Raw genomic sequence first — 144,179 nt, 5'->3', positions numbered from 1 at the left:
TTTTGCAACCTCCGTGATGGACAAAAATCACATGTGTTGAGGGAGGACTGAGACTTCTCTTGAGTTTAGCCTTGTCAGAAAAGCTTTTGGGGCTGGACAAGATACTGATTTTATACTAAGATAAATGGTTTTGTACAATGATAGCAGCGGTTGAGTCTGTTCTCAGGAAACCAAGCACTCTCTGGGGCCTGTGACTCCCAGGTTGCAGCTCTCCTTCAGAGGGAGACTGCAGGATGAAGCACAAGAGGAGAGTTGATCAACCTGACACAGGACAAAAAAGAATCTCTGTCTGCATTAATGATGGTACAGCTTTCAGTCTGGTAATGCAAAAGCCCAGAAGAGGAGCAGGATGCTGAACACCTTATTAACGTGGCCAAAATGAAGCTTCAGCTGGGTTATCTGTAGATATTCCCACACTCTTAATAAAACAGCTGTTTGTAAACAGAATATCCAGTCACACATACCCAAGAAATATGTCCCCTACCCTGAATTTTATTTATGTTTATATCTGCTGTACATATTTTTGCCAGAGTTCCAATAGATTCATACTTCTGGCTGCTCAAAGCACACTGACTTGACTTTGCATTGGCAAAGTGTAGGCAAAAAAAAAAGCCTAGATAAGAGCATCTAATTCTATTCCTTAAGTTTTGTCATGACACCATTTAAAATAACCTTTGTGAGTTTTTGAATCTGTGTATATGTATACACATTTGCTTATTTGCAAATGCATATAGAAAAATATGAGACAGAAGTATCTTTGTCCTTCCATCAACTACAAAGAGAGTTTAGACAGTAAGATCATCTGTCAACATCTATCCCATAAATGTTTAAATATGGACAGATGACAGTGTCATTGATTAGCTGGTTCCTTTATTCTGTAGATTTAAGACTAGATGAATAGTGGGTTACCAGGAGAAGCATGAACCCAGGCAGTAAGCTGTCAGTTGCACCCAGTCAACAGAGAGCTGGAAAACTGTCTTTATGCTTGGTCAGCAAATAGCAGGGAAGTTAGGGGCTGGTTTTGTTGGATACAGTATCCTTCCCTGTCTATCCTGAACTGTGGTACTGCACTGTCACCCTTGTATAGGCTGTGCAAATTCATTGTGTGCTTTGAGTTCTCTGAATTTTTAAAACTGTTGTATAAATGGCAACTAATAAAAAAGGAGCACAAAAAAAAAAGAATGTACTCTAAAGCTCATAGAAGTCAGTCTGCAGATACCAGTGACTTCAGAGGGCTCTGGATCAGGCCCTATGCCTTTAATCCTGTTTGAAGTGAGAACATAGATCTGAAATGTTTTACAAAAGAAATAACTTCCTATGTCAATGTAACGGAACTTCCAACATGTGCCTGCTTGGGAAGTTCAGCTCTTTGTAGGACCAAATTAGCAACTTCTATCACTGAATGAGAAAAAACTGAACAGAAATTCCTTGTGGAAGACATTCCAACTATTTATTAAAAGCATACAGAGCTGATATAATATTATTTTGTTCTAATTCATTGTTTCTCCAGACTACTGCACTTTTTTCTAGTGCCAATGCATTTTCCAGGACTGGCCTTTTCCTTGCTCTTTTCTTATGGTGGCATCTTTCGGAGGTCTACAACACTAGGCGGCTGCCCTCAGGAACATCAGATCTTGCAAATTCCGTTTTAAACTCCATTGGTAAATGACACCAGCCTTCATGGAGTTTAAATTACTTGGACACATCGAGAGCAATGTGCTGGGCAATTCTGTGGAGGAAAATGAGGCTAGATGCCAGGCTTGTATCATGCCCATATAAAGTCAGTATTCACTGGCTTCAGGTGATTTCTGAGTAATAGGACTACAAATGATTTGGCAGTACATCTGTGGTGTCTCAGAGTTTTATGATGGCTTCATCCACATATAAACCTACAGACTAAGATGTGTAAGTAAAAGTATTCAGACTGCATCTATGAAGGCAACAACTTAAACCTTCTTGCTCATTCTCTGATTGTCCATCTGGAATGAAATGTCTGAGGACAAAGAAATTGGAAATTTCATCTGTAGGGAGATTTTAAGTACAGAAGCTCTAACTATAGAACAATCCAGTTTTCCCTTTATTAAAATGGGCTTTCACATATCCTCCACCTTCTTGAACTCCATCTATGTAATAGTTCTTACCACATAAGAAAATAATTTTTAAACACTGATAAAAAAACCCTGGTTTCAACTAATACAGTTGTTCTGGCCACCACAGAAAGAGCAATTTTTCTGTTAGTACTTCCCCTGCATTCCTTCCTCCACCCCTAAAACCCACAGTGGGATCACTGTATGCTTAAATATGGTGTAGCCTATAAAGCACAGACAGAACAAGCAAAAGCAAAGGAAAAAAGGGACCAAGGAACTGTTTGAAGAGAGAGAGATCATAAAATCATTGGCTCTGTGGCTTAAAGATGTAGCAACAGGTTTTGATGTAGCAACCCAAAGCTCCAGGGAGACTTGGACTACCTGAAGGTATGTGTGGACTGATGGTGATTACTAGTAATTTTTTAATTCCTGAAAAGGATACAGCGCAGGAGCTATGCATTACTACAAAGCTGATGTTGTTGAAGAAGGTGTCATGATTTGGTATAGATATGCTAAATAAATATTTATTAAATAAGTGGTTTTATTATATTAATTATATTTATATTATTATTATTAAATAAGTATTTCAGTATTTCGAGTCTTAAGTGCTTACAAAAATCACCGGCTTTTCTAGAAGGAAAAATTATATTAGTAACTTTGAGACTATTTAAAAAAAAAAAGAGAGAGATTTTGGGGATCTTCTTTGCTGTCTTTTCTCAGATGTTAGATTTCATATACCCAACTTTCCTCTCTAATCAAGAATGGTTAAATAACAAAAGCTGCAATTGTGCTTTCAGAACAAGGTTTCTTTCCCAGGAGATGCAGAAAACCATTAAGTACAAGACCATCATGACCAACAACACCGAGTATTTTTTATTTTTTTCAAGTGTTCATTGTAGGGGCTTCATTTTTTACTGTATTTTATTTTAGCCGACAGTGATGTCTATCCTCTACAATGTTCCCCAAATGCATGTCATTGTTTCTGCCTTTCTATATTCTTAACCAGACAACTGATCTCGCTCTTGTTGGGTTTTACCAAGTAGGGTGAAGTGCCTCTGACTACCAGTCCCTCTAGTCTAGAAGACTGTTTGCACTAAGTAACTTCTAAATACAGCAGACAGTTGACTTGCAGAGAGTTATTTGGGAATCGTATAATTGCATACAAGTAACATGAGGGGAAGAAAGCACACAAATCTGCTTCTCTGCAGTCATAATTGTGTTGAAAGTCAACCAAGGGAACAATTCCAAATTGCCATCTATCTTTATCATTGCCTGTGCATCAGAAGTAGATCAAGTACTGCCTGCTGGGGAGAACATACAGCAAAAGGTTTAATCCTACCACTAAATAATTTATGCTACTATAATCCAAATCAAAAGAGGCTAAAACCAGAGCAGCACGTGGCAATCACGTACTTGAAGTTTGGCTTGTTCATGAAGTCACAAGGGCTAAAATCCAGAGGAGAAGGCTGAGCTATCATATGTCAGTGGAGCACCCCAGCCACCAAATCTACTACAGAGCATCTTCGTCTACTGCTGCTTTTAGCCATTAACACATTCCCAGCAGGGTGCAATAGGTGAGATAATTTTACCTGCTCAGAATAAACAATCTTTCAGTGTACATGAGGTTTACACATTTGTTGGCAGAAGTTTGCACTAAATCTTGGGTAATGAACTAAATTATAATTGTTATGTATAAAGGATTTTTTAAAATAAAATTCACATTTAGAAAAGTAAATGTGATAGTAGGTGCTTAAAGTTAAGCATCCTTTAAGAAGGAAATAATCATGGCTTCAGTTTTCCTGCCCATAAAAGGGGGGTAATGTTACATAGCCATTTTCTAAATTACTACAGGATGTTTAGATGGGAGTCTCTACATTAGGGCATGATAGTGCTATTTTCAATCTCTCTCCACACAATATTAAGTGCAATGCTTCCAAAAACATGCCCTGTCTACACTGCTGCATAGTCAAGTCTGATTTAAAAAAAAATAAAGGGGAGTGAGTGATCAAGCACACATTACAACTGTGCCACTGGGTCAGTAAGTGAGAAGTTAAAATAAGAAGTTCATTCAATAAAATATTGATTCTGGAAACAGATTACAGGAAATCATACCGTACCACTAACTTAATTTATGAGTATTTATATTGCAGGAATTATACCAATATATCAAACACAATGCCTTCAACCTTAGTTCAAAAATCATTTTATCTCTAAGCTTTAACAACAGGGCTGAAAATAATTCAGATTATATGGGCAGCATTTTAGCAGCCCATTTTCATCTTCTCTAAAAGCAACACTCTAATGCATGATGGTTAAGGATCAAGTTGGGATTATGTGGAGAATGTTAAACATATACCAAATAATACATCTGTTTTGAATAAAAGATGTTGCATAGAGTTCCAGTTCATTTTTTTCAACTCTTTGCTGTACGTGTTGTAGCTGCTAAGTAAAACCATGCATCAGATAAATACATCACTTCAGCAACAGATTGCTAATCAATTGTCTGACGCGTTCTGAAATATGTGGGTTAAAAATACTTGGGGGCAAAGGCTTTTCTAGTTTGGAAAAAAGCTGTTTCATGTTCTCTTGTGGTTCATTCTTCCATCTCTGAGCTTCTAGGAGTGCTACCATTATCTCTAGGCTGGTGCTAGATCATTTCCTCCATGGTGGGAAAGCAGCAGACCTTATACCGTGTTCTCTGCCCATTTACAAAAGCTAGTCTGACTGCAGTCATATTCGCTGGCCTGTTAGTCTCTGGCCAACAGTTGCTCCCAATAAGAGAACCACTCATATATTCTGTTTGATTGCTGTATGTTATGACTTGAATATTGTTTTGAAGCAACCAATATTTCAGGAAATTAATTTACAAATTCTGATACTTGGATTTTTTTTTTTTTTTAAATCTTCAGTTGGAATAGGAAACTGAAAACTTTCCATAGCATACAGTTTGTCAAAATTACTGTTTGACTCACTAATAATTTCATTTCAATAATGTCAAAACATTAACTATGACATATCAATGTTAAATATCTACATTATCAAATCTGTACGATAACAATGTCAATAACTAGCATGACTAATTCCTAATATTCAAACAAGAATACTTTTAATACTTTCATTGAAACAACCATTTAGCACTTTTCCTAGTCCTTGCAGGGGGCAACCACAGGAGCCCCTGCATAGCATCAGAGGGCTGCTTGCCGTGGGAGACCATGTCCTCCTCTGCTCCCCTTCGCCTCTTGGCTGACCTTTTTGTCCAGACCTGCTACCCACCTCCCTGGGCACATCCACAAGGAAGTGCAGACCTTCAAAGGGTAGCCGGGTTAGCTCAGTTGGTCAGAGCATGGTGCTAATAACGCCAAGTTCACAGGTTCAATCCCTGCTCACTGCAGGGGGGGTTGGGCTCAATGATCTCTCAAGGTCCCTTCCAACCCAAAGCATTCTATGATTCTATGCTTTCTATGATTCTATGCATTCTATGATTCTATGATCTCAGGGGCAAATGTGACAAATACAAACCACAGCCCAGTGCATGCTTCTCTTGGAGGAAGCGAGGCCCTCTCTATAACAACTGAGAAGGCTGCCACTGGGCCCATGGCCAAGACCCTCTTGAGGACAGGCCAAAGGCTACGGCCGCCCCAGCAGTGCAGGCTGCTGAGAGAGCTCTGCCACCGCTTTCATTCCCCTCAGTGAGTCCCTAACAGCGATGGTCTGTGGGCTGGTGGGACTGTGTTTCATGGGACTGAAGTCGATCCCGTGCTGCTTGCCCAGCACACTGCATGAGCAGTGACTGCAGCTCCCACAGCTTACTCTAGAGGATGAGGGATGTTTTGAATCCCACAATCTGCTGTCTCGGGTGACTCCTGTGCAAGAGTAGCCCAGCACAGACACCGAAGAGCTCCTCTGCCACATGAGCCTCCCTGGCCACTTCCCACCCAGCACTATGTAAGGCCCCGTCATGCCTGTCCAGTGTACCTCCACACTGTGCCCCTGTCCTGGTTTCGGCTGGGATAGAGTTAATTTTCTTCCTAGTAGCAGGCACAGTGCTGTGGTTTGGATTTAGTAGGAGAAGAATGTTGATAACACACTGATGTTTTTAGTTGTTGCTGAGTACTGCTCATGCTAGTCAAGGACTTTTCAGCTTCCCATGCTCTGCCAGGTACACAAGAAACTGGGAGGGGGCACAGCCAGAATAGTTGATCCAAACTGACCAAAGGGCTATTCCATACCATACGGCGTCATGCTCAGTATATAAACTGGGGGGGTTGGTCGGGGAGCAGCGATCGCTGCTCGGGAACTGTCTGGGTATTGGTCGGCGGGTGGTGAGCAATTGCATTGTGCATCACTTGCTTTGTATATCATTATTGTTATTATCATTATTATATTGTTATTATTATTATTTTACTTTATTTTATTTTATTTCAATTATTAAACTGTTCTTATCTCAACCCAGGAGTGTTTCTCACTCTTACTCCTCCGATTCTCTCCCCCATCCCATCGGGGTAGGGGGAGTGAGCGAGCGGTTGCGTGATGCTTAGTTGCTGGCTGGGGCTAAACCACGACAGCCCTCAAGACAGCTGTATAAGCTCATATTCCTCTCACTCCCTTTCCCAGCAACTAGACCACGAAGTGGCTGCCCCTCTTACTGTCACAAGAGACTGTCCCTCTTACCATGACATGACTGGTGAGGAGCCCCAGTTGGCCAGCTTGTACTCCAAGCTACAAGCAACTTGGTTCACTAGGGACATAAGCTGGAGACTTCTTCATGGAGCAGTAGACATGGGCACACTCACAGGGTTCCCAGACCCACATCACTTCCCAATACCAGGGAAAATGTGCGCATGTGAACACTGTGTGTGCTAGGCTGCAGCCACTCTTCCAGTTCCTCCAAAACTTTTTATAGAATTTCTGGCAGCATTCCTCCTCTTTTCTCATTCTTGATACCCTCCCTCCTTGTCTGCAGCCTCACCTCCTTGTCTTCACAGGAGCTCTCTGTCAGCCTCCTCATGAGGCAGAAGAGGAGGGCATTTAGTTTTTTATTTCCTAATGAGGAAAAAACAGTAGAAACGGCTGCCCTGAGAAGGCCTAAAGTCTAAGATCAGTGCCCTGATACTTGCCCTGAATACTCATCCAGCCTCCAACAGACTCCACTCAGGAACCAGAGATATTTTCTACAGAGTAATTTAAACACTATTTGATGCCCTCTACTTCTCAGACTGGAGAAAACAGTGAACAATCAATCCCCTTGCAGCTTCTTCTCTCCACTACTATTGCATCATCATTCAGTGACCTCTTTTCCATGCTGAAGTGCTTCGGACAACTGATTTTGGTCAAAGAGCATCCAAGCCATGTTTCTCAGTCTGCCACTGCTGCAACCCATCCAAGCCTTCTCACATTTGTCTCAGGAAGAAAGAGAAACCAAACAAGTCCACGTACACTAAAGGGTCCTGGAGCTGCCAGCTCCCAGGAACTCGACCATTCCTACATCAACAGGTATCGGAGACAGAAAGCTCAGTAAAAACACAATCATCACCTGTCACCCAGACTGATACTGGGCTTATCTTTGAATATTTCCTCACTGGTGTAATTCTCTGTGGTTTTCTGATAACCTAAGGCAGATGCATGTGATGACAGAAGAAATACTTTGAACCTGATACACTGCTGTGTTATGGTTTTGCGCAGTCCTTTTGCTGTGACTGTGAAGCAGGCAGAGAGACTTCTTACTCACTGTAGTATCTGCTAACACCAGGGGCATTTACAGTCCCACTGGGATCTGGCTGAAGGCCCAGCTCCTTTCTCCTACTTGGAGCGATCCTCCTAGGACAGACTCTTTAGCATAAGAAAGCTGCCAGCACAATGGCATAAATGCTTGGTGTTTCTGAGGCAAAGAAAACCTAGTCACATCAGCAGATGTTCCTGCAGCCAGTGGAAACTGGCACACACACACAAGAAATGTAACTTCCAGGGGAAAAAAAAAAAATTGATTTATGGAGTGGGAAGTTTTCAAAGGGTCTCTTGCAGTCCAAAGGGACACCTACTGCTAGCCCTGCCAACTCCTCTTACTGACTTCTCAGCATCCTGTTCTCAGCATCTTTATCTCCTCTTTGTTCTCACGCAAGGTACATCTCAACTGCTGGCCTAAGGAAGCTTCAGACTAGGATCTGTCTACAGTTACAGTCACTGTGAGCGTTACGCCAGTGCAGCCACTGCAGCGGCACTCTGCAGCGTGGGTGCAAGGTCTGACAACTGAAGGAGATTTTGCGCCATTGTAGTTACACTAGGCTCTGAACCCACCAAGTTAATCTGGCAGCAGTTTTCTCCTGGCAGCACAGCTGTGTCCACACCAGGAACTTTGCTGGCTGAGCTCTGCTGGGCTGGTGGGATTTCTATTTTTTTTAAGACCCAGGCTAACAGCTTTGTGTGAGCAAAACTTCCTAATCTAGGCCTGGTCCTAAGAGGAACACATCCAACACTCATCTAAAAAGCTCCGTTACCTCTGCGTGTATCAATAAGCTTGCTTGACCCTCAACTCCAACTATAAAAAAAAAAAAAAGAATGTGTCCTCCAAAAAAAAGGAGGTGGGAAGACTGGTGATGCTGAAGGATCACAGGAAAAGTCAGAACTGCTTCACTAGTTTTTCTGCGGTAGCAGCATTTGATTGCTGCACTAACAAGGCAATCAGTGAAGCTTCTTCTTACTGCTGGTACGTGACGGACACGGGATCATGATGCACATTAGACCAGAATTGGCTTCAGCTTTGGAAAGCAGAGAAGAAACACCCACTTTTTTTAGAACCTGTAAGACCACTGCCATGGAAAGTCTTTTAAAAAAATGCATTTAGTTAACCTTGTTTAATTGATGGGCTTACATATGTCCTACTTTCAATTCTAGTACAAGGATGGGAAGTTACGCAAAATTAATATGCACTTAGAAATGAATCATCACATTGAACATTAATGCCAGATTATCTGTTTACCTGTTGATATTTAGTATCTTTTTGCTACAGGACCACATTCACCTTGCCAGGAAAAGAAAAAAAAAAAAAAAAAACAAAAACCTCTTTGTATGAGGCTCCTTGGAAAGATAACATAAGCTGGAGATCTTACACTGTTTGATAAACAGCTTTGAATAGGAAACAAAGTGATGCAAAAGGGCTTTTATTCATGTGCTTCCTGCAAAAGGGCTTTTATTCATGTGCCTCCTGTTAGAAATGACATTTTGCTCTTCCTTATAGTTACACATGGATTACTTCAGTATTTCATTTTGAAAAGCCACAGTATATCCAGCATACCTCACTCCAGAAGGTCAGATAACAAGATTAGTCAACAAAAAAGACAAAAAGAATAAGCAAGTAATGTGTCATCCCTATATACCTGTCAGGCTCATACCACTTTACCCATCTCTGTTTTGAACTGCTGTCACCAAGTGCATCCTCCACTATCCTTAAGTGCCTTGTAGCCTTTTACAGGTATTTTTTCTGACTCACTTGATTTAAAAACAAAGCAATCTTCACTGAGAGTAATTCTGTAACTCATGTGACAGATACCTTGAACAAGGACCAGTCAGACATCTTAAGTCATGTGTCAAATAACTAAAGAAAAACAGTGCCAATGCAATATCAATACTGGTCATTTTATAAATTAGGAAAATGAAAAAGATCTTGAAATATATAATGAGACTCTTTGTATTCAGGCAGTATATTACATGTCTTTGATTACTAAATATGTGCATTAACCTAATGATTGTTATTTTAAGTGAAAAGTCATTAGATGTACAGGATATATAGAACATAAAGTCACACCCCTGTAAAAAGCTTTTATTTTGCATTTCCTGACTTAAAAAAAGACTTGAAAACTTGATACCTTCATAAAATCTGCAATATGGTACATTAATAATAACTCAGTGTTGTGTAAAGTTAAAATCTGCTGCCAAACATTAAGGCTGCCACGTTAACGCTGACTTGTGGATAACCATTGTCATGGTGGAGAGTTTCTCCTGGATAATAACTTATTCACTGAAAATGCAGTTTTCACAAATCAAAGCAATCCTTAACTTATGTCAAATCTAGAAAATGCATCTGAACATCTTTTTCAGTGATGAAAATCCTTTGGCTGCATTAATTAAGTAGATGAAGAGCATTCAAGAGCATGACCCCACAGGGCAAAGGTTAAAGCATTTGTCTCTGAGTTGGGACAACTATTTTGCAGTTTCTGTTCCAAATTCAATAAAGAGGAGATTTGACCATTTTGTCTTTTAGTTCTACAGGTAAGCACTCACTGGGCTACTACTAAAAGGAGAGGGGAAAGGAGGAATAATGAAAATTACCATCTACTCCTATTTATCCAGATGTATCACTCTCTCTTTTTACTTTCATTAAAAGTGGCCAGAAATACTTTGTATAAAACAGTTACATTAATATGCCATTACTAAAATGCTTGGGTTTGGTTCTACCTGAACCAGTGTTTAAAACCTCAGCATGGCCACTGAAACCAAAACATCATTTATTCACCTGCTTTTTTAGATCAGTACCTTTAGTAATGCATTTTCCAGGTCTCTCTGCCTTCAGAAAAGCCTGTCTTGCAGAACCCTGCCACATCCAGAGAACCAGAAAGTGATCAAACGCAGCCAGGATACAAAAATCTCATTGCTATGCACACACAAGGACGGGAAGCAGAAACAATATTAACAATCAATAACCGAGAGAATTAATACAGAGCCTAGCTTTTACGACAAAGCACAGGTTGCAGGCGCTGTAGCCAACATATTCATCGCATAGAAAAGCAGATTTTTATCAGTTAGAATGCTTCAATTCCATATGTAATACCAAAAAAAAAAATAGTCAGCATCTGAACCGCCTGGACCAGATACACAGTGATCGATCAGACTCTGATCACCCGCCTTTGCTGAGATCAGCCTCCCTGAGCATTCCTTCCTCGGCTGCATTTAGAATTAATCCCAGATGATCCAGATTAGGGGGAGCTGAAACCCAGATTAGATGCCACTCCCATTTAAAATATAAACCCAAGAAAATGATATTAGCATATTTTAGCGGTTTCTAAAACAGTCCAAGTCCATTTAACTGACTGAAGAAGGATAAAGAAATCCCAACAAGTAACAAAGAAGGGACCTAACTGGGAGTCTGTTTTCTGGGGTTTGCGGATGCCTTACTCATTTCACTATTTTCTTTTATTTTACAAATTTCCTAGTTTAGACCTTTTAAGAAAAAGCTGTCTTAAAGATGTAAAGAAAGAAAAAATCTTCTCAAGAATCAGTAATACTCTCTAGGGGTTGTTTTAGGCAATTCTAATTTTACAGTTTCCTCTTCACATTGGATAAAGATCTTGGATAGTGTCAGAGATTTGGTATGTGCACAAGATCTTGGCCCTGGAACATTAAGTTGTCATAGCTACTTTGGATGGTTTCTAAACATGACCAAATACTCCACAGGATCCTTCCCAAGTTTAAAGGGCTCTTCTGCAAAAGCTGGTTCTGAGTGTTTTACAGCAAGTCTCACTGTTTTGCCTAAATACATCTGAATGGCTGATGTAAGAAAAGCAGTTACTAAATCAATGACAAGGCAAGCTTAAAACTAAATAACTAAATAAATGGAGTCCAGGACTGCTTAAGAGCAGTGTTCCTTACACTTAAACAGCACATTTTCATGGTCTGCAGGGGACTTGTCTTTAAAAAACCAAGAGTTTGCAAGACTTCATGTGTAACAGCTTTTCAGGTAGAGAGTTTGTCATTGTTCTTTTAAATATACACTTCTTAAAGAAACTGTAAAATAGGAAAAGCATGGGAGAGAGAGACTACAGACCAGAGAGAGCAACTACAGACCAACAAAGAGAAAGCTCATCTTTGGAAAATAGAAGGAAATGTTCCAAATCTTTGATGCAGACTATAAAATAAATCCTGGTTTGGTCACAGCAGTGTAAAACTGGAATAAATTCATCAACACCGGAGGAGCTGAGCTGGAATTATACCAGAACAGCTGAGAGCAAAGCTAGGCCTTTAGTTTTACATTTTGTTCAGCTGTCCTATAACCTGAATCATAAATCAGCAGCTCATCGTCTCTGGAAGTATATGGAAAACTAAGTCATTTTCTTCTGGGCTTAAAGATGGAAGAATGGTTTGATTACCTTTAGCTTCAAAGCAATAACCTTGACTGGAAGATATGGTTGTACTTTAGAATATGATATTATAAACCCTCTGACACAGAAGAAAGCAACATTTTCCAAACTGCATTTTACCCTGTATCTTCAGGTTAGTCTCCATTCATTTCCATTTTCAATGCAAGAGGCGAGAGCAGAATAAACTGTGAACTTGAACTGTTAAAAGAATGGGGACTGTTGATTCCAAAGGTAACAACAGGGTAGATTCATAGCAGAAAAGATAAAAATGGAGATCTAGTAAATGGAAGTTGGTTTGGAATAAGCTCTTCAGCAAGAACTATTGCCATAAAATACTGATATTGAAATAAATTTAAAAAAACCCAAAAACCAAACCACCCCCCCCACCCCCCCCAAAACCAAAAACCAAACACCAAACCCAGCTTAGTAGGTTAGGTCTGCTTTGAGTAAGAGGTTGGACCAGATGACCTCCGAAGTCCCTTCCAAGTTAAATTATTCCATGATTCTAAACAAACTGGAATTTTTCTTGTAAACATATTTGTTCAAGAGATTAGAAGAGATTTAAAAATTGATATTGATTGGATAGGTAATTACTACTATAGCAAAACTTACAAATAGTCACTTACAAATAGCAAAAATATTACTTCCTCAGTAATACAACAAATAACAACCTTATGGTTTGATCATTCAAGCAAAGTCTGGTCAGAAAAAAATACAATGTATAACTCCTGTAACATTTTCCCTAAGCTTTCCCACTGATGAAACACAACTTTTTGGTCATGTATATCACTGCTTCTCTCTCAGTTGCAGTCCTCTTGTTGTATTCCAAAAGACCCAAGGAAATATTGTTGAGTACAAAATGCTACGAATGTTATACAGTAAAGGCCTGTTGGAAAATGTTTCAGTGTATAACCTCTAGGAAATTTAGTCTTAATGTGGGATATGCATCACTCATGAACAGGGCACTTAATTTTTATTGCCTTGTTGGTTAAGTTAATTATGTTATAACTGCTAGCAATTTTTCATCAAAACAGGAGGCTGTTTTACCATATTTTTTTCCTTTTGCTCCACTGGAGTGCACTGGAAAATATCACAAATGTGGACAGAGGAGCATTGTTAAATGGTGGTATTTGTGCTCATAAATTCGATCTAAAATGAAGTTGCTGTAAACCAACAATAAAATAGAATATAAGGCTGACATTAAGGTAAAGGAATGGAACTTGCCACAGCGAAGTAATTAAAAGAGGAATATTTTAGCAGCTTTAGCTTCAGATGTATATTAAGTGAAAAACAAGTAATACAAAAAGTTTTTTGTATTGATTTTGCTATTGCACTTGTGTTACTTGACAGCACTTCAGGGTTCCAGTTGCAGATATAAACATGGTTAGGTGAGGTACTAAACAACAAGAGTCATGGAGACTCTGCTGATGCCAGGGCATGTGTACAGGCCCAGTCTCACATTGCTTCCCGACCTGAAAATCCCACTGAGATTCCTACTTCCATCCCACTCAATGTAATATCCACAGAGAGAATGACGTTTTCTTTCCAGTAAAAGATTAGAGTCAAAATAGACTATGTCGCACTAATTTGAACAATAAATACAGTATTCCTTCCTAATGCAGTTAGAGTGCACCCGAAGAGCTCTGTTGGTAAAAATCTGGTCATTTTGACGCTTGCATTTATGTGCAGATCTATAATCCTATGAGCTATTTTGGTATTCATCATATCCATCTCTGTGTTTTCACAGAGTTTTGATGGAAGCTCAGTTTTGTATCTTCATGCAAGTCTCTGAATCAGCAGCAGTTCAGGTTCTGAAGGTATGGAAGGCACAACAGTCTGTAATCACTAGCTGTAAATGTTTAAGCTCACTCCTCTCCCAGAAAGACTGATCTGCTTCCAGTGATTAAAGGCAGATATCAGTAAGCACTTTCAGGATGCAATTATAGATCATTTTCTCTCTGTCCTGGTTTCGGCTGGGATAGAGTTAATTTTCTTCCTAGTAGCAGGCACAGTGCTGTGTTTTGGATTTAGTAGGAGAAGAATGTTGATAACACACTGATGTTTTTAGTTGTTGCTGAGTACTGCTCATGCTAGTCAAGGACTTTTCAGCTTCCCATGCTCTGCCAGGTACACAAGAAACTGGGAGGGGGCACAGCCAGAATAGTTGATCCAAACTGACCAAAGGGCTATTCCATACCATATGACGTCATGCTCAGTATATAAACTGGGGGGGGTTGGTTGGGGAGCAGCAATTGCTGCTCGGGGACTATCTGGGTATCGGTCGGCGGGTGGTGAGCAATTGCATTGTGCATCACTTGCTTTGTATATTATTATTGTTATTATCATTATTATATTGTTATTATTATCATTACTATTTTACTTTATTTCAATTATTAAACTGTTCTTATCTCAACCCAGGAGTGTTTCTCACTCTTACTCCTCCGATTCTCTCCCCCATCCCATCGGGGTAGGGGGAGTGAGCGAGCGGCTGCGTGGTGCTTAGTTGCTGGCTGGGGCTAAACCACGACACAGTCCTCTTATGGGAGGGAGCAAGCTGCCATTGACTTAAAGGGGTTTGAGCTTCTGCTGATAGTTATCCTTTAACAGTTGGGACCACTTTCGACCCACAACACATAAACCAGTAATCTATACGGTACCACTATGATCCTAAGAGATATCTGGTTAAGATGTTCTTCAAGATCAGGCCCAAAGCACAAGGAAAGGTTGTTCAACTGCTATTAAATGTACAAACACCATTACAGAAGTATTTTCTGTTTCGTCTGCTTTCATCATGGCTTTGTTGGTAGTATTTCTTTTTTCTCTGAAAAGGCCACAGTTTAAACCCTCTCACAGAAAGATATGTTTCCTTCATACAGTTTTATAGCTCGATATGTTTGGCTTTGGTTTCCCTTGTAGTACACCTTTAAACATTTTTAGGACACACACTTCTTGGAGGAGCAGCAGATACTTCCTGAGGCAAGGAAAGTGCAGAGACAATGAAAGTGTCCTTCCTCACCCAGATGTATACTGCCCCCTCTCACTTGTTGTCTTCCGGATTTTTTTTGGCAGGGGGGAGTGGATTCCACCACTAGCACCCCTTTGCTAATCATCATCTACTTGGAAATGTGGATTTGGAAAGACTGGCCCATTTTTCTTCAGATGAGGTCAGCTTATCACCAATATTTGTAATCCTGGGCCACTACACAAGACGCTGTAAAGATACCAACTATAAAGACAGTTCCTCTCCCGAAGAGCTTACAGTTAAGTGTCTGACAAGAGACCACAGTTGGACACAACACATGCACACACAAAAAGAAAGAAAAGTGAGACCTGTAGCGGTATTTGGCAAGAGATCAGGTAAATTGTCACTTGAACAATACTCCCGTGTTAGAAGATCACTGATAAGAGCCAAGTGACTACATGAATGCTGTTCAGTTGTGCTTACCCAGCCAAACTAACTCCAGGGGAAAACAGACAAACAAACAACTAATTCACAGAAATCCATGTTTCCATCAACATGTCCTTGGGTGCGAAGACAGGGTGCTGGGCAGGACATCACAGCAACTCAGGAGCACAGAGAGATTCAGTCTTGAACCCTGGAGCCCCTGTATATCTGGAGAAGGAAACCTCCCTGACCTTCCCAGAGTACGATATTTTGAGGGCTTTTTCTGCTACTGTTCTCTCACTTAAACCTTTTCAAAGCCACCGCCAAGGAGGGAAGAAGAACCAAAGACGAGAACTTACAGTCCTCTGAGGTTCCACAAGCAGAAGACTTGGGACAGCTGGAGAAGAAGATTGTTTCCTCCTTCCATGTCCCTCCTCCCTCTTCTTACCCCTGCCTTGCTACGTAGTGCCTCCGTACTCTTGGAATATTTTGATTTGAGCTTAAGTGTAACCAAATCCTATGCTACACTCCAGTAAGGCTAAGCTAAAAGGCCTGATGAGGAAATGCTGCTGGGAAACATCTGCGCTTTGTTTTATGCAACTGAAGAGTTAAAATTATTTTCGTAAATACCATAATGTATAAAAGCTGTGAACACCCAACTGTAGTGTCAGACTTCCAAATTGTATAAATCTATTTGTCTCTCATATTAGTAAACGTTATTTGAACAGAAATAGCACATTGTAACAGCCTAACAAGAAGCAGTCTTTCTGATGACGCCTGAGACTTCTTTGCTCCACTGTATGGAAATATTTAAGACTTAAAAGATTTATATTACAACATAGCATTTAAAATGGCTCAGTCTTGTTCCCAGTAAAGTCAAAGAGGATTTTTACCGTCAGCTTCAATGGAAATGGCGTAAGGGCCAAGAGGCATTTTAACATTTTTTTTCCCCTGTTTTGTTCTAAGAGTCAAGAAGTTTCCCCAAAGCCCCTCCACCCCCACCCCCTCAAAAAAAAAAAAAAAAATCCAAGCAAGTTATCAAACGTCAGTCACTGTCATGGCCAGACATTAACATCCATTGAGACCTCTGGGCAGGTAACAGTAAATGGGCTCTGAATATCAGAGTTCCACCATGTGCAGCACATTGGGCACAGAGTAACACAGTGTATTTCTAAGTTTATTATTGGAAAGCTTCTGTTGCCTTTTAGGAACCTTTCTCACACTATCCAACACACTGTCTTATTTGCTCTGAAACAAAAATTCCCACCTTATACACAGACTTCAAAGATAAAACTCAACATGAACTAGTAAGTGATAAAATCTGATCCTTTAAAGGGATTTGAGTTTGAGTAAACTCAGCAGTCTTTGATCCATTTTCTTTTTTAATGATTGACAGATGCCAAATTAAATGAGATAAATGAAGAAACAGTCCCATATATTTTTTAAATCCATGCTTAAATTTAAATAACACAAGGACAAACACCATTTCTGCTCAACTGAGTTTTTCCACCAATGTCCAGTATTAAAATGTTTTTCTTTGTTGGTTTTTATGTTTTATGCTTGGGGTTTTTTAAAATTTTTTTAGATCGTGCATTTTGCATTTATATTGAGCCTTAAGTGATATGTGAATAGCAAAAGCATATTTAGCTTCTTGATAAAAGTTTACAGGAAACATGGAAATGACACGTCCTAATATTTAGTTTATTCTCCCTTCTTCTGTTTTTTGGTTTGGGGTTTTTTTTTCCTCTCCTGTCTTTTAGATACTCCTCTTCTACAGTGCCCTAAATATTAATGTAACAGCAGGTTTTCTCTAAGTTATCCTCCACTGCATTTCTCAGCAGTGTATTTTTCAAAAAGTTTGTTTGACATGCCTTAAAATATCAACTGCATCAGGACACCCGTCCTCATGAAGTGAACAATTACAACCCAGGTGAACTGCATATCTGCCTGTCTTTTTTACTGCATCCACTGGATTTATCTGACCAGAGACATCTATCTCAAACAGCTGGTTTTCAATTGGCACATCTAAAAGCTGAAATGAAGGGGGGGGGGAACACAGGAATGAAAAATAACAACATTTCTCAGTTAGCTGTATAGTTTCATATATTTAAAGAATACTAAAGGAAAACTAAACTTGCAATGATGCCACTGAGATGGGACAAAGGTGATTTTTTTTTTTTAGTTACTGGTTTGATCAAAGATTTTTGTAGAAACTTAAGCATTGCCTAGTATGAAATCTATTTTCCCCCAAATCTCAGATTGGAATAATAATAATAATAGTAATAATAATAGTAATAATAATAATACTTCTTTCTCTTCCTTCTTGTTCTGACCATTTATTTAGAATTATAAGCTTCTGTGGAAACGACCTACTGTGCATATGTCCAGAGCCCACATTGATGGGTTCTTGATCTAATTTGGTATTGCTAAATGTAGCACAAATATACTGGTCTTGAAGAAAACATGCTTATGTGCTTCCTAAAAGTTATATTAAAAAAAAAGTCTGAGCATTTTTTAATGTGGTATTATGCATTGTATTAGAATGGGAGTCGCCTGTTACCAACATTCAGGCCTGCGTCGTCTTTTCTCTTTAATATGTAAGCAGCAAGTAGTTTCTGAAATACTTGCATTGTAGTTTTCACCTGAGCACATTTCAGCGAGTAAGGGGAGGTGTATAGAATAAGCAGCTAAATTGCTTCCTAAATACTCAAGGGAGAATGAATACTCGAGGAGTCAACTGCTCATGAGAATCTGGAGTATGATGTTTGGAAACAGACTGCTATAATAAATAAATAAGGTAATAATAAAGATTTGCCCACTCGCTCTTTGTTACAATTTCTGTTCAGTACTTTTATAGATATATGTATGCACATACATACCATGTATGAGTAAAACAAGTTACACTGAAAAAAGCCTTCCAGGTTGCCTTCCTGATTTTTTTTTTTTTCAGTGAATAATCAACCTACATTGCCGTGAAAACTGTGCCTCAGTGGGTGAGCAATAATATTTACATATGCAGATAAACACAAGAAACGCTCTTGCTGAAGTTTAGGATTTATAATCCCCTGTTACTGGTAAAGTCTTCTACAATTTCCTGAAGTATTTGCTGTTTGGGCTGAGGTTACTTGTTCTTGTACTGCACTTTGAACTGGGGCAAACCCCTCTAGCGTGATGCTTGCACCGGTTTAAGGGCAGGCAGGTACTCAGCACAAGACACAGCGCAATCTTGCGTCAGCCGGCGGCTCTGAAGAGTGAGGATGTCACAACGCAGCGTCCGACACAGTCATTAAGGCACAGAAACGCATCAGGCACAAATATGATGTCCTCGCAACGTGCCCCTGTGGCAGTTGCAATGGGAAACCTAACTTTGAATTTCCTGAGGTCTCAGCGTAAAAAAAACTTTAACCGTGTAGCATTGATACGGAGCGGGTGGCTTCGCACCCTTTAGGCACAAAGCTAAACTCTACAGGTGTTCCAGCGAAATCGTTTTCAGCGTTTTACTCGCTTCTTTTCCTCTGGTGTCGTGCTTCAGCCTTGTTCTGTTTGAACAGCCCTAAGTGACCCTTTAAGCTTAAATACAGCCAGACAAACTTTTATCCCAGACAATTATGAGGGAAAACTCGGTAATGTCACGCAAACGTGATCCGGTGACTTAATTAGAACCAAGTTAGCAGAGACGGAGAGAAGCTGTAAATCTCCTGAGACTCCTCGGGGGGTTGTTGCGGGAGGGTGAAGCCCTTGCAGCGCTAGGAAAGGGCAAGACAACGGCGGCAAAAAAAAAACAAAAACCAAACCCAAAAAACCAACAAAACACAAAACCCACAAACCCAAAACAAAACAAAAATACCAACCCGCATTTTACAGGAAAAAAAATGTTAGAATAAGGCAGTATATTTGTAAAGGAAAAGGTTGAAAAAGGCTTTAGGGAGAGAGCCCAAAGAGTTAATCTCCAGCAGCACTTGAAAGCAGGCAGCAGCCCGCAGCCTGGGCAGGCTCCCGGCGCCCTCTGCTGCGAGGCAGCAGCAGTAGTGGAAATTTCCTTCGGAAACCAGCTTTGTTTCAAAGTTCAGGCAGATTAAAATGACTCTTAAACGTGCCGACGGAACGAGGAGTCATTTCCCCGAGCGACGAGGAGGGAGAAGGGGAGCCTTGTTTGGAGGGCAGCTTAGTTTGGGGGTGATGGGGAAGGAAGGTTGCTTTATTTTTTTATTATTTGGTCTTGATTTTTTCTTTCCCCCCTTATTTCTGCTCCAGAGTCTCAAGTTGAGCCGGCTGCGATATGAAGAAAGAAGCCTTGAAAACCGGGCGGTGAATGAAAACATCGCAGGCTCCTCGGAATAATGGTTGCAGCGTGACAAACATCTTTCCAAAAAAAAAAAAAAAAAAAAAAAAAAAAAAAAGAAAGGGGAAAAAAAATGCACGCCTGTTTCCCTCCGGTCTGGAGTTTCCAAGGGAGGGCTAGCCTCAACGAGCACGGAGGAGAAATGTCTTCTTCCTACATGACTTTAATACTAAACGGGAAGAGCCTCCAAAAAAAAAAAAAAAAAAAAAAAAGGCATTCTTGATTTCAAGCACCTCTGCCTTAAAACTGAAGATACTGTCGACACCCTGGTTTTAATTTCCAGGAGAGCGAGGAGCCCTCTCTACTATCAGGCTGCGAATTCAGATTTTTTTAGATCTTTACAATAAATAACAACAAGTAATTTGTAGCTACTTTTGAGAAAAACGCACACACAAATATCCTACCTACGAACGAGAAGGGGCCGACAGATCAAAAGGGGAGAGCAAACCGCAGGGTTATTCCTTTAGGTACCTGCTGGGGAAATACGCTCTGGTTTTAACCCCTAAAAAAAAAAGCGGGGGGGGGGGGGGGTAGGGGGGGGGGGGGGAGGTGGAGGCAGCTTCCTAGCTCATCTTTACCAGCTGTTTCTCCTTCATTCCCAATACCTCCCCAAACGGCCCATCTTCCAGCAAATGCATCCTGCAACCCCTTCAGGAGACCTGACAAAAAGCAGGCACCGCTTTTTAGAGGTGCCCCGCTGGGGTGGGCGATGGTCCTCGTGGGTACGTGGTGACAGCGGTGCTGCTAAGGGGGTTTTGGTCTCGCCTTTGCCCGCACCTATTCCTCTCGGCAGCCTTTCCACGGGGGCAGCAGGCGCTGGGTTTCTCCCTCAGCTAAGGACAAATTTACCCTTTAAAAAAAAAAAAAAAAGTTGTGGGTTTTTTTTTAATTTAAGGAGGCTTTAAAAAAAAGGGGGGGGGGGTTGGTTTTTTGTTTGTTTGTTTGTTTGTTTAAAAGGAGGCTTTTTAAATTAAGTGAGTTCACCTCCCGCCCTGACAACGCTTGAGAAAGTTTGGGGAAATAAGCGGCAGGTCCCTGACGGCCGCTCTGCTTTTTGCACACCAACCAAAACATATTTCCTTGGGGGGGGGGGAAAAAAATACAAAACTAAACACAATTTATTTAATAAAAGCCAGCAGATTTCTGTTGTCGAGGTGCGGGCGAGGCTCCGCACCTAACCTGGTCTGTAGAAGTACACGCATGCGACTCTTCCATCCCGAGTTCCCCATGGAAGTGCCTTAAAAGGGAAAAGAGAGCGGGTTTTTTCATTTAAATTTTGCAGCCAGCGATAAGTCAAAGCAAACTGTCGCCGAATATTTGTAGGAAGGGTCATGTGCAGGCGGATTTGTCCTATTAATAGGACACAGGAAGAGCCGGGAGAGCAAAAGCCTGCCCTGAAGACAACGTGGGATGTTGTTGGGGGTAATGGATTAAGGACAGGCTCTGGAAATCAGTATTTTGTGGATGCTCCAACGCGGCGTTATTTCGCGTTAAGTAACATTTTAGAAGCAGCTCCTCCGGCTTTTTTGCTGGAAGGACGCGGGATTATTTGGAAGCAGTAGTAAAACGGGGGGCGGGAGGGGAGGGGTGAACGCAGCCGACAGCTCCCTGTTGGGAAGCTAATCAACATTATAGATTATAAACCTCCAACTATCAAGGGCTGCTTTGCCCCAATCAGTTTAAAAACATAAACATATAAATACAGGAACTAATTATGAGACCACATCGGAGTTTATCTGGAAATGACTGGAAAGTAACAGAGCACTCCCGAAAACTGTCAGGACCTTCCAGGGAAGCCTGTTGATGCTGAACGATTGGTAGGCGGCGGCAAAAAAAATGGGGGACGGGGACGGGGACGACACACCAATGTCCCCGTGCTTAGAAGGCAACACACGATACGTTTCTAAAAATCTCGATCACCTAATTGTTGGTTTTGTAGTTAAAATATTGGCTGAAACCGTAGATGTTAAAGACCTTTTAGTAACGCGCTAGTACAGACGCACGGAACATTTTAAAAATTACCTTAACAGTTTAAGAAGTAAGCATTTTGGGTAACAAGATTACGATAGCTATTCATTTTCCCTAATTAGAAATAATTGATTTTCTAAAAAATTCTTTTCACAACAGGGACTTCACAAAACAAGATTTCAGTATTTTTGCTTATAGTTTTTTGTTTTTAATTCGGGCTTTTACTTGTGTTTTTTTTTTTTTTTTAATTGCCCACTTTGTGTCCATGTTTATTGCCATTAGAAAGAATGTCCAGAAGAAGAAAAAAAAAAAACCAAACCCAATTGGAGGCGATGCGGTGGACCTGACTATACTTCTTTAATGAAGTGAAAGACAAAACTTCTATTGACTTACGTGGGAACAGAATGAGGCCCTACGAGAATTACTGCTGGCTGTCCCCTGTGCAGGAGCCAGGTTTATTTTCCTTTCTCCCTTCAGCCCTGCCAGAAGAGATGGACGCCGAACACATACTATCCAATTCTCCCACGCGAGTGCATGAGCGGTGGGGCTCGGAGCCGCCCGTACCTACCCAGGGAAAGGGCTCTTAAATCGGGGAGGAGCGACCGGCTCCGAAAGCTCGCCGGCACCTCTGCCCACCTTCCCCGCCAGCATCCCTGCCTTGCGCGGCCGTGGGCAGAGGAAAGGGGACACGCGTGGCAGCTGCCCGCGGCTGCCGCCTCAGCTGGCAGGGAGCCGGAGCAGGACCTGCGGACAGCAAGACGGACTGACAGACGCGTTAGCGGGCTCCCAGCCGGCGTGCTCGCTAGTTTCTCAGTAAGCGAGTATTCCCCACGCAGCAGAAACAAGCCGGGGGCTTTGCAAATGTTCTTTCCACGGCGGAGCGAAAGGGGCTTAAACTGAATTGTCAAGTCCCCCGAAATATTCTGCTTTCATTCACGTTTCAAATAAGCTGTTTTATTAACGACCCATTAACTGTTTTAATGACCCGTGTTATTTAATCACCAATGCTCCATGAAAGTTATTATTTATTTGAATCTTCATTGCAATTTCCAGTCACTCTCCGCTTACCGTGGGTATAATACGCACTACAGGAAGAAAGCGAGAGGGCTCTCCAACAGAAAAACACAGAGTTAGTCCCACATGTGGCAAGACGAACACTACACTTAGGCTCCCAGTTCCATTTTTCATACAAATAAAAGTATTTTCCCACTTGCTAAGCACTCACTATTCCTGTTGATCTCCCTGGAAGATGTCGGGTACCGAAGCCTTAGGAGAAAACAGGCCACCTCTCAATAAAGGCCTAACTATGGCTTTAAATAGCCTAACTTTAAGCACCTACTTTAACAAACAAGCAGCCCTACGACTTCCTTTCAACCCCCAATTCACTGTACCACGCTCCAAAGATGGTATGAACAGATGTGAGAAACAAGTGTGCGGAAGTTAAAGCCCAAAAATCAAAAAGGCTACCATAAACGAAAAATTATTTTAGGGGATGCTAGCGGAGCGACAGCCGCGCTGCAAAGCACGATCTGCAAACCCGCTCCTTCCCTCTGGAAACGCAGCCAGTCCGTTCCTGCCGCCGCCCCGGTAGGAACACCGGCAGCGTTACACTCGTCTGTAAATCCCCCCCAGCACCGGCACCGACCCGCGGGGAGGGTATTTAGGGAACAAGGGCCACCAAGTCATAACCCCGTAGCAAAATTGCCGGGGGACGAGAACCGAGCGATGCCCCCCGACACCCAGGATTTCTTTTCGCCCGGGTCCGGCCTTGGCGACCGATCGGGTTTTTGCCTCGAGGCGGGGGCACAAAAAAAAAACCCCTCAGTCCCCTAAAACTTAACGGTGCCGTGTCTCAAACCCAGCTCGGCGCCGAGCTCGCAGGCTTCAGATGCAGCGGAAGAGATGAAGCCCAGGCGGGAAGCGGGGAAACCCCGGCACGAAGAGGGTGCGGCGGGCAGCCGCCGGGACCCTCCGCCCGTGGGGCTCGGCGGGGCCGCAGGATCGGGCCCGCACGCGGCGTTCCCCCATCGTCAAATGAGCCACAGAAACAGCCGAAAGAATCACCGCAGACCTAAGCTCAAAATATTGTTGAGATCTCGGTAAAGCAAAGGGGGGGAAAAAAAAAACCAACCCCAAACCAAACCAAAACAACAATCATAAAAAAAATACAACCCAAAATAAAAGCTCGGGACGGGCGGGCAGCACCAGAACACGACGTGTTCCTTAGGACTGAACTGTTGCTGGGATTCTCCTCCACGACGCTCCCACCACGGAGGGAATGAATTTTTTTTTTTCCCTGCCGTCTCTGTTATCTTCCCTGCCCAAGGCAGCAATCCCGTCTCTCCGCGCTAGGCCTTGTACAACGTCCTAAAACAGCGCAGTGTTAAGGAAGGGGAATGCCCAAGATTGAGAGATTCTGATTGACATTTATTTTACTAAAAACCTGCCTCTTTAAATATAGCGGGAACAAATTAGACCCGAGGTCATGCAAAGTCAGTAACAGAAGCAGCTTTTCTAGCCAGGCATTGTCTTTATGTCTGGTTTATACAGTGCTCAGTAAAATGGATTAAACAGAACGATCCCTCGGTGAATCTAAGCAGGCTGATAAACCACAGTGATGAAAGATGACCGTACCATTCTCTACATAACACCTCCGGATTATTTTGTAATGGTACATTCCCCGGTTATTACCTCTGCTCATGAGTAACGACCGCGGGGTCGGCTGCCAGAATTAAAATGCACAGTCTAACCCGGGGAAAGTGTTAAATCCCAGGACTGACCTTCCTCTTCACGAACAGTAAAAAATAGAGAGTTCAGAAGGCGTAGCGATAAACTCTCATAAAAAAAAATGTGACATGGGAGCAATCCACACATTTCAAATAATCGGTGCGATTACTTTTGAGGAATTGGTATGATTACAGCAACCTTGTTTCTAAAATACACTTCGGGGCCGCTGAGTATTACGTGTTCGATTGCTTGGGAGGCAAAGGGCAGACCGGGGCACTCTGGATGTTGGCATTTTGGTAATTTTTTTAGAAATAACGGCAGTACAAAACGAAAGGAGACCAGAAGCAGGAACAGACGGTCACTCCACACAAGCAGCACGCAGACATCCTCGCCATTTTAAACAGTCACCACGGAGGCCCCGGGTCCTGCGCATGAAGAAGGACAGTGAAGGATAGGATTACAACAAATAGTAAATTAACTCGGGGGCTGCTCCGGGGGCGAGGTGATCTCTCCGCGCTGCCCCCCGCCCTGCCCCGGGGAGGCCGGTCCTGCCTGCGGGGTTCCCGCGAAGGCTTGCCGGTGGGAGACGGGGGAGGGAAGCGGGATACGACCGTCCTTCGGATGGCGGCACGGCCGCTGGGCTCCCACACTGACAGAGAGACAGACAGACAGACAGACAGACGGACGGGCAGGCAACCACAGCGCTGCGCCCCGCCGCACGGCGCCCGTTCGGCGAGAGCGCTGCGGTTTCAGAGGACCGAAAAGTTAAATAACAACGACGGGGGAGAATCGCAACCCTCCCGAGTTTTAATCTCCAGGCAGGGCCCTCCACGAAAATAAGCCTGTCACCCCCGCCCGGCGGAGGGGGTAGGACCGAGAATAAAAGATGTCTGCGTGCTGCCGTCGGGTCCTCCCCCCCCGCCCATGGCGGAGGGGGCAGCGGGGCGGCCAGCCTCCGCCTCGCCAGCCCGGGCTGCCGCTGGCCGGCACCTGGCGGGCCCCGTCGCCCTCCCGCGGCACCCCGGGGCCGTGACAGCCCGCACGCTCCCCTCGCCGGCCCGGAGGGGAAGGGCGGGCTCGGGGGAGGCGGGGGCCGGGGACATCTGCCTCCGGGCGGCTGCGCTCGCCGGCACGCACAGCGCGGGGGGGGCGGCGGGAGGGCGGCCAGCCCAGAGCGGCAATGGGCGGGGAGAGAAAATGGAGGAAGGCGAAGGGAAGGCGGGCTCCGGCCCGGCTGCCACCGGGGCCGGGCCGAGCCGAGCCGAGGCGGCTGCGCCAGCGCTCGGCAGCTGCATGGCGGCAGGCGGGGCGGGCAGCCCCAGAGCGGGGAGCCGGCCGAGAGGAGCGGCGCAGCGTTTCTTTTCCGCCTCCGAAGGCGGAGCGGGGGCCGGGCTGGCGCCGGAGCGACCCGAGCTTCGAGCCTCCTCCTCCCTCGCCCTCCTCTCGCGTACCCGTAACCGGGAAACCGCGACTACAGGCAGCCTTGCCGTACCCCGCCGCCCCGAGCCTCCCCGGGCCCGTCTCTGGCACGGCACGGCCCGGCCACTGCAACTCCGCGTCTTGACACGCAGCAGCGGCAGCGCCTCTGGGGGGGTGTGGGCGGGGGGGGGGGGTCGCGGTAGCGGACGGACACGGATGGACGCCCTGCTGGGGGCGGCGTGGCGCGCCCAGGGCTTGCGGGGCGACGCCGGCGCCCGCCCGCCGCGGCTCGGCCCCTGACGGCGGGTACCGGGCGGCGGCGGCGGCGGCAGACGTAAACAGCCCCTTCCAGAACGTTCTCCGCGCGCGGAGCGGGAGGCCGCCACTGCCTGCGGCGAGCGGAGAGCGCCCTCTGCTGCCGCCCGGCGAGCACGCCGCCCCCCCCGCCCTGCCGGGGTCGCCTCCCGGGGTGGCGGGAGCCCTGTGCCGGGGGTCCTGCCCCTGCTCCGGGCCGGGAGCACCCCTCGGGGCACCGGGCAAGGGCGGGAAACGGTGACAGCTAAGCATGGAAAAATGTGATAATTTTGTGGGGAGGAAAAATCATCTTTCTAAGCTGATTTGGCATCCTACAATACATATTTCTCCCCCCCCCCCCCGCTCGTATAATTTTTGTCAGGATTTTGTCAAATTTCTTTTTATTTACAGCCTGTGCGTTTTTAAGGCAAAAGTGCTGAGGTGCCGGGTAAAATTCTGGAGTGGAGTTAAACTCAGCTGGCGAGCACAACATAGATTTTTTTTTTTTTCTTTTTTTTCCCCCCATTCATTCATTTTAAAAGCGCGTGCCCAATTTATCACCACTTTATGGTGGTTTACAGTGCCGTTAAATGGCTCCGAATACCAGATCGCAGATACCAAAAATGTAAATCCAGCTTGTCTAATCCAGAGTTTAAAATATTCTTCTGATGTCACAAAATGATGGCTTATAAAATATTTTCATCGAATTAGGAAGCACTAAGAGGATTTCTGCAAGGGAAAAAAAAAAGCGAGGAAGCTCAGTTTGAATTATTTATGTACTGCGAACTATCATGATTGCCACTGAAGCTTTTCAAGTACAAAAATGCAGGCTTTGCTCGCTTTTCATTTTTAGGCCCTAATTCTTTAATTATTCAGGCATGCAAATTCCTGTGAATGGGGATTAATTATGCAGGTGATCAAGGCTTTATTCCAAGTTAACTTTTAAAAAGCAAAGATTATCTGATACTACGTACCGTGTTGCTGACGCTGTGTTCATGCACTGGAACACTGTTTTAAGGTATGATAATGGTTTGGGATTTCGTGGAAGTAAAAAGGGGGATGGATGAATTCGTGCCTCGCGTAAACCGAGGAAGGCAATTCACCGCGGCACCGCTACGGTCAGCTGGCACAACTCGCCGTCCCGCAGGAGAGAAGGGTGTCCTCCGTCAGGATCAAGGGCTCATCGTCCCCTTCCTTTTTGCAGCGAGAAGTACTGTAGTTGCGCAAAAAGATGTGCCACAGCGTATGCCGTGAAGAAGTGGGGAGGTCGGAGACTGTTCCGGACTGGGAAGAGGGAGCTCGGGAGCGAGAGGCGGGAGGAAGAACCTTAATTCCACCATTTGTAAAGCTGAGCTGGCCTCTGTCAGGGGTCTGTCTCCTCCAGGAAGGGGCTGCGTTCATCGCACTGCGTCGTGGCGCTTTATTTAGCTGCCGTGTTCCCACTCGCTTTGCGGGCGCTGGGACACCAAAATGGCGGTAAGTGTCTCGTTTTGGGTACCAAAGCACGCAAATCTAGCGGTGGCGGGCCGTAACACAGAGAAGCTCAACTTCTGTACATAAACGCTGCGCTGTATCATTTAACAAATGATGCTGTCGGAAGTACCACAGAATAACACCGGCAGCGAGCAGCATTTGCATCTCAAAAAATTTTTGCAGCTGTTGATCACACTTAGATACTTCAATTAGCAATCCCTTACTTAAAGCTGGCGGTTATACTCCTGTAGTTTCCAGATAGGGAAGTGTCGCTGTGTCTTTAGTATGACTTATTCCAGTAGAACTATAATTTGTTACAAAATACCTTCTCCTGACCCTTCAGACTGATATATTTGAACGCAGAGCTGAGCTTAAGTCCCTGAAAATAGTGAGGCTCGGGGCAGGGAGCAGCGGCGCCCCGGCCTGCCGCCGTCGCGCCCTGGGCCACCTGCACAGCCATCTTCTGTGCGGCGGCGGGGAGGTGGCCAGTGCCTGTTTCGGGGGTCGCTTGCAAGCTGTTGATCACTTCAGTGCTTCTGGCTTTAAGGTACGGTGAGTTATGAAGTCAGGATGTCTGGATTGACCTGGTTTGGGTACTGCTTAATCATGAGTCCCTTCGATCAGTTAAAGAAATAAAGCCATACCCTACAAAACGCCTTTTTGGAGTTGGAGAAAGGGAGTCATTGTATGCCTCTGTCAAAAGAGCTGGATCTGAAGAGTTAAGGAGTAACGCTACTTTGTTCATGGTCCAAGGAGAAGAAAATCAGGTTTATTTTAAATGCCAGAGGATTATTTTAACATACTAGGACAAGAGCTAGAGGTCTGTGGAATGGGCAGCCCGAGTCCTTTGGAGGCCCCGTGGCTCTTTCATCTTCCTCCCTGCTGGAATTCCTGCTCCACTCCAATTGTTCGAGCCGCCCTCTGGGCAGCAGGGAGGGGTCCATGCTTTTAAAAAAGCTATTTTATTTCAGACTGACAAAAATGCACTACAGTGTCTGTCTCACGCACACACAGCAATTATCAAAACCTTTTAGCTTCTTCCTACCAAAGTAGCTTCCTCAAGCCTCCCTCAACAGCCACTCCTCAAAGCAGGAAAAGGAAAACCCAAACCCTAACCACCTTTTCCCCACCAACTAATCTGCTGGCAGACATCCAAAAGGAGAAATGGACCTCTTAACTTTCATCAAAGTTTTTATTTTTTTAACTCACTGATGGGCCTGATGGTTACGCAGCATTTACAGCATGGCAGTTCTGACAATGTTAGAAGGAAAAGACAGCATGGGGGATACTGGTACAGCAGGGAAAAGGTCTACACATTTTATAACCAGTCACATTCAGTTAGATGAACATCGTAATGCAATTAATTATATAGAATATTATAAAGAAAATATCTGTAGTAAATATAAATTTACTATTTACAAAGAGTAAACAGTCTTCTCAAAGAATAGAAATAGTAATGCTCATACTAACCAGTATTAGCATTAGTATCGGCAAAGTGTTTTTCAGCCAGCTTGAAGTAAGACATCCTGTTATGAACAGAACATACAAGTTTAAGCTCATTCTTTGTTCTGAAGGTAACTTTTGAAATCTAAGAAAAACTGCTTAGAAAAGGAATATGATTAAAAGAAATCATGACTAGAGAACCTGCGCGCTTGCACCTTCTGGTGACATTTACTTGAGTTAGGAAAGGAGGGGAGAGAGAAAGAGAGAAATTAAGCTCACCAAAAAAATCTGATTCATCCCCCTTATTTTGTCAAAACACGATGAAATGAGAAGAAGGGAAAAAAGCCTATCACAAAAACGCACGCAAAGGAGAAAACCATCAGCACTTAGTAGTGGAATTAGGACTTTCTATTTACTTCACTATAACAGTAAGGTATCATATATTGTCCTGCTTTCAGGGCAGTTCACAGACGGTTTACTGAATGCCCACACTTAGGACTTGCAAGCCATAGGGTTGCATGCTGTGCTGTAGTTACATCAACATAGCCATCACGGTGCAAATCCCTTTGTAGATACTGTAGTATTGGTGTGGCTTCTGAAGAAAGTTCCTGCCTAGGGACAAAAGGAAGTGGGGGGATCAGACACCTCCTCTTCTCCCATATGTCGCATTCAGTTTCTCAAAGCATTGTTTCTCCTGCCCCAGGGGTGGAAGCCACTTCCAGCTTTGGGTGGCTGGAAGAAGAAAGGCCAAGGAGCTGATCTTCAATTGTATGGAGTGAACAGCAACAGATGGAGAAGTAGGAGACAAATGAATTGTTCCTTCCCTTTCTGGATCTCTCTCTGGATTTAATTATCCAGTGATTTTGTAGCTGCCAACTGATGGATGTGCAGTCTACCAGTGCCTGCTGGCTAATCCACTTTGGGGCTGTATTAGATTGGTTGAAAAATGATTGAATTAGAATAATATTCTGCTGTAACATAAAACAATAGTGGGAGAATGAGGAAGTCTATGGAAAAAGTATTATTGCTATTAACAGAAGAAACTGAGTTTCAATTTCTAAGGGGTAAATCTGAATTTCAGTTACATTAGTGCAGCACCACAGAAAGAGTTAGGCTTGTTCTTACGAGATTGAGAATTACATAGAAGAAAAAATGAGAGACAGAAAAAAATTAGCAAAAAAATAATAGAATATATGGTCTTGTGGTTTGGTAGGAATCCAAATAGAGGATATTAAATTTGGTTCGTGTGGTCACTAGTATCTTGTAAACCCAGATGCAGAACATAGAGAGTGGTAAAACAATAACAACTGGAGGAAGAGAAATGGAAAGTTGTAGACCTATCAAAAGAAATACAAGTGAGCTCCTTTAAATGAGTACTTGAGGTTTACATAGCTGGAGATTTGTCTTATGCCATGAGAATTCTCTCTGTGTGTGAAGTTTTTATTCAATGAATCATGCTTAAATAAAAAAAAAAAAAAAGAAAAAAACCAACACCAAACCCCAGAACGGTACATAAACCAGAGTGTGTTTTGACACTGCGTGTCCATTCTCATGCTCTTACCTCTGACTAATGGTTTACTCTTAAAGCAGTGATTTGGAGTTGAGCCGTGAGCAAAATGAGGAATATCCTGTATATCTTAAGGTCCAAGGAAACTTGTTTAGTATATATTTTTTTTTAGTATTTTGTGCTTAGTGCAACAAACACACTGTGTGAAAATTGTTTCTGCATCAATGGCATGCCTTTATCATCCTGAATTGTTTCCTCTTAGATAAATCTACATACCAGCATCACCGTTATCTTGATTTAATTGAATCTGTCTCTTCCATTTTCTCGAAGTAACTGGAAAAAGAAAGTATTTTTTCATACAGACTGTTTGCATACTGAGAAATAGAATAGAAATAGACATAGAATAGAAATAGACATAGAATAGAAATAGACATAGAATAGAATAGCATAGCATAGAATAGAATTAGAACAGAACAGAATAGAATAGAATTAGAACAGAACAGAACAGAACAGAACAGAACAGAATAGAATAGAATAGAATAGAATAGAATAGAATAGAATAGAATAGAATAGAATATTTCAGTTGGAAGAGACTTACAACAATCATCTAGTCCAGCTGCCTGACCACTTCAGAGCTGACCGAAAGTTAAAGCATATTATTAAGGGCATTGTCCAAATGCCTCTTAAACACTGGCAGGCATGGGGCATCGACCACCTCTCTAGCAAGCCTGTTCCAATGCCTCTGGAAACTTCAGTACTCTTAGGAAAGATAGGTAAATCGATATTTTAGTATCCAGTGTTTATGAAGGGAGTAGAAATGGCCACTGAAAGCAGAGGCCTTGTACTTCCACAAAATTCCCTGAACAAGCCAAGAGGGATTCAGGGAATACAGAATCATAGAATCGTTTAGGTTGGAAAAGACCTTTAAGATCATCCAGTCCAACCATTAACCTAACATTACCAAGTCCACCACTAAACCGGTTAAGGGTAGGGTAATAATTAATTTCATGTTTCCTGGCTTGGTGGCTGGATTATTTTTTAATGAAAGTAAAACTAGGAATCATTAAGGTTGGAAAGGACCTCTAAGGTCATCAGTCCAACCATCAACCCAACACCACCATGCCCACTAAACCATGTCCCAAAGTGCCACATCTACCCGTTTTTTGAACACTTCCAGGGATGGTGACTCCACCACCTCTCTGGGAAGCCTGTTCCAATGCTTGACCACTCTTTCTGTGAAGAAATTTTTCCTAATATCCAATCTAAACCTCCCCTGACACAACTTGAGGCCATTTCCTCTCATGCTATTGCTAGTTACTTGGGAGAAGAGACCAACACCCACCTCACTACAGCCTCCTTTCAGGTAGTTGTAGAGAACCATAAGGTCTCCCCTCAGCCTCCTCTTCTCCAGGCTAAACAACCCCAGTTCCCTCAGCCGCTCCTCATAAGACTTGTGCTCCAGACCCTTCACCAGCCTTGTTGCCCTTCTCTGGACATGCTCCAGCACCTCAATGTCTTTCTTGTATTGAGGGGCCCAAAACTGGACACAGTATTCCAGGTGCAGCCTCACCAGCGCCGAGTACGGGAGGACCATCACTTCCCTGCTCCTGCTGGCCACATTATTCCTGCTACAAGCCGGGGTCTTGGCCATCTGGGCACACTGCTGGCTCATGTTCAGCCAGCTGTCGACCAACACCTCCAGGTCTTTTCTGGCCAGGCAGCTTTCCAGCCACTCTTCCCCAAGCCTGTGGCATTGCATGGGGTTGTTGTGACCCAAGTGCAGGACCCAGCACTTGGCCTTGTTAAACCTCATACAGTTGGCCTCAGGCCATCAATCCAGCCTGTCCAGATCCTTCTGCAGGGCCTTCCTACCTTCGAGCAGATTGACACTCCCATCCAGTTTGGTGTCATCTGTATATCAGTTTATCTCACAAGATACATATGGTGTCTTCAACAAGATAAGCCTGATCTCCTTACTTGTTTCTGTCCCTGCAAGGAAATGGTAGTTTTTCCCTGTTTCACCTGTATCAGTAGTCAAACAGATAAAGAAAGGAAGGCCTCTTAAGTGAGAACACCAACAATGATATTCCCTATCAGGAGCAACAACTGATGTGGTCACTAGCATCTACAGATGACTTCTTCAAAAGTACCTTCATTACAAATTGTGCAAGAGTGGCCAATACCCTGCCCTTTATGTAAGAAACTGTTAACAATCTTGCCAGCAGCAACATCAAAACATCCCTGCTGCATTTTGCAAGCCATGAAGACAAAGGTCTGGCTTACGGTTTTGGCATTTCCATCCAGCAAAACTGGCTCAAACATCCAAAGGTGGTGGTATACTTCTATCCTTTGGTTTTGTTATTGCTTCTTTTGTATCAGCTAAACTACTGCAATCTGTTTAGCTTTTGCATCGCTAATAATACCACTGCTGTCTTTCATAGCACTATGAGCAGTCAGCAAAGCTCATAGAGAAGGAACTAGCATGAATGTCCCCATCTCGCTGAGGCAGGAGGAACAGTGATGGAAATGACTCACACAAAGTCATTCAGTAGGCCAGTGATTCAGTGAAGACTAGCACTAGGCATGTCAAATTCAGTACACTCAAATTTCCTTAATGTCATGACAAACTACGGGAACAATGACTAGCTGAAGTAACCTGTGACAAAGAATTAAAAGGCAGAAGGCGCCCACTTGCCAATTGTTAGATTTCTATGGGTAAAGCTTGTGTTATTTCACTACATTATCAGCAGGATGCCTTGACAGACAAACAATGTAATACACTTAAAACAACTGGAACTGGGTTGGTCTGTCAGCGTCTACAAGGAAGACCATCAGAAAAGCCACACCAGTCTGAAGGAGAGGTAACAGATCCTAATTTCAAAAAGGAAGCTATAGCCATGGAAATTATTAGCAGAAACAGGGTCTTGTGGATTCCAGAATTACTAAATGTGCTGTAGGATTACAGTCTTGAATGCAGCTTTCATTTTTATTTTCAAAATATTGTTGTTGAGTTACAAACAAATTCTTAGAAATACCAAAGAAACGCTGTATTTCCTGTATATTTTTAATACAATGGTCCATTTCACCAAAGTGCTTCTCTTTCATTTGGTTCCAAAATCCTTCTTTCCTTCACTCCTATTCCAATTAACACATCTCTTTTCACTGTTTGCTGACTCTCTTCTGCACACCACTTTTCTGTTATATCACTGTTCTTTCCCAATTTCTCTGGAAATTACTACCTTAAACTTTCTGTTCTCTTACAGTCTTTTTCTTGTCAATGTGTAAGTAGGTATTAATAGCCACCCTTAAAGCCCTTTGAATACTTACCGTCCGATGTCAAATTCTTCCAAAGCATATACTTATGCTACATATAGAAAATGGATTGCTCTGTATTATGACACCAAAAAGTGAGATTTGTTAATGGGGCAATCTTTACACGTGCTGACACAATGCGGTTCTAAGGAATGGCAGACAATTAAGATTTGGTTTCCACATTACTCAGGAAAAGTACCCATACAACAACAGAAAAGTTGAAAAGAAACTTCTAGAAAATTGCGTGTCTTCTTTCTTTTTAATTACCAAAAGTAAATGGACAGCTACAGCTGTCAGCCAAAAGAGGGGTTTTCCCCTTACCTTTATGCTCCATTGACTGTGAGAGACATTGTCTGTAGTCAAAGTAGGACATTGCCTTTAGAATCAAACCAAGTTATGACTTTCTAAAAGAAGAAAAAAGGGAGTGAAAAAATTGAATAAGGACATTTAGCCAAGGGACTGTGTTTGGTAAAAGCAATAAGTATGCTCTCAGTTTACGGCTCATGGAGACTCAGTAGACAATAGCGTAACAATCAAATGTTGTATGAAAGATCCCTGTTATATCAGTCGAAGAGCAAAAGGCAGAAAACTGTATTAGCTCTGGCATGCACACAAACAAGCCCGTAATGATGCTGCAAATAAAGCTTTCTATCACTTTAGAGGGAGTAATTTACTCAGCGTAAAACTGTCCTGCATCCAGAGACCCTGCAGACAAAATGTGAAGTGGTGAAGAACATCCCACAGAGCGGTACTAGATTTTGGGGCCCTACTCTGGATCTGGAAGGATGGTGAGGACTAACCATTTAAGTTTGGTAATCAGCAATTCTGTGTTGCAGTGCCAGCGTGGGGAGGAGGAGGAGGATGACTAACAGATTAATGGAGGAAACTTAATTAATGGAGGCAGTCTAGCAGTCAGGATTCCTGGATTCTGAACTGTCTGTTCTCTAGCTAGACCAGACAATAGATAGCCATGACAAATAGGAAGAATTATCATTGGCTTACATGCATTGTCATATACACAGAGACTGTATCAAAACATTTCCTGGTGTGAATTATGTTACATTTATATCGATGCATTTTCTTTGTTTAGGACCATATGAGTGAACATTGCTACTTTACCGCTACTCTTTTTTATATAAAAAATCTCTCTGGGCAGATGATATTGCCCCACCATTTGCTACTAGCACAAGCAGCATTCATTCTTAATGTTTATATAATAGTATCATGTAAAGGTCACAAAGTTAGTCTCCAGTTTACTTGCCTTCGTAGGAACAAATAGAAAAAAAGTCATTGTCTGCACCCAAAGAGGACCAAAAGAATTTCCTTTATACCCTGGTGTGAAACCTGTCCATCCTTATCCTTTCTCCAAAGATGCCCCAGTTCTTCATTTTTCTGGAGGCACAGATACGGGTGCACAGATATAAGCACAGTGGCACCTATACTTATGTCCCCCCTTCTTTTAAAAAAGCAGAAAGATAAATTGATTCTAGAAGCCACAGAGAATCGAAGACTTTGTACTACGGCAGGGTCATGGAGACTTAGTTTGCAAATTAAATAACTGACTTCTGCTCCATGCTTTACATGTTTTGCTATCATGGATGGTATCACAGGAGCCCAGCATCTGCCAGCCAAGTGTCTTACAAGATTTGTCTTGCATGCTTCCTTAGGTAACCTGTCCTCATGCTTTGCAGCTTTCAGGGAGCACACTGGGGGCTGTGGGAGGAGAGCACATTGGGGAGACAGGGGCTATGGCAGCCACATTATGATTTCAGATAACGCAGGAGTGCAGGTGTCACGCCAGGAAGGCATAATGGGGAAGCTACTGCCCTTTTGGGCCTTTGCTCAGGAAGCCTGTGCTTAGTGTGGAAATTTTTTTTTTTAACATCTTTTATAGTGCATATAAGCTATGTTAGGGCTGCATTCAAAAAAATGCTCAGAACCTTCAGCTCCAATGGAGGTGATGAAAGAGTAGCGGCAGTCAACACCACTTAAGATTTAGACCCTGGTCTCTGCAGAAATCTTGTACTGAGATTAATCAGACACTGGATTCAAGCAAAGAGTTAAATCTGAAAACTAAAGTATGCACTTTTAAACATCTCATAAATCGCTTATAACTGCACAAAATACCGCAGGGTGCATGTGAGCACCCCCACATGAAGCTGAATTGCAGCCAGATAAAATATCCTGCAGCTTTTGCTAATAATCCTCATGAAAGAGAGGCTTATTGTAATAGAAAGAAAATGTAGGAAAGATTTGTAGATAAGTGATCATTATAATTCAGTGACCTGGGGGAGGACATGACACAAACAACATTATTTGATGAATCGTTGAAAACTGTAAAAGGAAGAGTGGCAAACTTTTCTAGATTGTTTCCAAGGTCTGGCCATTTCTGTATAACTAAGTTAATATACCCAGTACAATTATACCATAGAACTGCAGTGCGACAACATAGCTAGGTTAGTCAAAACCTGATGCAGAGAGGGAAAGATTAAAATACCTGTGTAAAAGGGACAAACGTTTTGGAAAACAGACACAAGGGTGAATGTAGTAAACTTAGTTGGACACAGCTTTATAAAACTACTCACTAGGCATCATCTTCACCTGAAAACCTCCTTAATGGGATGGGTTTTTTAGATTTAAAACAGTAGCAATAGATCAAATTCTCAAGAAGCTGATGAATGGACACATATCTCAGCACTGTCATTACTGTAGCTTTAAATGAAATGCAGTGCCTCCTAGGTAAGAGGAGTAGATGGTCCTTGATGATGCTGGGTGGAAGAGACAGGAAGCTAAACAAACCCATGTCCTCATGTTTAGGTTGGCAACATTAGTATCATCAATCCTGTGCTTTCAAAACCAATGCCTGGACTCTCTCTGCCCCCACTCGCATTATTAGATTTACTTAAAAAAAGCAGGATAATTTTAAAAATAGCCATTTTAGATGTGTTTTCTTTTCTTAGAAGGGAGGAGAGGGGAAAAAAAAATCACATTTAGGAGTTTTTCTTGGCATCTCGCATGTAGGGGAAAAAAAATCCAGAGGTTCTCATCTCACCTGTTACTTAAAAACATCAAACATTGGAAGGCATGCAATTAGCTTTTGAAATCTGGCAATGATGTACTGTCAAGTGCATATAAATATGGATCATCAGAGTAGTTTTTAAAAACAACATACACAAAATTGAGAGATGCTACTTTTATTCTAAACAGGGGGGCACCCATTAATACAGATTTATCCCAAAACAGTAAGCAGTATACAATAAAACAAATTAATAATTTCAATATGAATAAAGCCTACAAAGTCCTGTATTTTTATGCAGAGATGGTTATCAAGTCCTTTAATGAGTTATTCTTAGGAAAAAATTAATGTTTAAAAGCTCAATTACAAGATATAAAATATAACCCAAACATATGGCTGCTGCTATAAATTTTCTTAGTGGTTGCTGAAATCTGTTTAGTATTTTCTTGATATGAGAGGAAAAAAAGATGCTGTTATATGGTTTTCTGCACTTACTATTTGCCTTTAAGGATGTTTCCCTAACAGGAGACTGCACCAGATAGCTGGAGCTGTTGTAGCAAGAGACGGATGTGCGCTTTGACTCTAGCCCTGAGATTTCTGGGAAATGTAGTTTTAGAGATCTGAAAGAAAAAAACCAAGGTGGGCTTTGATATGGTTATTTGCAATTAGTGAAATTACAAGATTTTTGTATGCTTAAATGCAGTGCTGATTTACTGGTCTGGTGGCAATCTCACAGAGGCATGTGTTTCTTCTGACAGAAATGCATTTAACGGTTTATCTGAGAGATTATCAGTAATACCTTTGAAAGCAATAAGATGAACTGCTAAAGAGGATTCACATGATTAAGCTGTATCGCCAGTGATATATTGATAAATGAAAAAAGAGGCAAGCTCATCCATGTTGTGGTCAAGCCAATGGGAAGTGAGTAATCTCCACTCATAGAAATGAGTAAATTCTCTCTCATTGTCTAGCAATGAGGCAGGGGCATGGATGGATGGAGATGAGGCAGGGTAAGTGGAAACCTCACTAGACCTTAGAGCTCCAAATGTTGATGTCTGACTCGGAGGAGAGAACCATTGTACCATTTTATTTATCTCTAATGTTCCCCCCCCCCCCATATTTCTCCCACTTCTTTTTTTAGTGAGTATTCCTAGTGTATACCTTTGATGACTCTTACCAGGATGCCTCAACTTCTTACAATGAAAAGTACCTTTGCAGAGGGTTACCTGAAGAAGGAATCAAAAGGACCTGCAACTCTAGACTCACAATCTAGCTACACATAATAGGGATGAAACTAACATCAAATGAGGGGACAGCTGCAGTGGTGGAAAGGCTGTAGTAGACCTGGTAGAGTTTTCTGTTTGGTACTTAAAGGGTAAGAATGTTCCTCTCATATTTCTGCAAGGAAGCAATCCCCCCTTAGCATTGGTAGAAGAGTGCCATGCTTCCTATCTACAATCTCATCCCACAATTGGGCACCGCGGCCGCTCTGGCCTTACCTACACTGGGACGCTGCCCAGTGACAAACACCGTGTGTGTCTCCCTCTATCTCAACCAAGGCAAAGATGCTGTTTGCCTTAGCGAGATTTCAAGGTTTGTTCCTGTGATACAAATAATAATAATTTCTAAGTTGTATTTGAAATCTACAATCATGCCATTTCACTGGGACAAAACATCAGGCCAAATACACAGACTAGGTATGGCTTTAGTCTTTGCAGGCTGATTATCAATGCTTATTGGTTTGCAACTCATAGAAGGCAAAAATACTTTTGCATCAGGTGGCATGAGGTTACAATACAAGAAGATCGGTTAGGAAAAAAGACTCTTTCCTATAGAGTCCTTAACAATGTATAGCTTCCCTTTTAATATTATAAACACACTATAGGCAGGAAAAAAACCTGAATATATCATTCCGATATCATCAAATTATTCAGTCACCTAGCTTTTGAAAAGATGATTTTCAGATGTAAGTGTAAGCTAAAACCACCATAGTATCTTTTGTACTCATTGTTTGAAAAATAAGTAGATAACTAAAAAGATGGTTTAGAGGAAAAGAACCTGGATATTTCTGAGCATGTGATTAGAAAACATGACTGGAGTATGTAAATCACAGCAAAATTACTTCTCAGTCCTGATTTTCCTTTGTTGCATCATGGGTAGTTGTTGACTTAGAGACCTGCAATGGCTCCTAGAAAAAGAGAAGGGATTCCTCTTTAAGTAACACAACAACTAAAGTAGAAGATTGTGCTGATTACAGATTAAATTAGAGGACTAAATTTATTTAATTGTGATTCCAGTATAAACCTTGCTGAACTCAATATTTGGTTTGCATTCATTTGGGCTGCCTTAGCAGGGCTACCTTAGGCAAATGGCAGACTTGGGTTCAATGAGGTTGTCTCGCTGTGATACATTACTTGAATTAAGGAATGAAAGTTGTTTGCAGAGTTTCAAAACCTAAAGTTTGAAGCCTTGTCTATGAATTGCTGACCTAATTAGAAATGTGCAGAGACTCCTTTTATTACAATTTTTTTTTTTTTTTTTTTGTGAGGACCAGTAAGAGTGCTTGTTCCTACAGGATTAGGATGCAATGGGTCACTTAATGAAATACTCCCTAGAGACAACTGCTTTGGGTGTTCCTCTAAACTCCTGGATACAAACTACATCTCCTTTGGTCAAGCTAGATGCTTTCTGAAACTTTCACAGTAAGTCCAGAAGGTTTATTTTATATTTCGCATAGAAATAGAATTTTCACAGCACAGTGACTGAAAGCAGAGTCACTGAATCATAGGCATCATGGCTAAAAGGGACCTTGATGCTTGTAGCCTGCGGTAGGATCCTGTACTACTAAATTTCTGTAGATGTTTACCTAATGTGATCTTAAAGCTCGGGAAGATTTTTCCTAATTCTTAAGCTAATTTTTTCTAAATGCTGCTCAAATCCATTTATCCGGTGTGTCTGTGAACAGCAACTTCTTACCTTGCCATCTTTGCAACATGTTTTTGCACATTTGAAGACTATTATCCTCTCTCTGCTCAGTCCATATTTCTGTAAAATAAAGAAACACAGCTGATTCAACTTGTATTAAGTGCAGTGCAACAAAGCCAGTAAATACCCACTTAGTAAAGTAGGAGTTAGTGAGAAAGTCTGTTGATGCCATTTCATGCTGGTACCCCAGAAACGTGTAATGTATCTAATTATACATTTCTGTGGTTCAAACAATGCCTCTCAGCTGGGATGAAACAAAAAGTAAACAAAAATTTTCAAACCAGGATTAACCTGAAAACGTGAAATACATGAAGCAACGGAGCATGGACTCCTATGTTACGTATGAATCTAATTTGGTGTCTGTTAAACTGATGAAATGTTAGCAGGTTTAGGAATTACAGGAAGACAGATACCCTGAGAAGTAGAATATATTCCAGGTAATGAGATGTGAAAGAGAGGAAAGAAGAAGAAGGAGAGAAACAGGGAACAGAAAACAGAGGAGGAAGATAAATGACAGTCAGTGGCAACCAAAGGTGTGGACAAATGCTGTTTTGCATAATACCAATGGAGAGAACAAATAAGAGTAGCAATGGAAAATATAGTTATTATCTAAGACGAGATTCAAACTTTGACTTGGTGCAAACTTTCTATTGCCATCAATGAGTGCTGTGCTGGACATCTTGCCAGATGTATGCCCCAAAAGCATAAACAGCGTGTGATTTGCCCGCTCACATCAGATGAGTTTCATACCCTTCTGCTGAATCAAAGCTCAAAGACAAGATGACTGAGAACAGGGCTCGGCATCAGAAGCTCACTGAAGGGCATCCTGAGTCTTAAGAAAGGCTCTAGAGGCAGAGAGTGGGTTTGGTTGTCCCTCAGAAAGAATGGCCATCTTAGACCTAGGAAGCAGTTGGGTAAATGAGAGCCATTTAAGAAAAGCCTTCATGTGCAAAGGCCTGTTAGCATAAATACAAAATATTAAAGACTAGTAGTAAATATATATATATATACACACACACTTAACATAGACATTTGTAAAGAACACGTGTGAATTGTGTGTAAGATCCTGGTCAGGTATAAGATACCTCTCTTTGTATGCTGCTTATTTTCATTTTTCTTCTTTTAGTTCTTTTCCTGTCTGTCTTTTTCAACCACATATACTCTGTATATTTCCCCTGAGGAATATTTTTGTGCTTTTATTTTCTTGGTGTTAGATGGGGGGGGCCTTCGTCTACAATTGCATGGAGCAACAGTGCCAGACAGTGGCTGGCTGGGATAAATGCAGCTGGATTTTCCCTGTAGTTAAGCCTTTGGGACCTGTAACAAGCATACCAGTTACCTGTGATTGATCTGAGCGGTACAGAAAGGAGAGAAAGGTACGTAAAGCAGCCAGTCGCAGAGGAATTATCCCCATTGTCTGCATTGCCCAGAAATTTCACTGGATTTGTTCTGGTTTTGAACACTATGCTTGGAAATAAGCTCTAGGGAAGATGATGTGAGCTGTGACTGACAGTTTAAAATTCCTTTCCCCTTTGGCACTGCTCATACTTTCCTGTACTCCTCATACTGTGAGGATTGCTCCTCCTGCTGGGACAGAGTCCCCTGTCCTACTACTACAAGCGGTAGCAGCCCAGGTCAGACTAACAGCACTGCGTTCCTTGTGACACAGTATGGGTGATGTGCAGTCTGGAATAAAATGAAACCCGTGCCTCGGCCAGTGAATCTCATTCCTGTCATCTCCTTTTTTTAAGAGACTGACACCCAAGTTACCCTTGAGTAACTGCACACCCTGTAGTTACCTCTTGTTGACTAAGCTGTCAGACAAATTCACAGCCTGACTGGTGCCTTCTGAAAGTCACTTGGATTCTCCTCGCTAGGTGCAGGAAAAGCCTCTCCAGTTGAAAGAGCGGAGATAAATGCATTTGTGATGGATTGTGAAAGCTGAAGTCCAACAGGCCTTTGAAATATTTTATCATAGGAACCATTTTATCAAAAGGTTACAGGGAGGTATGGGCATCAGGCAGCAGTGTGGTATAGATGAGCTTTCCTTCTGCAAGTTTAGAGGAGTGAATGTTAAACTTTGTCAGCAGAAGGTTAACAGGTGGAAAAAACTTATTTTTCAGCTGCCATGCCAATTAGTTTGGCCGAGTGAGAAATAATGGTTGTGCACTAGAAGAGCATTCAGCAAATGGTTTTAGCCCACATCTACCTATGCTTTTGTATTTTTAAATATTACCTTACTTTCTGGGAGTCTTTTAGCATTACTAAGGTGTTATTTGATTATAGTTTTAAAGCTTTACATATTTATTATTTACATATTTAACAAGCTTTACATATTTTGCCTATAAAGTTGAAGTAACTATGTGAATTTCTGAATGCTAATGTAAGAATTACCTATTTTTATATTCTACAGGTTTGGGTTTTTTTAAAATCACAGAGTTGTTAAGCTTCATGAAGGCTTATCCTCAGCCTAAGCGTTCAGCAGTAGTTAAACCAATATTTGAAGGAAAGGAAAAAAAACCCACCCAAATGTATCATTTATCCCCCAGTCCAGCATCTTCAAATCAATTAGCTGAAGACAACAGTGTTGTAAGGGTCAAAAATACGGAAAGATTTTGCCCTGAAAATGATGCTATCTCCAAGCTGGTTTAGACGCAACCTAGTTTAGTTACTTTTGCTGAAACTGCTTGGGTTTGCATGGAAACACGACCAAGGCTTGCTAGCGCAAAGCAGCAAGTAGGACGCGCTAGCCTGATGGTTAGCACACAGTCGCTGAGATGACGAAGGCCATCTGAGGAGACGGAGGCCATCTGAACGGCAGTCTTACTTCCACTGGGTTTGTGAGAAAAAAGCAAACCGACCTGCGCAGGCAATCTTTATAGAGAAGTCATATAGCAAGTAATAGTTGTGTCGCTGAGCCCCTCACTCTTTCTTCACCTCCCCGGCGCAGCAGAGGTCTAATTCCTGCGTGCAAAGCGGCACAGCTTCACGGCGGGAGGAAGCGTGCCCCTCCACGCCGGTTTCCAGACCCACCCCCGGGTTTGGGCGCGGCTGGGGGGGTGCCGAGCGAAGGCCGGCAGCCCGCGGGCAACACCCGGATTTTGCGCCCCTAAAGCCAGCGGCCGCGGCGGGGCCCGGCCTGCGCGGCCCGGGGTGGAGGGCAGAGGCCGGGGCTCGGGAGCTGCGGCTGACCAGCCCCTGGCAGCCCGGCGGGAACGGGGACCCCCTCCGCCCCCACGAGTCCCCGCAGCCGCCCGGGCCCTCCTCCTCGCCCGGGCCCGGCCGCCGCCGCCGCCCGCGGCCCCTGGGTGGCGGTGTTACCCCGCGGGAGGCGGCGGCGCCCGGCGCCGGGGCCGCCCCGGGCCGGCTCTCCGCGGCAGGCCTTGCCGCCGGCCTCGGCGGGGCCCGGGCCAGAGGCTCCCCGCCGCTGCCCGCTGCCGCCGCCCGCGGGCACGGCTCGGCCGCCGCGCCTCCTCCCGCCCGGGCCGGCGGCAAGGCCTCGGCCTCCCCCGCGCCTCCCCCGCGGCTCTCGGGGGGAGCTTCGCCTGCAAAAGGCTTCAGCAACCGGGAAAAAGAGGGGTGAAGGGGCGGGGGGCGGCGGCGGGGCGTGGGGGGGGGGGGGGGGGGTGCTGCGTCTTGAACGCCCGCTGGGTGTTGGTTAAAGAGCTTGGATGGCAGCTGTGGGTAAAGTGGCGAGGCTCCTGGAGAAATGGGTTTGCAAAAGGGAAATAGGGCCTCGTCTCACCTAAAAACCCTTAAAAAAATGAGTAGGGATGCGAAAGCAAAGTGGTATTGGGCCGGGGGGGGGGGGGCGGGGGAAGAAGAGAATAAAGGACATTTGGGGGTGGGCGGGGGAGAATAAAGGACATTTAAATACAAGGGAAAGAGCGTGAAGGGAAAACGCAGCGTTTTAAAAGGACAAATTGTTCGTAGTGAAGTATTGGGAAAAATGTGGCAGAAGCGGTCTGGAGGAGGGCCGGCTGCCTGCAAGAGCTGGAGCGTTGATTATTAAAGAATAAAACGTGAGGAATGCGGGGGGAAAGGCAGAGCAAAGCCGATCAGCAGGGAGAGATAGCGGCGGGCGGCGGTGGGGTGGGCAGGCTGGGCCGCCTCCGCCTGGCCGGGGGCACTCGGCGTGAGCCGCCCCGCAGCCCGGCCCTTCTCTGCCCCCGCTTCGCTTCTGCTTCCCCTGCCCAGCCGCCGGCTTGGGATCTCTGCGCGATGCCCCGAGGAGACCCTGTTTTCGGGAGCTGCGGGGGTGATGGCAAGGTGCGGGCAGCGTTGGCTGTGGGAGTCGTCTCGAAGTGACCTGCGATTTCACACTGCATCTCTTCAACCACGGCAGCCTGGTTGGGCTTTAGAAAAATCCTTTGTTTTCTCCGTCAGGATAGCTACTTTACGATGAAGTCCTGTGTTGAGCCTCTTTCGCTTGCTTGTCACTGCCTGCTTTCCTTTCAGCCTTTACTGGTGTGTGTTTAGCCGATTCTCTCCGAGAGATGCCTAGAGCTATCTATGTTTACTGTTCCTACATGTATATAAATGTACGTGTATAAGTGGGCATAGGTGCACGGGTTTATCCATATCTATAAAACTTACCACAGCCCACAAACTTGAATTTGAGTGCTATTTAAGCGTGCATATGCATGCAGACATATGCCTCCAGACAGGCACACATTGTGTAGTAGACTGGAATAGATAATTCCACAGACTGCAGGAATAAACTGAGCAGCTCAGAAATCAGTGAGAAAGAAAGCGAGAAAAGGCAGAGAGAAAGAGAGAAAAGGCAGAGAGAGAGAAAGAAAAGACAGAAAGAGAAGGAAGCCTCGCTTGGCTGTTAGTCTCTGAACACAAAGTGAGTTTTTGTCTCACCGATTAATCTCCCTAGGAGCAGCAAACTGAATACGCTAAACTCGTGTTGAAAGCCAAGTATATCTGTTTCTTAAAGGAGGAAGAATATTTTCTTAGGGTGGAAAATGAAATTAAATTTAGTGACAGGCGTTTGTAAAGGTGCAGCAGGGTCGGGTGGCCAAAGAGAAATAGTCCAGATACACACCCCCCTCGCTTTTTAGGATACGGAGCTGTAAGCAAACAGGGGTTAACGCCTGCCTCTTTGTGATTAGAAAGAAGAAAGAAAAAAAAAAGAAAAAGAAGTTTTAACAATCTCTTTTAGGAAGAGATTGCAAATCCAGCAGCGTTACCATACTAAAGGAAATGAAAAAATGCTTCGGTTTGAGAGGACGAGTCCTTTACTTCCCTTATTGGATACGTTTCATGTGTTTTCCCCAACGCTCCGGCTGAAGGACGTGCCTTCTGAAACACAAACACACGCATAACTCGCACACGCACATGCACACAGACAGATAAGATATGTATTAGATCCTGACACATACGGGGTGGGGGGGAAGAGCAGGAGGGAGGGAGGGAGAGAGAGAGAGAGATCCTCCTACCTGGAGCCATAGATTGCAAGATACGTAGTGTTACCTGGGGAAGTCAGAACAAGTAAAAACACATTGAACTTCAGGGCTCTATGAGGCAGTTGATCAAGATCAGTGCTTGCTCATTTTCTCCCTCAGACTGTCTGTCTTGGGTTTTTGTTTTACCGTTTTGAGCAGCTCTTTCTTTTTTTCCCTCCCTCTTTAGCTTTAATATCGGAGCCGGTTTCGGTCACCATGGCTCTGGGAAGAGCTGCTTATCTGCACGGTTTTGATTTTTTACAGTTCGGCCGGCTTTGCTCCTGGGTAGCTTCAGCAATGCTCTTGACTGGGATTTAATCGACAAGATCAGTTCGACTTTTTGTGCAATTTTTATGGCTCAGTCCATTCTCTAGATCATGCACAGAAACTTTCGGAAGTGGATTTTCTACGTGTTTCTATGCTTTGGAGTCATCTATGTCAAATTAGGGTAAGTCCTTGTGCACGACAAATCTCCTTGGCTTTTGGGTCACGCTATTACAGAGTTGTGAACAAAATGCTGCAAAGGAAAAAAAAAAAAAAAAAGGAAAAAAAGAGGTGATTTTTTTTCTCTCCTCCCCCCCCCCCCCCCAAGTCCCCCGGGTGTCCAGGCGGTGGCAGCCCCCAGAAGCCCACCCGTGTTTCTCCCCGGTGCCGGGGCAGCGCGGCGGGGCGATGCCCGGCTGCGGGGCCGCTCCAGCAGCGCCGAGCCTGGAGGGAACCGGTCGCGGGTGATGACGGATCCTTTTATTTTGTACTGCTTAAGCGAACTTAAATATTATCTCTGGCGTACAGTACCCTCAGAGGAAGAAAAAAAAAAAAAAAGCGGCCTAACAGAGTTAACTCAGCCGCTGCTGCTGGGACAATAGAGCGGAGCTGAAGTATTAAAAAGGCGAAAGGGGCGGGAGGAGGGGAATCCCTGCTCTGAACCTGCACTCAGGGATTTGTTTTATGCAGGCCTAGACACAATTTGCGTTTCTATCCATCACCCGGACGTGTTGAAATTAACTTGACAACTGGTCCGGCTACCTCCGCGCTGAAGCGCCCGGGAAGCCGAGCGGGCTCCGCCGACGGGGGCGGCCCGGGGGCCCGCAGGCCGGCTGGCAGCGGGGGCTCCCGGGGAGCCCGCTGTTTGCTCCTCGGTATTTGATCCCCGCGATCGAGATCACTCTGTTATTTCAGTTGCCAAGTTTCTCCCTCTCTCCCTCTTCCCCCCCCCCCCCCCCCCCGCCCCGTACCTGTATGCCCTTATTAATATTGCTCGTCGCAGTAGGCTGACTTGAGTTGAATTTCCACATTCCTGAGCCCCAGCCGAGTCCTTACCTGTCGAGCTACAAACTCTTTAAAGATCCTGTCTTTGCATAGCTGCGGGATTTTTTTTTTTTTTAAATGATCAAGAATGCATAAGGTGAGTTGCAACCCAAAAACGCTCGCTTCCCACCTTGAAATCAATACGGGGAAGAGGAGGGGAGCCAAAGGGCAGCCCCCAAAGGCGGGGAGCGGGGGCAATTCCTCGGAGGGGCGGGCGGGCGGGCAGACCGGCGGCGCGGCGCAGCGTCCCGTCCCGTCCCGTCCCGTCCCGTCCCGTCCCGGAGCGGGAGGGCAGCGGCGCGGCGACAAGCGGGGAGCCTCCCGGCCCTGCCCGCCCGGCCGCCGGGACCTGCCGGGGCCGCGCTGCCCGCCCGCCCCGCCGCCGCTGCGCCGGGCTCGATGCGCGGCGGGGGCAGCCCCGTCCCCGCTGTCAGCAGCCCCGGCAGCGGCGGCGAGGAGGGGGCTGGCGGGGGAAGGGAGGCGATCGGCAAGAGGGAGCACGCCAGAGCTGAGGATTAAGGTTACAGCAGGGCGGGGGGAGGGAATTAAATCGGGCTCCTCGGGGATGAGAAGGGAAGCGGCGCTGCCCCGGCGGGGTCGGTGCCCCCCGCCGGGAGCCCCCCCTGCCCGCTCCCGCCCCAGCTGCGGGGCTGCCGTCCGGAGGCTCCCCGGCAGGTTGCTCGGCGGGCGGCAGCCGGCTCGCATCCCTCTGCGTGTGCGTTTGCCGGTTTCTTTCTTTTTGGCACGGCCCTCAGCCCGCCCCCACAGCCGCAGGTGCCGCCGCGGGGGCCGGCGGAGCACGGCGCTGTCCCGCAGGCGACCCGCGGAGGATGCGCGGAGGCGGAGGGGGCGCGGAGGAGCCCTCCGCGCTGCCCCCGGCCCTGCCCCGGTGAGGAGCCCCGGCACGTGCCCGGGGGTAGCCCCAAACCCTGCCCGCGGGAGGCGGGAGGGTGTTTTCACTGCTCGGAGCTCTGCGGGGCTACGTTACCTGCGCCGCCCTTTGTCGTAGCTGTGGTCGGCAGCGGTGGGCTCTGTCGTCGTCCAGGCTCAGACTGGCAGGGCTTGAGCTGCGACGTGAATTTGGTCAGGCTGTGTAGCTATAAACGAAGCGGTGACGGGAGCGCCCCGTCTGCTTCGATAGCTGGAGGACTTCGTGCAACACATCCCTCGCAGAGAGGCAGGGGAGCTCCAAGAAAATGCTTTGCAAAAGAAGGGTAATGGTATTGCTACTCGCTTTCACTGCGGTTTTATTTTTAAAGGGAACAGAAGATTGGGCACATGTTACAGTCTGGAAGGCAGATCTCTTTTCGAAATTGATTGTGGCTGTTTTAGAAGGGGATTCAGAGCAAAAATCACAGGAATGCTGTTGGACTGAGGCTGGAAGTAAAAGCGAGTGGACAGCAGGAACAGTAAAAGCCCTTACAGAAACCCCGTCAGATCCATCACCATGCCTGTAAGGCGATGAGGATACTTCACTTTCTCTGAACAATAGGAGAGAAATTTGCTCTGAGATCCAGGGCTACTTCTAGGCTAGGCATGTGGGGTGCAATTATTGCCTCTTTCATCAGCCACTGGAACTACCATTTTGTTGAAACCATATCCTTTCAGTGTAATGATACCTTTTCTAGTGAGCTCTTTGCACAGAAAAGGGGGGGGGGGGGGGGAGATGAAGTGAGATAAAACGTAGTTTGTCTTCCAGTGCATTAGGTTTATTTTGCAGCGTGAAGGAGAGAGCCATTTTGTCAGCGATAGCAAAGAGGTTAGACTTGGCAGGCTTTTTTTTTTTTTTTTTTTTTTTCCGCCCTTTGCTGCGGAGCACGTGTTCATGTCTTAATAAAACGTGCTAAAAGCTCCACTTCCCGTGGCAAACATGAGACCGAGGGGAGAGAAAATAACTCGATACACAAGCATTCACCCAGCTGTAGGACGGGGTGAGGGGTGTCCCATGGGGTGTCATGGCAGGGTAAAGAAGCCGCTATGTGCAGTTGGGAGGAGAGAGCAAGATCCCGCTCAGGTGGTCCTCCCTCTCAGGGAATTCCCGTTGTTGCCATTTCTATTTCCTATCCCCGAGTTTCCTGGAGAGCGAGGCGTGAGGTGAAGCATCCCTTGATATTTCTGTCGATGACGTTTCCGTCCAGGCACCGAAGCGTAAAGCGTCTGCAACCCCTGCTGACTCCACGTGTCCCCTCGCGAAAATAGATCACATCAAATATTGACCCCGGCTAGCAGCAGGACTGAAACAGAAATATTTCCTGCGAAGATCGCAGAGCACTCGGCTCCAGTTTAATTAACAAATACGTCGGAAGTTAAAAATCACAGCTGCACCGCAGATGCAAATGGCAGCGGGTGCTCCGGGGACGAGTGGTGTGACCTTCGGGAAGACGGAGTCGCGGGCAGTGCCCGGGTCAGGGCTCGGGGGGCAAACCCCACCCTTTTCCTCTTTAATTTTTTCTGGAGGGAAAGAAGGGGGGCAGCCGGGCAGCGCCAGGGGGAGCGGAGAGTTCACCCCCCCTCCCGCGGGGAGGAGGTCAAGGTGCGGTCCGAGGGGTGCAGGCGGTGGGAGCCGGCGCTGCCCAAGGGAGCAACGAAAGGCACCTGCACCCCTTCGGGGGGCGGCGGGGACGCTTCCTCCCTGCCCCTGCGGCAAAGCCGGGGGGAGGCGGGGGCGCACAGGGCTGCGGGCGCCGGGCACCCAGGCCCATCCCGGGGAGGCCGGATCACGCCGCTCCCTCGGGGGGGGACCCCCGGGGACTCTGCGGCGGGGAACGGGCCAGCCGACCCCGCTCCCCGCCCCTGCGGCGGAGCTCGCCTCGGCATGGCGGCCATTGCAGCAAACGCCAACGAAATCCCGCTCCCCTCGCCCATCGCCGGGGCTGTGCGGCGGCGGGGAGCCCCGGCGCCCGGCCCGGCACCCCCGGCCCCGCGGCGGGCAGCGGCTGGGGCGCAGCCTCGACGGCGGCAGCACGTGGCAGCGCCGACAGCCCCGGCGAGGCCGCGGGGTCCCCGGGAGGAGACCCGCGGGATTTACGCTCGCAGCCCCGGACCGCTGCGGCTGCGGCACCGGGGCTGCCCGGCACCGGTCCCCCCGGCGGGACGGGAGGCTGGCCGGCCCCTCCCCGGGCACCCTCCGCTGTGCCGCCGCCGCTCCTCTCCCTCCCCGCCATCCAGACATCCGCTAATTGCAAGCGATTGATCATTCCCCGCCGCTTCCTTCCCCTGGCACCAGACTTGCAGCTCGGTGAGCTACAAAAAAATACCCGGTTCCGAGGAGAAAGGAGCGCAGCCTGGTGCCTGCCGGGCGGACCTTCAGAGCTCTTACCGGCTTCCGACGTGCCCTTGTGCCGGACACTCCGCAGGTTTGGGGTAAGAAAGGAACCGCAGCTGGGAACAGACAGATAAAAGGGAAAAAAGAAAAAAAAAAAAAAAAAAAAAAGGAAATACTTTATTCGTGCCTGTTCTGCCTCATCTGCCCGACTATGGTGTCGGCAACCATTTCAGTGCCGTTCTGCCCCTATTGTGTCCAAAATACACGTGTTTGTGGAAGAAGGAACGACAGATGCTGAAATGCCCATATTAGGTGTTACCGACAATAACCTTGCCTCCAGCGCCACATCATTTTCTTGAAGGGAATATATTCTGCTTCAATCAACAAAACAAGTGTACTTCTCGCTACCCCCGGCTGACATACGTATAGAAACCATTTGAATGGAATTTAGCAGGTTATTGTTATCATCATCATTATTAATTTTCCGACGTAATAACCGGCCCGTGGTTTTAAAATAAAATGTATCTTCCCGAAAAGAAACGGCACGTTTTGGTTGCTTTTATACAAGTTTCCTCCCCCTACACAGCTAAGCTGTGGATAAAACCAGCTTCGATCGGAAAAATGTGGAGATTGGTAAACCGTCTTCGTTTCAGCTGGACTGGGGCAAACTCTGCCAGCACCGGTTCAAAGTTTTCCAGCGCCAGCCTTTACTTTTCATTTTTACAATTCACTTTTTTTTTTTTTCCTTCTTTCCCCCAGGCACATCTTTAAAAGCAGATGCGCAGTTAAAAATTTATCCGAAGCCAAACAAATGCTAGAAATAAAACATCAAAAGTGGCTACCCGTTCTCCTAGTTCACGTTCAGCACAGCTGCCCCAACCACAGCCTGCATGTCTGAGAGGGAGAACGGGGATGACAGGAGATACACATCTATATGTCTATCTATATATAGATACATGCGCACACACACACTTACAGAAGTATAAGTACGACGATTTTAGAATCTTAAAGAATTATAAATAAGACGATTCTGGGATGTAAATAATCGTTGAAAGGCTTAAGCTTCTGTCTCTTTTTAATCGAGATTAGCGTTTCTCAAAAAGGCGTTGACTGTCCCAGCGTCTGCACTGAACGCGCAGATGAAAGTGGTCAAATGAAACCAAACCCCGAGAAGATTTTTATCGCATATTGGGCGGCAGACAGCGTTTTTACACCAATTCTGCAATTCCCATTCCATCCGAAGGAATATTTCGTTGTGTCACGGAGACAGCTGCACCCAAGTGCCGGGACTGGTTAGCTGGAGGAGGTGTTCCCAGGGTGTTTGGAAGAGCTCTTGGCCAAGAAAACTCCTCCAGTCATTAGGCAATTCACCTGAGACGAACATTTACAAACCCTACCGACCGAGGAGACTTCGGAGCCTAGTTCTTGCTCATTTCGGCTGCATTTGTGTTAAATTCTCTGTGCTAAATCTGTGCAGATTTCTCTTTCGGGGTTCCTTTTCAAACCCAAACCACGGCATCCGCGGCGCACGCCTTTCCACTACCGCTCGCACCACTAAACCGTCTTTTTTTTCTCGGAGGAAAAAAAAAAAAAAAAAAAAAAAAAAAAAAAAAAAGACCAACGCCCAACAAGGCAAAGAGGAAGAGCGACTGTGCCCCGCACGGCTGGGGCTACGCGGGGCGAAGGGCTCCCGCCCGCCGGAGCGGGGAAGGGTCGCGCATCCCCTCGCCCCGGGGCGCGGCGGTGCCGAGGGGCAGGAGCCGCCCGGCTCGGGGGAAAGGCGGCGGAGAGGCAACTAACCTGCCGGGAAACGTCTCTTCGGACTGGCATCTTCTGAGGAAGGAGAGAGGGAGAGGGAAGAGAGGAGACGCCCGCTCTTCCTGCGGGAGCGGCCAGAGGTGCGGGGAGCCGGGAGCCGCCGCCGCCCGGGCGAGGGGCTGCGCCCCCGCTCGCCCCCCTGCACCGGCTGTTTCACACCAGTCCCTTCCCTCCCCTTCTCTCACGCGAAATCCAATCTCGCCAGGAAGCTACCAGTGTGCCTGTCTTTATTTCTCACTCAGGCGGACTACGACAACATATACTTTTTTTTTTTTTTTTTTTTTGGGAACGATCGCCCTGAAACCGGAGCTTGATTTTCAACACCGGCGACAAGAAGAGCCAAACCCCTGCCGAGGCTGGAGGGACGGCGGAGCCCTTCGGGGGAACTGGGGCAGCCGCCCATAATAAAGCAATTAACCGAGAGCGGAGCTGGGAGCTGCCAGCTCCTTCAGGATCTCTCCCAGGGCGAGCTGAAAGGGTGCCACGGCAGACGCAGGGAGCCAGCCCAGCGCCGAGGGAGAGCTTTAAAAATGCCCCGTGAAGCGGGTGAGGAGCGCTTGCCGAGCCAGGCGTGCGGAGAGGGCTCAGCCAGGGAGCGTGGATTCATTGCAGCCCGGGCTAGATCAGTGTCTCTCCATTGTCATCCTCCCCTTTAAAAAAAAAAAAAAAAAAAAAAAAAAAAGAGGGAGAGAAAAAAGTAGGCGGATTGCAGTGACTGACTGCCCAATGGCAGCCCCGAGTCTCAGGAGAGTTACAGAGAGAGGGAGAGGGGGGGGGGGGGGGAGAGAGAGAGAGGCACTTTCTGCCATCCAAATCCCTTAAACCATCCTCATTCCAACACGAGAACCCACTGTAACAACTTCCAACCACTGAGACATGACAGGCAGGAGCCCAGAGGCAGCAGCAGCAGCGAGAGCAGCAGCAGCAGCACATACTCTGCACAGGGAGCAGCATTAGCACCAGGGGAATACTAGACACAACAATACAAACAAACAAACAAACAAACAGACAAAGCCCCCCCAAGCCCAAGGGACTGGATTCCAACTCAGATTCAAGCCACAGCTGACACCAAAAAGGGTGGGGAATTACGACCAGGGGGGGCCAGAAAGGAATAACCAAGGAAGCGAACTCCAAGAGTGTAAACGGGATTCAGCCATGATCCTTTTTTCATCTCGCAGTGTGTTACTCTCAGTGTATTACCCTCAGATTTTCCTCATCCTTACCAGTGGGAGTTACCTGTAAGTGATCCAGATTTTTTTTTTTTTTTTTTTTTTTTTTTTTGGGTTGCAAAATACTGTTTGAAATGACCCCGCTAGCAGCTACCTAGGGGCAATGCGCAAAGCGAGCAGAGGGAAGCCGGGAGAAGCCAGCACGGCCGGCCGCTCCGTGCGGGGCGCGGTGGTGAGGATGATGATGATGATGATGGTGGCGGCGGAGGTGCGGTGCTGGTGCTGGCGCTGCCGGTCGGGCCCCGCCGGGGGAAGGTGCACACACCGCCAGGTAACTCCCGGGGCTGCCCCGCCGGCGGGGCCGGGGCCCGGCGTGCCCGCAGCGGGGGCGGCGCACCTTGGAGGGCGGCGGGGCAACGGGGCACGGAGCGGCCGGCGTCTCCCCCGGGGACTCCGACCCCGACTCCTCCTCCTGCCAAACCGGAGATGGGCATCGCTTCGCGCTCGCCGGGGGAAGCGTGCTGCTGCGCGGAGGTCCCGAGGAGCGCGGGGCTGCTGGAGCCGGCGGCGAGCGCCCAGCCCCGCAGCCCGGGGAGAGCCCCCCGGCCGCGGAGGCGCTGGCTAGCCCGGCTGCGTTTGCTCCGGAGGGATCTCCCGTCCCGCAGTTAGAGCTGGCTCCAGGACCTTTTCCTTGTGAGGAAGGGGGTGGAGGTAGGGGTGGGGGAAATGAGAGTCGGTGGGTGGGACTGCAAGGAGTTTCGGTCTCTCTTTTTTTTTTTTTTTTTTTAATATCTATATCTGTATCTAACGTTGCGGTGGATAAGTAGCGGCTGGGCTTAGTCCGTGCGGGCTGCGGAGAGAGTGTCCGCCGTCGTGCTCCTGCAGGTCCCCCGGCAGGTCTCTGTCCCCGCCGGGCGCCGCGTTAGGGGGTCGGGGTGGCGGGCCGGGGTCCCCGCTCCGGCCAGCCGCGGGGCCGGGGGGAGCCGGGGCTGCGCGCCGGAGCCCGGCGGGGCTGCGGGGAGCTGTCAAGGGCTTCTGCTCTCCCGCACTCCGGGCGAGACCCGACCGCGCTTCGGGGCAGCCGTGGGGCGAGGAGGGCGCGGGGGGCGCCGGCAGGTCCCCCGGCCGGTGGAGCCGGGTCGAAATTGGGACCCTTCTCCCCGCCCCGAGCACCCCGCCAGCCCCGGGGCGCGGCGTGCCCCTCCGTGCCGGCGCTCGGGGATCGGGCCCGGGGGAGCTCTGGGCAGCGCAGCGGGCGGTTCGGGTCCGGCCCAGGGGTGCCGGGGGCCGCGGCAAGAGGGGCTCGGCTCGGCTCGGCTCGGTGATGGCCAAAACCCGCCTCGGCATCCCCGGCCTCGCGTTCACCCCAGCTGCGGGGTCCGGGCGGGTTTCCCTCCTCTCCCAGCCCCGTGCCGAGCTCGGACCTTTGTGCACCCCGGCGGGTGCAAAATTTGAGCTCCGACCCCTGAACTGCATGTGGATTTTTATATATATATCTCTCTATATATATTTTTTTTTTTTTTTCCCCTCTGTATGCATGCACGGCAGCGCATGCACGTAAACAAGCACGTGTGCCTGTGTTCCTCTGCGTGTGTGTGTATTTTCTGTGGGCTATAGAAAAATACAACCTACCGCTATGGAAGAAAAGTAGGAATAAACACACCCATCAAAAAGAAACTAAACGCCTATTTCTACGTTCTTAATGCTTAATGAAATGCACATGCCCTGGCTACCGAGTTTTAAAGGCGCTTGATTTATGGAAGCACGGTAGTTTTAATTCGGTTGGATGCTATTGATTAAACCAAATAGCCAGAGCTGCCTGTTTCTATTCACAGGCGGAATATGTCTGCTGGTAGGTGACCAATAGCTTGTAAAAAAATTGCAGTGCTATCTTTTTTTTTTAAAAAACAGGAGGAAGGAGTCGTAATAAATAAATAAATACACCCTTTTAATATAAGCGTAGCCATATTTTTCTCAAACCCGTAGGAAATTACTATCCTACAAAGTTTTCCTTCTATAAATAGTTCAAATCTTGAAACAAAAGTTTTAAACCGCACACCAGATGCTGGGATGCTGGTGGTTTCCCTTGCTGTGTGACATAATTATAAGGTCCGAAAGCAAAAGCTATAGAAGTATAATAATAATACTAAGGCGACTGCTGAGGGGAAATACAAGGGAAGCAATGCCGGCTTTATTTAGAGCGAACTGCTCGGGGATCTTTTGAGCGCTGCCCCGCGACAATGAGAATTTGCTGCGGATAAATCACGCTCCCTCGCCTTTCCCTGTGCCAGCCCCCCCTCACCCCCTCCGCGGCAGGTCACTGGCAGCTGGACCCGCGGAGCCGGAGCCGCCGTGGCTATTGCAGTCCAGCAGAGCAGAAGGGAAAGGGATCAGGAGGTGAAACCCAACAAAGCGGAGCCCCAAACCGATGCGCAGCTCCCTCCATCCATCACCCCAGAGGGACGGAGCCGGCTGCATCCCCGGGGAGACAGCAGTGCGCCCGGGGCCCCCCACCCCGCTCCCCACTCCCCCTCCCTGCCACCCCCGGCCCCAGCCCCTGGCTGGCCTTGGCTGCTCAGCCTCAGCTGTGTCCCCCCCTTCGCCCCCAGCAAGCGGGGAGCAGCGGTGGGGAGCGCCGGGCACGCCGCGATGCTTCGCCTCGCTCCCGTTTGAAAGTTAAAAGAAAGAGGAGTTATTTCAGTGCTTAATGGATAGTAGCCTAGCGAACTTGTGGTGTTTATCTTGTGGGTAAATATACTTCTCTGGCTTACTAATGGTAGCTTTTGAAGATTAAAGCATAGTAGAGCCTGTTCGAGCATTATCTTCTGGTGTCTGTTTCTGCTACCCTCGCTCTCTGGAGGGGAGGATGCTTCCCAAGCTGCTATTTAGTGAGCTCTCATGCGCTGTCAATGGTTACGCTGATTTTGCCCGAGATCTCTATCATCTTTTGGCTGTGGGAACAACTCCTCGGCCTTGGAGCTGCTGGTCCTTCGGGGATAAAGGCGAAGCTACCACGGGCAGTATGTAGTGGACGAGCAAACCGAGCGCAGGGTGTCTGTGCCCTGTCTCTCTCGGTGCGTGTGAGGCGGGGCAGGGGGGACACTCACGATGCAGCTCGTTTATTCTGCTGGAAAAGCTGTAGAGCAAAAATCTCATCATGATGAAATGGGATTTTCAGAATGATAAAGGTGATGATGAAATTAAATTTCATTTTCAGAATTGAAAAGGCACCAGGGCCTCAGTGTTTTGTGTGCACTAGCTGGGAAGAAAGTTAAGTTATAGTAGCCTACATCCAAAATTAAAGAACCAACTCCCTTATAAATTTGATTTCTATATTGTAAGTATGCTATCTGATAAAGTAATCTTCTTTGCCTACTTGCAAAGTAGCTTGCCTACTAACCTTTGGCCCTCTGAGACACTGTAAATTTTTTTATAACCAGGAACAATCAGCGTCTGACTTTTTGAAAAAGAAAACTGCAGCTAGAATAGTTGGTAGTAGGATGATTGATGAATTTTAATGCTCTGGACATATTTCGGTAATCCAATTACATATTTACAGTATAAAACTGACATTTAATAATATCGATGTAATCAATATAAAAGTCTAAAAACCAGGACTATATATAATACTGTCTGGCAGCGTTTCTTGCAGTGCATGTTTGAGTGCGCGTTGTGTCTGTACACATATGCTTATTTAGCTACTAAAGAAGATGGTGCTAGTCTAACTTTCCATTTTTGTACTCCTTTCACTGTCCATCTTCTTTAGGGTTGGATGCATTCACCACCAACATGAGAGTCGGTTCTTAAGAAGCTTACTTCAGGGATTATCTGCTGGTACATAGACAGAGTTAATTCAGTTGTTTGCCATAAAGCGATTGGGAATAACTCGTAAGAGAAAGTGTGTGTATGTACTAATAGCAGCATAAAGCTTCAAAGCGGCTCTGTATTCTAACACCATAATACAGCAAATAATTTATATTAGTGAGTAGATATTACTGCCTGGTTAGGAAATGCAGAGGGAGAAAAATCCTCTGCACATTTTGCATCTGTTCTGCTGATGCTCCCATGTCCTTACAATTCCACATCCTTTACAACAGGGCTTCCCCACACTCGTGGGAAGCGGGTTAGAAGGAACGCGTATTTTTTCATATGCTTACAGAGAAGTACTCATGCCTAACCCCTAAAGATTAGGACTACTGGAGACAGTCCTTGAAGCTTGTCTCTTAGCCTGTGCAGTGTGGGAGGGAGCTACGCAAGCAGAGAATGGCCAGCCTGCTCTGTGGCCCCCCTTCAAGGGGATGGTGGGCACGGCTTCCCCATTAGTATCAACCAGCGTGACTGATGCTCCCACACCAGCTGATACAGTTCTACTCTTCCGTTCTGCTCTTCCCATCCCAGTTAGGTCAGGGCTGTATTGACCTCTGTGATAAAACTGGCTGTTATGGGAACAGGATTGTCCCTGGCTCAGCCACTGGACTGCGGTGTAAATCCATCATTTCCCTGCTTTTGCACCTTATTCATCTTATAGCTGAGACTGTGCACTTTTTAAGGCAAGCTCGCTCTCTCGACCTCTATTTGTGCAGTGTCCTGTGCCTGAGGTGAGCTCTGTTGAGATCCTTAGATACTCCTTTTACATGGTACTGTAATAATAGTCATCTAGAAGAGGACTTGGAATAGGACTGCAATTTTACCGTCCCCCAGAGATGCGTTGGTTTAGAGACCGAACAGGTGAACCTCTAAGTGTATCGACTGTTTTCAGGATCACCTAAAGCTAATGCTTTTGCTCAGCAGAAACAAGAAAGATAAAGAATATTTGCATGCTGGGCTGCCATAATCACCGTGAGCTTGGCTTACCTGCCTGATACAGGCTATTTCCATGTAACGAAGCTGCCACACAAAGGTGGGAGAGTGATTGTGATATGACTTCTTGGTAGCTCTAGAAGACGAAGTCCACCATTTCTCTGAGACACCCAGACTAAAATTCCCTGTCTAAAACCACAAAGCTTTGGTAAATCTGTAACTGGCCACCCCTTTCCCTGCCATGGTCTAGGCTAAGAACTCAAGTTCCGAATATCCTTGAATCCAAATGCATTTGGATGTAGGCACCTCTCTCAATCCTTTGTGGCAAGCACGTTCTGAGAATTAGATGTCTAGCATGCCCTAAAATTGAAAAAAGGTAATGACTTAAGTAATCATAAGGAAAGATGGCAGCATCCAGAATTTGTTGGATGACAGCGTGGAATTATTACATGTGCTGCATTACTAACATAATATAACAAGTGGGTATAAAGCAACATGAAATATTCAGATGAGTGGGTAAGATTAAATGCAGATATGCTTGTGTATTAAACAAAGAACAAGGCTAATCCCTCAGAAGACAATCTTTCAAAGGAGGTGTTAAAGAGCTAAACAAAGAGAGCTGCAATTACACAGTTAGACTGACAAACACATTTTATGCAATGGAAAAAATACACTATGTGTACCTGGCAATATGGCATGCTAAAGGTAGAACGGTGCCAAGTGTTTTCTCAGTGCATGGGACTGCATAATTTGGACTGAAATATTGTCAGAGAGATTCCTGACCCCCAAAATACAGTTCAGCCTTCTAGTCCTTCCAAGTTACCACAAGCAATGGAAAGCTGGGACCCGCTGTAGATCAAAGGAGTTCTGCAGACGTGCTGACACCACACATTACAGAACTGGTTAATGTTGCAAGCCTGATTTCTTCAGCCCATAACCTTTGCATGTCATTTTACCCTCAGTGGACTCTCACCGGTGTCTTTCATGCATGCTGGCAAAACACCTCTACCTGACAGATGGCTTTTTATAACTCCAGTTTCACCTGCCTGCTTGATTCTTCTCATTATTTTTGCTCTTCCCTCCTTGATGCTTCACTGCCCTCCTGTACAGCATTACCCCAACCTGCCCCAGGTATATAACTTATATAGTATTACAGTAGCGCTCTACATGGAAGAGCTGTATGAGAACCAGTCAGGCCTCTAGTCATGAGAACCATGACCAAAATATCTACGCACAAAAGCAAAATCTCCATGACTTCTGGGATTGTGCCATGCACATGTGAATACCCTGGCAATGAGCTGAACAAACTTGTCACCGAAAGCGTCAGGTTTACCAGCCCAAAATTACTGGGGGGGCTAAGAAAGACCACTCAGGCACAGGAGTGCTCTGGAAGAAAAGCTAAGGAAGGCAGGTTCCTGGAGAACATCTTTCAGTCCTTTAAGGGTTATTAGCACCCTCTCCTTCCCTTTTACTCTCCCCTCAATCCTCCCCCAAAGGTAAAAGGATATATTTTCTCTCCATGGTGGAGAGCTGCATAGGACTTGCTGGTTACTTCTTGTCAAGACAACTCCTATGTATTTGCTCTTGCTACGACACGTGCATGAGGAGCATTGCAAATACTTCACCTAGAGGAAAAGTGAAGATATTCTAGATATGCAGACTTAAAGTATTTTTTCAGTAGGTTTTATTTGTCCATACGCAATATAGTTCCATGGCTTCTCTCTTCTGTTACTACCTAAATGTTGTTAGGACAAAACTTTGGATAAAGCACTGAGTTGGTTTTCCATGCTTTCCTCTTGGGCTTTCTTTCTAAGAGGCAGTTTTCTTGATAGTGCGGTGGAGCTGGAAGTTAGCTGCCTCGTTCAGTTCTAATGAAGTATAGGCAGCTTTTCAAAAGTTAAGATAGTTAAGGCCAAATAGTTGCTCTCATCATAAAAAAATCTTTTTTCCACTAGGATCTGACAGCAAGATGATTATCACCTATTAATTATTTTACAGCAAATCATACCTTCTTTAGAAAATCTGAAGACGGACTAAATTAGAGAGTTATAGTATCTTTTTTCTGGAAATAATTTTAATACTGCATACCCAGTTGTTGTACCCACGTCGTAGTTAGAGTTTTGAACATTTATTTTCTTTTCAGCCTATGCTTGTGGATCAGATTTCCCTCGTGGCAGGAACCCACAAAGGATAAAATTCACGTTTATGCAAAAATCCCACTTAATCATCATGGTGACATAGTCTTTGTTCCGGCTCTTTGTCCAAGGTCAAATTTCACCCTGAGTTCCTAAGTAATAAGAAAAAAACGGACATCCAGTGGTATAGCAACTGTGCAAATGAGGGGAAATGCTAGCCTCAGATGTTTAACATGTGGCAGAAGAATTTTCCCCTGTGAAGTGGCACCAAGTCCACTGGTCACTGTACTGCGTGTCCCAAATTTTTTATTTGAAGTAGAGCCACCCTGTTGCTAATCAGTGGCACCACTTTCAAAACTGCTTGAACTCCAGGGACTTGACTGGCAGATTTGTGGTGCAAAGATAATGCTGATGAGTTGTATTTTCTACCAGCATGTACCTGGAATGCACAACAAAAGCATTCAAAAATATTTTCTTCTGGATGGCCGTCGCTATAGATCCGTGCAGCATTTGGGGAAGACCTTATATTTTGTCTTTTCAGCCCTGAGAGCCCAAGGCTTCTCTCCCCTGGGGTTACATCCACAGCTCAGCAAGTTAATAAAGCAGGAGCAACTCTACCACAGTCAATGGAGTGACTCTGGTGCAAGTGAGAGGAGAACCAAAGAGAAAGTCAGCGCAAGCCTTGTTCTTCCAGTATCCATGCGAGTACAGCCTTGGCACGGGCTGCCATATTACGCAATTTGAAGGGAATGTGGCCATATTTCCCAAGAACATACAGCAAAAGCAATATTAATAGGAGGCCATGTCAGACAAACCCCAAAATCAGTTCTATGGGTTATTGAAAGAATCATTATGGCCTCTGGTGCCAGTAAGAGCTGACATAAAAACAAAACGTTATTTATTTTGAGGGGAGAAATACTTCAAAAGCACTGCGGCATTTGCTTGTTATGTGTGAGGCATTGTGGGGCAGCCCAGCTTTCAAAGCTGGAAATAAGCATAAGCTGTAAATAGATAAACCACTGTCTGCCTGCAAATAGGGCCTGGAAAACAATTTAAGGTGTATTTAATTTAAAATTGTTTAAGTGCTCCAGTACTGGGACTGGATATCATATCCACCCTCCTAATCTGGCTGAAGTGAGACATAATTATGAAATGTGACTACTATTTAATAATAGTTTCTTTCATTCAAGGATCGTAAGTGAATTAATCCTCCCAGTATTCAAGTGAACTGGGCAAGGATCATTTCACTCGTTGCTGGGGTGGAATGCAGCAGCTGCTACGTAGCGCCCAGCAGAGCTGTATAGACATGCAGGACCAGCACCGGTCCCAACATCCCTGGCAGCAATGCAAGAAAGCATCTGAAAAAGTCCAAGTGCATCTCTAATTGATCTGGACCCTGGCCAGCGCAGCAGGATAGCCCCTCTAAAGGTTATGCTTTTCCATGGTGGGTTTTGCTCCGCTGTGAAGACAGGCAAGGTCTGAGACTGGACCGATACCTGAGATGCTGAATAGCAGTATCCTGACTTCTGCCTGCTTCATTTTCCCACAGCTTTAATAGGGCAATAACAACGCTGGCATGGCTTGGAGGTAGGGGAGGGGCAGGAGAGTGAAAGCTGCCACAGCACTTTGAAAACAGAAAAGGTGGTGTAAGTGCCACGTCATTACTTTCAGCGATTCTTTTCCGACCACAAGCAGCAGAGACGGCATGATTGCGTCTCATCTGAAACATGGCATCGCTATCGCCTACTTCACCACCATGTCCAGTGTGGCCTCAAGGAGAGGTCAGGGGGAAAGCGTCACTTACCAAAGTCATGAGCATCATTTCTGACAGTGCCTCCCCTTTCCATGGGAGCCAGCCAGCCACACATGGGCACAGCCAGGCAAGGCTTGGCCGAGGATTGCTGCTGGCCTCGGGGTGCGAGGTGGCTGGGTAGCAGGCAGGACATGGTTAAGGGAGTGCTGAGGGGAATGGCAGCATCTCTCATGACTCCTTTGGCTGCTCGCCAGGGAGCCATGTGACTCCTCGGTTAAAAGAGTCCTCTCAACCATGAGACACTTTTTTTCCCCCCTCTGGTTGTACCTTTTCTTTTCTGAACTTAAAAGAAAACAAATCGTACCCACAAAACTTTCCACATTAAAGTTATATTGTAGTCCGATGACTCAGGGTGAGAAATTCAAGGGGAATGAAGAGGAAGGGGAACATTTCTGAATCAGACCTGTTGTGCTGAGTCTTAAAGGAGAGGAGGATTTTGCTGGATGGAGAACAGCACTGCTGAACAGCACTGCTGTACAGCACAGTGAGCAAGGAGTAAAGGACAGGCTTAAATCTACTCCCTACTGCTGTGGGCTACAGTTAGTCGGTCAGGGTAGCTTCGAATCCAGTAGACTTTGACACTATCAAAAGGGCCAAGGGTGGGAGTGCAAATAAATATGGCTTCATCTGATTAATTGTAGATTCCTTTTTCTCCACTCCCATGGCCTAAAGGGTACATCACCTAGCTTTACAGTTTTTGGTTGTTTTCTTTTATTGGCACCTCTCATCACAGTATCTCAGCACCGCCCATAATAATTAGATTGGCACATCCCTAGTAGACTTCCTGGAGTCTGTTGTTCTTCTCCCTTCTCTGTCTCTGGGGAGCTCTGCCGAGGGTAGGTGCTTCTGAAAGGAGGGATGGGGTCAGGTTATTGTTGTTAATGTCACTCTGGTTATGTTGTAAAAGATGTATCAAAGAGGGAGTTCTTGCACTATGACCTAAAGGTCATCAGACCCTGGATTAGTCTAATCTCTGAAAGTTTTTTCCCCAGACAGATCCTTTTGACTGAGAGTAACTTACCTCTGGGCTCAGAGCTTTGTCTTGTGTTTTATGATCTTCGTTGCTCCAGAGGAGCTCTACAGCCCTGGCAGAGGCAGAGGTTTGGTCTGTCTTCTCTTGCTGGGCCACGATCCACTAATTGCTGTGTGGATGTTAGGCTTCACGCCTTGAACTGGGGACAAAAGAGCATAGGAGAGATGAGAAGGACTTGCATGCAGAGGCAATGTGCACGGCGTAACCTCACCTGGACATGTGCTTTGAAGTCAGCACGCTGTTTTCATGGTCAGGCTTTGGAAGCTTTAAAGCCCGTGTCTCACTTGGGCTCTGTCCTCTTTTGGGATAAAAAGGGCAAAACATTTTGAAAATTGCCAGCCAAGCAATTTTCCAGGCTCATCTATCTATTTGGGACTCTTGTAGGCTGCACTGAGCGGTTGGAAAAGCTGTGGCTGGAGAGTGGCAAGTTCAGGGATGTCCATTAACCAGTAACACACAATGCAAGCTGTGCTGAGGATGTCGGGGTGCAGGACAGGATTTAGAAACAACTGCTTGCTCCTTTGTAACCCCCAAATGCAACCGTGCTTCTGAGCAGAGGCAAGGCATCGTCTCAGAGTAAATACTCAATTTTAAGGAATGCACTTGGATCAAGCACGTGTGTCTGCCCCTCTGTGCTCCTCTCCTCTCCCCACCCCAACTACGCAGCGTGCCAAAGCCAGCTTCTCAGCAACAAGACTTGGCAGGTGGCACCTGATGAGATAATCATGCCCCTGGGACATTAGGAGGCATGAGGTGCAGCCAGGTGCTCCTAATCTCTCCATGGGTGTGATTTTCTGTGGTAACCACACCCTCAAGTGTTGTCTTACTGCAATTAGGAAATTTGTTCAGTTTAGGTCAAGTACTTCTATTAGGGTGCTCTTCACATCTAACATGTGTTGGCATGGCAGGAGCATGTGGACGTCCAGGGTCAGGCAATGCACTGTGCTGAGTAGTGTTCCTGCAACTAGCAGAGAAGAGATCCTACTTTTCACCATACTGTTCCCTGCTTATTTCCAAACCTGGACCTTCTCTTTCCTCTCATGCAGACTCACTGATCTGAGCATTAATTCAGATGCAAATGAAAACAAATGGAAACGGCTCCCTGAGACAAGACACTCCATTTCAGATGCGTCACACACAGGGAACCGTTTAAGAGTTTGCAGCTTTTGCTTCCTGGCATTTCCATTTTGCAAGAAGCGCTTTAAAAACGAAAACGTATGAGGGCTGTACTGGAGCAAAAATCAAATGACAGTTTGTTCTTGTAGGTAGAAAATGTCTTGCTTTCTTAGGCTGGCTTGCATTTCAGTCTTACTATAGGAAGGCATGGAAACTAGGTGTAAATCATCCCGGTAGTGAAAAATACCAGTCAGATACTCACACAGATTCCTACCTCCTTGTTAAAGACTTGGTGTAATAAGGTCCAACAGACAATGAGGTGCTCTGGCTATCACAGAGGTGAATAGGAAAGAGGGGCCTTCAGCTGCCTGCAGAATCTGTTCCCCATGTCTTGGGCAGAGCTGTCATTTCTTGCCATGTCTGCTGCAATACTGTAAGAGGTATAAAATGAAACAGCACAGAAGTGGCTTCAAGTACTGCCAAGGTCTTGGTGTGACTTTGGGGAAGCCTTTGCTGCCTGTGTGCTGCAGTTCTGCTTCCAGCGTTGCCTGCTTGGGCTGCAAGCAGCGGAAGACCTCTCTGTGCCTTCACGCAGGAAAGCACGTGCAAAACTTGTGCTATTTGCCCTTCATTCAGCCAGCCTAGGTGCTGCCTAGTTTAAAGTTTAAGTTTAAATTTTGGCTCCATCCAAACATTGCCTGAATAATTGCAGGATTTAGCTCACAGTGTTTTGTTAGGACAGTGCTGTTTATTGGAAAGAAATGGTAAAATCCATCAACTCACCGAGTAAGATCTCCTATGTTGGGTAAAGATAAATCAGAGGGACTGGTGTATTTTACCTCTCTGAAAATGAAAAAAAGTTTCAGTGCTCACAAAAGTTCTGCCTTTCTTCATTCTGCACAGATATGTTTTTTGAGGTCTATCAGATCTTTACTTACATGATAGTTGCCATTGTATACCTAATTAGAAATCAGCTTTAGCTTTCTGACAATAGCTGGCACGGATTATGTTCACTCTAAGACATCTTGTGAGATAATTAAAGCGATGACTGACAACATAGCACAGCAAAAGGAATGTTTCTCAAAGTAGAGCCGCTTTACAGGTTGCTTGTACGCACTTTGTTAAATGTAGCCCTGGTATAACTACCCTGACTTTGATGAATTCCTCAAAAATTAATCTGGAACCTTATTTTTTGAGAGAAAATCCCCAAATTCTCTCTGTTTCTGACTCCTTTTTAAATTCATGTTTAAACACATGTACATGAATATACTGCTTATGAAGGGTGGCTGAATCACAGCCCTGGAAAATGAATTCCTCTCCTTACCCACAAAACCAGTACAGCACAAGCAGAGGGTGTGTGAGCTTCCCCACTCCACCCCATCCTTGTGTCTCATCCATGACCTAGAGGGGCAACCTCTAGCTAGGCATAAGCGGGTGGCTGTCTCCGTACTTATTTAATCCTTGGCCAACCTGCTAAGGCTGCCAATAAGGGTGCCAATTGTGGTGGTGGTTTCTGTGATGTGGATAGTCGTCCACTGGGAACTGGATTAAGACCATCAACTCATTTCAAATACTCTAGGCCACAAAGCATCTGCCAAACAGTAACCATTTTTTTGGTCACTACTGACTTGGGTCATGTTTGGATCAGCGATGAAAGGCTCCATATCCCAACACCAATCCCCTGAGCCATACAGTTTCCCGGAATAATTTTTTTAAAGAAGGAAAACATTATTTATTGTCCTAGATTCTACTTTGATCTGCTGATTTTTAGTGTACTTATTGGCCCTTTAAGGTGCGTAATTTTCATTACTTCGTTGTAGAGGGTTCAGATGCTGGGAAAGATTTTGGAAGATGGCAGGTGGCAGATCCATGCGATGTGATCCAAAATCAGCTCTCAGAGATAGTGGTTACACACTCTGGCACCTCATTTGGCATTATATTTAGACCTAAATCTGACCTTACACCTTCAAACTTATCATACAGTCCCTCAGCAGGGAAACTGCCATTAAATTGAAGATCACATTGCTTCCTTTGCTCTTGTTCTTTCAGAGATACCTAGATATTGGTGTCAGATCTGTGGCATCAAACAGCTTTGCTGGTAGCTCTTCCAGCAGCTAATTATATTGTAAGCGGTCCCTGCTGAACACACCACAAACTTTCGTGTATGCCCACTAGCACCCCATGCTGCTGGGAGATGACTTATTTCACAGATGCTGCAGAACTGCAGGAGGCAGAGACTAAATCATTTGGCTCAAATCACACAGCCCAGCAGGGCAGGGAACTGCAGTGGAGCTTTCTTGATCTCAGCCTAGCCCCCAAACTGTTAGCAGTCCTTCTCTTCAGCACACCTGAGAGTGGAGCTAAGGCCAGCTGAAATTCTTAGTTTACTTGGCAATGAATAATATTGCTTCCTGTGGCCGTGCCTCTTGTGCAGAAGAGACCCAGTCTTAGAGAATGCCTAGGATGAGAAGCACATTGTCAGCATACTGAAGGAATGTCTTTCTGGAATGTCTTGGATGATACAAAGTTGTGCAATATTGCCACCAGCTCTCCTTTGAGCTGAAGCAAATCCTAAGATGTGACTGGGTTTCTTTCCTGGGTCTAACTTACATTTACGCTACCATGAAGGCACTACTTTGCTTGCATTAGTTCCTCAGAACAGTGAGTCACCTACCTCCTCCTTCTCTATTACATGTGGAAGTGAAGCACGGTGTGATATTGAAGGACTGTTAAGATGATAGAAAATTCTGAGGAGACCCACTACAGCTGTGGATGTTCAGAAGCAACAGATAGAGGGAAATAGTGATGGTATTGAGTTGATGGTACTGTGAGGCTGTGGTAGAATCTGCTTTCTATCACACAAGAAAAGTGTCAGGAGCATCTTACAGTAGATATCTCAGCGTGGTTTATTGGTATTATATGGTAAAACATATATTTTGGATTTAGTTTTATTTTGTTGAAAATAATAAACAAAGAATTGTTTTATTCAATATATCCTTCCACTGTGAAAAATTGTTTCTATTAAGAGAAATAGAAGATGGAAGAAGTAGGGAAAAAATTGTGTTTGAAAGATTAGATGCAGTCATTTAGTTATGTCTAGAAATCATAATTCTTTAATTCTTGAAAAAAATAAATGCATCACTACAAAGCTCTCTTTTTTTTAAAGTTTCTCTGCTTATTTGGAGCCCTTTTACATATAGTTTCTCTTTCCAGGATAGAAGCTTCCCTTTCAATAGCAGCCAAGACTTAAGTTCAAGAAAACACATGGAGAAATGTAAGCATACTGGCTTAAGAGAGCTTGTAGTTACATGCATATATTTAAGCAGACCACATCCCAACTGTCCCAAACACAGGATATATACAGTGCCTAGCACCCTTGTATGTTCCCCGAGTACAAAGGGATTCCAACACATGCTTAACTCTTTCCTGAACCAAGTTCTAAATTCGGGTGATAGCCCCTGATTTTACTTTTTCACTAGCAAACCCACGAGAAATGAGCTGAAAACGTACAGTGTCAGAATGTCAGTGAAATCTCAGCTTGGGACATATGAGTTTATATAAGTCAGTCAGATTTTTCCTTTCAGCCTGTTGGCTGTGTGTGAACACCAAACTTACCATCTCAGGAGTTTTGAGATGAAAGGTGATGGGGAGCGATGGGTAGCAAGGGAGGGACAGCAAGGGCAGGGTCTACATGTTCCCCATGGAGAAGGGAATGGAGAGAAGTGTGGGATGGAAAACCCAATGGGAAGGAGAGTGAGCAAACCAGGAAGAGAAAAGGGGAAGGAGCCCAGCAGGTGGAAGGAAGGAAGTGAGAAGTCAGGGAAGCATGGAAAACAGAAAAGATGGAGCTGGAGAATGTAACAGGCTTTAGGATGATTGCCGGAGAGGGAGGCAGTTCTTGGGAGGTTCAGTGTTTAGCCAAATCATCATTCAACCTGTCTTGGTCCAAGTTGTGGCCCCATCAGTTGGTCAGAAATCTAATCACCTGAGAGCAGCTTTTTTGCGACTCAGCATGAGGACCACAGTCTGGAGAGGAGCGTAGCCTGCAACCAGGAGGCAAGCGCGGAATTAGGAAGTATGATGAGAAAGCGCGAGCAGAGCAGCTCAGGAAACTGACCTCAGCCCAGAGACACCCGCTGTGCTGCTGAAGCTTATTTGGCCCCAGAAAGGATGTGACTGACCATCACTGGTCAGGAAGAGAGACAACAAAGGACAGAGCACAACTCATAGCTGGCTAATTTGAGCTAGCAGAGGATGATCCCCCTTTTGAGGAGGGGGCAGGGGGAGAGGCGCAGGAGAGGGAATGTGAAAGAGGTAAGAGACAAAGCGCAGTTTACATCAATAAGAGAATTTGGCTTTGGAAGAAGATTTTCTGCATGGCTGCTTCACATAAATTGTGCTTAGCTCTACAGTTGAAGGATTTTGGGGTCTCTGATGAGGGTCTTGAACTCCTAAGGACCATTTTACTATTTAGCATCCCAATATGCTGCCATCCACGAAACCTAGAGGCCTTATGTGGGTGCACTTTTAAGTTTAGAGATTCAGAAATGCTGTAATACTAATGGTTAAAACGGACATGGATTAAAGGCTCACTTTGCAGGATTTCATTTGTGAGTATTGGGGTAAATGTACTCTTTGGCCTGAGTGTCCACAACTGGAGTGTGTAATGGCAATACATAATATTACAATTCAGGCACAGCAAATGCTGTGTAATATCAGTGTGCAAGGCTGAACTGGGACAGTCACTACTGAGGGGATGCTCAGCTTTTCCTTCCTCTAGAGCATGAATTAATTACAAAAGCCAAGCTTTCAGGGGGTATAGCATTGTTTGTGTGCAGCCAAACCATGAAGGATTTTCTTCTCAAATTAAATTCAGCTCTTTTCTTCCCATCTCCAGAGCTAGCTCTTTTCAATATTTCAGCTGACTGGCATCCAGTTTTTAAAATGTGTATAGGAGCTATTGCTTGGCACAGAATAGAGACCTTGGCTTTTACAGCATCCATGCACTACCAGGGTCTAGTTTATTACTTTGTAAAGTATTTTGGGGATATATCTTTGTTTATATAAAGCTAAGTCCGGTACCATGCATATTTCACCTCTCCTTCTTCTTTTCTGTTTTTTTCTTTGTGGACACAAATATATGTAAAGGGTTTATAAGATATAGAAACACTCTGGAGAAGGTCCTTTATGACTGACTATGAGTGGGTTTGGGATCTTCTGTTTAGCTTTTTTTAGAGTTCTCTTTCCAAAGTTGTACACAGTTTTAGTTGAAATTGGTGCCTCATACACACATATATGATTTCAATCTATGTCTCACAATTCTGATTCTCAAAGTTTCACTCAGCAGTTTTCACTAAGGACATATATGCATAGACCTAAGACTAGGCAAATGTTAGTGTAAGCTGGCTATTGTATCTCATCCTTCTGAGGAGCTCAAATTAAACTCCTTGAGATGAACAGAGCAGGATTGTCATCTGAAGTAAACTATCTTGTCAAAACTAATTTCAGTGTAGCTATGCCAGTTTCAGTCTTGACAGATAATGAGAGCGCTGTATTTTTCTTTTTCTCCCTCTCCTCTATTCCTTCCATTATTGTTTCTAAAATAAAATTATTAAAGAAGGAGATAACTGATAGAGAAACACATGAAACTGAAAGGAGGCTCAGAAACCACCTATGATCCCCATTGGTGGATTCTCCTCTTTGGAATAAACATCAAGTCACCCACTTTCCCTGAGATGTGAACCCAAGAATATGCTTCCCAGCTACCAGGAAGCACCTGGCAAATACCTGGAGAGAGACTTGCTCACATGTTCAGCAACACATGCTGGCACACATGCGCAGTCACCCAGGCAGAAGAGTAAATGCTAGCTCCAGTGCTTCCAAGTTGAGAACACATATCTGGGCAAACATAGGTTATTATAACTCTGGACAGCAAACCACAAAGGCATTCAAAGAATCACCACCACAACATTTTACAGAATATTATTACAACTGTCACCAGCAGTTCTGTCAGAAATCTGAAAATTGCAAAGGACAAAATTTAACTACTGAAGAACAGGGAATTCTCAAAAATTGTCTGGCAGTATACTGGCATGTTTCAGACCAGATAGAAAAATGCTGGACTTTGCTGCTAACCATCCTGCAGAGCACATGGGGAAAACTAATATCAGAATGATACTCATCTACACCTCTTCCTTTAAGATCCTAAATGCATTCTCATTACTATTTTTATGTTTGCTTGCCCTCCTCCTCTGTATTGCAACACCTCTGGAGCTGGACTAGCTCCAAGGACTAACTTGAACACTGTTCTTCATCAAAATCTCCAGTCTCACTAGAGCTGTGACTTTTGAAACAAGTTTGAATTTTATGAGAGAGAAAATAAATGGAGCTGTGCTCATCTGGCCTATACCTGCACCAGCAAATGTGTCACAGTAACATTGCAGTTAAATTACACCTCTGAAGTCACGTAAGACATCTAGTTGGGCATGACCTCTTGTGCTGTTAAAAGACTTATTTTGTGTGTTTATATATTCTGATACAAAATACATGGCATTTTGTGTTGCTCCAGATTTTAATCATGCCATATTAATCCTTTCCCCATGCCTCCTTAATGCAAGAGATTGTCAGAGGAGAAGTAGAGATTTGGACACAAAGATCGGGCAGTTGGCACTTCTGAAGCTTGGGAAGCTTCCACAGGAAGGGTTCTTGGTGGCTTGAATGCTTGGGATATCTTTTAGACAGGAGGTGGAGCAAGGCTGTTATGCAAAGGTGCAGAGCTTGAAATCCTTCCTGAAGTCCCACAGCCAACAATGGCTCTGAGGAACCTTCTCCATGCTGCATCCCTTTCAGCTGCTACTTCAATGAAAAGTGATCCACGAGCACATTGCCTAAAAGCTTTTTGTTACATTATTAGGACTGAAATGGTTAAGCACACTAATTGCTATTTTAGCCAGGTTTCAGGAAAAGCAGATTGGTAGCATGAACTGTGCAGCTCACGTTTCTTTCAGAGCTGTTGTTTCAGACTCCTTGCAGACCGAGGGCAAGGTTACAGTAGTTTGTATGGTGGAGGGCTAATGAACTAGTTAAGAAACTACTCAGATCAGAATGATGCTGTAGCTTCCAAATAGTGAGTGAGGACATGTTAATGTAGTTGGCCCCAATTACTGCCTGTGTGTCAGCCTGCCAGTATATGTGCAAAGTGTTGCTCTGTGTGTGTAAACGTCTGCCAGCAAAGCCTTGTTGCCTCTGTCATCATCTATTCCAGGGATGGCTTTCCTGGAGCCCCACACATAGCACAAGCAGATCCTGTGGGCGCTCCTGTATGCTGCGATGTGATTGCAGCCAGACAGTGCCTAGCGTAATGCCTGGCAGCACCTGCCTTCTATGTTAGTATGTCATGCCCTGTACAGAAAAAAGATTTATCCCAGAAATACCTGGGAGTTATAAAACATATTATTTTTACTACTTGTCATGCCTGTCTCCCTCTAAAGCCAGGTGTTTTTAATACTAAGAGTTCAGGGACTTGTCTGTAATACAGCACCAGCATTGTGGAGTTGTGCAAGTGTCCAGTTGTGCAAAATCCCTTCAGCTGACACTGCCCTAATGACTTGGCCGTTGCTGTAGATCTGCAAACCAAAGTTCAGCATCACGTCGTCTCACTTGGGTCCCAATGCTCGGTGGGATATTTTATTATCTAGTGTAGTTATTTGCACCAGGAGAAAATGCAATTGTATGTTTGTGAGTGTAAAAAGCCTCCTACTTTAGAGGCCACAGGGTGAATGAGAACATGTCATAACAGGAGTGTTTTTTAGGCAACCTGAGGCCACAATCTACGTAAAAGTGTGGATTGCCCCAGAGTCAGTAAGTATGATTGTATAAGGCCTAGAAATGGCCAGAAGACAACTCTTAGCTCTTCAGTGGTACAGCATGCTCCTTTCCAGTGGTAATGATTTATAAGATATTACACATGAAGCCTGTCAATCATCCAAGACTGACTGTTGCATCTCTGACGTAGGAAATACCGATTCTGGGGGGAAATATGCACTAGTGGTTTTATAACTGCTGCTTAGGTTTGGAGCTTCAGAAGTGGCTCCAGCAAGCCTGGGTTCATGGACACAGAGTACAAGAGGTGCAGGATAAGTAATGTAGGAGGCATTTCTGCCGCTGACCCACTGATATCACCACAATGTAAGTGATATCAATGGGCTGAACAAAGCAATCTGTTGTATTGGGTTCCTGCCTAGGTCAGTTCAGCAAGAGGCTGATGTCTTGTGGCCTAATTTCATCAAAGTACTTAAGCCTGGGAGTATCCCACTGGCTCTGGTTCGAACCCAGTGGGAACATATGTGTATTTAAAACTTTCCACACACTTTTAAGAGCATGTCTAAAGTCCATGCCTGGTGTGCTCCATGGGACGAACACTGAAAGGCTGAGTGTCATCAGCAGCCACTGGTGACGTGTATGCTTCGGTCACAGCACGCTCCCTCGGGTGGGCGGTTGCTTCACCAGACTGTTTTCAGTTACATTTTTTTCCTGACCAGGGTTGTTTAGTTTGCTCCTTTGTGCTCAGACCTTTGCTTGGACAGTTTGTGTCGCTTTTTAAGAGCTGCCTTTAACGCAGGAGCTCAGACCTCTTTGGGAAATCTTCCTGCAATCATCAAAATCAAAAGGGACAAATCTGCATATGGAACATGCAGAATGTGTAACATCACGTAGATGCCTAAAGGAGATATGAGCCCTTTAGGAAATCAGACTGCTCCTGTGCTGGAAACCTGGCTTTCAACTCTTTGGAAAATCTGGATGCTGGACAGATTTCCTTTTAACTATCTGTCTTCACTGTCATCCATAGCACTGTTAAAAGATTACTGAAGGTAATCACCTTCCCTGAAAGCCTGGAGAACATTCATTCACTCACATGTGTGTCGTGTTGTCTGTACATCCAGCTTAAGATGCATGCATTCCCCAGCGATGCATATAGCACTGGCTCCCTTCCTGGTGCCTCTTCTCACAGAGCTGCACCCTCAGCTGCCTCACCACCCCATACACAGAGATGTGGCATGACCCTTTATTTTTGGTCATCTTCAGCTCTGCCCTAGGGATGGTCACTCCTTCCACAGCATTGTCCTTTCTCATTCATTGCCCTTCTAACATTTGCTATTTATTTATTTATTAAGCTGGACCTTTGCTCTACAGCTGCCCATATCAAGTAGATTCTAGCAGGGCCAATCACCAGCACAGTGGAGTTCATCATCTACCACCCATCCCCTGGTCTAACAAGGAAGGAAAGGGAAAAACTTGTGCACAGGCAAGGTCCTGCGCAGGGCAGGAGCACTAAGGCAACAATAACGAGTGCTGATACTGACCCTGGTTTCCTGTATACATATTGCTAGTGGTGACAGTAATTTCTTTAGAGTCCCCAGAGACTCTTATAAACTTAAACGGACTTTGGCTCAGGCCACTTTTGTTTGATACAATCATTTGCTTTAATGGGGTGAGTCAAGTTACTCCTGTTCCCGCCCAGTTTGAGACACAGCTGATTGAAGGGGAGGGTGTGGAGGTTGCAGTGGTAGGGAGAAAGAGGGAATACTCTGCTCTGAAAGCAAATAAATGCTACCACTTCCGCTAATTGCATAAAAGTCAAAAGCTAAACCATAAATGGTAGTGCAAGTCTGGGATTACTCGACAGCCCTGTTACTCAAATGCAGAATGCTGTATGAAGCAGATATAGAAGAGCTTAGTGTTAGAAAAGGCTCTTATCTTCACTTGTTAAACCACTCATGTGTTATGACAAGTCATCCCCAGCCTAACAAGTGAAGATTAGTGCACCACCAGCAGCGTTAAGAAGTAGAGGTACTAGAAACTGTAACAGTGGACCCAAATGGCCCCTGATCTTTGGAGAATGGACACATCAATCCAGCTGTAGCTCAGATCCCTTTCTCATGAAACATCCAAAACCCACCTGTCTGTCACGTACCGATGAACATGCAAAGTACTCTTTCGGATATTCTGTGATTTGAATTCTATGATTCTATGATTCTATGATACGAGAACTGGCTTCCCAGTCCAATTAGTCTAGTGAAAAGACTCCTGCTGTTTTCAGTAGGCCTTGGATCAAGCCCAGGAATGGCTGATAATGCACACCAAGCATTAACATGTGGCCCAGAAGAATGGCAGATATCAGAGCTTCTGCTCATATTTGGTAGGCCCTCTTAAAGCCAAGGCATACCAGAGTGGCTCCTCACAGATGACTTGCTGTAGAGTGGCAGAAAATTGGCCTCGGTGTTAATATCCAGAGTTGTTTTCAAAGTCAACTGGAATACATATTTGTGTGTAGGATTTTTCCTTTGAAAAATTCAATATGCGGAAACCACAATTGCTCCATGATAAGAGGTAAACAAAGAGAAGAACAAAAGGAGCTGTGAAAGGCAGTGGCATGTTGCAATCCATTTGAATGTTTATCTGCAGCAACATGCAGAGGTGGATTCATACAACCAAATTTAGGCAATGAGGAGAGGCTCTCAACTTAGGAGTCTGGTCTCCCTGTGTGTCTCCTATAGTTAATGGAGAAACAGGCAGGTCCATGGAGTAATTCAATCCACCTCCGTTCTGAATCATCCTGGGAGGTGGCGGGCTCTTTCCTTGATGGCAGAGGGAACCTGGGGCGCCTGGTTGCCTAACTCAGGCACCTCTGGCAGCACTGTGAACGGCACAGAAAATGGGGCCCAGTGAAGGCTACCAAATACCTTCGTTTAATTTCCATTAAATGAATTAGACCTAGCCTAGCTGCCTGAATGCTGAGATGCAAGAGAGTTTGAAGGGAGCAAATGGGATAGATGCTAAAAAGGCAGAGGACGAAACTCTGCTCTGTGCTCATGATACGCGTGGGTCACAAGTAGTGTAAGAAAAAATGCAGCACTGGCAGTCTTTGTGCTGCACGGATTTTCGGATTGATGAATGGGAGCTGTAAAAGCCCCTCATAAATTAAACTAGTCCAGAGGTGCTGCAGCAGTGGCATAGTTCTTTAGGCTGTTGGACCAACTAGGGTGATGGCACTCACAGATAGCAACATTTCTTTGAAGGTGGGATAGTGAAGACCCATTTACTCCCACACACCGCTGAAGGAAAACAACTTCTCAGCCTTTCTTATAGGTTATCAGAGCCATGGTCAATGTACAGTTGAGGAGGAGGCAGAGCAAACCAGTTTTCTAATTCAGGTAAGGGGTTCAGCAGCAGTTCAGGGAGAGGTAACACAATCTCTAGAGCTGCTGAAGTGTGCTTGGGACTTTTAGGCAGCGAGAGTGAGTCACAGGGAGGGACAGAGAGAGAGAAAGAGAAGCGAGCTCAAATCTGGGAAGGCAGAGAGTGTGGGTGGAAGGCAAATACCATGAAAGAGCAGAGGGCTGCTGTGAGAGTCAATTGAATCCTATAGATACTAATATTCATCACAAATACTGAAGAGGTTCGAGCAACCACAAACTCTCAGCAAACAGTAAAAGAAAACTGTTTCCTGTGGTTAGAAGGACCAGAGAAGATGTGAATGGAGGAAAAAGAGATAACAGAACTGTGAACGCGAAGGAAAGGGTATTGCGGAGTATGACATAATGGAATACGGATTAGCAGCAATTATGTGGCATGGACAACAAGATCAGATGATTAGCTTTTCCAGAAAGATGCTGTGTTGTTTTTCCCAGTAATCTCTTATTAAAAGGGTGCTAGAATGCATGAACAATGCAAGAAAACCCCTTCTTATTCTAGTGGCTTTTCTTTTTATAACTCCATGAGTTTTGCACAAAAAGCATTGCAAGATTTTTTTTTTTTAAGTGCTGCTTCATTTCAGTTCTATGCGTCTTGCTTGCTTAGGTTTTCAGATGGCACTGAAATGCGAGGCTTACGATCTATGCAGAAATATTTTTAACTCTGGAAGTTGCTTTTGGGGAGCTCTGTCAATGTAGAGATCAGTGTTTACTACTTTTACTTCACAATGTTATCTCTCACAAGGGCCTGCCCTGTAGGGTGAAAGGGCCTGTCTATGATTCATTTTTCTTCTTTCTTCAGAAAATGCACTGGAGGGTGAAGGAAATGATAAGCATTATAACTATATTCTTACATATCTTTTTGATTTTAATAACCAAAAAGACATTGTGAAAAAAAATGATAGAAATGCATCTTTGAAGATAAGGCAGCAGTACAATGCCTAGGAAAATACAGTTTTCTTAGACTCTTTTAGAATATTATAAACTTATTATAAACTTTAGGCATTCCCAACATGCAGAAGTGATTTTTTTCCCCCCCCCCTTCTTTTCTGGAGGACAGATTGTAGTGAATTTCAAATGTAATTGTCAATGCTGGACTCCAAACCTTCTCAGGTGGTTCCATCTACAGGTTAAGTAGAGCACTATTCAGAATGGATATAAGGGTAAGAAACTGGGCTACAGCTGATATAAGTTAGGACTACACATACAAGCCAATGCAAGGAGGAAGAATTTTTATCTGAAATTGTAGGAGGGATTGTTATGCATTTAATTTGGTATTGAGACTTTTCCTGTCCTGTGGCTGCCTCAGTAATTTCAGACAAGATAGTTCAGAAGACTCTTAGAAAGAGGCTACAGAAAAAGAATACTTCCCTGACCTTCATGACTGTTTCTCTCATAATCTCTAGAATGCTCTTGAACAGGAATTTGCAATTGGTATCAGAGTTGTGTCCAAATTTGACATTTGAAAGCTCCAAGTTTGGGCTAAAATTGCAGTTATTTCTTTTTTCCTGAGAACTGCCAATGGATCCTGAGCGTGGCTTCCACCTAAGCATGCATTAGGATGTGGTCTTTAATTCGCGGTCACATTTTTCTCCAGGATCTCTACCTCAGGAGCGCATGTTCTGGGGCATTTACTTAGAATGACTTTGGGTCGGTAGGCTTTCCTCCAGGGGCTGTGATTGAGCACAAGCTGTCCGAGGGGGAGTGGGAGTGTCCTGTGGGTCAAGCATTTGAGTGTTGCTATCGGGAACTATGTCCTGTTCTTTCCCCTGGCCCGACTGCCTGTCTATTGCTAGCTGAGTAATTTAAACTTTTTTTTTTTTTTTAATAAAAAGTTAGTAATAGCTGTTCCCTGTATTTGATTGCTTGATTCAGGTTCCCAGGATGTTACTTGCTGAAGTGGGGAGCAATCCCAGCTGCAGCAGAAGTCAGAAGGTTCAGTGTTTCAGACAAAAAATTTATTTTGAAGGCTGGTGTCCTAAGAGTTGTCAAACTGAACTCCTTGGATCGATGAATACTTCATAGCTAAATCTTGCTAAATTTCTAAGGTGGGAGGAATCATGTCTCCTCTCCTTAAAGAGGTATTATGACATGATTTTTCTGTGATTCTCTCACGCATTGTATTGATCAACACTATACAAAAGCCAAGGTCAAGCTCAGAATTTATTAATAAAATGGAGTTCAAAGCACTAATAAAGACTGAGGTGTGCACAGTGAACAAGGAGAAAGCAAGACAGAGCAATTCCTCAGCAAGGGAGTGTATCCATCCTGTGCACTAAGTGGAGGAGAGGGTTGTGTGGAAAAAAAGGTTGTGATGTTGTTGAACTGCAGGCTGTATCACTGTGCACACACAGAAGACCAAAGAATTCAAGTTTCACTGTCAGTCCTTGTTTTGGCATCTCCTAACTTATAAGTGCTTGACCTCATGACCTTAAAATGTTAGTGTAGAGTTGCTTTCTACCAGTTAATATTATGTACGCTTACAGTGGTTTAAATGGAAAGACTGATAGTATGAACTGGGATGTGAAACCCTGATGTAAATTGTCTTTTTTTTTTTTCCCCCATACTTGATTTTCTGAGGCTTCCTCTATGACATATCATAATATATTGGCTCACTCACTTTCAAATTAACAAGTTAATTGAAGCCTGTTAAATCCTAAAATTTAACAGTTTGGGATTTTAGAGGCATTGCCAAAATGCGTCCCTCATATTATTCTAATGACTTTGGTATTTGGCTTATTGCACCCCTTTCATTTTGGAAGGTTAATCGTGCTAGCCTTCCTCACAATGAAGAGATACATCGACTTGGCCTATTACACTGGAATCCTTTGTGTCAACAACTCAGTAAACGAAGAGACATATTTGGATGCCTTTGCAGGGCAAAAAAAAGAACTACTTTGTGTCTTGCCAAAGAAACAGAAGCATTCACAGGGCAAATTAAAACTTTGCCACACTGCTGATGGAAAACCGCTAAGTGATAATTTCACACAGCAGTTTCCTGAAGACTGCACCCTGCTTATAAGCTCTTGGTAAAATCCATGCTAATTCTTAAACTGTAGGTCTTATTAAAACAAGGTGTATTTTTAGATAAAGACATTAGAACACACTGTAATTTCTATGGCTGATTACACTTTGCAAGAGAAGGAAAGCAAGGTGAATGGCTGGGCGTGTGTGAGCATAGGTATGTGTGTATGTGTGCGTGTGTGTGCAGTTATCTGTAACAAAGGTGGAGTTAGCTATTATTTGACAGAAAAAAATGAACCCTGGAAATTTCTGGTTTTGCTTTGGTTTTTTTTTTTTAAGAAGAAAAACTTGTAAAAGGTGGAGCCTGCAAACCAGCTTGGCTGTTAGCTTGGCTGTGTTAGGCCAGGGTAAATGAAGAAGGTTGGTAGTAGAAGCAGGATATCATGGAATACATCTGAAGAGAAGAGTGGTGGCCTGAGGTTGACCAAAGCTCATGGAACAGAGATGTCCCAGCTTCACAGTGATCAGCCCAGATTCTGTCTAGAGCAGCATTAGTTGGAAGACATCATCACACCACGGCTGCCAGGTGGTTGAAGAGAAAATGGATGTTGTGGCTTGACAGCAGTTCCCCCATGGGTCTCACCAAGCCACTTCTGTAACGAGCAGTAATTAACACCCCTATTTCCAGCATTAGCTCCAAGGCCAAGAGGAAGAGCTGGAAAGGTGAGAGTTCTCCCTCTGAGAGGCCCCTAGGTTGTGGCTAAATTTGTAGAGTGAGCACTGTAGTACCCTCCAGCCTTTGAACACCCAAAGATGGTGGGCAGCTGGGAACAACCTAAGCCACAGGAGGTAATGGGTTAAATTTACTATCTCACCATTTAACTACCCTGAGGAAAAACAGTGCGATTGGTTAGTGAAGAAAGAGAAAACAACTATATCTTAGGATGCTACTGTCTGCATCATAGGGCAGAACTAAATTTTGTACTGCAGACGTTTCAGTTTTCTTTTTGGCTGTTGTTTGCCTTTCTGTGACAAATGTTTATGTCTGAATCAATGACTGGAAGCTGAAAACAGAATAATTCCGATTTTTATGACAGCAAATGTTAGAGCAGGAGTCACTAGAGCAAACCGCTAAGGGGAGTGATGGTCTGTTTACCCTGGGAAGTGCTCACATAAAGTCTGGATCGTTTCTGGCATGTGCTTTAGTTCTGGGTTTCTCAGATGAGTAATTTTAGGGGTCAAAAGAGGATTTGGGTGACCTTACAAATTTTTAGACAGCAGCATGCAGCCACTTGGTTCCTCCAAAGTGGAGGAGTGAGAGGCATTGCAGGTATGGGTGTCCCATGGTTGCCCTAGCCAAGGCACAGCACGGTAGCTTCAGTTTGGTGGTAGGAGCTCAGCTCCTCCAGACCAAGGGTGATGTGCAGCAGGCAAGGAAGGAAAGGAGAGTGAAGCAGAGAAGAGGTGTGTTATTGCCAAGTGTGGAGTCAACATAGTCAGCGTTTATAAATTCACAGAACTTCTTCTGTGTTCATACTTGGGCTGCATCTATGGTAAGATTTTGACGTATAATATATTCAGTATGTCCTTCTTGTCTTTGGCAGGAGATAATTGATACACAAACTACCATTAGCATCTTAGGCATGTAACTAACATGTTACTTAATGTGAGCCTGTTTAACATAGCTGAATTTGAAAATGGTCCTTAAGATGGTCCTGCTGAGCCACCTGAAGGAGACATTTAAGATTTGCTATACCTACACTCATGTGCCTTCTCTGGAGCTGGAAAACACTGACATATGTTTGACAAAAGTGAATAGAACGGTTTGGTTTAGAATTAGTACTTTGGCAACATCAGCTCAGCTAGGAAAAAAACCTATGGGCAGCTAGAAAGACAAAACAAAATCCCAACCCAACATCTTTCTTCCATGCAAATGAAGAACAGCAACTACAGCAAAAACAATCAGGATCATCTAAAAGAGTTTGAAAAGGATAATTTGGATGGCAGAGATAAGCACTAAAAATGATGGTACTCTCTAATTTTTTAGTGCTTCCCTTCTTTGCTGTCGGCTTGTTTGTTACTGGTGGTACCTATGTGGGAGTCAGTTGGTATGTGCCTTCTAATTAATTTTTCAACTAAATTAATGCCTAGCACTGAGTCCGAATCATGGAAGAGATTACAAGAACGGGCAAGTCACTGTCCCAGCCCACATACCGTCTAGGAAGGTAAAACAGATGAATGCAAGGAAGCAGGAAAGAAGCACAAGGCAATGAAGTGGCCTGCCCAAAGATACACAGCGAATCAGAGCCAAGACTAGGACCAGATCTTGTTATTTTGATCCAGTATCTGAGCCACTGGAGAAGTGGCTCTCCACATCTTGTCTGTGGATCTCCTGGAAGAACAGGTAAGCAAGGAGAGCAAGTGTAGGCTGCTTCTCAGGACCAGGAGACTCTTGATATCCTGCACCTATCTGATGCATCCCTCACACAACCTGACTCAGGTTGTGAGCATACCCGAGATGTGAACAGAGCAGCGTGAGACCTGAAACAGTTTGCCTGATTTTCTACGAATCTGTGACTCCAGAGGACAATCTCTCAGATTTCCATTTCAAATCCTAAACATATGGGATGATCTGGCCTATCATCTCCCTGATTTGACAATATAGTGCTTAAGGTCTCTGATTCAGAAAGACAATAGGAAGGTAAATGTGGTAAAATACTGCTCTAAGTATATACCAGGGAGGCTTCCCATGCCATTTAGAAACTGTAAGACTCTAAAACATGGAGGATATTGAGGCTAAGAATTTTCTACAGACTCCTGTGTGGAGTTTTGATACCTTCCTTTTGCATTGTGCTATAATGGTTGGAATCACTCAACCCCCAAAGGGAATGGGTAATTCTGCAAGTTTCAATGAGCACTGAGAAGTTGAGTAAGAGTTTGCTTGGCAACAAGACTGCATCTAAAAAATTTCACTAATTTAAGATGGTAGGGAGCCATTTAAGATTCTTCTCTAGCTTTTTCATTAAAGTTCATTAAAAGCTTTGTGAAGCAGAAGATGTTTTGGATTAATTGCCACACTTGAATTCAAACCAGTTTTTTTGCGTAGTTCTGTGCCTTAGTATTCCAATTTCTAACAGTACCACTTCTCATCTATTGCTATTGCTAGGAATTTTTAATCCCCGATTTTTTAAGACCCTAGGCTTTTCTTTATTTCACACAGGACAGGTTTGAAAATGATTTGTTTTGCCTGTACAGTGTCTCAGCATGCTCAGAGGAAGGTTCAGAACATGTTGGATTCCACCAACAGCTCATGCCAATTAAGAAAAAATAATGGAAACTAACACATTGTAGCAAGGATAAGTGTGGATTTGCTGCAGCAACACGTAATTCTTTGATAAAGTTGCTGTACAGAAATCGCAGAAGTCCAGCTTTGATTCCTGGCTGCAGTAACTCACAAGATCTTCACAGGGACCTACTTCTTTATGTTTCCTTTTTAGTCATCTATACCAGTGTCAGGTTACAACTTGGCTGTTTCCTACACAACTTTCCTTATGACTGAAATACAGGCCAGGACAGCTGTAAGCTTGCAAGTCAACAACTTAAAATCAAACCCAAGGATCTCTGCCACCAGGAATACAGTCTGTCAATAAGACAAAAATAAGTCACCCAACAGTTTACCATGCTTCAGAGTAAGGGATATTTAATTCCATCCCTTCTAGCTTGAAGTAACAACAGTTGGGAAATACTAGCTTACTTCTGTGTGAGTTCACAGAATTAAGTGAAATGCAGGTGATATTGGTGGAATCTGCAGTATTTGGTGCAGAATTTTAAACGTGTGACGACATAAGGGCATTGCAAAGAACGAGTGACCAAGGAGCCAAGTTGCTGTAGGCAAATATAATACAGCTCTTTATTTTCAGACTGTTGATTCTGATCATGATGAAACTAGTAGTTTTGAATGACATGAGTTTGACCAGCCTTGGGGTAATTTCCAGCAGCCCAGAACACCACCGCTGCCATTATCTGCCATTGCCTGGTTGACAGTTTCTACACAGAATTCAAGGACTGAATGGTTGTAGAAAAGGAACTACCTTTTCACCCTCAGGGAAGATTTTTCCAGTTCAGCACTGAATATTGCAGTCATTGGGTGTGGAGAGGGAAATAAGAGAGGGAGAACATCACTTTCCAGAAACTTACCAAATGTGCCAAAGTTTTTTTTTTGTCCTCTCATTCTCAAATTAAAAAATACACAAACTATGTCTTGGAAAAGCTGGAGGAGAATTTCTTATATAACTGGAAAAAAGACATCAGGCAAACACCCACTAATGAATTATCTTTTTTTTTTTTTTTTATCTTGGCTATGTAGAGTTTTATTTTCCTTCACAATCCCTGTATTTGTCATGCTGAGTCATCTAAGGTCGAGCCGCTCAATCATCTCTGCCATAGTGCACAGCTTTTCTGGGATCACTACTGCCATGTTTGCATATTGCAGCTGTTGGTGTCACCAGACCCTGCTTAGCTTGGGTACCACTAGTAGCACAATGTGCTGCTTGGTGTGGACTAGCAACCCTACCAAGCACAGCTTCTTCAGACCAGACTGTGTTCCCTTCTGCCTTCTTTACATTGCTTGGTCTCTTGCATAGATCTTCCCATGCTGCTGTCACCGCTGTAACACACAGGTGACACTCTAACAATGGAGGGCAGCAGGTTTGGTCTAGGAGGTCTCTTTCTCCCAAGATTTCCAATTTTCTCTGATCTTTTCTATCTCATTCCTGGAAGTTATCAGCATTTCAGCCAGGTCTTGCTGTGGACTTCAGTCAGTAAAAGTGACTTTAGTGGGCTGCAATGTGTTAGGACCTTATACCACAAACTATTTTATTTCTCTTTTGGGTTTACATATTCCTTCTGACTGACTGATTTTTTTTTGTCAAGGGAAACATTTCTTGTTCTTGATGAACTTCTTTGTGTTACAGTTTTGTGCAGTGATACTGTGTGGAGATGAAGGATACACTGTGCTGAACATTTGGTGGAACTGAGAATAATCCCTTCACTGGGAAACTGATTGTCAATGTTTTTGTCTTTCACTGAAATAGCACAAGGGTAGTCTTGAGCTAAATAGCCAAACGGGCTGGAGGACTGGTCATGATATTTATGGTTCAAAAAGTGTCTATGGTATAGAAATGATTACAATGTCAAGCTTCCTGTTTGAAGTCTCCAGTCCTGTGAATCACATTTCCTCTACCAGCAAAACAAGAAGGGTGATCACCCTCTTCTGTGCAGTGTGGATTCATTCACTGCTATTTCTAGAAAACCCTGGGATCCTCAAAGTACACGATTTAAGTTCAAAAGTAGTAAGCCTATTTTATAAGTCTGGACATACTGTAAGCCAGCTCTTTTGCCACCCACAATTCCTCTGTGGTAGGTTATGGCCAACATCCATCCTGACATCACTTCACTTCTCCAGTCAGAGAGCATCCTAACAAACACACAAAATCGTACACCTTTTCTTTCTGGGTTAGAGAGACATCCACCTACACTTTGTATGCGTTGTATATAACTGAGTCATGAATACGCGATATTTCTGTCCCTTTTGAAGGAGTCCCAAAACAGTTGCAGGCCTCTGAGATGTGTGCTAAATTCTACATTCACAGGATTGTCCCACTGGGCCATAGAGTTAAATACCAAACCACATCTAACTTCCTAGGTAGAATCTTTCAGTTCAGAACTGGAAAATATCACCCATTCAGCAGGAAATGGTATCATGTTTACTCAAGTAATCAGCAGGTTTCTTGCTCCCAGCTTTACCAGAAAAAGACTAGGATGGTTGTTGTGCAGACCAAATGTAGAAAAACCATTTAAACAGAAAGAGGAGAATACAATATATAGTTAATACATAGAGGAATTTTACACATGCAAGTATAATTATCTGATTTTCCATCAGTTCTCTGACTCCAAAAAATGCCAGTGGTTTTTTAACACCACAAGAGATCAAGCCCTCTGTTACATCTCTGGGAGGGTACATCAAACTGTAGGACATCCGTCATCATCTATCACCATCTATTTTCACTGTGAATTAGGCATTTGGTATCTCCAGAGGAACTGGATTTTGGGTTAGCATGAGATTGCATTGTTTTGTTCTACAACAAAGACGCTGATTCTTGTTAGCTTTTGGGAGTTGGTTTGTGATGTTTGGATTGTATTATCAGGATCATGCACCATATGGGTTAATTATCAGATTCTTCACGAAGCTATAGTTTTCCAAACACTAAACAAAAAACCCCCGAGGGGCGATTTTCTTACTCTTGTACCTCTGTAAGATAGAAAGAATGCTGTGGATTTTTTTTTTTTTTCTTTCTGGGTGACAGGAAGTTTTGAAGCATAACAAACAAGATGCTTAAGAGAGGTCTAAAGTATACCTTAAGATATGGCACTAAGATACTATTTTATAATACCATTTTTGTGAAAGCATTCAAAACATTCTCTTTATTAAAGTTGCTGAACAAATACTTACGGTGTTCACTCACTGCAACTAGTTTTTCCTTTAAAATAAAGATTATTACAGAATTCTGTAAGTATTTTTTAGAACACACCAGAAGTCTGAATAAAAGCACTCAACTTGGAAGCCACTAACCACCACAGCAAGAGCCTTGGGAGGATGGATTTTGAACAGCATGAACTGTGATTTTTTTTTTTTTTTTTTTTTTTTTTTCTCCCTGGGCATCTGTGAGGTGGGCTTCCCCACACAGAAAGGCAGTTTGTGTCTCATGGTCAAATTTTCAAAATAAGCGAGATTTCTGTTGACCCTCCAAATGGGTGGCCAGCTCATCACAAAGAATTGTCTGTCAACTGAGTAGATTTGTGACAGGGGTGAGTGGTCCTACTTACGGACTGAACCCATGACCTCCTAATCCTATCTCATGTGTAGTGCCTGCTAGACTGTTCAATAGTCATTAGACCTGGGTGAACAGTTTGGACAAAAATATCAAGCCTTTCTGGGGACTAAAGATCCAAAGAAACCAAAACCCATCTCAAAGTTATTTTGGGCTTTCAGCACAATTTTGTATTAGTGATGTCTTTCCTGTGCTACATGTTTGTTTTGCTATGACAGTAAACTTTCATCCTGGATCCTATAGGCTAAGCTAGGAAAGCTTGAGGCTCTGGTACAAGTCCTTTATGTGTGAGCTAGAGAAACTGGAGCTTAAGGGCTCACTTTGATGGAATAACGCAATGGTAATCCAATAAAATAAGACACTTCAATTTTTACTAGGATGAAATGCTCAGCATTTGAATAAAAAAATGTAAACGCTGGCTTATTTCTAGAGCTGTTTATTTAAAGTGGTATTGGATAGAAAGTTTTATACCACATTCTATAGAAATCTATGAATTATAGCAAATTCAGAAGCACCTAATGATTTGGACTCTTAATCTTGACTCCTATGGCCCCTTGAGCATACAGACTGGCCTAGAAATTAAACAAAGAGAGACTGCATTTCAGCCTGCAACTGAAAGACACCTTTTCACCAACACATGTCATTCCTTACAACAAAAACTTTCTTGACTTTGTTTTGAGACAAGAAAGAATGACCCAGTAAGGCTGGAAGTGATGCCACCTCATTTCTTTTAACCAGTTCACAGATCTCTGATTAGAGAAAGTCTTCCGCACAGTTGTACAGATTCGCAGAAGTGCAATTAAACCAAAACGCGTCAAGCCTACTTTGACTATCACTTACTGGGAAACTAGTTTCCTCTGCTGTAATTCTACTCAATATTGCACCAAAATTTGGTTTAGATTTATTCAGACTGTATTGGTGGGAACCAACATATGCAATATTTCTAAGACTCTTAAAATAGATGTTTTTAAAACATGACCTTTTTTGTATTTTAAGTATTTATTGAGGATACTTTTACTTGCAGAGTTTAACCTGTCTTGGACACTAAAAGCTTTAATGTAAATATCAACCGTAATTAATGCAAATTGTGTTTCTACACTTTTTACCGTACTTCCCCTCCACCTGCCCCATGTTTTCAAAGTCAGATACTGCAACTCCCCTTATTTGCAAGTCAAAGGAGTGTTGGTAACTGGACACTAATTGCACAACTGCTGCTGTTCCACTAATGAGGGGGTGAGACACAAGTTCTATGAGTCAAAATATTTTTGCAGGGCCCATCTGACACAGCTGCAAGACAGCGTTGACACTGGGTCCATGCAGGAACTAAAAAAGTGAGAAACAATGGAAACTCACTGTAAAATAAGGACTAATAGTCACTTTATCACTAAATAGTCACTTTACGTCATGTCTCAACTCTGTTTCTCTCCTCCCTCCACATGTACCCATTTTCAGATTTAGCAGTGTTTGCTTCATTTTCCTCCTATACTGCTATGAAGGATACAAAGGAAGACCTCAGTGTTGAGCCAGTATTGGTTTTAATACACTCGAGATATTAAGTTTCACTCTCAATATGATACCAATGATTTCTCAAATCAGACCATTCCCCCTCACCTACAGCTATCCCAGAGTGTGGTGGTTAATCTAACATGGGCAGTCAGGGAACCTCAGTATTGCAGATGGCCTGAGGTCTCTGGTCCTTAATTAAGTCAGTGGAATCAGTCATATAGGGCAGCTCTCTGTTGGACCAAACCCGAGAGGAGCAGCACTCCTACCTTTTCTGCTATGTACCTTTTCAGACTGTGATATGAAGGAAGGGGGGACACTTTGGGGTTTGGTTTAGGACATAATGACGGTAAGCAAGGAAGGGGAAGAGCATGATACAGAAGATACTCACTGATCACCACTGCATTGGCGCGTTGCCGGAATTAGAGCTAAGCCCTGGATCAGTAGGTGGCAGGCAGGATCCAGAATGGCACTAAGCGTGTGGGGTAGCAAAACCAGTTATGTTATTATTGTATCCCTGTAAGGAGGAGTGGAGAGTATATTTTCTTCAGTGCCAGTCATATTCAGTTTAGCAGCTTCTTGTGCAGAAAAACATGGACCAGTGGGAGGAAACATTGAAAAGAGTAATAGAGATGACCAGAGGTCTCATGCCTGAGAGGAAAAGTTGATTGAGGACTGTTTTGCTCTGCAGAATATTAAAAATGTAAATGATTGTGCAAGACTTCTGGGGACAAAATATCCTCTGTTTCCATGGGGCATCAGAGAAGCAGGACTGACCTTTAATTATTGAAATTTAGGGAGAATTAAGTTAGAATGTTTTTATAAATAGTACTAAGTATCTGTCAGGGGTGAGAAGTGTGTAGCTGATTGTGCCTCAGGGAAGGTGGATGGACTACTGTCTCCTTGAGGTCACTTTCTGTCCTATTCACTCCTTTCTGTTGTTAATACTGTGCCTTCCCATCACCATTCAGACAGAAGTGATTACCACATTGCTTTCTCACAAGACTCCCTCTGGGGAATGCAGCTCATTCAGTCTCCAGTGTTTGTGGTCTTGTAATATCCTAACGGGAGCCTTTCAATGTAAGCACACAGTGGCCAGCTCTGCACACTGCTGTGCGTACATATGCCAATCCAACAGAGTGCTTTGGCGTTGTGCTTATAGATCCTTTGATGCACGTGTTCTGCTGGTATGCTTGAAGATAAGTGTGGGCTTTGTTTTGCCAGAGCTGGCTTAACGCTGTATACAAAGGCATGTCACGTCATCTGGGTACCCACTGGGAGAAACTAAGAACGCAGGTTGCAGATTTCACATCTTAGAGCATGTCCATGACTATCCTTGGCTATAATCACAACCCTTTCTAACCAACCTCACCTTCTGAGTAGTGGGCAAGTGCCATAGGGCTTAATGATATTTAATTTGTAGGGTTTTAGGAAAGTTCAATAGTTTCAAGACTTAATTATAGTCTGTGATGTTATTCCTAGTTTAAGTTTTTCTTCTCTAGAATGGTTAAATGTAATTCAGACAGAAAGGTTACATTTCTCTATCAATTTCCATTGCACATAAGGGTAAAAAGGTTAAAAAAATCAGTGGCAAAAGAGTAACAGAATTGGAAAAAACAGAGTAAGTATTTGTTAGTAGTGAAGGAAGATTTATCTAAGAGTGTGAGGCTGGCAGAAGATGAAGACTAGAATGACTCAGATGTAGCTGTTAAGCCATGCTTAACCTGCTCTGGGTGCTCACTGACTGCCACTGCATGTGCCATACCATCTGCCTATACACCCTATGATTTCATACGCTTCATTTTTTAGAACCTGTTTTAGAACCACCTCTGCTGGCTCAGCTGTGAATCCCAAACATTTATTGTCACTTACCTCTTCAAATATGTTCACTCTTTGGATTACATGGCCATAAAGGGACTTCTTTGAATTATTAGATTTAGAAAGAGAACTGGAGGAAGAAGGCATGCAAGATGCCCATAGCCAACAGCATCTTCAGTTTGAAGGCAGGAAGAAGCTTAACTGGGGTCAATATACACCAGAACAAAAATGCAGGTAAATGCTTGCATATGTATGATTGTCAGTGTGTGTGTGTGATCTTCTGAGAGAAGATTTTAGAAGTATTTAATCCAGCTGCTTTCACAAGCTTGTAGCGATTTGCAAAAAGCCAGGGACACACCCGATATGGGCCACTGGGATAATAACACAGATGCATGATTTTTATGGCTGCCTACCAAATTTAGAAACTCCCTCTGGAAACACAACTCAAAATGGCTTTTGCTAATCCTTCTGAACACCTGGAATAAGCTCAACAAGCCCGGGAACTAGAAAAGTTACTGTGTGGTTTACCATGGCTCTTACATCACTCAAAATTAAAATTTTGAAATAAGCAGCTGAAAGAAACCTTAGAAATTCATGGATAGCCCTGTTGGGTGTTACATTGTTTTGCACCAGCGTTGACAGTTCAGATTATAAAACACAGTGTTTCTGTTTGCAGAAAGCCCACATGCTGAGCACAATAACATTTTGAATGTTTGGAAACCTGCATCGGAAATAAATTTTTTATTTTCTACAGTTTCTGGGGGGTTTCCTGGGTTTTTTTTAGCCTCAAGGCTTTCTCAGACTGCAGCCATTTTATAGTAATGTCCGACTTCTGGGAACAGATCTGAAGATCTGATGAGTCTTGTAGTGTACTCACAATCAAACCCGTCTTTCGTTCTCTTACTAACATGAATAACCTCACGTACACAAACTGTCTTGCAACTTCAATAGGATAATTCACATAAGGAAGTTAAGCATAAATTATCTGTCCAATGGATCAGAATTTCTCTTTGCATGATTACCAAGAGCCAGTGGGAGTTTTGCTGGGTGCAAGGAATGCAGGCCTGCTCCATAAAAATGGCAAGCAGTTTCACTTACAGTTAGTTATGATGGTGCAGAAAGGCTGGAAATAATTTTGTCACTGGGAAAAAAAGGTCACCAAACAGACTCTGAAGAGAAAAGGCAAGATTAGATAATGCACTAATAGGCTATTAAAATACGTGTTTTTACAAGGGCATTTCAGTTTGGTATTTGTTCAAAAATACGCTGCAATGTTTTTCTTTTGTTTTTAGACAAATATTTATTAAAAGTATTAAAAAACTACCTTTTTTTTTCCCCCCAGTGTTTCTACACTCTGTATTTCTTAGGTATCTCCCTTAGTGCAAAGCTTCTACCTCTTCATTTTGGGATTTGGTGTTTACTATGAAGTCTTTATGCAGGGATGTATTCTGATACATTTACTTAGGCTGACTTGCAGCTTAATAGCAAATTTCCCATTGAAGCAAACAGGACTACATGACCAGGAAAGCATAAAGGGTGTCAACTCTGCATCTAGCATATTGAAATCTGTGATAGATCTCTTAGTATTTAATATGCTGGTCCTAACAGCATTTTCTTTCTTTAAATCAAGACTTTGCAAGATCTTATCTGAACTGTGCAGGCTGAAGGGGACTTTCAGGGCACCTCTGTTTGAGGAGCCTGCTCACGTCACAGCCAGCCTAGTGAGCTCATTTAAAGCTACCTGTCTAGTCATAGCACAACCTCCTGGTTGCCAAACCTGTCCTGTGAGCAGGACAAGTACCCAGGCAATCAGCCCTTGCGGATCTCAGGTCTATGGTGGTTACACTGCAACTTCTGACAGGTCACCTAAAGCTAGTCTGGAAATGTCTGCAGGAGGCTGAGCTCACAGCAGGGTGATGGTGCGGAAGTACCTTGGTCTGAGAGGTGGGTTGGCTGTGCAACTACTCTGCACCTCTAACACCAAGGACAGGAGGGAGGCTGTATCTGCCACGTCACCTAAAGTTGAACAGATGCTGCTCTGCTGCTTCCATTAGCTTGTCTCTGTGTAATTTTCTGTTGATGGTCTTTCTGGTTGTGCTGACCCGCTGCTGAGTAATGTGTCATGGCATTTTGCTTACTGCTAGCAACATGGCAGTACTAACCACAGAATGGGTGTGGAGCCCCTAAATCAATAGGAAAATAGTAGAAGAGACAAAATATCTTGATTCCAAAAGCATATCACCTGGGAGAAACTGTGATGTAATTAGTTGCTCTGAAAAAGGGCAAAGAGTACCTGCCTTCATGCCAAACCTGGAGAGGTCAATAGTTTCTGCCTCTGGGACTTTGTGTTTCTTTCCCAGATTTCCCCACATCTTGGAAACAATGCAAGTATGTTCATTATAAATGAGTGTACACCAGCTAGTGTAATTTGAGGGAGAGGTAAAAGTGGGCAATTGAGGAGGAAAAAGTCTAGGATTCAAGGCTCTGCAGCAAATTGGGAGTATGTGAAGGGGCCAGCAATCTACCTGGTACGCTTGGGCACTGTTGAGGATGCGCCCAGTCCTCACACTCGCTTCCTTACCTCCTGCACACCTACGCAGGAGAGGCTGCCCTTCCCCTGATGGTGTGTCATCCCAAATTTTCATCAATTGTAGAGAAAAGTCAACAGAAGACCTTATGCTCTTCATCCACTATGTTGACAGACAATGGTCTTACCTTAAGTGGGACAATTAGAGCAGATGGGAACAATAAACGCTGCCACTGGTTTGAGCAATGCACCCATTCTAGATGTAGGAACAGGCTAGTAAATAAACCTGACAGCATCAAGCCTATAGGTTTTTGGTTTTAATTTTGCTTGCAGATGTTATTTAATTTCATATCCTGATATCTCATGGCCTTAGCAAAGATTTATCGCCATGAAAATAGTGTTGAGGAAAGGAAAAGTAGAAATAAATCATGACTCAGAGTATATTGGTGCATTCAATGTATAAAAATTCAATGTCACTGACAAAGTGAATTTAATTTTTTCTCTTCTGCTGCTAATTCACCACCAGTAAGACAGCTTGATTTGTGGTCATATATCTGTGCACAAATAGCAACCTCCAGTGGTCATTTAGTCCAAATTGCACATTGTGTGTGGTGTCAGTATGGCCTCTCCACCTTCCTCACTTAAAAGCACCTCTGAGACTATTTTGTATGGCTTTTCAGGTGTAGCTTAAAGCCACATACATGCTTTCATGCTCATGATAAACAGCCACTACAGTGTAGTCTTAGAATTAACACAAAAGACTACATTTTCAAACATAATGGCTCATTAATAGATTTTCAGAATTTATTCTCATTGACTACTCAGATCTTGGCTAACAAAAATGAGTTCCTACCTGAACCACCATAGCAGTAAAGTCAGATGATTTCCTTTTGGGAAGCAGGTATCTTCCTTTCCTGTAGACCCACTATCACATGCTTTCCTCTTTCAATTTTTGCTTCATATCCATGGAAGCCCTGTGCATGCAAAGCCAAAAAATTAAGATCTATCATATACTTAAATGTTAAATGGAAAATATAACAAAGCATATATTTAAAAATAGATTCTACCAACAGTCCATCTTTAAGATTTTAAACCCACAATGCATACCTGCTATTAACTGAATGACATTTTAGAGCAAGCTAACCAAGGAATATATGCTTCTGTGCATGAGAACCGTTTTACCACGGGTTCAGAACCACACCAGGACTGTGACGCACTTTCATGAGATCTCACAAACTAAGCAGGGTATCGTCTTGCCAAGTTTGGACTTTGCCTGAAGGACTTCATCTTTCTCTTCCTCTTTTAACCTTTTCACAGGAGAGAGCAGACTGCTAAACTTTGGACAAAGCCAAAACTCCAGTTATGCTAAATTAAGGCTTGGAATCAATAAAGTTTGGGAAATGCCCTTATCTATGCATGTGTTGTGTGCGATGGAGGGAGTTTATTCATTCTTATTTGCTATATGAAAAACATAACAAAAGCATGAATTTTACACCTTGAAGTGTGAAATTTTTATTTCTTCATAATATTGAATTGTTCTTGTGTAGACACAGAAAAATCTGCGGCTTATCTCTTCCAGCCATTTTGGTATTTCAAAGCTGTATTCCCCCACAGGGGAACTGCAATATTCCACCACAGTTATTCTGCAGGGTAATTTTCCTTTCCACTGTGGTGGATCACTGTTCAGCAAACAACTCCGTAACTTTATGTTAGATATCAGCAAGAATCTTTCTACCAAAGGAAAACAGAAATGGGGTGGAAGGCAAATAGTAGTGCTAGACATCAATACCAACTGCAAGTGCTCAGCAGGCATCTTGGCATTCAGGAATAGACATTTTTGTTACTGATGGTGGAAGTTACTTGGTACTTTGCAGGGCATAACACAGGTGTGTGGATGCTTGCAGTATTGAAATGGTAGGTCCTTTGACCTGTCTTTATATAGCCATAAGAAAAAAAAATGTATGAAACAGAAGTGTTTCAGTTGGATTTCTAAACCTGGTAAGGTCCTGGGTCTTTAAAACGAATCAAATCATTTTATATTAACACCATTTTTCATTAAACTTACTCAGATATGTTCAATTATGCCATGTGTGTCACCACCCTCATCACTGGCAAGACCAAAGAAGGAATATTCCAGCCTTTCACGAATTGCCCTGTGCATGCAAGGAGAGTCGTTGCCTTCCTGCAGCTTCCAACACAGGCCTATCAGTTTACTCTGGTTTAGCAAACCAAACACTTCTTGAAACCCAAATTGCTTTGGAATCAATGTTTCCCACACTTCAGATATTTTAACATCCTACTTTACTTTTATTGATTTTTATATATACAAGATGTGAATGTTTTCCACCGTATAAAAAGATGCCCCTAGAATGATGTGATTGGAGACAAGAAAGAAAAAGCTTGTTATACAGCAGTTTGCCATGCAAATTCAGAATGCCTGCTGTAAGACAGTAAATGTCCAATGTAAATGCTAATGTCCAGTTTGCCAGTGTGATCTATACAATAGGACATATGAGGCTTGTGAGGCATTTCTGTTTTCCATGAGTCTTCCCTTGGTGTAAAAAAAGAGAATACAGGTAAACTAGAGACGTAACAGGTCTTCAAGACATCCTGTTACGTATCAAATGTTGCCTCACTGACTGATGAATAAAAATTATTGGACCAGACATGCACCAAATAAGCTATGGGTCAACTTACAATCAGATTGGATTGTCATTTTGACAATCTCATTTTGACATTTCTCAGGAGACATCATGCCAGAAATACTCCTGAATCTTAGATGCTTTTGCTGTCTCTTGCTCTAGCATGACCAGTAAGAATTAGCGAAAGGCCAGTACCAAGCACTGATGGGATCTGTGACGGCTGGTGAGTTGGAGAGTCAAATTTTGTTCCTAACCACTGCCAGCCCTCCTACCCTGCTACTATGCTATTTAGATGAGGCTCCTGGGCCTTCAGTTGGAGCTTCTTGCACTAGGAAGCCAAAGTGAGTGCCACTCCCCAGCTACCCTCCATTTCAGGCCCAGGACCCCTGGTAAACCTATGGTTTTGCACAACAACTAAAGACACAGTGCCAGCTACAAACCCTTCTTGTAGAGGAAGGTGCTCTGTTGAGTAATGGGGCTTTTACCATCTCCATTTTGTCTCATTCACACTTGCGCTGCTGTTTCTGGTACTCAGTGTAAGCTTTTCTTTGGTATACACTAGAAAACTAGTGGGGTAAACGCCACATCAGGAGGGATTGCATAGAAGTGTCATCTGCAAGGAGTCGAAACACCCGTTGTCAGAGCCGGTGCTTGCTGCCGCGGTGCAGCCTGTGAGCATGGGTCCCTAGGGGCAGCACGCAGGCCACTGCCACACCGGCGCTGCGACCTGGGGACATCTCTCTGCTGGGCAATGTCTCCCCTCCTTCCTCCTGAAGCGTAATCGTTCGCTGCCGGCTTCATAGCAGCCATCCTGTGCCTCTCGGCTGGCAGGTAGAGGAGGGTGTGAATCCAAGGCTTTGCTGATGTTCCCCCCATCACTATTGCACACAGAGATGGGTCCTTGTTCACACTCCTCTCTAAAGCAGGCGTTTAGCCTGAGGCATGCTCTGCCCTTGTGCGAGTTATCCCTCAAGCTTACCTATCCCACCACTTTCATTCTTGACCATGACAGCAATCACGCTATATCATCTAGCAGACTCTTTTTTGGGGGGGGACGTCCTCAGAGAAATCTCTGCCTTTTGTTAATGGGAGTGAACATGTTGATGTCCGTGGCCCCCAGGTCCAGAGGCTTGGCTTCCAGCTCCTGCAGAGATGAGTGCACCGCAGGAGGGTACCACGCAGCCCTATTTGATTTCCATTTCAATAACACATGCACTGAACAATGATTTCCTAAAGCCAGTGGTGGAAAATGAAATTGAAAGTCTAAACATATGCAGATGGCATTCAGAGCCTGGGATGCTCCTGCCAATTTCTGCAACTGATGCACACTCAAAATATTTACTTAGGAATTCTTAATTAAGTAAACCATTCAGTAGTGGCGTAGTGTTTCAGATGAGTCGCGGTGTCACCACAAAATATCTCGGTGGTTCCTTCGAACAAAGAGTCCATTATGGGGATTTTTATCAGAGGTGCTGGGATAAGTTTTCAGTATAGTGCGCCGAGGTTTAAGCTGCGCAGCTCCTCTGCTGTTAATGGGATTCATGCGTCTAAGTCCCTTCATTCCTTGCTGAAAATGAACCCCCTGCCCAACAGCAGCTTCAGGTGAATATCAAGTAGCAAGGTTAGGGGTCAGATCATGGTGACCCTATGGGTGCCTATTCAAAGCACATGCAGTAAGGCTGGCTCAGCGGCTTGAGGGGAAATGTGCACTGTGCTGCTGTGCAGCCAGGAATACAAATGAGCGAGGGTGTCAGAGGAGAAGGTGTAGTTCCTGAAGCCACCCCTGGCCTGCAATAAAATGTTATTTGTCCAGGGAGCAAGGATTGCTACAGAAGAATTTTTAGGGCAATTATTTTTTTTTTAATTAAAAGGTTAAAATCAACTTGTTTAAGTGTTTTGTCTGTATGACGTGTGTTGCTGGTTTAATCTCTCTATTTTGCATCTTATTTTGTTATACATTTCTCGGAACTGAATTTTAAGCTCCTTGGAGAAATCTCAGTACACATCTGTCTGTGCCTGTACAGGAGCTTGGGGACAACTCTGAAAACTGGTTAGTTACTGCTGTTTATCTATACATAGACAGTTCTCTTTCATAATTTTGTCAAAATTCAGATTATGCTAACAACAATAGAAATTAGTATTTTCCTCATGTAGTGCATGTGGTTGTACAACTGTCCATTATAAGGATTTACTTCATATTTATATATTGTCCACTTGTGCAAAGACTCTTAAGACCCTCTATAAACTACAGTTCAAGTGATGACCTTCCTATATGTGAAATTTATCTGAAGTTGCAAGAACATGATGACATTTGAAATTCATTAAATGGCTAATGTGCTCAAGTTAAGCAAATGCCTACATTTGTAAATATAAAATAGAGACTCAAGAAAGAAAATTATGAATGAGTAGTACATTTCTCTTCTGACAAGCAATACTGCATTAAATTTTATGTTTTTAAAACTCACACGATCTTAGGCCTTACCTTAGTGTTTAATTTCTGAAGTGTTTTCAAAGACCTTTACTTTTATGAATTGCTTGGAATATATAATAATTTTCATGGTTGTGATCTTTCCATTTTTCCACATAACTTTGTGAAAAGGAAACCTGTAGTTTTTTAGGTCCAGGAGAGAAGGCACAACCATAATAGGAAATACATTCTGAGGGAGAATTTTCATTTTTTGTGACAGTAGTCATCAGTCTTTGTATGATTAAACAAGCATTATTTCAGAAAATAAGCTGAAACTTTTCTCCCACTGCCATGAACTTCTGCTTGCTATGACTGCAGTCATAGTTATTTTTTCAAAGTACAAAAACCTTGATGTTTCAGGATTCTGATGCAGAAATTAGGCCTTCCAAAACATTGCTCCTCAGGTTTAGTTTGTTGGAAGTTTGAACAGCAAGGTCCTATCCAAGCCCAGATCAGTGTTTTTTTTAATTTGGATGTAACTCTGTTTATAAATATTGCTCAATTTCAGTGCTGATGTTTCCCTTGGATTAATGACTAAATGATGAAGAAAGGTGAAGAATATGCCAGCCACTACTGTTAATTTCTTAGGAAATGTGACATTATTCCACTAATGCTGTTTAGTTGGATAACCCATGTGGATGACCCAACATAAAACTGAACCATGTGCGGGCTGTTGTGGTGCAGGATGGTTACAATTACTGTAAACTGCACCAGAAATCTTAACAAAACGCTGCACTCAGGATTTCCTTGTGATAAGAATCAAGGAAGTTTGCACCACAGAGAAAGATTAGATGGGAGAAGATGCCAAAATGTGGCACAGGGATCTGCTTTTTGACAGTTATAAAGTGAAACATTCTCCATTTAGTAAAAAAATATATGTAGCCTTCAACCTGCCAAGGGGCACGAGCACAGCACAACCCTCCTCAATGTGTGACGGACGCACAAACTGAGGGACGCCACAAGAAATAGTGGGGAGGAAGCTTGAAATGCTGTTGGGTGCATTTCTTTAATATAAATGAAGTTTTCCAAAACCTCAGTGTCATGATTCAGCATTTCTTTTGGCACTGAATTATAGTAACAATTTAAAAGTAGGCTAAACAAGTCTGAGGGAATATGCTGGTAAGTTCAGGCCAGAGAGGGGGAAGTCCCTGGTAGTAATAATGAAAAAACTAAGACCCCCTCCACCCCTAATAATTGCAGTTTAATACTTTTAATGAGGAATGTCTTAAAGCACTTTACAAACACATAATAATTACGGTATCTTCACAATACCTTCTGAGGCAGATATGATCATGCTTATTTTCTGGATGAATGAACTGACCCACTGTATTAAAATACTTTGACCAAGGCCTGCTCCAAAAACAATGGGAGACCAAAGAATACACTCTTCAACCTAGTTATGAGACACTGTCAATGTGTATGGAGGAAGCAGCTAAATTGAAAATTATACATGGGGTAGGTACTGTAGCCAACTCTTTCTTACTTCCCTTTGTTTTAAAAGTCATAAATTTTTGCTGCTCTTGAGATACTAACTTGAGATAATAGTGGAAACTGTGGGGGCTCAGAACTTTTAAAAAAGTGATGTCAGATAGTTATCTCATAGCTTTTATCAGTATTTTCATTTTTTTTTTTTAATATTTATATCACAGAATCACAGAATCGCAGAATGGTTGGGGTTGGAAGGGACCTCTGGAGATGATCTAGTCCAACCACCCTGCTGAAGCAGGTTCACCTAGAGCAGGTTGCACAGAATCACGTCAAGGCAGATTTTGAATATCTCCAGAGAAGGAGACTCTACAACCTCTCTAGGCAGCCTGTTCCAGTGCTCTGTCACCCTCAAAGAATTTTTTCATCATATTCAGATGGAACTTCCTGTGTTTCAGGTTGTGCCCATTGCCCCTTATCCTGTCGCTGGGCACCACTGAAAAGAGTCTGGCCTCATCCTCCTGACACCCAACCTTAGGATATTTGTATGAGTTGATAAGGTCCCCTCTTAGTCTCCTCCAGGCTAAACAGACCCAGCTCTCTCAGCCTTTCCTCATCAGAGAGGTGCTCCACTCCCCTAATCATCTTTGTAGCTCTCAGTTGGACTCTGTCTAGTAGTTCCTTGTCTTTCTTGAACTGAGGAGCCCAGAACTGGGCACAGTACTCCAGATGTGGCCTCACCAGGGTAGAGTAGAGGGGGAGAAAAACCTCCCTCAACCTGCTGGCCACACTTTTCCTAATGAACCCCAGGATACCATTGGCCCTCTTGGCTGCAAGGGCACATTGCTGGCTCATGGTTAACTTGTCCACCAGGACTCCCAGGTCCTTCTCCGCAGAGCTGCTTTCCAGCAGGCCAACCCCTAACCCATACTGGTGCATGGGGTTATTTCTCCCTAGGTGCAGGACCCTACACTTGCCTTTGTTGAACTTCGTTAGGTTCCTCTCTGCCCAACTCTCTAGCCTGTCAAAGTCTCACTGAACGGCAGCACAGCCTTCTGGTGTATCAGCCACTCATCTCAGTTTTGTATGATCAGTATACCATATACAAATAAATTTTATATATAATTTTTATCACTAAGTTGGTTGCGTGGCCTCAGTAAGTCAATGACTGTTGGGCACCCAGGAGACCAGAACTGGCTGTCTTGTGTACGTGTGTTGAGCACCAACTTAAATTTTGAATGCTTGTGCAAGTCTGTTTCTTAGGTCCCAACCCTGGATTCCTTCAGGATTAGGTTTTCCTAGAAGGGTCCATGTCTGAAGCAACTCCTGCTGCAAGGGAAGTGGGTTACTGGATGTGGAGGTCTTGCAGGATGCTTGGGCACCTGCTCTGTCTCAGAGAACTGGGCAAAGCCAGGTGGGGGGGATAGGGTAAAGATGAGGCACAGCCTGAGAGGCACCCAGAGAACCGCTGCATATGCCAAGCCAGGGAAGTGTTGCTGCCAGGGAGCCCTGGCTGTCGCTCTGCTCTGAAGAACGGCTGTAGAAATTCACCCTTTCCTCAGCTGATGTCTGTGCATCCTGGCAGAAAGCCAGTGGCTGACCTGGGTTCTCTTCAGCCTTCCTCGGGCAGAAGAACCATGGACTTAAGGTGTAATGGCAGAGTCCCCTGTCCCCCCTGCATCTTCGGGTTACTTACTCTGTACAAGATATCTTTCCCTTGTCATAACTTTAAAACCATGGAAAGGCCAGTCCTGGATCCTAACATGATTTGGAAAAGGGTCCTGGCATTTTAGAGTCATCAAAGAGTATATGTTTATATGAATACAACACAACAGCTATAAAGGAAAAATATTTTTCTTTGCATTTTACTGCAACGTTTTCAGAATATACATCCTACTTAATGTGGAAAGTTACTAAAGTCAGAGAGATAAAAGCTCCATGAGCTATGAAAGAAAACACTTTACTTTTCAGTATTGAGAAGTGCCTGATTTTTAAAAAATTAAATATTGATACTTTCCTCTGTGATTTTCATTAACTTTTGAAGCCATAAGTTAATATGTTAAGTGCCATTGTAAATGTCAGAGAATCTTATTATCTCTACATCAAACTCATAATGTTTTTTTGAAGATTGCCATATCTCTTGGAAAGTCCTGATTTAAAGACATCATAATTTAAATGTTTTATTCAGTTGTTTAAGTAGAGGTGGGCCAGAAACAAAACCTTAGCTCAAAACCTACATGAATCTTGGGAACTCGCTGCTTCCAATTGATGCTCCAGCTTTGTTGCTCAGTACCCAGAGGAACATGAATTAAAGCTACAGGTCAGAGGGCTCCTGCTCCAAACACTGTGAGTGGTCAGAGCTGCAACTACATTTTGTTCTTATTTTTGTTTAATAGGTAGTACCACATGGCATGCATGCTCTGTCTTTGCAATAGCTTGTCTCTATATCTATAACCCCCCCCCCCAAGCCATAAATAAAACACAATTGGTGAATTTCTCATGGATTATTAACTTTTGGAAAAGATGCACAAATACCTATTAAAAGGCAGAGTGAATCATCATGGAATTTCCATTCCACAGTAAAAGTGGTATTTCATTTTGGACAGGGAAGAGTTCTCCATTTCACCTTTTCTGCTCTGACTCTACTGTAGTTTATTGAAATGGCAAAATGAAACACTCTGATTTCGTTGAAATGCAACATTCATGTAATTTTGCAGTTACCTTTGAGATGAAGTTGATAAATTCCTATAAAATTCTTCAATTTTGTTTAGTCAGCATTTTCCAAAAGGAGCATTTCCAGTGGGAAATTTTTAACACTGAGAAGAAGGGCTTAAGTCAGTGTTCAAGATGGACAGGAAAGTAATGGAGAAGTTAGTCTGTATCCTGTTACTAACCTATTTATATATGGTGACTTCTGTTACTGTGAAACTCCACTTAAACCCAAGGTGCTGCAGCATGATTGGGCAAGCACCCTTACCTTACAGAGGCAGTCAACAACAGCATTTGATGGGAAAATGAAATTACCCATATGATCCAATAGCAGGCTGGGACAAGCTAAAGAGGGGAGAGGGTTTGGGGAGATACTTCCTTGCAGGTGCCAAGAAGCAGCGATGCTCTCTGGGCTGCCAGCCGAGGAGGAGGACAGCCAGCTGGGCAGTGGGGCAGGGGTTTTTCCAGGCTTTGGTTGCATAGCTGTCTCAGGGTGTATCACACCATGCTGAGCAAGGTTTGTTTCACTAACGCAGCTATACTGCTCTCTTTGCTCCTGCTGACCTGTCCAGAGCCAGCTGAAGCATGCCGGCATGGACCTGGCTGGTACTTGGTAGATGTGACCTGAGGCATCACTGAACATGTACCCACGTTGTCTTATTTTTCAAAATATTACCACTTAAAATGTAGCCTGTAAAGATGTTGAAAAATGAGCCTGTAAAGATGTTGAAAAGTGAGCAGAAAAATGAAAAATAAATGCACTAAAGTGAAAACATATGGCAGGTGCAAGTTATATGCAAACTTTATAATGAGTTCTGAAAATACACTTGAAGAATGAGAACTACAAATGTTTCTAGTCTGGATGGCACATATTAAGGATCACTCGTATGTGCTCCGTGATATTTGCCAGGTTGAAAAGTATGGTTATGCTGGTGAACTTTCATTAATCACTCAATACCCTGAGTGTAATAATGGGCAAGAGGGTTGGTAGTGTGAAGTCATTCTCTAAATTGTGCTCAACAGTTTCAAATGAAGGATGGATGAACTGGCTCCAGTAACTAAAATGCTAAGCCTGAATCTGTGTAAGCCATTCAAAGCAGACATGATCTCCAAAGATTCATGGACAGTCAGTTATCACTATTTTTTGCTTTTAAATATGTCTTGCTTTCCACATCTCATCAGCTGATGGCTGTGTGTAGGACTGGAAACAAAAGTGCCAAAATTCTTTTTGTTTGTTGTTTCTGGCACAAATCAGATCACGAATTACTGCAAGATTTCCAACCTCATTTACCAGACCAGAAAGGCTGGGATAAGTCTGCATAAGGAATCCAACTTCCAGCCCTTTCCCTTTTGCCCAGCACCTTGCCTACCACATGGCAGCACATGGCAAAAGCAATTGATGGACTCAATTTGGTTATAACATATCTTTCTGCTTTTTTTTTTCTTCAGAGCTTTGTCATCTGTGGTGGCTTTAGGAGCTAATATCATCTGCAACAAAATCCCAGGCCTGGCCCCTCGGCAGCGAGCGATCTGCCAGAGCCGCCCTGATGCCATCATTGTGATCGGGGAAGGGGCACAAATGGGAATCAATGAGTGCCAGTACCAGTTTCGGTATGGGAGGTGGAACTGCTCCGCACTGGGAGAGAAAACAGTTTTTGGACAAGAGCTTCGAGTAGGTAAGGGTGTCTCTAATACAGTGCTGAAGTGATATGTTGGGGCTGTTTTTCTTTTAGCTTCCTCACTGCGGTCCTGCAAAGGTTTATATCCCTCTGGTATTTGCCTACTGGAGTTCAACAGTGATGCTCCCAGAACTGTGGTCTGTATGTTTGCAGTCATTGAAAAGTAACTGGGAAGAGACAGGAGATCTCTAGTGATCTCTAGATGAAGTCATTCATATCTGTGCAACTTCATACCCAGCAATGACTGAGGTGCCTGCACAGGCATCCAAGGACACAGTCATTACCCGCCGTGAAAAAATATTTCCAATTGACGTGCTGTTAGAAGTTACCATGATAACCATGGTGGATATTATGACCAATCAAAAGGGAACTAAAATCAGCTCCAGAAAAACCTTTGCAGACTTCCCAAAAAATTAAGTAATGCGGGAGTCCCAGTTAACTGATGGAAGTACAGTGCATATGACATTGGCCTTCCAATATACAGCAGTGATACATATCCATTTTAGTGTTGCTATCATATTGTAAAGAAAATACTGCAAGTGATTGGAAGCAGGAAACCTATTCAAAGAAAATAATACAGGACCTTGGCCTGACAAACTGTTAGCTGGCAGAACTTAAATTGATCACTTTCCATGTACCCTATGTCTGATATTATTTCATAGGGGAGACTACACAATTTTTTTCTGGCACAGAGATCATTATTTTCCTTATCACCCAGATGAGTATCCTTAGCCTATTCCTCTCTCTTCCAAGGGCTGCCCACTTACCATCCTCCATGTTGTCTGCTGCTCAGTGTTGGGATAATGTTTTGTGGTGTATGGCTCTCACAAGGGCCATTCAGCTTCTCAGTGGGCTTGTAGCCTGTTCTTCTTGTGTCTAATTCTTCTTTGGGTGACATCTTTTTCTTGAATTCAATGGTTCAGGTGAGTCTTGTGCCTCCAACACAACTGAGTGTGGTCAGACATAAGATCTCTTCAAAACTGTGTGAAAAAAAGGCATAACATTTCATCCCATCTGTGCAAAGAGGAAACAATGTACATGGTGCTTTTGTTGTTGCTGGACGTCAAGGCTTTTGGTTTTTTTTCCAACACCTTTGTGAAATGGATGCCCAAAGCTGAGGTATGCTTAAGTCAATGATGGAACTGAATAGTTTTTCAAAGAACATGCAAGTCTGAGAGTCTGGCTGAGGCACAGTGACCCAGCTGTAAAGTGTTGTAATTGAATAAATCCATTGGCATCAGGGGAACTGACTTACACCCACAGAGAATCTGTCATATTCTATGAGCATTACCCAACACCAAATCAAAGAAGTGGAGATGGCTAAAACTAATAATAAAAAGACCCAATAAACCAAATTAATGGCAAAAGAAAAGTCTGAACTTTTTGAACTTCAGAAAAAAGTTTGGTAGAATTTGGTTTTGATGCTGAAAAGCTGGTAGTGAGGAATTTTCTCATCAGTGTCTCTTCCCACATTTGTTCTAAGATATTTCTAATTCTGTTTAGATAATACTTCTTGCCTAACTTTCGTTTCTTAAGAAGAGTGTAAGTGGAAGGCAATGAACATCCTCAAGACACCATATACAGGAAATACGCTAACATTTGTCTTTTACCTTCAACTTTAAATGAATCAGAAAAACATCTAGTTACTTGTCTTGACTATTAGAAGCACAGGCCTGGTCCTCCTTGGTTGGTCTTAAGCTTGTTTGTCTTAAGTTGATGTCCAAAATGATGTTGATGCTGGAAAATATACAGCTGCCAAGCATGCTACTGTTGTACTTCTTCATGCTATGTTGTTTTGGTCTGCCAAAGTTTGCAGGCACACTCTGACCCTTAGACAAGTAAGTCCTCTCAACTTTTGTGAGATCACTTATGTCCTCGAAGAGGCACACTCTAGAGGGTTGTACCAGAGTTGGTGTCATCACTAAGCTTTCTGGTGAAAAGGCTTCCACCACCTCTGCTTTCCTCTTCAAGCTAGGAATCTTGTGACACCTCATCAGTTCTGTCCTTGTACTCATGGGTATTAATCCTCTTCACCACTGAGAGACTCCTTTCATCCTCAGAAACCTTGCAAGTGAGTGCAGTCTGAATGCCTAAAGAGGACTACAAGTCATGCCTGTGCTTTCATTCTGAACATTTCTATACAAAATAAGAGCTGCAGGGAAAAAAAATTGTTTGGCATCAGGATGGACCAGCTATCAGGTTGGTCAGACCATACAAAGTTTGAAAAAAACAGGGTTTTCCTGAGCGACTGTTGAGGCCATATTTGCCAAAATGTTCACCAGATTTTTGACCTCTTCACCGAACCTGGGTGGTTTCTTGCAACTCTGAAATGACTGATGTGGAATTTGGCGGGTTCTTTTATGGCTCAACCCAAACACAGACAAAACTTGGCAGTTGCAGCTGAGTTCTGCTTTGACATTTGTTGGGTGTGAAACCACACAAACTGTAACGGATGGAGAAGGTTTACATGACCCCTGCCAGCTGAGCTAGATGATTTCCATGCAGGTCTATAAAGGATTCCATAATCCACATGTCTTTATTTGTTTTATTACTGGAGTAGCACCCAGAGACGATGTGGTCAGTATCTAGGAAAAGGACAGGGTTTAGGAAGTGGTGTTACTACACTAGTGAGGGGAAAAAAAGTATAAAAAAGACAAAGCTAAAAAAACCCCCAACTTCAAAGGTAGAAATTACTTGTAAGCATAAATATTCACATGTGCAACAAAACCCATCCATGTCTGACACACAGAGAAACACTAAACCAGACATTTGATTCTGCCTGAACAGACTGCAGAAAGGATTAAGACTAAAAAAGTCTTAAGTACTTAAGTACTTCACCCCAAAGAAAAGCTCACCTAGCTTTTTCCCAGAATCACTTCAGGAGATGAACAATCAAGGCAAATTATTCAGGTCATAGGGAGGAGAGGGTGAGCAAGCTACGATAGCATGATATTAATTGCTCTATCTGTATGGGAAAGAGGACACCTACTCTTTAGCCACTGGGCCAAGGCTCTACCATGAGCACTGACAAGTGCAGATTTAGGGTTATTCTAATTCATATCCCGATGCAATACTCCTCCCCCCCAAATTCAAAGCAAACCCCCAGACTCACCCAACATGAGCTTTCTCCAGCAGCTGTGCCTCTGTTGCCAACAACAGCTCTTTGGTGCCATTGTGCTCTGGCTATGCACGTCTTCCTGCCACAACCAAGCAGCAGCCAGAAGGCATGACACAGGAGCAAATGTCCATCCTCGTGACTTCTGGGGATCCTACTGTGCCAGGGAAATCCCCAGTAAGTTAGCTAAGCTGGATCAGTGCTGAGCTATTTTTTCAAAGAGGTGCTTCAGTGAATGAGGGCTGTACCACCTATATAATACATGGGAGTGTGTACTAAAAACAATTGAAATAGTTCAGAGGATAGATTAACAACTGTAGAAATTATATTAGGCATGGGGCATTCGTGTTGGTGTGAAAGATTTATAGCAGCCAGAGATAAAAAGTGACAGACAGATCCAAATTAGTAGCATGGACAAAGGATGTGGCATGGGATGAATTAGTCAAGCATTGTGTATAGATTTTTTTGTATATTTATAGCTGAGAACTTTTCCATAGTCATGCCATCCCCAGAGAAAAATCATTACTACACTCGCTTTATTCATCCTGTTCCTGTACATGTATTTGTCACCTTCCTACACTCATCTCTAGTTTTCATGCCAGCTTCTCACATAAAGTCATCATTTGCACTCTCCACTCATTCCTCTTGCTGTAAGCCTCTAACAAATTACCTCTTTAAAGATTACCTCTTTAACAAATGGATTAAAAAATGAATTGGTTAATGATATATCAATTCTTATTATTAATAACCGTTGTTGAAAGGTAATTGTCCTAACTTTTTGAAGGGGAGGACCCTGATCTGGAAGAGTAAAGCTTCTGGTCCTATTAGGCTATTGATGCAAAAGAGCTCCAGTGCTAGGCGCTGGTCTCTATTCCCCCAAATGATGGCTGGAACAATCTACCATGTAGGTACCTCTAAAAGTTACAGATCATTAATAACAGTTGGAAACAAATAACTCCACATAAAAGCCTCCGAAGTACGGAGTCAGAATCAATAATGGAAGTGAAATCTACTGTTATTCTTTGACAGTGGATTATTCTGGCTAATTATTTGTGCATTGACCATTTCTGCTGGAATTCTCCAAATTTAAGTGCTTATAAACAGAGTGTGCTTACCAGTGCTAAATCCAGGGCAAAAATGAGGTGTTTTGAAAAATATAGCTGTCAAGATATCAAAAGTAATCTGTAGATGTCTCCTTTGTGAGACTTATGATGTGGAAAATGATCATGATTTAGTAGTATTCACTCGGCCGTGTCATTGATTCAATGTTTTGGCAAATCATTGAACTGGACACCTGACAGGGAAGAATCAACAAATAGACAAAAACCAAGGGTGTTCTGAAGTTTTAAAAAAAAAATCTCTGACCTTTTGTATTGATCTGTAGTTTTCTGGTATGTTGAAAGGATGCATCTGAAGTGAGGTTAAAGCCCTGTTTACTGTGGGAGGTTTAGAAGAACAGCATCTTAAGAAGCTTCTTGTTGCCATGAATTTTCTCAACTTCTGATCCACTCTCCAGGCAGAAAGGGGGAGGGATGGGAGAGAAAACTACAGTTTTAAAGACTAACAAAATCTGTACATGGATTTTATTAACTCACAGGTGAAGAAGACTTTACAAGTTATTTTGAGAAACACAATCAGAAAATAAAGTTGAATGTCATGGTTATATATAAACATGCACTCGTACACATGCACACATAAACCACTAAGACGACAGCATAATTTCAAACAGAAGACTAAGAAAGGGAGAGGAACATGTTCTGAAGGAAAGATACTCATAAAAAAAAGTGATTATTTCTATATTTGTACTGGAAACAGGTAACTAAGTCCACATTGGATCCCAGTGTTTTAGCTGCAGGCCTAAAAGAACACGGGAATTGGGCATGAAAGATATGTAAGTGATGGCGTCAGGGAGAAATGGTTGGCATCTTATCATACGTGCTGAGGGGGTGTCAGTCAGTAAATTATTCTTGGTTCAGGCCATATATAGGCTTAATTAAATTTGGGTTCAGACTCACATATGAATCCAGTCATTTTTATTCTGGGCTACGATGGTGGTTTAACCGAGATGCCATATGATAATAAAAACTTCCTACCAAAAATGGGAGGAGTGGAGAGGCTCATTATTCTCCAAAAATGGAAATTCATGTCCAAGCAGATACATTAATCTAGCGCAGTACTGTCTAGTATGGTATGAGTTGGCCAACTTGGAAAGCTTGACTTTCAGTATGAGCAGAAAACTTCCAATACATGAAGACAGGCGGCATTCTTAGGAATGCTTTACAACCATACTTGTCCTTTAATGCTATCAGCAAATCAATAAAGGCAACCATAAATGAATCCAGATAGTTTGCCTAAAGTAAGTACATTTCTATCTCACTTTTTGCCTTTCTTTCCTCCTGCCATTTCTTTCTCTGTTACTTTATGTTCTCATTTTCCATTTTTTAAATTGATTTATGTTGTTAGTTATATATTTATTAATGCTTAGTAATATTCATATGTCAGGTTGACTGTATATTTATTATTCTAACATCTGTGTATTTATTATGGGAAAATCTATCTTTACGGGCTTGCGTTATATCCAATAAAAACAACATGGGGGAAAGAAAGGAGTCGTACAGCTGGAAACAATTTGGAGGGGGAAAATGAGTTGGAATTAGATTATTTTAAATATGATACAGAGCAGGGTACACACTTCACCAACGGAAAGGCAGTAATTATCTTTGTCATAGCAGTAGGTGCTATGATTGGTTTAGGCATTTGTCAGTTATTGTGAACCTCAAATGCACAGTGGCTTTTGGACCTAATGTGGAAAAATTTCTGGGTTTTTGTTGTTGTCATATAGCATGGTCCCAGACATCAATGTCCTTTGAGCATTCAAGCAACTGATCAGAAAGCAACTTGTTTTCAGTAGTTTGAACTGAATGTCTGTGTTGGTGCTAGGATATGGTAAAAAACATTCCAGTGTGAGAGGCGACTCCTCAGGGGATGGCATCAGCTTTCAAGTCCTAGTGCAGCAGGCTGCCTGGGATGCCAGGAGAGAGGTACATAGGATGCATTCAATCAGCTGAAATCTGTACTAGGACTCTGTGTGACTTCCAGAAGAACATGTAGGACCAATACAAACTGGGTCTTTACTACTCACATGGCTACCTTGGAGTGATGGCCGATGTCCATTTCACAAAATGTCATGTGGACCCATGCATTTGCAAGTGTGATTTAGTAAAACTAGTAGATGCTATAAATACCATGGCAAATTTAATGAGCTGTGGTTTATGCAAGGATAGTTTTTAATAGAAGCACAGTGGTGTGTAACAAGATGTATAATTCTTGGTTATTTAGAGAGAGAATTTTCTCATTATTAGGCTGAAATAAAAAAAAAAAAAAAACACAACAAGACATGCATAGTGAATCACCACCCATACCAGCTGGGTAACTGACAGGCAGGCAGGCAGAGGTGGCTGGTAAAGAGAAAGTAAAAAAAAAACCCCAAAACAGATATGAGGATGTCCTTAATGTGCTCATTTTGCAGGAAAGATTTAGCAAACTGCAAACACTTGTTGCAAAGCCTTCTCCTAAAATGTCTCAAACAGTGCATTTCTTTTCACAACTGACATGTTGTTGCTGGAAGGAGAAACAAAAATATCCTTAACCTTAAGGCTATCCAGTATATTTGTTCTAGCTTATTAGAGATATATTATTGCAGAATGATTTCAGTTATGTCAGTGACTATCCCACAAGTTGCCTTACAAAGGTAGAAAGGCCACAATGGAACAAAGCTGGGCTATTCCACCTAAAGACCTGCACACTTCTATTAGTTACCCTACAGGCAGTAAAGTGCTATAAGGTATGCAAGCTGCCTTACAAGGACAGTTTTTCCCGTGCAATTAATTTTGATGGAAAACTAAACAGTGGGGAAAAAAGCTGTGATAATCTAGTTGTTACAAGGTAAAATAAGTGAGAGGGCTATTTTAGTTTGCATTATCATCTTTGGAGGAAATTAAAGAATTGATTCAAACAGTTCATACTTTCTGGCTGTAGGAGGGTGGATAAGTTTTTTACTGTCACAAGTAGCAAAGACAGACAGTAACCCAAACCAGAATAAGAAAATAAACCTCACAGCTGGCAGCAGCTGAGTTTGGGAAGGATTGGTAAAAAAGTTATGAGACAACTACTGTGATAAGAATTTATATTATTTCAACTGAGGAGACAACCTATTGTGAGAGTTGTAGGTTCTGACTCTTCTTCATTTAGTAGGTTTCTATCACTTGGAGATTTTTAGAAAAATAAAAATATCTTTCTATTCTAAGGAAGTACTGTTGTATTAAAGAAACATCCTATTTTTAGAGGATGGAGGATTCCCAGCTTAGTGAATCAATTTGAAAATTTGTGTGTGATAATGTCTCTGTGCTTTAAAAATGTCTTTAGATGCCAGAGCCTCATAATGATCTGGTGAGGCTTAATTAGTGTTTTCAAAACACACTGCAAATCATAGATGAGAAGATAAATGTGAATGGACAGTACCATTTATAAATTACAAATTGACAGTAATAAATTTTGTTTGACTTTACTAGAAAAAACATTGCTTTGCTACATTAATTTTATCATCTCTATCTCTTTTTCTTTGTCTCCCTGTAAAAGAAATGTCTAGCATATATAATCTGTAGCATATAATAATTTCCAACCATGAATAGACAAATTTTTGTATTTCCCAATTTATATTCTCTACTCCCTAGTCTTTTTGTAAGGTACCACTGTCCAGTTCAAGTGTAGCTGATGTGTTTTCTTTTCCCTTAAGGGTCATGAGTTTGAAGAAAAGTGTAAGTTCTCTTAAATTAAAATGTTACTGTTGCCATTTAAATATTTACCTCTTTGGCAGCAGGTTTGCTTTAAAAGGCAGACATCCTTATTCTAAACATAGCACTAACATGTTAATACAATTACTTCATGAACTCTGCGTGGCTTGCAGCTGGATGAGAAATGGTAGATGTTGACCTGAATGAAATCTGGAATGTCCATCCTGAGGGAAGTGCTAACTTTTTAAACTTCTGTTTCATTCCATTTTTACATATAAAAATGAAGATTTTCTTGGAATGGATGTTCTTCTGTAGACATTTTCAAACTAAAATGCATTGATACACCTGACTCTGAACAACTTCATTTTGGTTTGTTAGTGCACCTAATTTTAAATTAGTGAAGTGCATTGATGTAAATTGATGTAGGGAACTGTAACTGGGGAGACTCAAACTTCTGTGTCTCATGACCTCTGCTCTCGCACGCTTTCGTATGTACTCCAAGCTATATGGTTCCATAACACACCGCACAGCTTGATAAGAGCCATCACATAGTATGACACACTGCCTTCCTGTGACCTTAAACCTCAGGTTAAAAAAAGGCCATTATGCTCTCAAAAACCCAACGGACTGAGGTGGGGAGGCAGTTTAATACTTTGTTTCAATGCTTCAAAACTAAATAGACCTGTTTTTTATTAAATGGAGTAGCTCCATTTAAGCATCAACATGGAGAAGAAATATTCTTTTGGAGAGGGGTGGGTCCTTATGGGTTTTGGCATTGTGCAGTCATCTTAATAAATATGTAATTAGCTGTAGTGGAAAAGGGTACTGTTATGTATAATGTAGCCTTACAAGCAGAGTCTGTAATGACCTGTAACTCTGATCATCTCCCGTTCAGCATTGGCCAGAACAAAAATCCTAATTTTCTGTTGCTTCTAACTTTGTCTTTAGCTACTCAGGATAAAATTTTCCGTGTTACTCTACTGGTCTGCCTTGGGATGAGTGAGTCAGGGGTCCTGTGGAAAAGATAGCATGCAAATTCTAGGCTATTATTTAATTGAATACTGTACCAAAATTTGGACACAACAAGGCTGACTTTGCATAGCAACATTAAGTTCAGCATTTCCTTACTTCCAAGTGCCTCACTTGGAATGTTAATGTTCCTTTAATGTCATTTTTTTTCATGTCACTTTGTAATAAAATTGCTGGCTACAAATGATCCATAGCATGCTAACTCAATTATTTACTTCCAGTGTCCCAGTCCTATTGGTTAACGACTTACAATGTAACACATGCTTAAAAGAGGAAGGCAAATAACATTTAAAGCTAAATAAAGTCATGCTGGGCTTAATCCAAAATGACAGGGGCCAAATTCTGGTCCTATTGCAGTCAACAGAAATTTTGCCACTGCTTTCACTAGAGCTGGGATTTTACAGCCACTAAAAAGGCTCTTGGCTTTTGGGTACGAGCAGAAGTTCAAAGTGGAGCTGAATTTCATAGCAGGGACTCAGCTAAAACCTGATTATTTAAATAGAAATCAACTATAAACCATTTGATTTTTTTAAGTACAGAGCAACTTTGCAAACAGGCAGGTGCTGCCAAATCTTGCCACTGCAAAGAAAGTTCTTTATGTAAGATGACAGGTAGCATGGGATAGCAGCTAACCTGCTGGTATGCGATCGTGTAATAACGTGGGGTTCTAATGACTTTGGAGATTCCTTGAGCTTTACTCCTGTGGTTAACTATGTTGTCAAAATCTCTTCCCTAGAATTACAGATGATAGGTTTGGTCATCTAGTTCAACCTCTACATCAAGCAGGACAGGCTAAACATAACATTAGACTTCAGAGTTACATGTGTAGCAGCATCCCTCCCTTTCCTCCTCTGTTCTTTGGGATACGTTCTGTTTGGCAAACCATCTGTTTCTAAATTGAAAAGCTTGAAATGCACAGAGAGGCATTTACAAACGTTAAAAAAAACCATAGTATTTGTTGATCTGTACATTTTGGTTTGCAAACAAATGTTTTAGCATCCAGGCTTAGATCACTGATCCATGCAGTTTGCTGATTTGCCTCTAGTCATGAGCAATTTCTTTTTCTAATGAAGTGGCTGGCATATTCCAAAATATTACGTCTGACAAATATCTTATTTTCTAATTGGCAAAATTTCCTTCCTGAGTATTGTGCATGACTTTTTAACAGTGGATTAAATTACCCGTGACTGTAGTTTATTTCTTACTGACATATTGTATGTCCATAACTGTGAAGTATAATATTATTGTTACTGATACAAGAGTCAAATTAAAATGAAAGCAAGCAAGCGAGAGGACTATATCATCTATTATTTGGAGGCTTGAAAAAACGAATCTAGCATGGTAGTGCTAAGGTAGCTGTTTCTCAGGATTCAAACTGGCCAACAACTTTAGTTGTACTCTGTTTACCCAATACGTGCTTAAATTTAAACCCTCCATTTTAAGTCATATTAAAGTAAAAGAGTGTCTGAAAGTGTTTCACTTTAAATGTGTGCCCAAGTAGTTTGCAAAATACGGAAGTCATAGTGAAAGCCAGCATGCAAAATTGAGCTGACGATGAGTCCTTTTTCTAGTAAAAAGTGTCACAATTCCTATCCCATTTTGATCAGACTTGGCCTTAGGATTGAAGTGGATCTAGGAGACAACTTTTAGCTACAAGTGTCATCTGTTGCAATCTATGATGCTCTCTCCACTGCAGAGGTTCAACCTCCAATTTCTGGGAGTGTGAAGGAAAGACGATTCCTAAGATTTAACCCGTGCTGGTGTAAAAACTGGGCTTGGATGGCTGAGGAGTCTTTAAGTAGACTGCTTCCCAGAAACCTCATTGGTGCACTGGGAGAAGGCACTTCTGTCTCTAGATAGAAGCTCAACAGACATGGACTGACTTGCTGTAGACTGGAAAGCTCTATTCAAGTTGCTAAAGTGAATGAAGTTTACTCATGGATCATGATTTATTTATACCTGTTCACACATTTCTTCATGACAACATGGAAAGAAATGGCACAAGAGGTAGCAGTGGTTTCTTTCTCTGTTGCTGAACTAAAGGACTTCAGACAACAGCGGCAGAAAAATGGGGAGCCCCTTCCTCCCTTCTTTCCTTTGGCCCAGTTTCATGCCACATAGCTCCAAGCATTTGGATGAGATGTCTAAGATAGGAACCTCGTCAGCCTGTATTCCTTGTATGGTCAAAGAAGAGAGAGAAGCAGTTCCAGAGGGCGATTTGGATCTTAATTTGACTGCGTGACTGTCTGGAGGTCCCAGTTGACTATCCTGGGAGCTTAAACTCCCTAATTAGGTATCAAGCCAGTTAATATCTAATTGTGGTTTGTCGGTGAAAGTTTTCCTCCACTCCATGTATGTTCCTCAGGGGAGCATGTGGTCCTCTAATATACCTACTTGCCCCACATAGCAGACATGGAAACATGACCTTCGTTTAAAGTCCTAGATATTCTTGGTACTCATTCACCAGTAGTACCTGCAAAGGTTGTCTTAGCTGATGACTTTCAGACAGATACTGGAAAAAAAAAAAAAAAAAAAAATGCTGCAACCACAGGCATAACTCCACCACTGCTATTTGGAAATTTAAGAACAAGTGGGAGTCCAAAATTGCCACCAGATGGTGCACCTATTTAGCAAGTGACAGAGACATGTTCCACAAGAAAGGGTAGCCACAACCTCCAGCAACCCATCAAGTTGCTTCCCCTGCTGTTTATTCTCAGCTGTGACATAAATTGAATGTGTTTGAAACATGGACCTGCCGGTCATACTATTCTGTTACATTTAATATGGAGTATGTTTTCAATCTCCACGATGGAAGCCTTTCAACTGCCTGGCTAGGGACATGAGGAAGTGGGAAAGAGCATAGCAGATCTATGAATGCATGTAAAGGGAGAAGGAAAGAAAAAGAAATGGGCCAGGAGCAGAAAAAATGGGTAATGGCGAATGGCAAAGAGCAGGCTCCAAAATCAGAAGTGGTCAGTACAGAGCATCTGTGCGTTGTTGTTTCATTAAGTTGGGCTAGTTCTGGCTATTAATGGTAAGTAGCTGGAAGAAGGTTGAGGTCAGGGCATTTCTGAAGGATAGTCTTGATGTGTAAGTCAGTATTTTGGAAAACTGCCAATGCCAGTATCCCAGGCGAAAACACAGGGGATATTTTATTAACTGCATAGCAAAGGTGGTGAACTTTCCTAAACAGTGAAGTGGTTTTTATTCTCTAGCTGCTTCTCATTCCTAAGCGCTTGTGGTACTCCACACTCAGAGAAAGATTAGCACAAGTTGATAAGCATGTATTTTCTGCCATATTTCTCAAAATGTCACAAGAACATGTGATTCTTTCAATAAGATTTGCTGTAAATCAATACATTATCATATATAGGACATGAGTAGGTCTCTTTTTTCCATTCTACTTCTTGCTTTAAAAAAAATTCTAAAGTAATATGTAGGTTCCTGGCAAGCCTCTTTCATGGACATTACAAAATTGATGCAGAAGAAAATATTGTGAGTCTCTCATTCCTTTGCATAGATGTGTCTTTTACTGGTTTCTATTGCTTTGGTGTATTTTAAAGGGTGCCGTCAATAGAATTTAATATATTGCTAGAGAATGATTAATTAGAAAGTTTGTTCTTTTAATTACAACTTGACCAGTAAAGAAACGTCTGACCTGAAAATTTCCTCTGAGCAAAGAGTGAAAACGTTTGCGTATTCTTTAACCAAAGAAGTACTCATTATGAACGGGTAAAACCATTTTTCGTTCTCTTTGTCCAAGCTGAGAGGAAAGCATCACCTCAAGAAGCTCAATACAATTCCCTTCATATCATTTTTCACATACCCTGTGGCTCCTAGTTCAATGTGAGAACTATCATTTTATGGTTAAAGCATGGACCAGGAGATAATGGACTTGGACTCTGTTCCCAGCTGTGCCACATACTTTTCTTGTGACCTTGGGCAAGTCACTTCATACTTTGCTGTCTGGAGACTAAAGATGACTAATTTCAGTGGGGAATTGAAAGAATTAATGTGGAGTAACCTCCACTTAAACATTTGTGAAGTACTCTGGGATCCTCAAACAAAAATGGTTGCTGTTAAAGTCTTCTTATCCAAACAGGAAGCAAGGACAGAAATGTTGTGGAGGGATTTGGTCTTCCAGAAAATGAGTCCAGGCCTGAAAAAAGACCATACTGAAAAATCTCAGTAGAATAGGCCAGGCAAGATTATTAGCTAAGTTTGCATAAGAAGGAAGTTTGGAAACTTTAGGTAGTTGTCTACAAACAGCCTAAACTCAAATTTCGCAAGGAGAAAATACTTCATGAAAATGGAAAATCACAGAAATTCACAGAAAATGTTCAGTACTTACGTGTAACATAAAAGAGAGAGAATAAAGCCCACAGGAAGAGTAACTGCTGGTTATTTACTGTATACTCGCTGTATGTGTGCTGTGATTCTTTGAGTAAATCTTCCTGTCCAAGGCCCCTTTTTTCTAGCTACTGGTGCACAGTGATATCCTGACACCAGCGATGGGGTTTGAACACTCTTTCCCTCCTTCCCTTTCTTTTTCTCCTTGCTGTATCCCATTTTCTTTTACTTTGGCAGATCAGTAATGCAGAAAACAAGTTCCCTTCCTTTTGTCTGTTTTTTCCTTGTCCTTTGATCAACCATGTTGCTTTATTACAGACACTGTAGTATTAACTACGGTATAAACAGAAGCTCTTAGCAGGAGAGTTAGGTGGGATTTCCCTGCCCTCTTACACAACTGAAGTTTCTAAAGTGCCACTTTCTTGTTTGTTTTCAGAGATTAGTGTCAATATTCCACATACTTCTGACATAATGAGGCATAAGCTTTGCCCAAAGAAGGCAAGGCACTGATTTTTAAAAGACCCTGGACTACTGTGCTACTAGGGAAGGGCATGGAAAGTTTGAAAGGCAGCAGACTTCCCTCAAATCTGAGTGGCAGTAAGATTGCTGATGGGTTTTTGCACAGCATGAAGTATTTCCGTGCATACTGTGTCCTGCTCAAAGTTTAATTCAAAGTGTCTGCATGGAATATCTCATATAGCAGCATGTGCATGCTGTCAGTTTGTGTTAGCCAGAGGAACATGACATCATGTGATAGGCAAAAACACTACTTGGTACCATATAGCCTAATCCAAGCCTTTTCACGTGAAACATTTGTTTTGGTTTGGTTTTAAGACATTTGCCTTTCTAACTGGTCTGTTTTAATTAGAGCTCAACCTGAACCACAAACGATAGATTTGAACTTTCCCAGAGTTCAGTGGTGTTCAGATCTGGCTTTTGGTTTGGCCCATCACAAAGACAGGGGTCAGCTTCAAAGTTCAGATCTGGAAATGGGCTGCTGCAAAGCGGGAGGATGAAAAGATTATTTAATGAGACCCATATCTTGTTTTAATAGTGGATTTGCAGTAGAGACACTTGCTAGCATTTTCTAAAATTACCTTTACCTGAGTAGCATCTCAAAGACTGGTGTTAACAGCAATCTATCTATTTAAATACTCGTGTATTTATACTGCAGAAAGGGACTTGTCCCTCCTTTCCTGGTCACAAAGCCTGGATCCTGGTCTGAAGCTGGAGTACCTTAAAAACCTACAGGTTTTGCTTCTGATCTTTGTTTAAAACTCATCCTTCAGTTCTAGGGTGTCACACTTAAAAACAATGGAAGCTCTTTATGGGCTACAAATTTGATCTTTTTATCCTCATAACATTTAGTTTTTCAGCTGAAAGAGCAGCTAACTCACAGGGCTGCATCTGCCCGTTTGTCAAACTCTTGCTGCTGTGGATCAGCATCTTAGGGTGAGCTTGCTCAGTACGTGGCAAGACACAAGCTTAGCACAACACAGATAATAAATAACAACCACTAGTCTACTGGATAAGATAACCCAACTGGTAGGGTTAGCTGGACAGGTTCAGATTAAACACTGATTCAGTATCTTTCAGGAGTCCTGAGAAGATTCATATAATTCTTCCTTGTTTATGTGAATCTTGTCACTTCCAACTCCTGTCAGGACCAGAAATTCCAGAGCTGAAAAAAAAAAGACTTTGCTCTTGTGATGCTTCCACACTCATTTTGTAAACCAGAGAGGTTTGGACCAGAATCTAAACTTTGTGTATTTATCCAAAACCCTCTGAGCTCTTTACTCTTTTAAATCTCTTTCATATGTGTGATTTGTGCCGTGTCTTGTTCACTGGGGTTACAAACTTGAATACGAGGCAAAGACCCTTTAAACACCAAGAAGTGTAGACATCATTACTTGAACTAGCTCTCCTCCCAGAAAGATTGTCAGGCAAGTCAAATGTATCAGAAATGTGAATGCAGCCACACAAGCAGTGTAAGAGCATTTGGAAAATATTTAAGCAAATTCAAAAGTGACTTTCAACCCAGCCCTTTCACCAGAACTTTCTCATTTGCTTTCCACAAAATCTGAGCTCTGACAGGGGACGCCAGTGACTTATGGCATTACTGCTCAGCTGTTTGTCTATGCCTGGAAGATATGATCTCTGCAGTGGAATTAGCAGAGCAGAACACAGGCTCATACTGATGATCTGCAAACCCAGCCTCTCCACTGCAGCTGCCAAGGGCGGGCTGGTTTGGGCTGGACTGTAAGCTAAAGCCTTCTTTGGTCCTTCTGCTACCATGGGAGATATCAAGAGAGTGGTAACACCCTAAACAGCCACATCAAGACTCACTGCGTCTCACCTGTCAAACCTTACCTTGCCAAGAATGCACCATTAAAGCCCACACACCTAAAGGATGAGTAGTGAGTCACCAGCGATAGTGCTTACGTTATAGATTTGCTTGTGAAATTTGACATACTGAATTGGTCCTCTAAAGGTGTCCTGCCAGGCATCAGAAACCGTGCCAGCAATTTATGTGAGCAACAGATCTGTAGGACAACCTTAATGAACAATATGCAGAATTATCCTCCAGGAGACAATCCAACAGCAATTCCCAGCCGATGCAATGAGAACATCTCTGCTATGTCCCTGTGCAGGATTTTACAGAAAAAGGTGACATTCTGGTACACTATTTCACACAAATTATTTTTCCTTTTTTGTCAAGCATAGGAAATAGTCTTTTGTCTATGTCTACACAGTTTTGAGGAATATGTTGAGGACACCTTGAAGAACAGAGTCATTGGACAAGATGAAAGCATAACAATTTCTGTGCCTGGAAAGTGCTATCCCAGGCACACAGGAGCTGTTCCTCCATGACCAGTAGTCTGAAATGCTTTTCAGTGTCCCCAGCCTGGCTGTTACCATTTCTGAGGCTGGGCAGTACTTCCTCCATATTCATTGCTATTACCACAAAAGGGTGTGTAGATCAAGGTATTTCTAGATGTCATTATTTCATAGTTATTTGACATAATACTCCTCTTGTATTCCTGTTGCAGTGAAAGCTACAACGTGATCGATGGTTATGCCATTTTATATTTCTCTGGATTTAGATTGGAAATCTGATGAACACTTTAAATAAATACTTATTTATTATATCCTGTCTAGACCAAGTAAGATGCCTAGTGTATGTGATTCAGTTCAAGAAAAGATACTGATGCTCTTCATAAACCTTATTTTACAGATGTCACGACTAGGTAGAATTAGTGCTTTGCTTTACTTTATATAAAATAATCCTAATTCTCAACCTGATAAAATCAAGTTAAATGATATTCTGAAAAAAAAAAAAAAAAGAAAAATACACTAGAAGAAATTACATTTTGTTTGGTAGAATATCTTTGTCCTAATCAGTGAGACCAATAAAGTTATCTTCTGACTTTTAATGTAATGAAATCTTTTTTCCCCAGTCAGAATATAAAACAGGGTAATGGACTGATAGTGGAATATTTTAAGGGTGGGATCTCCTTTTCTAAAACCACCATATACCCTCAGCAATTACACTTAAATGACTGCTGCCAGCATAGTTGGAAAGGCTCAGCATGCAGGGAAATCTGGCTTAACTCCCTGGTGGGATAAGTTTAGACTCTCTCACTTTCTTTGCATTTTCTACTCCCAGTTTTGGGGCTTCCCTATGCAGCTTCATAGCGTCTGAAAATCTTGCTTTTTTGGTGGCTAACTCTTTCAGTGCTTGGTAAGGCTGGATTCCTGTTCCGGCCACATGGAAAATACTAGGTGGCAGAACATCGAAAAGACAGGCTTTAGAGCCAGCACCCCTTTGCAGACTTAGATCTAGGTGTCTATCTCTTGCCCTATAGATGTAATTAATTTTGTATACTGTAAACATTGGCATCTAATCTGAAAACAGTACCTCATACTTGCAAAACATCTTGGGCCAGGCTTGCTTGCTACTGCTCTTGCTTCGTATGTGTTTCCAAAAGGGGGTTTCTAGATTAATACCTATACATATCAAACAACTGTGTTGGCTGACAAGGGACTATTAGAAGTGAGTATGAGCAAAAAGTCTATGCTGACACATAGAAGAAGCCAGACATTAAGATCCTGCTTAAAGTTTCACATCTTACTAGTAGTCAAGAAATGTCATGAACTCCAAATGGGGACATGAAAACATTTAGCATCTCTCTGAAACAAAAGCAAATGCAACCTCAGCAAAACCTCTGCTAAGACACTTAAATTAGTTATTTTTTCAGATTAAAAGTAAAGGAAGGATGTGGATCTACTGCTACACAGGTATGGCATGTAAGGAGGTGTGAGCACAGAATGTTAGGAGCAGGCTCTAAGTGCCGTGTACTTCTCTTGCATTGCTGACAGGCATGGTGATGCTGAGTATCGCTGTGTCCAAACTCCTTTATGACTCTGGCATTAGAGAACTAATTCAATACTATGCTAGAATGGTATGTGGAAGAGCAGAGCAGAGAAGTCCCGGTCCCAGGAGCTGCTGCTTCATTCTTGGAGCAATTCTGTCCCACCATGCAACTGCATGGACATCCTCCATGAAAACAGGGTTGAATTTGTGTTTCAGTTGTCTGCTGAGAAGTCTACAGCTGAATTCATCTGTGGCCACCCCACAAAGAGAATCCAAAAAGAGGACAGCTTGTTCTGTTGTGGGTCCTGCCATATGGATAAATGCCTTAAATTCTTTGTGCCCCTGTGAAAGAGATGTCATAGTATCTCTCTTCTGTTGCCCTCTCCAGCTGAAAGATGTGGATTCTTAAGGCAAGGACTACCTCTTGCATAAACAGATTTGTGTCTAACACCAATTTCAGCTGGGTATCACTGAGTATATCTGTAATTCAATAATTATGGCAAAGTGGTACTGGCCCACTAGTAGGCTCTGCACAATATATTGAGGTAACATTCATGATTTATCTAAACTGCCTCAAGAAATTCTGAAGCAAGAGCTGAAATTTCATCTACACTGTACACAGACATTCGCACCCACAGACACCCACCCTCAGACACTCTGGCATGCCCAGGTATAGGAGCTTAGTGCTTACAACTACTCATAATTCAGTGAACCCTTTAAAAGGTGTTATTATTTAACATGTTTCTACAGCAAAGCACAGGTGTGCACAGTGATTTACAAAAGAATACAGACATGGCCACTGCCCTCAGGGATTTGTTATCTAGGTTAGAAGTGACATAAGATAATATAGGAAAAGATTACTTCATGCAAATGGCAGTGCAGATTTATTTTTAAAGAAATGTTCTTCAACACAGTATATTTATGTCAAGCCACTGAAATGATTGAAACAAGTTAATTAAAATACTGACCCAGCAGAGAGCCCACTGAGAAGGTCTGATTCTGCAAGGCGACGACTTCTTAATATTCATGGGCATGGCAATAGGGATGACAGAGTATTTGTGAAATTGGGACCATAACAAAGTCAAATATAATCACAGAATCACAGAATAATTTAGGCTGGAAGGATCCTCTACTGACAGCCAAGGAGAATATCCATTCTGACCTGATTCACTCACTACACGCTCAAGTCTGTAATATTCACATACATTAAAATCTCAGTGACTAAAATTATTTTGTAGCAACTCACCCTGCTGTTACATCCTACTAAATTGGAACATGAAGTTGGCTTGAAAACAAGTTTACTTTAAAAATGTGGTAGTACTGTCCTCCATCTCCCTGACAGGTTCAGAGGGGAGGTTTATTTTTTGCTGGTTTCTTTTTTTTTTTCCTTAAACGATGTGGCAAGTGTATTTTCTATTTCTTAAATCAAAAGGGACAATATTTCCCTTGCTGAGCACCACACAGAGCTCTCAGAAACCTTTAACAGGCCATATTGTAGTGTAACAGCACTATCAAGAGCAAACCTAAAAAAAAAGAAAAATATGTGCCCCTTTACTGTAGCTTTACATCCCTTTTTCTTAATTATTGTTTTTACTTCTTCCTGTGAAATGCCCTTAAAAAAGGGACTGTTAGGCATAGGTAAATCTGACACATAAGAACTGTTATCATGAATAGATTGAAGTGATTGAATTGTTATAACAACACCTGGTTTCTCACAGCCCCATTTAATATTAGGATGTTAACATACTTTAGGACCCAGTTTCTCTGAGATGCCTTCAGGAGTCCATGTTTTCCAGCAAGGGGTGCAAAGAACTTTTTAAAACCCCAGTACGCTGCAAGACGTCTCCAGCTGAGCTTTCACATATTGCCGTGTATCAAACCGCTAGTCATCACTGAAAAGAAAAAGCACCAAACATTCAGCAGGGAATCATTAAGTCCCACAATGGGATGTCAGTAGGTCCCGAGGAGAACACAGGCAGGAGACGATCTCTCTGCTCCAGCTATTGCTTCCCACATACTACTTTGACAGTATCAGCAGTAGCATTGTGAAAACACAGCCGGCTGTGACACTGCACAGGCTTTTCTCAATGGTACAGTGTATCTGGGAACTACCCCTCATGCTTTGTGCACTGTGTATTTCTCAAGCCATGCTCTTGTGCATTCTTTAAATGAGTGCTTAGCAACATGTTCTAATTAAACCTTGACAAAAACAAGCAGTGGTTCTTTTGGATCAAAACTTAATTTCCCCATTTTCTGTAAGAATGAGATACAGATTGTTTGTTAGGCCTGAGTTAGTAAGAAATATTTGTTACAACAAATATAGTTTTACAGGGAAGAGCCCCAAAATTTTGTATTTGTCTGGGCACTTCTAAACATCCTTTCAAGGATCATAGTTAACTTACTAACCTCACAGGAGCTGTCCCAGAAAACTCCACCAAGGGACATGCTGCCAAAAGGCAGTCAAAAACACAACAAGATTATGCTCAGTTTGGAACAGAAATATTGACTATTGTTTATGGTTGCCAGGAGTTAAGTGAATATGTTTAGGGGGTAAATTAAGTAAAAAAACTCCTGTAAATTGTTGGAAGCCTCATTGCAGGCTTTCCACCACTGTGGAAAGTACCACCAAGTCTTTAGAAAATAGCCATGAAATAGGAGAAATGCTTGAGAAAATGTGAAAAGCAGAGGCATAGTAAATAGTTCTTTTTAATAGACATGTGTCCAAAAGTATATAAATAGTGACAGCAAGGAGCTGCAAAAAGGCAAGTGTGAAATAAATCTGGCTCATGTGCAGCCCATTCTAACAGAAAATTTGACAAACCTACATAAGCAACAGAAAACAATCCAGTTGACAGAGTGATTCTACACTGATGGCCAAAATTCTGGCACCTCCAACCATAAAAACTTAGTGGGAGTCTGGAGATGAAAAATGCTGAATAAGAGAAGAATATGTAAATAAGCCATTCTGTCATAGCAGGACACATTCTCAGCTTTGAAATCTGCAATGTTCTCTGTCCCAACGATGTGTAATCGGAAATAGACATAATGAGCAGTCTAGGAAGAAGCTGCTGAAATCATGTGCAACTCCTGCTCTAGCTCTATCTGGATGAAGCAAAATTAAACAAGACTATTTTAATTAGACTGCAGTAGGGAAAAAAAGATTTTAGGGAGGAAGTGGGAAATGAATAAATATTGTAAAATCATAGAATCATAGAATCATTTAGGTTGGAAAAGACCTTTAAGATCATCCAGTCCAACCATTAACTTACACTACAAGTCCACACTAAACCAATCAAGGGTAGACTAGACTAAACCATGTCCCGAAGTGCCACATCTACCCGTTTTTTGAACACTTCCAGGGATGGTGACTCCACCACCTCTCTGGGCAGCCTGTTCCAATGCTTGACTACCCTCTCTGTAAAGAAATTTTTCCTAATATCCAACCTAAACCTCCCCTGGCGCAGCTTGAGCCCATTTCCTCTTGTCCTATCGCTAACTACGTGGGAGAAGAGACCAGCACCCACCTCACTACAGCCTCCTTTCAGGTAGCTGTAGAGAGCCATAAGGTCTCCCCTCAGCCTCCTCTTCTCCACACTAAGCAATCCCAGTTCCCTCAGCCGCTCCTCAGAAGGCCTGTGCTCCAGACCCTTCACCAGCTTTGTTGCCCTTCTCTGAACACGCTCCAGCACCTCAATGTCTTTCTTGTATTGAGGGGCCCAAAACTGGACACAGTATTCCAGGTGCGGCCTCACCAGTGCTGAGTACAGGGGGACAATCACTTCCCTGCTCCTGCTGGCCACACTATTCCTGATACAAGCCAGGATGCAGTTGGCCTTCTTGGCCACCTGGGCACACTGCTGGCTCATGTTCAGCCGGCTGTCTACCAACACCCCCCAGGTCCTTTTCCTCCAGGCAGCTTTCCAGCCACTCTTCTCCAAGCCTGTAGCGTTGCATGGGGTTGTTGTGACCAAAGTGCAGGACCCAACACTTGGCCTTGTTAAACCTCATACAGTTGGCCTCAGCCCATCGGTCCAGCCTGTCCAGGTCCCTCTGCAGGGCCATCCTACCCTCCAGCAGATCGACACTCCCACCAACTTGGTGTCATCTGCAACCTTACCCAACGTGACCATCAGAAGACTCCGTCAGATTTGATCAGAAAGTCCTGCCAGAGTAACAGATACTTGATCTGCAGCAGGTTCATCATTCAGGAGCGCTTCTGAGCACAGGTGCTACAAGAGGAACCTCATGACCACAGATGACTATATCTGTTTTTTTGACAACAGGCTACACAGTAATCATTCAGTTGGTACTTTGTCAGTGAGTGGAAGATGAAGAAAAAAAAGCTGGTCCTCTACTCAGTGGAGTGGATCCCCAAGGAGAGTGTAAACCAAGGATAACGTCAAGAAGGCCAAGCAGTTCTTGCATGAGCCTTCACTAAAAAGGTCAATGGTGAGCAGATGGTTATAGAACTAATGTCATTGACAGAGGAATACTATCTCAGCATTAGATAGAGGGAAGTATTTGTCCAGGTTGAATGCTTTCCGGTTAGCTGTCCCTCATCTCATCTCATTTAATGAAGCCATTTTAGAGCCATTAGTCCTGACAGCCATTAGCGCTGAAAAGTTGTGGAGAACTCTAATTAAGAAGAATTGAAAAGACAAATGTATTGCCTTTCTCTAAAAGAAAAAAAGAAAGGAATTATAGGCCCAATCAGCTTAACTTTGGTAAATGAAAAAATGTGGGAACAAAAACCCATTTGTAAGCTCATAACTGACAACAAGGAGATGAATAACAGTCAACAAGGATCTGTCAAGAACAAATCATGTTAAACCAATCTAATTTCCTTCTTTTACCACCCAGGGCCTCCAAGGCAGAGAAGAAGCAGTTTATACCATAAATCTTGGACTTAAATGAAGCTTTTGACACTGCTTTATATGACATTCTCATAAGAAAACTAAGGAAAAGCTAACCAAATAAGTACATACTATGTGGAAGTTGTACTTGGAGGGTGGTTATGAAAATGGATGGATGTACTGACTGGGTTTCCTTTGTGATCTGTGCTGGATCTGGTACCAGTCAGTATTATACTCTTGACTTGACCAAGGGAATAAACTGTGCACATTGAATTTACAAATGATGTCATGCTGGGAGGGACTGCAAGGAAGTTGGAAGAAGTTAGGGTCAAAATTGAAAATGATCATGGAGAAATGGTCTGGAAAAGAAGAAAAAAGAACAAAGGAAAAAAAAAAGAGGAGGCAAATCAGAAAGACAAATACATGGGGATCTATACGTGGGAATAATCAGCTGCACAAATCCAAGATGGGAAACATCTGGTGTGCTAGCAGCTGCACAGAAGGTGACTGCAAATTGAGTAAGAGTCAAAAATGTCCTGCTGCTGTGAAAACACCACGCTGGCATGAGTAAACAGGAGTGTAGCATGCAAGACATATGAAGTGCTCCTTCTGCTTTCGCCCTGAGCAGACAAGGCCTCAGCTGGAGCTCCCTGTAGCATCTCCAGTACTGCACTGCAAGGCACAGGCCAGCCTGTTAGGAGAGCCCAGGGAGAACAGGGGGAATGATCAGAGCTCCTGAAACTGCTCTGCAAGGACTGATGATGGAACACATCTAGAAAGGGGTGGAAGTCTTTAAATATTTAAAGGTTGCTGCTAGAAGAAGGGAGCAATGGGTTCTTAGCATCTGTAGAGAAAGCAGCAGTGGGTTTGCATTCAGAAAGACAGTTTCAGGTTCATATTAGTAAAACGTGCACCAATAGGGGTCCTGAGGCACTGGAATAGACTGTGGAATCCCCACCACTGAAAATCTTTAAGAACAGGATAAATAAAAAGCTGTTGTGAAGGACACTTGTCTTGTTAGCCTACATTAGGGCTGAGGGATGGTCTAGACACCCTCCTGATGTTCCTGCCAGCCCTGCTTTTCTACTGTGTTTTTTCTGCTTGTACAAAGAGGTTGCAGTAGTCTATAGCGATCTATGCAGCACCGGGTATAATAAATTCGAGGGACAGAGAAATTAAACTAATCCCTGCTTTTACATTATAAACCAAGAAGCCCCAAATTAATTACACTGAAAATGCAAATAGAGAAAGACTCTGCTCCAGTGAGAAAACTCTCACTGATTTGTATTGCCCTTGGATTGAACCCAAAGAGAAGAGCCTGTGCTATTTTCCTTGAGAATTGCTAATGGGTGTGTTGAATAAAATACAAAATTACAAAGGAACTAAACTTGTCTGTAAAAGTCTTCATCCAACCCTACTTAGGGTGCTGTTGTCTGAGTTTTAGTTTACTCATCTAGATCTATCTATTGTCTTTTGCCCATAAAAAATGACTCAATGTGTCCTCAGCTTTCACTGGCAAAAGACGACTTGTTGAAAAGGATAGGTTTGGCAAAACAAATTCAAACTTCTGCCATGGTTCATTTCTTCTTACCACTGACCTGTATTGTATCATGTCATATAATCAATCTGGTGTCTTGTGTAAGTACATGAGGAATTTGTTTTGTTTAACAGCAGCATGTAGGGTTTTTTTCTATCATTGTTGATCCAAAGTTTAGCAAATTACTGGCTGAACAGTGTATATTCTACAGTTTAATATTTCAAGTTGAATTACAGTTGTAATAGCTGACATTCAGCGGCAGTCTTATTCATCTAGCTGCTGACATAAGACATTTCAGAATGATGTGTGGAATAGCAATATTCTCATCTAGTTACTCAGAAAAATAGATGCCTTGCTAATAACTATGAAACAGTTACATCTTTAACCCTGCACTCACAGCTGAATGATCAAAATACGTATTTAGTATATATGATTCTCAGCTGATTGTGGTTACATGCTGAAAATAAGCTGCCGAATATATGCATGTTAGAGTGTAGTAAACCATAGCAATTATGGAACTTGTAATAATTTCCACATCAGACCATACTAAGTTTAGTGCTCAGTTAGCAGTCTAAAACTTAGTCAGAGATGACACCTAAATTAGGGGTAAAGTATAGGCTGCTGCACGACTCCAACAACAGATAAATAGGTTCTTCTTACCCTATCTGCCAGAAATCACTCATCTTAGGAAGCAATGATCCAATATCTGTCTGTCTGAGCAGCAAAGGTCTGCATTACTGGGTATTAGACCATTTTTAAAATACAGCTCTCAGTTGGAATGCAAATGAACTCAAGCAAATGGCAGCAACTCAGACTGGCAGACCACAGGCAAGACTTCTCTCATGGCCTGGCAGATTGGAAGAAGTGACCTTCAGCACCTTCATCAAAGACAAAAGGCTTCATTTCAATTAGTACTGGTGGTGATCACCTGTTATTAGATCAGACAGTTATCAGATCAGATAGAGTAACATTCACGTTACTCCTGAAAACATTTATTTTATGTTTTGGGAATTAAAGCAGAACTGTCGCTTTTGACACCAAAGCAGGCATTTCTAAGAAGGAAATGGATGAATCCAGGGGTTGCACAAAAAAGTGTCTTTTCCACCCAAATAAAATCTCACCAGAATTATTCTGGTCTCCAGAAAACATTAAAAAGTCAACCAAGAATTTTTCTTCTGAGACACAGATAGTGAGCATATATAGTACCAAATAACTAGGTGACCAGGATATTCACTGGAAAAAGAAAAAAATAACTTCAAATTTGGGTCAAATCCCAAATCTTCTGCTATTTGTAATCTTTCTCTACTTCATGAACATTTCTGGAAAGACTTGTCTCTGTTTCATAGCAGAACAAGAATATTTTTGAAATCTCAGAAAATTCCATAAAATGAGATTATTGTTCTCCATTCAGGTATCACAGCAATCGTTACTTAAATATTTTTAGCTGCCTAACAAAGACTTGCTTAGAACTGATTCCAAGTGATGACATGCTAATGGAAAGCTTTGTGTACAGCAGACACATTATTTGAGCACAGAGGTTCCCCTCCCTCCTTCATCAGCATTTTCTGATAGACTCTACTGATCCCAGGACTTTAGAGAACTGCTGAGGTAATGCTTACACTGAAGTTCAGGAGAAGTTTTGGAACATCCTCTAGTTAAAAAAACCTAAACCAAAAAAAACCTTAATTCTTAGCAGGACAACTTAACTTGCAAAAAGAATCTGATTTTCAAGCCAGATCTTATTTCTGAGCCCTTCTTACATTAGAGCTGCATTGAAACAGAAGAGTAATCTCATCAGAGAGTCAGTATGGTTTCCATTTGGTATTATCCCATGACTTGAGGTAATTCCATCACTGCTATAGCTCTCAAGTGGGTGAAGGAAAGATATTTTCCTCTGTTCCCAAAGGTAATCAGGGGCATAATGGGGAGGAGGGGGAGTGAAAGGCAGATAGACAGGATATTCTTTAATTTTTAAAACTGATCAAGGGAAGCACCGTGTGAAAACTCATGGACAGGTCACAGACACAGTGGCCATGATAAAATGGCTTACCTTCTACTCTGGATACATGTGGAATACATTGAGCTTAAACATAAAATGTAAGCAACCTCTCTCTGGTTAATCTCTGAGTAAATCTACTGAACTGTAGCTTGCAGCTGCTATGTTCCCTGATGGGAATATGTTTCTGCTTGTTTATAAGCATTTCTACATGTGTTTCAAAGGTGTTTGAATTAAAAAACTTTCCTGGGTCTGATTTTGCACTCTCATTTACTCTCATCCTGAAGAGAAAGGAAAATGTATCTATATATGTAGTTTCTAGTATATCTCATATCTCTGATCTTCCAATTTATGGATTATGAATAGATTGTAGTTTCTATTATATCTCACATTCCCAGTCTTTCAATTTATCGATTAAGAATAGATTGTTTTGAAAGGAGATGAAGAAAGAAATCATGCAAGTCAACAGGATACCTTTTAAAACATGGGTCTCAGCTGTGACTGCAGGCAGTGGGTGAAGAAGAGTGAATAGCGATATGCTTTTGAGAGAACACACTAGGAACCAGAATGGAGGTTCCCAAACTTTTTTGGATTGCTATCAACCCTCAGAATTTCTTGCAGACCACCAGGCATCATTATCATCAAACTTTTAATTGAAAACACTATTAAAAACAGTGTTTAATATGGCTCTGCGGATTAGCTGCGAACCCTTTACCGTGGCCTCCTGGACCACCAGTGTTCTGCAGACCATGGTTTGGGAACCACTGAACCAGACTACACACATCGTACACCCCAACAAAACACTTCTGTGTCTGAAAGCAAAGTCAGTCCTTCTATTGCATGATGTACTCAAATAATATACAAGTCAGTTTAACCTTCTTGGTACTTGAAGAAAGCACCCTTTTATTTTTCTCTTACCTTAAGTTTCTTTTTTATTGCTTTGGAGAAACAAGTAAATGGTGCCAAAAACCAGTTTATGATTGTTTCTTGTAGGATCTGTCTTGTATCTGGCAGTGGTGTAACCTTTCAGGAAGCTATCTACGAAAATAAGAAATATAAAACATAAAATCCCCCACACCGTGCACTGGTCATTCCAGAATAGTTATGATATCTGTGAATCCTAAAATAAAAAATTAAAAATAGCTTCTAAGCTTTTTGGTTTTTTTTCTCCTGTGGAGAATTTGTTCTTTTTTTTTCCCTTCCCAAAGCTATTAATGATGTTAAAGCTCTGTGTGTGGTCATTAAAGCATTTCAGCAACTTTCTGCAAATTCTTTACAGTTATTCTTTGGCTGTGGTATTACAAGATTGTCTGTTTATCACCAGATAAACACACAGAGGAAAATGATGATAGCGCTGAGAAGGGCACTTGTAGGGAAACATTATAAATATGAACAGTAAAACACCAAGGGCCATGATCCAGCCCTTACATTAAGTCAGTGACAGAGTGCAGTCTCACGTGAGAGCAGGAGTGGGCTGTAGCAACCCTTTTGATTATTCTGCCTCTGTATCTTCTTGCTTATGTGCATGCCACAGGCAAGTCAGCCAACCAGTGTCTAATAAAGCAAGGGAGTTTACTTGCCTCTCTTCATGTACTTAATAACAACTGTAACATGGAATTGGGAATGAGGAACCTTGGCAACTGGTGGCATCATAGGAAAAAACAAGCCCCATTTCTTTTCTAAAAAGACTTTTTTCTAAACAAGACTGTGCTTCCATGACAGTAGCTCACTTGTTTTGGAGAGGAAATAATGTTGCCACAGCACTTCCATACCCCCTATATGCTCAATAGCCAAGGTAGAGCAGAGGTTTGAGTCAGAGTGGGAGTGGAAAAGGGTCGTTACAGCAAAACTAATATTCAAGAGAAGTCAGCAAGGGAAAGGGGTAGCCTCTACTTTACCTTGAAAGAAAACAAAACCTACCCAGCTCGTCTCTATAGGTGTCTCCTGCAATACTTTACACTCAGCATCACTAATGGGCCCTACTGGAGTATTTATAAAAGTGATTTAATAATCTTTCCTATTTGTGTTCTGGCCCTCTTGCATATCTGAAAGGGTCTGGTATTCCTTACGTTGTCTGAACACCTTTCTTTTTCCATGCAGTGCCTACAGTTAGAGGTAACTATTGTGTTCCAGTGAGCATTGCCACCAGTGACTCAATTATTCATCTGATATAGATAAATTTTAGCTTGCAAACCTGACTAGACAGTGTTAAAACAAATCATGTTGCCTCTCCTCCCCACTGTCCAGACTCATTGCCAAAATCCCCTCTGGTGAAGGAGGTTAGGTGGGACTGTCATATGGCTGGTGCTTACCTGGGGTAATATGCCCCAGTTGAGCCAAGTATTTTAAATATGTATGTAATTCTGTAAGAATGAGAATTACCCACCAGAAGTAATGCCCTCCTCACATTCCTGCCCGACACCGTTGCTGTAGATAATGTGTGTACTTTCTTTAGTAAGTGCTGCCTTTCTGCCAACCCATCAGCTTTTGGCTTCTCTCCACAGGAAGCAGGGAAGCTGCGTTCACCTATGCCATTACTGCTGCCGGGGTTGCACACGCTGTCACGGCCGCCTGCAGCCAGGGCAACCTCAGCAATTGTGGCTGTGACCGAGAGAAACAGGGCTACTACAACCAGGAGGAGGGCTGGAAGTGGGGAGGCTGCTCTGCGGATATCAGATACGGCATTGAGTTCTCCCGGAGGTTTGTTGATGCCCGAGAAATCAAAAAGAATGCACGGAGGCTGATGAACTTGCACAACAATGAGGCTGGAAGAAAGGTATTCCAGAAAGGATGAGGGATGGGGAAACATGTGCGCTGGAGGATGGGGGGAGGCTGGCTTGGTGGCAGGAGGCATTCCCTGAGAACTTACCCCTCTTTCACCTGTTATCCCACGCCTACATCAAGTTACCTGATGGCATCTAATGTTTACATTTTGTTGCTGTTTCTTTTTATTCAGAGCTGGCCATGTATTATAGATGTTCCTCTAAATGTTTCTGCTTCCTGAGCCTTCTTTCCAGTCCTACTGCTAAGAGAGAGGACTTTGCTGGAGCTGTTTGGCATAATGATAAATCTTTGCTTTTTGCCTCCTTTGCAAAAATCTAGTGAGATTTTGGGGCTTGTGATGGGACAGGACTGGGTTTCTGCACTGCTGAACTCCCTCAGCACTTGCAGCTATTTATTCCATCCAAAACCAAAACAATTCTTTGACCACAGCTCTAATGAAATACACACTTCATAACAAACGCTATGCACAACTGTCCGTTTCTCACTGACGGGCTACAGACAGCTGCATTAAGTGTCACTTTGGAAGAAGAAACAGTTTCATGCCTACAGCCATGACTGAGTTGTTTGCAATGGAAACAGTAAACATCATGAGCTATGCTGATTTATGTCCGTTGAATAACAATCCTCATAGCTCTCAAAGCTTGCCATTTTAAAAGTATAAAAAATCTTTCTGCATAATATATACCTGCCTCAGAAGACGTTTTACTATACCCTTCACAGTGTTTTCCCCCAGGTAAAAAGTTGTTGCTTCTACCCTCCAGTGTCGTAGGAGACTCTAATATACCACTCCTCCACACCTAGCCCCCAAAGTTAGACTGAAATTTTCTCCTCTAAAACAGTGTGTACTTTCAGTCCGACACCAAGCACTAGCTGCTGAGGTGGGCAGAGATGGCTGAATTGGTGGAAACAGAAGCAGTACAACTATCTCGTTGCCTGTATTTTGGAGAATGCATATTGACGCCCAGTCCATGCAACAAAACCTCCTGGGGACTGCAGTTGGTTCTGCACTGAAACCGAAGGGGTGGTGTATGGGCAGTTATCTATTGGGATGAAAGTATTAGATAAATTCAGCATGGTGGAAGAGACCAGTTATGGGGCATAATCTCAAGTGTAGAGACAGGACCGATACTCGATTGATGCTCGATACTGAGGTCTCCAGATGTGAAGGAGGCAGCTGACTGAACAGCCAGACAGAAAAGCATCCTTAAGAGGGCCACAATCTTTTTTCCCAAAACTTGCTCTGTTTAGGGGGTAAGAACACCTCATACTGCTGTATTGCATCTTGGAAGACAAGCTCAAGGTCTGATAACTTCTTTTAGCCTAGACAATCCACCTCGGCATCATGCATTGTGTTTGGATGCAAAGTAAGATCGAAGTCACACGTTAAACTTGCAACGGAGCATTTATTACTGCTGGATGCATTATGATCCCTGCTTAAACTGGCAACCCACTGTGTTGGGCACTGTGCCATCCCCATGGAGGTGCTGATGCATGTTCTGTTCCTGTTTTGAACATGTTACAGTCTAGATGTGAAAGAGGGACAAAAGAGCAAAAGCAGATGCATAGATGGAGAACAGTGAAGTCCCTTGTCCATGGAAAGGCGGCGGCTCAGTATCTGAGCCGGGCACTGATCCCAGGTCCCACAGTTCTAAATATAGACCACATTGCTGATTCTTATTAAGCAAATTATATTTTTAGTCTTCATCAGAATTTCATAAGCAGGGGGACATAAGAAAACCAAAGAAATGTGTATTTTTACAGATATTTCTGTTAGTAGCATTCATGCAAATGCATTTCTTTTAACATTTCTAAAAACTTAATTTTTTGCAAATGTTCTTGCAAAAACAAATTGTAACACTCACTTGCATGTTTTTGAGACAGGAATAAAAAGGCTTGTAAATACGGACAACACAGGGTTTTTTTTCCCCAAGCACATTTCTTTATAAATAGTATTTTGGAATTTACCCACTTTTTTGTTGCTGGCAGTTTTCAGTAGTTATTTGTACCCATATATTTTCACTGTAATCATTAACGCATCATACTGCTTTCAAAAGCTAAGGATGACTGAAAGGATTTGGTGCAGCTTTTTGTTTTTGTTTTTAAGTACAATCCATCAAATCCCAAGGAATGCGCTCGTATAAAAGATGGTTTGGGGGTCATGTTTAAAAATAATGTTGGTGTTATGACATACATTCCCATGAAATGAATATGCAAAGTTGTACATTATATAATACTTAGTGATTTTGGTTCATCTGAGATCATCCGCTATTTGTATAAATTAGACATTCTGAATTTGAGATTGACTGAAACTTAAAGTTAGAACAAAACTCTGGAAACAAGAATACATTTTCTTTGTTTTCTGGGTTGGACCTTTAAGAAAGCAGCCACAGAGTTTTGTGCAATTTCAATGTGAAATCACAAGTCCCTTCTGAGAATCCAGGCAAACTTGAAATCTGACCTACATCCACCTGAAACTGGGCAGTTTTGGGGATCCTGCGTAAACTGGGATTGTGAGCCTGAAACCAGGAAATTTTGCTTATGTGTGAATGTCATTCTGACATACTCCACATGGTCTTTATTCACACTCACGTCAGAAATACTGCATTTATATCTGGACACTTGCTGAATCACAGCACTGAACCTCCATCTTCCTTCTTTCCCCTTTCAAAATCTCACAACACAACTGGGAAAAGCTCGTACCTCTCTGAGTAAGACTCTGTCAGTACCATCCTGCTGATCTGCATGAGACTTGTCTTAAAATTTGCAAACAGTTTGGAACCAAGCTTCTGGTTCATAACTGCTATTATTAAGGACCAAAGTAAGGATATTTTTCCCTTGTTACTAATAGGAATAAAAGGTAAGAAGACGACCACAGGCAATTCAGATTATTTTTTCATTCTTTGTTGCTTCAGAAGTTCTCAAATAATCTTTTCAACCTTAGGGTGGAAATGCCAAGACAGTAAAGGAAATATATGGTTTTGTAGCTTCCTACAGAGATTCTGCCAACCATTAAAATATTTCTTAGTTACAGTTCAATCTTATCAAAACTGGTACAGGAAAAAAAAATCCAACAACTTGATTATATGAACGTTGGTCCACTTGCCAAGGTCTTATATTTCACAGCACTTTCACTATTAAAACCCCCCCCACATTAACATCTTTAATGATAAGGCTCACAGTTCTTATTCAGTCCTGGCTCATTTCATACTGAATTGGCTTTTTAAACTAGATAAGGACAACAACATTTAGCCAATAAATCTGCTTTCTTAATTCTAGTCTTCTCTTTAAATCCCAGAGCCTCCTAATACAGAAACATGAGGAAAAAAGGATGCAAAGAGCTCCCAACCCCACCTACAGTTATTTCCAACTTGCTCTGAAGTCAGTGGGAGGCCCCTGATGACCTCACTAGACCTCTACCAGGTGCCCAGAAGATCATTGCTAGGATCATTATCCAGGACTCTGACAAGCAGTTTTGCCCCCCCCCCCAGCAATTATTTGGATGTTCTCTTATACCATCGTATGGAATTTTTCATGCCCTGGGACAGGAATTTTGCCCATCCTCAATCTCTCCCAGCACTTGTCCCAGACATGCCTGGGAGTCAGAGGCATTTGCAACTGTAACAGTGACTAGAGTGTTTTGCTCTCATAGGGATGTTCTCAAAAGCTGGCCTGCTGGTATTTCACTGTTGTTAAAAATAGAGTCCTGAGGAATTTCTCTTTGAGGAAAAAACAGCACGCTGTATAAATAATTGCACAAATTTTGCAAACAGCTGGGGGGAAATAGTTCTGGGGGCTCTTTAACTTGAGTCTGAGTCTGAGATGCTCAGTACAACACTCTGATGAAATACCTCCTTGAAAACAGATGATATTTAGGCTTTTCAGGGAATTTCTGATTACTCTGGGAAGAATAAAGACCCTAATTGCCCCGCATTGCATCTCCTAATTGCTCTGCATTGCATTTCTAAGAATTATTTCAGCTAATGGCAAATTTGTGAAGTTTCTAGTAAATTTGTAATGAATAGCACCAATGACAAAATAATAAACTTGCCATCAGTGCCATTTGGAAGAAATAAACGCTTTGCAATTCCTGGTGATGTGAGATGCTACTGATGGAAGATTTATGCTTTGCGGCAAAACAGCGCCATGCTGTGTAAAAGAGCGAAGTAGCTAACTTCACCATCAGTTTTTAAATGGCCGCTATGATTCAGGATGGAAAATACAAGTGTGGTAAATGAAAACAAGCCCCCAAAGGAAGACTAGTGTAAGTCTAATGAAAATGTTACTGAAAGAATGGCTTGTTGCAAATCTGAATGATTACAGAGAGATCTGTGGGCAAAACTTTGATAGAGTAATGAAAAATTAAATACCAACAAAACCAAGCAAGCTTTGATGCTGTTTTATGAGACAGCTTTCTACCATGTATTTTTAGAAACAAGTATCTTTATTCTGGGATAAATGAACTTAGAAAGAGTAACATCTGGGAATGTACACCATTAATCTTAACTTTTTGTTGAAAGCTTGAAAACAATGGCCGGCTCTCATGGGGAATCTCAATTATAAAAACGGGGTTTTCTGTTTGTTTGTTTTTAAGGGGGGAGCTAAAAGAACAAGCTGACAAATTGGTAGCAGATCACAGCTTTTACTAAAAAGAAGAAAAGAAATGTTTCTAACAGTTTATCAATCAATTAGGCTCTTATGATAGACAATGACTGTGGTTATGTGGAGAAAAAGCTGGCCTATTTCTTTCCCTTCCAGAAACACACCCATCACACTGACTGCCAGCAGCTCAGCCTGGTACCATCCCAATATTTATTTCTTTGTAATGTTGATGGGTTTTTCTTGTTGTTTTTTTTGAATGCCTGGAAGATGACAACATCTTATTTTACATTTGAAACAATAAGAGTGTGGGGACAAGAAAAAATATAATTCAGACTCTCTTTAGAAGAGATTATTCAATTACTTGGGACAACATTTCCATGTAAGCCATGGCTCGTTCTCACAGTTCCTGGCGCCACAGGACTGTGGTACTGGGAAGGGTTTTTTTGCTGACATGCTTTGGCGGTAGAACAGCTAATGAGGTGATTGTTTGGTCACCACTTGCTTTATATATACACATACACACACACACATATATATGTAGGGTATGTGTACATAATTACGTAGAATTATACATATTTATGTGTTGTCAGTTTGTGCATAAAATATGTAAGAAAGTGTTAGCTCACTTCACCCCACATGAAATATTTAAATTAATAAGCTCACTTCTGTGAGATGCAAAGCATACCCTAATATGTTGCAAACTGCCCTCACTGTCACCTAACAGAACATAACATTAGAAGCAATCCCTAGAAGACGACTCTGGATTAAATGCTCCAAAGTTGCAGCAGAGGCTGAATCCCGGTTTCAAAACTGAAAGCCAACTAATTTTATGCTCCTATAAGCCTAAAATATTCTTCAAAATGTGACTTTCTTTCCTAAGTCATCTCAGCGATTTAAAGAATGTGACTTTCCAGGTTTTACAGCTCTGAGTCCATCATTTGCTGAAAGTTTCTTTCTCTAAAAGAGACAAACTATTTCACTGCACATCCCTTGTGAGAACACTCATGAAAGAAAAGCTTGCGATAGTTGTGCTTCATGGCATACTTTCCACTTTCCCACTTAAATTGATTTGCAGACAGATATAAATCCAATTTCAGAAAGTTTGGTGTTACAGCTTGGGTGGGTTGGATGGATAACTAATGCTTATCCATATGTCCTGAATATGCAAGCTTTGGCTCAAAATCTCATGAGGATAGTTCTCCTGCTTCCAGTTGGGCTGGATTTACTAGCCTATTTTTTTCTTCCAGAAACACACCCTTAACACTGACTGCCAGAAGCTACATCTGGTACTATCCTACTTTTTGAACACTTTGCTTTAAAATTAGAGGGGGGGAATAGCCAAATATTTTAGGACTTGCTAAATGGTTTTATTCTAGAAATGCGCATACCCATGCACACCATGCAATGTATGCAAGAGAGATATCATCCATCTAGTAAAATATTATCGCACCCCCCTCAAGTCTAACATCTCTATACTGCCTGACAGAATAAAACCAGCAATGAAATGTTTTTAACCCTTTGAGATTACATTTAAATTTTTACTTTCAAGCTTTACAGCAAATTTCATAGAAACACTGCAGTTGCACTTGGTTTTGCTTTTTGCAACATTTCACTGTAAAAATAAAATTCAGAAAGTTTTAACCAATTGCACCAATTTACTGCTCAAACTGAGAAGCTATTTTCTCTTCTTCTAGAAGGTAGTGAAGAGGCCCTCATTAATAGTAGGGACTTTCAGCTGATGGGCAGCAGGTCTCAAAATCCCAGGCTTATTTTCCTGCTAGCCAAGAGGAGAACTTGGGTAAAAAGAGCAGTGGGCCTTCTGCACTTTTTTTAATGCATTCAGTGGGAATACTATGGGAGTGGATTCCTTACCTACGGAGGCTTGTGAAAGGTAGGAGGAGGTGGCTTCTCAGTATACCAGCATGTCCTCAGTGCTGCTGAGCTCTGGCCAGTGCCAGGGAAAAGCCATCTTGTGCTGTGGCTGGGTACTGACCCACTGCAAAGCAGAAGCTCCCTGCTGCCATCAGACTAAACGATAAGAAAAATAGGGATGCGACAAGAGAGGGAGTAAGCGCAGTAATTTAGTTCCTCATCTCCCATCCCACAGAGTATAAATACTGCTTTGATGCTCGATGGAGCAGCCTCACAGAGGAGCAGAAAGAAAAATATGCAGCTGAAGCACCCATATTCCTCTCCTGCTGGTTCTATGTCTTCTCTTCAGAAGGTTGGGCACAACCCAAGGAGATATGACATGAACTGATCAATTTTGGGCTCTATGATCTGCTATTAATGAAGAATATTTTCAGCACATTTGAATTAGAGGAGTAGCATTACACCCTACTAATGTTAGTTACACCCCTGGCTACCTGACTTAAAAAGACAAACCCAAACAAACCCAACTTTGTTTCCCAGATGAGTCCATGAGAACAGCATTTTGTCAGCAGTGGTGGACCCCAGGCTGCACCGAGACTAAGGTTAGGCAGTCCCCACATGCCATCGGCTTGTGTGGCTGCAGCTGCTTGAGTATCAAAGGGGTGGTGACATCTTATGACCAGGGTCCATCTCTTTTGGTACTGGTATTACCCAAAACAAAAGTTGATCACTTGCATATTTGATGGGGGAAAACTCCTGAAGTCTTCTATTTCTTTTTGATACTGCAGTCAAAAAGTAATATGGATTTTGTTACACTCGACATCTGGTCCAAAAATGTGCATTTCCACTAAGGAAAACACAAACCAGAAAAGGCAAGCCAAAACAAACACACACAAAATGTTACTATTGTTTTTACATATTTTATCCAGATAGGATTTTTAATATGTACAGAAACTGTATCTGATGTTATGCAGTTGGGTCTAGATATGGAACTTGAAAAAATGAATTTCTTTTCATGCATATCATTTTGTTTTATTTCAGTCTTCGCAAGTCTTTTTCTACTTAACTGGCAGCGGACAACCCTCAAATTGCATTTTCAGTGTATGATTTATATAGGTATAAAAATATGTGGGATAAGAAAGCTTTAACATTATTATTTCACAATTCATTTAACAAAGTAGCAGTAGTTAGAAAATTTTACTTGGCAAGATGATACTGGGGTGGGAGTGGGCCTGTATGCGGAAAAGGGACCTAAGGAATGTTCCTATGATTAGTCTGAGGCAGCACAGTCCAATGATGGGAATTTGCTTTGGGAGGTAGATCTTGCTGTAAACCATTCAAGATTAGATACGAGGCACTGACATATGACAAATGAAACTGCTGAGAGTGGGTCGTACGAGCTAATGATTTTCAATCTTTAATCAGGCACCTAGCTTGGCATAATGTGTTAGATTTGAGTAAATAAGTACCTTTAAGGCTCAGGGTCAAAACTTTGATGGGAATTTTGCTGAGGAATACTGAGCTGGAGGGACATTCAGGAAGAAAAACATTAGTTGCTCTTCATACACAGCATTGAGTGAACAGGGTCAAATCCTGCCACCTTTGCCAGGTCCAGTGGCACCTTGCTGGCAAGTGGAAAGCTGCTTGAGATACCACTCAGCAAGGTGCAGATTGCTGTCTACCCGGTAAGCTGCAAAGCAGCAGCACCAGGGCATACGTGGGGACCTCCGCACGGCACCTCATGGGGCTTTATAGACATACCTCTGGGAAAGCCGGAGCCTGCTGGCTTGCCAGCAAAGAGGAACGCTCTGCAGCATCTGGGTGGAAAAAAGGGAAAAAAAATCTTGCTTAGAATCTGCTTAGTTTGGGCCTTGTATTCCCTGACCTCCAAGTTTTTGGGCACAATTCTGTACCCACAGCTGACTGTGGGCACACAAATTATAGCATTCAGGAATTTAACTACCTGATGATTGGGCCTGTGCTCAGTGTTGTAACCCCAAGCATTCCACATTCATGAGAGAAGCCTCCAAAAAAAAAAAAAAAAAAAACCTGCGAGATTGGCTTCAGGATCATGAATTAATACTTTCTGAAAGTTCTGCTTTTTTGAGCCTGCATGGCTTGCATTTGCAAGTTCTTCTGCCATCATAAGCAGTGGGAACCTTTGAAAAAATACAGCAGTGAAATCAGATTTTTGTACAGCAAAATGACTCACGAAACTGGATCTTCAGAAAGACAACAACAACAAAAAAGAAATCAAGACTTAAGATAAAGTTGCTGGAGATTGTACTACAGAGGGTGCCAGGCAGTGCTGTATATAAATGGCAGCATCTCAACCAAATGCATGCACACAGGCAAACATATATACACACACACGCATCCATAGATAAATATACATATACGAAGGTATCACCTAGGCCACCAGAATGGGTGATATCTTTGTCTTTCAGGAACAATGTCCCTTTCTGTTGTAGCAGGGAAGCACATCAATGACAGAGATGAAGGCTCCTTGGAACAGTGTCCAGAGTGTTGAGCCCACATAAGAATAAGGAGCCTCACAAGCTTCACCTCCTCCCACTTGGAACAAATTACTGACTTGACCTTTTCAACCAAAAATCAGACATCACAGACATGTGCAGAACCTGAAAAAATGCGTACTAAACCACAAGCCTGCTCTTCACCAAGATTTACTACTTAGGGAGAAGAGGAGTAGGTCCATCCCATTGGTAATGCTTTCCTGGAAGTCCTTAGATCCCATAGTGCTTTGTGGTGAAGGTGTAGAGAAGGTTGTCTCCATCCACCTTTTGTCATGGATTTTGCTGCAGTGCTTGTGGCTTCAATTGTGTGTTGATCAGTGACTGAAATACAGAGCTGTAGAAAGAGGCTAGTTGAAAAAAACTGTATTTCAGCAATACCAAGCAAAACTTATAAGCAATTTATCATGTGTGTGTGTATATATGTATGTGTGTATATATACAGATATGTTTATATGTGTATATATATATATATGCACATCTGAATACCGATAAGTTATTTTAACCCAAATTTCTGGAACAGGATTGGAATCTTGTTTGGGGTCTTTGAAAAATCACATTCTTAGAATCATAGAATCATAGAATCGTCTAGGTTGGAAAAGACCTTTAAGATCATCCAGTCCAACCATTAACCTACACTACCAAGCCCACCTAAACCAATCAAGGGCAGACTAGACTAGACTAGACTAGACTAGACTAGACTTCTGCACAGGCATGAAGTCAAGACAGATGAATCCTGAAAGACTCTGGAGTATTTCATAAGGCATCCCTCTACTCACTGCTACTGAATTGCAGCTGCCACAGCAGAAGGCATCAAGTTTTCCAGCTTCTTTTTTTTCTGTAGGGAAGACAGGAAGGTGATACAGTTTGTTGGAGAGCAGTGGCCTTTCCACTGTCCACAAAAATTGGCTCATCATAGCCTTGCTGATTTTCTTTTTAGAGTAGTTGCAGCTATAGTAGCTTCTTCCCTAATCCAGAAAAACCTTCTTGGAAATCACCTTTTCTGCTTCTGAAAGGCTAACTTGAACTTGACCTGGGAAAAGCCTGTGGTTCCAGAAGGTCTAAGGTATTTTTGAATAGGATGCTCAGCTATCTTGTACTTGCTACTGTATGTTGGCAAGGAGAATCAAAACCAAATATTCTCTTTAATATTGAAACCCCAGAAATTTGGGAAAAAACAAAACATACAATTTAAGTGAAACTCGAACAACTCAGGAGGGTGCCCTCTATTTGCAGGGATAACCAGATCTGTACAGCTTTTATTTTAAGGCCAGTTTCTTAAGCAGTAAGCATTTTTTACTTCCCTTCTACTTCATTATGCCATTGTACTCAGATTTCGGCCCTTTTATCCTTTGCCCATTTCAGTCATGTTCTGGGATCTGCAATGAAACCACTACAGGAGATGGTCTGCAGCATCAGTAATGCTTTAAGACAAGCTCAGTAGCTCATATTTCTTTGTTAGCATCCCATTGCGAAGGGGAAAGATCAGTTTGCTTTCTTCTTAGGTCTTGATTTTCATAAGCTAATGATGACTGTGGGTGTAATTGTGGTCAGGCTTAAGTGGTAGCGCGAGGGCAGAAAAACAGAGAGACACTTCCGTGAGGCCAGCTTCCCCTCCACCGTGCATGCGGAGCAGGCGGGCATCTGCTTGTCTTCCCCCGGGCATACGCCCCTGCCCAGAAAAGGAGGGATGTGCCAGCCATGGCGCGGCTTGGCTGCAGCGGAGGCGGGAGGTTGGGAGAAGAGCATGAGCCCAAGCACCCGCCAGTTTGGGTGCCTTGTAGAGACCATCTGATGCTGGGTTAACCTCCTCCAGGTTAACCTCCTCTAGCTATAGCAATAATAAATACTCCCGCTTCTCTTTGGCTCATAGCTTAGCAGGACCCTTCAGTGTTATTTTATTTCCTCTAACGTTGCGCAATCATTGCCCTGGTGCAGAAAATGTATTTGTGTCTGAACATTTGTGTGATATTTGGGCTAGATACTGCAAGGAGTGCTGCTCTTAAAGGGGATGGTGTGCTCTTTGGAATAGGTATGCTGGTATTACCACTGCTGGTATAGGCAAAATTATTAATTATGCAGTGAACAGGAATGCCTGTTCAGCCTCACAGTATATATTGTTCTGTGATACTAAAGCTGGTCAACATTTTTTAAACGTTCTTTGAACGTTATTTAAAGCAATTAAGATTAAATATTCTGAATCTTGAAACACTTTTTACTTTTCTGTTTTCAAAATGAAAATGGTTTGGAAAATTTTTTTTAAGTCACTGGAGTCCCATGAATTACTCTGGCTCTAAAGACGTGTATTCTGAAATGTCAGTAAATATTCTCCAATGGTTGGGAACAGAATGCAAATGTTTTCTAATAAAATGACAAAATGCTGTGTTTCTGACTAAGCACCATGTAAACCAAAATGTGTTACAAGCATTCTGCTGGGAGGTGAGAAGATTTATGAGCATGCATTTGAAAAATTTCAACCAGCAGTAATGAATATTCATATGAACTAAACACACTGAGATTTAAGAAAGCTTGCAATACCATTTTCCTGCAGTAACAATATGCAAATGTCTATACACATAGGTTCTTGAAGAGAGAATGAAATTGGAGTGCAAGTGCCACGGAGTTTCAGGTTCTTGTACAACTAAGACCTGCTGGACCACGCTTCCTAAATTCAGAGAGATTGGATATATTTTGAAAGAGAAATACAATGCTGCAGTGCAGGTGGAGGTGGTACGAGCCAGTAGACTAAGACAGCCAACCTTCCTGAAGATCAAGCAGATTAAGAGTTACCAGAAACCCATGGAAACGGATTTAGTGTATATCGAAAAGTCACCCAACTACTGTGAGGAAGATGCTTCCACGGGGAGCGTCGGTACCCAGGGACGACTCTGCAACCGTACCTCTCCCAATGCGGATGGGTGCGACATGATGTGCTGTGGAAGAGGGTACAACACGCACCAGTACACCAAGGTGTGGCAATGTAATTGCAAATTCCACTGGTGCTGCTTTGTGAAGTGCAACACGTGTAGCGAGCGGACAGAAGTGTTCACCTGCAAATAACGGCATCACGTGCAAATGAACAGAACAAATCACCACAAGTGAAGAAAGTGGAGTACAACAAACGATGACAGCATCATTTTGCACATCTAATCTTCTTTGGGAAAAAAAAAGAAAACCACAAACACCACCACAACAACCAATCCCTCCCCACTACTTACACTTCTAAGGATGGTGCATTTTGGCTGGCTGGCTGTTGTAACTGCTTTGGAAACATGGGCAACAGGATTAAGGTGATGTTGACAACCACATGATACTTTCTCTCTCTTTTGGTTTTTTTTTAACTACAATCTGGGTGTTGTAGAGTTCTCCTAGTAAGTGTTTTAAGTTATACATATCAGAGAAGGTGATTGCATTGCAGCTCCCATGAAATTTAAAAGAAAAAGACACTTTCTCCTATTTTACAACAACAAAAGCACCAAGCCTTGTGCAAATAAAGACTTCTTTTAAAGGAAATGAAATCTTCACTGACTAGAACACAGCAGTCTTGCTGCAAAAACCTAAATTTCTAAGAAAGCAGGTAGAGAGAAAACAACTGGTAGGGAGACAAAATCTATGGCGGAAATACTCCACTATCAGTTTGGAAAAAAATAACGTTCACAAAATTACATCAGCTGCCAGTGACACTGGAACTCTTTGAATGAACATTAAAAATAATTATTTATGTTTTTAATAGTATCAAAAAATTCTAAGCACTAACGGGTAGCTATGTCTTAATTCTGTACTAAATGTAAACTTATTGGAACTCTGACTTTATGATTTTTGTATTTGGTTCTCCCTAAGTTCTTCAATGCTACTGATCTGTTGTCACTCCACTATTAGAGAGTTCAATTACTGTAGGCCTTAAGCAATTACCAGAACTGAGCAAAAAGATCATGTGAAACTGTGGTTACAAATGCTTGATAAAGACTTTCCCCGCTTGCCTCCTGAATAAGAATGACTCTTTTTAGACTCAGGCTTGAGGCGTGGAGCACCTGCCCTCAGCTCCTTGTAGGGAGTTTTAGGATACAAAGACATGCTTCGACAAATATCAAAGGTTTTGCTTTGCCTTCAAATGCACTGGCAGGATCTTCCAAGCATTGCATTTTGCCTTTAACAGTTGAAAGTTAATATTACAAATATTTTTAAATAACTTGTGCTCAGTGTCAACTGAGAAGTTAACAAAAATATGGTAGCTGAGCTCTATGTTGCTGCAACCTGTGAGCTGTGGTGGCTTCATGAGCATAAGAAAGCTAAAATTTGGGTTAGCCTGTGTTGTCATTATTCTACAGTTGGCAATAACATATCCCCTGATAAATAGATGAATGTTAAGAAAGCAGCTGACTTTTTACACCAGCACTCAATTATAATTCACACACCTTTTCCCTATGAGAGATTTTTAAAAAAATCCTCAGACATTTTACTACTGTAAAAT

At 43.0% G+C, this 144,179-nt stretch overlaps 1 protein-coding gene across 3 annotated transcripts; it reads left to right on the top strand.

Annotated features, from left to right (window-relative positions):
• The first annotated feature begins 45,918 nt into the window (after window positions 1–45,918).
• On the top strand, window positions 45,919–142,768 carry WNT7B (Wnt family member 7B). 3 transcript variants are annotated; one of them, XM_075708816.1, is made up of 4 exons: window positions 45,919–45,989; window positions 101,645–101,871; window positions 130,427–130,698; window positions 142,289–142,768. In XM_075708816.1, exons 1-4 carry the CDS (start codon window positions 45,919–45,921, stop codon window positions 142,766–142,768), a joined length of 1,050 nt encoding a protein of 349 aa, XP_075564931.1. The 3 variants fall into 3 exon arrangements, with proteins under 3 accessions (XP_075564931.1, XP_075564923.1, XP_075564941.1); XM_075708808.1 differs by lacking the exon at window positions 45,919–45,989 and adding an exon at window positions 53,088–53,170; XM_075708826.1 differs by lacking the exon at window positions 45,919–45,989 and adding an exon at window positions 100,941–100,978.
• The last annotated feature ends 1,411 nt before the right edge of the window (window positions 142,769–144,179 follow it).

This window comes from Pelecanus crispus, chromosome 1 (assembly GCF_030463565.1).
Source record: "Pelecanus crispus isolate bPelCri1 chromosome 1, bPelCri1.pri, whole genome shotgun sequence".
Lineage (NCBI taxonomy): Eukaryota > Metazoa > Chordata > Aves > Pelecaniformes > Pelecanidae > Pelecanus > Pelecanus crispus.
The sequence above is the reverse complement of the archived record's forward strand: the minus strand, read 5'-3'. Positions and strand labels throughout refer to the sequence as shown.

Excerpts from the sequence above, each read along its gene's own strand:
- WNT7B (XM_075708808.1), top strand. The coding sequence starts at position 53,088 with ATGATCCTTTTTTCATCTCGCAGTGTGTTACTCTCAGTGTATTACCCT. Across the intron at positions 53,171-101,644 it reads CTTACCAGTGGGAGTTACCT|AGCTTTGTCATCTGTGGTGG; the intron begins GTAAGTGATCCA and ends TTTTTTCTTCAG. Across the intron at positions 130,699-142,288 it reads ACAATGAGGCTGGAAGAAAG|GTTCTTGAAGAGAGAATGAA; the intron begins GTATTCCAGAAA and ends CTATACACATAG.